Source organism: Hemitrygon akajei, chromosome 4, assembly GCF_048418815.1.
Source record: "Hemitrygon akajei chromosome 4, sHemAka1.3, whole genome shotgun sequence".
In the NCBI taxonomy this organism is placed as follows: domain Eukaryota; kingdom Metazoa; phylum Chordata; class Chondrichthyes; order Myliobatiformes; family Dasyatidae; genus Hemitrygon; species Hemitrygon akajei.
Genome location: NC_133127.1, coordinates 143691440 through 143835618, shown reverse-complemented (window position 1 = coordinate 143835618; position 144179 = coordinate 143691440). Strand labels below are relative to the sequence as shown.

The 144179-nt window shown below is 40.7% G+C and overlaps 2 protein-coding genes and 1 long non-coding RNA gene across 9 annotated transcripts; 2 read left to right on the top strand and 1 right to left on the bottom strand.

Annotated features, from left to right (window-relative positions):
* The first annotated feature begins 28315 nt into the window (after window positions 1–28315).
* chst10 (carbohydrate sulfotransferase 10) lies at window positions 28316–51958 on the top strand. 5 transcript variants are annotated; one of them, XM_073043490.1, is made up of 7 exons: window positions 28324–28401; window positions 32076–32279; window positions 34424–34543; window positions 38282–38376; window positions 42075–42309; window positions 48559–48664; window positions 48833–51958. In XM_073043490.1, exons 3-7 carry the CDS (start codon window positions 34450–34452, stop codon window positions 49368–49370), a joined length of 1068 nt encoding a protein of 355 aa, XP_072899591.1. In that variant the 5' UTR covers window positions 28324–28401; window positions 32076–32279; window positions 34424–34449; the 3' UTR covers window positions 49371–51958. The 5 variants fall into 5 exon arrangements, with proteins under 5 accessions (XP_072899590.1, XP_072899591.1, XP_072899587.1 ...); XM_073043486.1 differs by having other exon boundaries at window positions 32076–32302; XM_073043488.1 differs by having other exon boundaries at window positions 28326–28401; window positions 32071–32302.
* A 22573-nt stretch (window positions 51959–74531) lies between these two features.
* On the top strand, window positions 74532–103258 carry lonrf2 (LON peptidase N-terminal domain and ring finger 2). Of its 3 annotated transcripts, XM_073043482.1 has the most exons (12): window positions 74536–75454; window positions 83230–83348; window positions 83450–83572; window positions 83860–84021; window positions 85051–85258; window positions 85574–85673; window positions 86388–86502; window positions 88994–89115; window positions 92123–92281; window positions 93490–93652; window positions 95082–95231; window positions 100024–103258. In XM_073043482.1, the coding sequence occupies exons 1-12, from the start codon at window positions 74695–74697 to the stop codon at window positions 100186–100188; spliced, it is 2346 nt and encodes a 781-aa protein (XP_072899583.1). In that variant the 5' UTR covers window positions 74536–74694; the 3' UTR covers window positions 100189–103258. The 3 variants fall into 3 exon arrangements, with proteins under 3 accessions (XP_072899585.1, XP_072899584.1, XP_072899583.1); XM_073043483.1 differs by lacking the exon at window positions 92123–92281 and having other exon boundaries at window positions 74534–75454; XM_073043484.1 differs by lacking the exons at window positions 95082–95231; window positions 100024–103258 and having other exon boundaries at window positions 74532–75454; window positions 92123–92293; window positions 93490–93624.
* Window positions 103259–109781: 6523 nt separating this feature from the next.
* Window positions 109782–117571, bottom strand: LOC140726719 (uncharacterized). The gene is made up of 3 exons (XR_012098705.1): window positions 117394–117571; window positions 115764–115836; window positions 109782–109878 (listed from the first exon to the last, which is right to left on the bottom strand). It is a non-coding gene; the product is annotated as an uncharacterized lncRNA (long non-coding RNA).
* Window positions 117572–144179: the final 26608 nt, after the last annotated feature.

The window sequence follows — 144179 nt, the reverse complement described above, 5'->3', positions numbered from 1 at the left end:
AGGAGGCATGCAGAGAGTAAGAAACATTGTCCAGAATTGCAGGGTTTTCTGTAGGGTCCTTTGTTCTACCACAGCCCCCAGTGTGACCAGGTTGACTCCTATAACAGAGCTGACCTTTCTAATTAGTGTATTGAGCATGTTGGCATCACCTGCGTTGACGCCATTGTGTCAGCGCACGACCACATTGAATATTGTACTGGCGACAACAGACTAGTAGGACATGTGAAGGAGAGGCCTGCATACTCCTCAGTCTCCTCAGGAAGGAGAGGTGACTCTGGCCCTTCCTGTGCACAGTCTCTGGGTTGGTGTTCCACTCAAATCTATCATCCAGGCGTACCCACAGTCACTTGTAGGTCCTCACCGCATCCACGTCCTCACCATCAATATTAACATGGAGCAGTGCAGGCTTAGTCTTCCTTTGTCTTACTGATGTTGAGCTGCAGATGATTCAGCATGCACCATTGACAAAGTCCTCTACCAGGGCCCTGTATTCATCCTCCCATCCTCCTTTTATACACCCAACTATTGCTGAGTCATCAGAGAACTTCTGCAGACTACATGACTCAGTGTTATTTCTAAAGTCCGAGCTATACAGGGTAAACAGGAAGAGAGACAATACACCCCCCTGTGGGGCCCCAGTGCTGCTTACAGCCATGTCTGACACACAGAGCTGAAGCCACACAAACTGTGATCTTCCAGTCAGGTAGTCCATTACCCAGGATACAATGGAGGTTCCAACCTGCACTGAATGGAGCTTTTCTCCCAACAGTGAAGGCTGTGTGGTATTGAAGGCACTTGAGAAATCAAAAAACATGATCCTCATGGTGCTACCTTGCTTATCCAAATGGGCTCTGTTCAGCAGATAGATAGACAACTCCAATGTGCACCTGGTAGGCAAACTGTAGGAGACTGAGGGCTGATCTGACCAGGGGTCAGAGGTGAGCCAGGACCAGCCTCCCTCGGGTCTTAATGATGTGTGAGGTCAGGGCCACTAGACGGTAGTCGTTCAAGACTTTCAATTGGCCCTTCTTGGGTACTGGGACCGCACATGATGTTTTCCACACAGTCAGGACCCTTTCCAGGCTGAGACTCAGATTGAAAACGCACTGGAGAACTCCACACAGCTGCTCAGCACACTCCCTCAGGAACATGGGGTTCACACCATCCGGTCCCAATGTGTTGCCGTGTCTGAGTTTCCCCAGAGACCTCCTTACCTGCTCAGTAGTGACGGGGAGTCCATGACGAAAGGTGAGTTGGTGAAAGGTGGGGGCTGGGTAAGGTGAAGATTGGGGCGATAGCAGTCGGTATGTGGATGGTAGGTACAAGGTGCACTTGTTCATCCCCGTGTTGAATTGGATTGGGGAGGACAGAGGAGGGGCGGCGTTGGTGCTGAGGGAGCATTGGGTGCCTCAGCACCTGGACAGGGGTACTGAGGGTGGTGTGAACAGGAGGGCAGTTGTCAAACCTATTGAAGAATTGGTTTAACTTGTTCACCCATTCACAGCTGCATTCCGAGGCTCTACAGCTAGGCCGATCGAAGCCAGTGATGTTCTTCATGCCCCTCCACACTTCCCGTGTGCTACTCTGCCCAAGCTTGCTCTCCAGCTCTCTCCTGTATTTACACATTCAAAGGTCTGTGCTGATACTAATATACTGCAGTGAAGTATTTAGTAAAGGATATAGTATTGAGCAGCAATTAACACAGAAATCTTAGAAAACATGGGGAAATTTAAAGAATAACTTGGATCTTTCATAAAACAGCTGTTCATTAACATTTAAGTCGATCTGTTAGTATTGGACTAAATGCTTGTCTGAACCTATTAATATTAACTTGCATATGAAAATATTGCAATAGATTAAAGTATATTTTGCAAATTGCTCTCTGGGGTACCATAAGTCTTGTGAATAACACATGTCAATTGAAATGATCCTTTTCCTTTGTGTACGCCAAACAGAATAAATTAGCATTGATCAACTTTCTATATTAAATGTAAGAACCATGCATATTTATTAAAGGATTGTGCGACACGGCATTACATTGAATAAAGTAAATAGAAGGGTGATCTAGAAAGGTATCTGCTACAATCAACATGTCTTTTAATGAGATCTTAATTTCGTATTTGAAGCTATAAGATGCTATAAGATGCACAAACAATTCAAAGACTTTGACACACACAGCAGGTTACTCTCCCTCTGGGGGGTGGGGGGAGAGGTCAATTTGGGCTCGATCAGTCTTTAGCTCTTATCCTGGTTCTAAAAGCTAGGTTACTGAGCCGCAGTCCTTTCGTCCTTTACTGACACGTGCGGCTTGCCATAAGCATCTCAAAACATAGGAAAATGCTGATTCCTCAAAACCCTCCAAATTCACTGAACGGATAAGCAGACTGGTGTCAGCTTCCTCCCCCAGACTATTGACCCCAGTACTGAGTGACACACATTTGACAACTTGTACCGTCCAACACCAGACTCCAGAAACCGACATTCTACAGTACTCTACTGTGGAATGGAGTTCTCTTATTCCACGATCCATGTGAAGAATGGTCACTGTCTGATAGAAATGGGGATGTAGAAACCATGATGACCTTCATTTCCACTATATTCTACAGTCAACACTTTCAAAGGGTGGTACATTGGCACAAATAGTAGTAGGGGGTGCTGCCTTACATCTCCAGCAACACACATGCTCATTCCTTCTTACAATGTTGTCTAAGTGGAGTTCGCACATCCTCCCTCCCTATAAGGACATATGTTTCTTCCAGGTGCTCTGGTTTCTTCCCACATTCCAAATCCATGCCCCTCATTTAATTGAGACCAGATCAAAACTGAATCGATTCCAAGGAACATCCTGAACCGGTTATAGAAAGATTTGCTGTTATCCAATTTCACTAAGTCACTTTCCTTTCAAATGCTCAGTTCTGTAACTTGTATGTGGTCTCTATTGTGCAGGTGGAATATCTTGCTCAATTATCAGAAAGTTAGTCACTCTTAAATTTATTACTACTTTGTCTATTTTCATTAGTCTAGTGTATAGAGGTAATTCAGCATTTTGTTGGGCGCCGGTCCAAGTTACATCATCCAGTTGTATGAAAATAAAACTACTTAATCTCAAGTTTTTGAAGTAACAGTTTAAAGCAATTACGATTTCTATTGTCATATTTGACCAACTTCTGTTAGTCCAGGCAAATATCAACTAACAGTTTTATCTGTGTTGTTCTCTTCTGAAAAAGACTTAATCTTTTATTTAATCTGTATTTTCTACATGCGCCTGAATGGAATCACGGACAAATTAAACACACGTTCTTCAGAAGAAGATCAAGTAATTATATCCTCTTGTCAGATAAGATGGCTGCCTTGCCAAATATATCCATTTTGTCTACAAATCTGATTCCATACATTTTGTCACCCAGCACATTCCCCAAACCTCTACACCTTCTATGCTTTTAAAATGAACTCATTGCATCCTCATAGAGAACCATCTTTTTTTCCCCGACGGCATTCTGTAAACCTCTGGCTTTATCCGAGCCTTTCGTAACACCCCACCCACTCCACTTTCTTTATTACAGGAAATTTTGATGATGTGATTTGGATCTGTCAGCATTAGGAGAGAGGAGATGAGATGATGAATGAGGTGAAGATCCCTGCTGGCATACTATTAGTAATAGAAGAATCTGGTTCCTTAGTGGTGTCTTATGATTCTTTACTCTGGATGTTAGTACCTTCATTTCCATCTTTTTGTGTTTTTATTTCAGATTTACTTACACCCCCGTCCATCCCGACACTCCGTTATTCATAAGCGTTTTGTATTGCTTATTTTCATCATCTGATGGTATTCAACTCAGATACTAAGTTCTCTGTTGACCCCAAACACTCCTCAGGTGTTGTACCTATATTCTTTTTAATAAAAACTGACAAACCAATTGTCTTTCTATTCACCGATTGCATGTTGGCTTTGGGGACTTACGTATGGTTTTCTGAAGGAACAAGTAGCGTCATACAAGGAAATATGATGGAGCCTGAACTAATTATAATTTATATTAATGGCTTGGATGAAAGTATCAAAGGTGTGCTTGCTGAATGTACAGATGACAGAGAGATAGGGGAATACAAGACGTATAAAAAAGCTGGATGAGCTCAGCAGGTCGGGCAGCATCCGTTGAAAGAAGCAGTCAATGTTTCGGGTCGAGACCCTTCATCAGGGGCATACAAGTTGTGAAGAAGATATAAAATTACCACAAAGGAATATACATAGATTAAAAGGGTGGCAAATGGAATGTACTGTGGGAAAATATAAGTTAAGAAGAGGCATGTTATCTAAATGGTGAGAAATCATAGGGTCTTGAGTTACAGAAGCATCAACATGTGCTTGTTCATTATGTGCAAAAGGCTTGCATGCCTGTAGCTGGAAATTTAACAAAATGCTACCAATGTTACTGATTTTATGAGGGGAATTGAACATAAAAGTAAGATGGTTATGGTTAAATTATTAAAGGCTTTTGTGAGACCATAAGTGGAGTCCTGTGGAGAAGATTGCTTTCCCTACTTAGGGAAGAATGTTACTGTATAGAAAGCAGTTCAGAGAAGATTTTATTGCCTAATAACTGGAATTACAAGTTATAGGTTGAATAGACTACCTGTAGTTCCTTAAGGTTGTTAGAGCTGGGAGAGGTAATAGGGACAATCTTCCACTACCTATTAAATGCTCCCAGTGGTGTGTGCCTCGAAAAGCCTCTGACAACCGAGTCCAACTCCTGGTCTTCACATGTGGCTTTGCTACCAAGCCCGGCGGAACCATTTCTAGTGGCAGGAGATGGCGCAAAGGTGGGTTACTGATGCCTTAAAACCAGTCGTTTTGGGCAGATGGGAATTACCAGCCGTGTTTGGCAGCTGATCTAGGAGAAGGAAAACTCTGATCTCAAACCTTCGCTGCCTTGCAGCTTTACCTACTCAGATGGAAGGCTTCAGGAGTAACCCCCGAGGGAAAAGTCCAGAGCTGGAGCCCGAAGGCAATCGTACATTGAGTTCAATGATGACTGGCAACTCCTGCAATGCTGCTGGCACCAAAGTGTATCGGCCTCTGCTGTCCGTTTGGGTTAATCAGATGCATGGAGAAGGAGTGCTTGCTCCCCATATCATACTGCCCATGTTTGCATATCTAGACAGCTAGGAATCAATTTGCATGGTCGACCCTGACCGACGGAGGCCGCACTCACTCAGACTACCCGTATCTGCTGGAGTTTTAGAAATGAAGGTAGGTTTGATTGAAGTTGATCATGTTGGATTTTGACTGAGTGGATGTGGAGAGTATCTTCTTGGAGAATCTAATATTAGGGAAATTGTTTAAAAATAAAGACTCACCCGTGCAGGACAGAAATGGAGCTCTTTTTCTCTCTGAATGTCATGTGTCCTTGCGATCTGGTAGAAACAGAGTCCTGCAATATTTTTAAGGCGGAGGTTTATTAATTAGAAAGGAGAAAAAAGTTTATCAATGGTAGTGGGAATGCAGAGCTGAAATGACAGCCAGCTCAGCAACAAATAGTGAAGCAGGCATACATTCTCGATTTTTATGTTAGTTGTGTGTGGTTGCTGCAAGCTGCTGCCTGATGTATCTCTGCGAGTAATGAATGCTGGAAGCTGACACGATAGCAACCTAAAGAGAAACTTTCATAGCTTCACATATATGAAAGCATGTTTAATCCAATGAAAGATTAATATTTCATAGGAAAGAGTTTGAATTTTTTTTTAGAGGTGAAGGGAATGAATGTTTAGTGTGGTGAGTTGGGAGCCGTTCTTTACATTGATCTTCCTGAGAGTTGTTGGAACTGCACTCATCCAGGCAGGTGGAAAGTATCCTATCATGTGCATTATTTGTGCCATTTAGATAGCAGAAAGGCTTAAGGATGTCAGGAAATTAGTTCCTCACTGCAGGATGTCTAGCTTCCGGCTTGTTCTTCTTATTACTTTGTTAATGGGGCTTGGTCCCATGGAGTTCTGGTCAATGGCAATTCTAAGATTGTTGATGGTGGCAGCTGTGGAGATGGTAATGCCGTAACATGTCAAAGGTAAGTAGTTAGACTCACTCTGGTTTGAAATTATATTTCTTGACACCTTTATGCCGTTGTAACACCCTGGTTCAGATTTTTACTGGTATGCTGTAGGTATTTCATTTTAGCATTTCTGCAAGAGCAGTCTGTTCTGCTTTTAGCCTGTTTGGGTCTGAGCTAAAGATAAGGAGGAACGTTGTTCAACTTAGGAATGTGTTGTCAGACTATCAGGATGGCAGAATTGGGAGAAGGTGGGAGAACTCCGGGCAGAGAGGTTTTTGTGACGGACACTGATCTTTGTTGGCCAGAGCTGGGAGAAGACAGGAGGGAGGATGGCTGACGTTGCACAAGGTGCTTTGTGCAGATGAATGGTTTCAAGGAGGAAGGACCAATACTCCCGTGGGAGATCCGTTTGTTTGAGATGGATTTCGAGCACCATCCAGTAGGTGGTGTGTGATTTCACACAGATCGAGGGTCCAGCACATGAGTTAAAGATAACTTCAAGATGAGCTCCAACTTATGTGCACATTTAATAGCTTAATTATGATGGGCACTTTTATTTTTTCTTTCTTTTCTTTAATAACTGTTTGGTTAAGCTAAATTTTAAAATATATTTCCTTTATAATTGTATGCAGTGTACAGTCTGTTATTTCTTGCCGATGGGCAATTGCATAGGAGCAGTAAGTTACATAGCATTTGCACAAATCGGGGTTTGGTGGGACCCTAGACACACGGAGTCTGAGAAAGATGGTTTTCTCACATCTGAGTCTGGTGGCTGTTAGCGAGGGGCTAACAAGCCACATCTCTAGGGATGCCCAGTAAAAAGGGGCTTCACCACGAACATTACTTGGCATTTATGTTTCTTCTCTGAAAGTTGTCGAAGTGTTGCTTCATGCAAGGATAGACTGCTTTATTTAATAGGGAGTTGTGCATGAAACTAATATTGTGGAATCAGCAACAGACATACCCATGTCTAATCTCTGATGGAAAGTAGGTCATCGATGATGCAAAATATCTGCTGTAATATCCTAGAGCTATGATGGTGGATCTCCAACAATCAGAGCCATCTTCTTCTGCATGAAATTCCTTCCTAATCATGGTCATTAATGTCACTGTTAGTGGGGCTCTTGAATACAACACTCAGTCAAATTTAACTTTGGTCAAATCTTACTCTGGTTACATTTGCAGACAATTGGATTTCCTTATGATTCTGAATGCGCCAAGATTAGTTTGTTGATGAAACTTACAAAATCTGTAAGTTATTCCTGTAGAAAGAGTTAATCCATTACCCTATACCTTTGCTTCTTGGGCTTTGATTCACCTGTTACGAATGATGAACAACTCTGATGGGCAGAAGGGTACAGAATCACCAATGCCCCTCGCCCCCGTTTGGAGAATCGCAAATTGCTACTATTTCGATGCTGTTGTCAAGGAAGTCAGAGAGACACAGGACTCTGCCAGGACAGTTGTTATTGATAACAGCTCATGAAAGTTAATGAGAGAGAGACAGCTCGGAGATACACAAAGTGGAATGTCTCCTACTAACAAAAGCGGAACGGAACCATTGATTACTGCTATTGTCTTTTGGAGAAGGATTGTGTACTTGGTATTGTTCTATTCATTGAAACCCCTCAGGGGGCAACCAGAGTGGGCTGGTTTGATGGGTTACATCATCTCAACCTGATTGACACCTGAGACCCCGTGAGTGGGGATAAAAGTAGGGTCTGGGGAACACCCCTCAGACGCACCAGGAGAGACGCTATGAGACCGGTGGGGGCTTGTGTGTGTGTCCACCCTTGCCTGGGTGATGAGTCCACCACGGAAGAACGGTCTAGCTAAAGGATGGAGGGGTCATACGTGAATGGCCACAACAACAACGCATTGACGGATCAAGATCATAAAGGAAAGTTGGCAAGTGAATAGCTGTTACTCTTCTCTCTCTCTCTCTCTCCAACAATTGAAACACCGCGACCAACAACTACTGCAGCCTGCATGAACTGAACTGAACTTTATATTTCCATCTGACAATTCATTATCCCCTAGACAACGATAGAGCTTATTTCTTATTGATTATTATTATACCCGCACTTTTAGGTTTAGTATTGATGACGTATATTATCTGTATATTTGCATTGATATTATTTTTGTGTATTTTTACTAATAAATACTGTTGAAAATAGTATCACCAGACTCCAACGGACACTTCTAACTTTGCTGGTAAGACACCCAGTTATGGGGTTCGTAACAAATTGGGGCCTCGTCTCGAGATTTGATACCAAATTGGAGGGCCAGTGAATCGGGCTTAAGTCCAGACTTTGATCTGGTTGTGTGGGTAACCAGACGGGAAACCAGCAAAGATGGACGTAGACGAATTTACACAAAACCTGACATTGAAGGCGCTAGAGGATGCCACAAAGACGGACTTGGTGAATATTGCGAAAGGTTTAAATCTCACAGAGGTGAGGTCGTCAATGAAAAAGTGGGAGATGCGGAGGGCCATAACTCAGTATTATATTAAGAAGGATGTGTTTTCGGCTGAGGTATTGGAAAATATCCCTGAAAAGGTACCAGCTGTTGGGACGGCTCAGTTAGAGTTGGAAAAATTAAGGTTGGAACAGAAGAAAAGGGAGTATGAGCTCCAGCTAAAGGAGTTAGAGATGAAGAGGGAGCATGAATTTAGGTTAAAACAGTTGAAAGCAGAGGAAAAGGAGAAACAGAGGCAGCATGAGCTGGACATGGAGAAGTTAAATCAACAGGGAAGAGTCCCGGGGCAGACCGAGAGGAGAAGTTTAATGTTAGTAGGGAGTTTAGGTTAGTACCTCTGTTCGAGAAGACGGATGTTGATAGTTATTTCTTGCATTTTGAAAAGGTGGCAGTGAATCACAAGTGGCCCAGAGATCAGTGGGTGGCGTTGTTACAAAGTGTGTTAAAAGGGAAGGCACAACGGGCATATGCGGCATTGTCCATGGACGTGTCTGCGGATTATGAGGAAGTAAAGTGGGCCATCCTTCGGACCTACGAGTTGGTACCTAAGGCATATAGACAAAAGTTCAGAGATTTAAAGAAAGTGTGGAATCAGATGTATACAGAGTTTGCCTATGAGAAGGGTGTACTCTTGGATCGCTGGTGTGTGGCAGGAAGGGTGGAAGAGGATTTTTTGCGTTTCAGAGAGTTAATTCTGATTAAGGAATTTAAAGATTGTGTTTCGGATGATATCCGGACGTATTTGAACGAGAAGCCGAATAAGTCTATATCAGAATTTGCCGGGTTTGCAGATGAATATGCCCTAACCCACAAGACAAAGTTTTCCTCGAATAAGAGTTACCAGAAAGACCATAGGAATGGTAGAGAAAGCCCGCCGGCTGAGGTAGAAATTAAGACGGGAGCTAGTGGTAAAAGTAAGGAGGAAGAAAGGCAGGCTGGCAGGAGGGTTCCTGGCTTGACCTGTTTTAATTGTGGAAAAGTTGGTCATATTGCATCTCAGTGCTTTGCTCCGAGGAAGGAGACAGGAAAAGGGAATGCAGCAGTCCCTACAGGGTGTATTGTGTCGATCAGTAAATTGACGAGAAAGCCCCAGGTAGATAAAATACGAGAGGGGCGTGAGAAATTTATTTCAGAAGGGACCGTGTCTGTGAAAAAGGGAGAAACACCAGTTCCAGTGCGGATCTGGAGAGACACTGGAGCTGAGTAGTCATTGATTCTCAGTAAGGTACTAGATTTTGGTCCTGAGACAGGAGAGGTAGTTTTGAGAGGCGTAGGAAAAGGGACAGAAGCTGTACCTTTGCATGGGATCCTAATAAATTGTCATCCGGTAACTGGACCAGTTGAAATAGGGGTACGGTCAGAATTACCGAGAGACAGCGTGGACGTCCTTCTTGGTAATGATTTAGCAGGGGGTGAGGTGTGTTCAGCAAGGAAGCTGACGAGCAAGCCTGTAAAGGCTGAGGACCCGCCCCTAGGTTCCAAGATCTATCCCGCATGCGCGATCACTCGCAGCATGTCGAGAAAGGCAGCTGAGAAAGAGACCAGTTTAAATGAGTCCAGTGTTGATTTGGCTGAGACGTTTTTACCGACCCTGTACCAAGAGGGGTTAGGGGATGGTAAAATGGAGAATAGGGAGGTGAAAGAGAGTAAAGGAGAGGAGGTAGACCTACCCTTAGCCAAGAGGAAATGTATAGAGGCACAGAGTAAAGATGAGAAACAGATCAGGCAGTTAGAAGGTCCAGGGTTGGACATGGATGATCTGTCTGGCTTGACAGAACTGTTTGAAGAAGTTGAAAAATTTAAATGTGTTCCCGATAATGATATAAGGGCAGTCCTAGATGAAAAGGATGCCGTTACCTTGAAGGAGTCTGCTGGGTTAGCAGATGAAATTGTTTTAACCCGCAGGGTTGAGTTTACTCCAGATGGGAGTTGCCCAGAGAGTAGCTGGGAGGATCAGGGGAATTTAGAATTTGAAAAGGGGACGGGTATTGAAAGCCTGGAAGAGGCAGATGTCCCATTTGAGTGTGTACAAGATGTGGATGCATGTGGTACTGAACCTAGTAATGGAACTCAGGAAAAGTCTGAGGTATCTGATTCAGTTGAAAAGGAATGTAGTCCTTTTGGGTCAGATGGACTTGGTTCAATGGAAAAAGAGTTAACCTTGGTTCCAGTGGGAAGTGAGAATTCTCTGTTGTTTGTGTTAGAAGGTGTGTTAAAAGTTAGTGAGGAGATGGGAGCTGGTGATGTGAATATTGTTATTGAAGGAGAAGGGAAAAGGGTAGTTCCTAAATTGAATAAAGAAAATTTTAAATCTGGATTGGTTTCAGAAGCAGTAACCAAGCTGAAGGAACAATGGCTTGTTAACAAGGTGCCTGTGAATCAATTACAGTTTGTTCTGGAATTTAAAGGTAAACACCTTGCAGATGTTAAACTGAAAACTAATAGAAGGAAGGGTCCTGAAGATAAAACTAATGACTTGCTTAAAAATAAAGAATTGTGTGAAAGTTCAGAAGATGGGCCAAGTTTGGAAAACATTGTTGATAAAATAATTCCTAGGAAAGGAGTATGCGAAAGCCTATTCCACACTGGTGAGCAAGCTAACCACGTGAGAGTTAAATGGAAAAGAGGCAAAGGTTGACAAAATGCCACTTTAAATAACAGGAGCTGGTTTTGAGGGATTTCGACAAAGCATGTAAATAATAAAGACAACACCATGGAAGACTGATTGTTGAGTTTAAAAGTAAAATAAAGATTAGTATTTGCATAATCTTTTGTAATGTACTACAGAATAATCACACATGTATTGGTTCACATTTTGTAATATACTTAAGATCACAACTCTTTAGTTTTGTTTTTGCTGAAGAAAAGGAATAAAAATAGGTGGTTATTAAATTGGAGTCTGATGCTACAGGAATTTATTAAGGTACAAGATATTAAGATATTAAAGGAAGTGACAATGTAATTGCTAAATGTTTAGATGCCCAGTTGAATGTATATCTGTATTATTCTGTAGTGAAAAACTCTTTTGTATTGTGTTAGATTCTGAAATTCTGTAAGACTCTGTATTAGTTAATTTTCCCCTTTGGTGAAAATTCTTAGAAGGATGGGGGTGTTACAAATGATGAACAACTCTGATGGGCAGAAGGGTACAGAATCGCCAATGCCCCTCCCCCCCCCTTTTGGAGAATCGCAAATCGCTACTATTTCGATGCTGTTGTCAAGGAAGTGAGAGAGACACAGGACTCTGCCAGGACAGTTGTTATTGATAACAGCTCATGAAAATTAATGAGAGAGAGACAGCTCCGAGATACACAAAGTGGAATGTCTCCTACTAACAAAAGAGAGCGGAACCATTGATTACTGCTATTGTCTTTTGGAGAAGGATTGTGTACTTGGTATTGTTCTATTCATTGAAACCCCTCAGGGGGCAACCAGAGTGGGCTGGTTTGATGGGTTACATCATCTCAACCTGATTGACACCTAAGACCCCGTGAGAGGGGATAAAAGTAAGGTCTGGGGAACACCCCTCAGACGCACCAGGAGAGACGCTACGAGACCGGTGGGGGGCTTGTGTGTGTGTCCACCCTTGCCTGGGTGACAAGTCCACCACGGAAGAACGGTCTAGCTAAAGGATGGAGGGGTCATACGTGAATGGCCACAACAACAACGCATCGACGGATCAAGATCGTAAAGGAAAGTTGGCAAGTGAATAGCTGTTACTCTTCTCTCTCTCTCTCTCTCTCTCTCTCTCTCCAACAATTGAAACACCGCGACCAACAACTACCGCAGCCTGCATGAACTGAACTGAACTTTATATTTCCATCTGACAATTCATTATCCCCTAGACAACGATAGGGCTTATTTCTTATTGATTATTATTATACCCGCACTTTTAGGTTTAGTATTGATGACGTATATTATCTGTATATTTGCATTGATATTATTTTTGTATATTTTTACTAATAAATACTGTTGAAAATAGTATCACCAGACTCCAACTGACACTTCTATCTTTGCTGGTAAGACACCCAGTTACGGGATTCGTAACACACCCAACCAAAGACACTAAAAAAATCACAGATCTTTGGAGACTTCCAATTAACACTTATTTCATATTCTTAAAGTATGTTGGTAATTGGATCTCTTGTTAAGCTGATAAGCTTTTAAGAAAGAAAATAGCAATATGTTCACATCATTATTATTAGCTTACATTCTGTGTTTAAAATGAAAACATGCTCTGTGTGAATTACCCTTATCTGAATCTTTCCCCTAGACCTACGTACTTCATTACTTTGGATTTATTTCAATGTTAATTTTCAAAGAATTATGCATGGAAAGTTGAATTAATCTTATTTTGGTAAGACAAAATTTTGCTGCATGTAGTGGCTTATATCCAATCAGGTTTACAACAAAACATCACAATTTTGGCCAGATTATGTTAAAAGCAGTACTCTGGTTGTTAATACCCATAAGCAATGGAGCTTCATGAAAATGTCTTTTTGTTACACAATCACTGGGAAGGGTAGTATAACAAAATTCAAGGAACTCTTCACGTAACAGCCTCAGAACAGTTGCATAAAAGGTTGCCATGGCAATTAGGAACAATGTTGAGTGCAGGGGCTGTCAAGAATGCCAATCTTCCATGCAAATGTTTCACCTGCTCTGATTGAGAAATGTGGCATGACTTCAGCCAGTTAACTTTGAGCTGCAACGGTCAATGAGTCAGGGATTTCACTATGTGATCCTGATGTGCATAATATTCAGTCAGTGATAGAACAATAACAATTATCTCTGAAAATGGAGACTGGCAGACACTGCCATCGATGACAGAGCAGAAACCCTTTAACTGACATTTCATTGGCAATCTCTGTGCATAACCTCTGATCTCATTAGATCTATGACTGCCACCAGGAAAGCACTTGAGGTGCTAATAGAAATCAGACAAGTTGTTGTCTGGTCAATTTCCCAATAGACTTTTTTTTGCCTGAAAACAGTCTCTAGCATAGCATACCTCAGGGTAAATACGAGGATGCCTGTTCTCTATCTCCCTCTGGTGTCCCCCCCCCCCCTTTCTTTCTCCTGAGGCCTCCCGTCCCATGATCCTTTCCCTTCTCCAGCTCTGTATCACTTTCGCCAATCACCTTTTCAGCTCTTAGCTTCATCCCACCCCCTCCGGTCTTCTCCTATCATTTCGCATTTCCCCCTCCCCCCACTACTTTCAAATCTCTTACTATCTTTCCTTTCGGTTAGTCCTGACGAAGGGTCTCGGCCCGAAACGTCGACAGTGCTTCTCCTTATAGATGCTGCCTGGCTTGCTGTGTTCCACCAGCATTTTGTGTGTGTTGTTATACCTCAGGGTACATTACTTTTTTTGAGTGACTTGGATCTGAAAACAGTTTTGAATTGAATTGACTTTGTTACTTACATCCTTCACATACATGAAGAATAAAAATCTTTACCTTACATCTCCATCTAAAAGTGCAATGTGCAATTTATAGTAATTTATAATAAATAGCATGTACAACAGGACAGCCAATATAACATAGAAATACAATTGTATCAGCGCAAATTAAGCAGTCTGATGGCCTGGTGGAAGAAGCTGTCCCGGAGCCTGTTCGTCCTGGCTTTTATGCTGCAGTACTGTTTCCTGGATGGTAGCACCTGGAACAGTTTGTGGTTGGGGTGACTCGGGTCCCCAATGATCCTTGGGCCCTTTTTACAAACCTGTCTTTGTAAGTGTCCTGAGTAGTGGGAAATTCACATCTACAGATGTGCTGGGCTGTCCACACCACTCTCTGCAGAGTCCTGCGATTGAGGGAAGTACAGTTCCCATACCAGGCAGTGATGCAGCCAGTCAGGATGCTCTCAATTGTGCCCCTGTAGAATGTCTTAGGATTCAGGAGCCCATACCAAACTTCTTCAACTGTCTGAGTTGAAAGAGGCACTGTTGTGCCTTTTTCACCACACAGCCAGTATGTACAGACCACGTGAGATCTTTGATGACATGTATACCGAGGAACTTAAAGCTGTTCACCCTCTCAACCCCAGATCCATCGATGTCAAGAGGGGTTAGCCCATTTCCATTCCTCCTTGTAGTCCACAACTAGCTCCTTCGTTTTCGTGACACTCAGGGAGAGTTTGTTTTCTATGTCAGGGTGATGACTTCTTCTCTGTAGGCTGCCTCATTATTATTTGAGATCAGGCCAATCAATGTAGTGTCACCAGTAAATTTAATTAGCAGATTGGAGCTGTAGGTGTGACACAGTCATGGGTATACAGGGAGTAAAGTGGGGGCTTAGGACACAGTTCTGACTTCCTAATGGATCCAATTTCTGGCCTTTTTGTGTACATGATAGAGAAAAGATCTAATGCTGTCCTGACCAGGAAATACTTAAATTTTCCGAAGTCTTAAAACATTTTCAAGAGGAATTTCTTTTTATTCAGTAGCAATTCTTTACCATAAGTGGTCAGAAAAGGGAGACTGCATAACAATATCTACAGATCAACTTGAAGGTGGAATATTCATTTTGTTCTGAGGTTTTGCTCTGAGTGCTGGTTCACTCCTGTTCAACGTCTGTCATAGTCTTGGTAATATTTTGTAAACTACCCATGAAAATCTATCTTAAGAGTTTATTTCTGGAATCAGGTGAGTGTGTAGAACCTGGGGGTAAGGAGGGATGGAAATGTGAGGTGGTACAAAGTAGCCACAGACCCATTAGTAATCATTCAGTGGATTTACCTGTGAATTTAATGTTCTACTTCAGTGCATAAACATTGAAATTGTGAGTTTAAGTTCCTGGCTGGGATCAAGTTGTAGACTGATGATGTAAACATCATAAAATATTTCTTGTTATTTTGTCTGGTGATATGGCTTTCCAAAATAATCATAGAGTGAAAGTCACCTGTGTCTTCTTTTAGCGTGTGGGAGCTGTTGCACACTAGCTACCAAACAAGCCTCACAGATCTAATAGCAAAGGGGTGACAATGTGAGCAGAGACCAGGCTCTGCTGCATGTGTACTAGAACTGACATATGAATGGCGACCCATGTGCAGGTTCCAGTAAAATGTGCGTACACTCATTTGCGTGCGTGCACACACACACACACACACACACACACACACACACACACACACACACACACACACACACACACACACACACACACACACACACACACACACACACACACACACACACACACACACACACACACTCCAACACACTGCCCCACCTCATCGCTCCTCCTGAGCTTGCCCACAGTTTGGGCCTCATTTCAAGTCCCCAGCTCTGGTTAAAAACTTCCTTACATTCCCAAGCCCCGCAAAATTTGCTTCACTGTGCCCATGTTCCCAACCCTGAATTCCAGCTGCAACTTACTGCCTGTTCCTGACACATGCCTGGTCCCACAATTTCAACCTCTGATGCCTTCCACACAGCCAGTCGGTGGGCCCTTGTCCTAAAGAGGTAAATTATTTATTAAGATGATAATGTGCTACAACATATTTCCTTGTTGATGTGTTCATCACAGTGAGATATTTGATCATCTCCTCATTCAGTGACATTTTCCTAATAGCACTAAAAATGTGCAAAAAAAGAAAGCTCTTTGATGTGAGTACAACTTACAAAACAAAAAATGTCACTTGTTTCTCATGTTCCTGATTGAATAAATATTAAATCATGTGCCCTAAAACCCATTGTTGTTTGAAAAGGCATATCCTGGGAATCTTGTTTCTAAAATCTGTTCTCTTTCCTTTTCAGATGGCTTTATAGAAAAAGCGCATATTGAACAATGAACAATCATATGAAGGTATAGCAACAGCTCGTCAGAGAGAAGTTACATTGTATGTTGAAAATGTCAGGCAGTGTAATTGCTGTTTGCGTGTAACTCAATGATTTTTGAAGCCTTCAGATAGATTCTTAAATTTATACCAATTCTCTTCAGTTAATTTTAATTAAAATCAAAACTCCTTCAATAATTTCCCCAAAACCCCAGCTGCAATGTTCAAAATTGCTTCAAAGTCAGTTAGTGTTTCTGGTTACAGGGTTTATAATACACCCTCAGCTCTTCTCATTAATATAGAAAAGCATTTGATTAGTGAGTAATTATGAAATCTGAGCTCCATCAAGTGGAGGTTGCTTGCTGTGGGGAAACCCGTCTGCTGGACACAGCCTTCAGAATCGGAAGTTGCAGTTTTACTTTGTGAACAAATTGGTCCAGTTTCTCAGTATTTCAATTGTCTGATGATGCCATTAGCTGTTAATAGCTGAAACTGTGGCAATGATATTCTGGTCCCAAGATCTGCAGAATTAGAGTGATCAATCAGTTAACCCTGACAGAATGTGTGATTGCTCTCTTGGCCTGTGTGGGGCACCAGAGAGTGTAGGGCTCCAAGATTTTTAACAGTCCATTAATTGGTTAATTGTTGTTTAACGAGAGTCATTAATTGTTTAGAGTTCCTTGTGTTTTTTCTCGAGTAATTTGTATTTATAATACAATCTCCTGGTGCTTTCTGTTTAAGCTTTTTATTTTTGCAGGTTAGGGAATTCTGTGTTACTTGTATTATTGAAGTGGAGCCCAATTAGCGCTAATCACGAGGTCCTTGTTTAGAGACTGTTACTTCTCGCGGTGTCACTCGGCCAAGCCACCAATGTTCTTTTGGAATTATAATGAATAAACTCTTACCACCATCTCTACATCAGAGTCTGTCTTTCCTCTGCACTTGGGTTCTGATATTGCCAGCACACGTCATGAGAAAAACTCTGTGGTTGTCTAAGGCCTTGTGGAGACAGAAGGGCATGACAAGACATAAAAGGAGTCCTGGTCACTACGGAAGACCCAGTTGGAATGATAACTCAAACCACTAGACTCGGACTTCCGAGGTCGAGAGTGTGGAACTGCCCCAGTGCAATGGCTTTTCAAATTTAAAAACTCTCCAGCACAGGTTTCTTCACTGCCACCATTAGATACAATGGACAACCAATCAATCATTCAACAATGAACTAAGAGAGAAACACCAAATTGTGAGCCTGGAATCCATAATTAAGGATATGATGTCAATCCATGTTCAATTTCATTGACCAAATAAAATAACTGAGCAGATTCAACATGGATATACGAATGAGAAAACATCTATTGGAATTATTTGACGACGTATCCAGTCGAGAAGATGAAGGAGAACTGGTGGATATGGTGTATTTGGATTCTTTATAGGCTTTCATTGGGGCCTCACACAGGAGGTTGCTGACCATAGTGCACTTGAGCTGAAACAATATACTGAATTGGATAGAGAATTTTGTTAGCAAATACGAAACAAAGAATAGGATTAAGAAGGTCCTGCTCAAATTGTCAAGCATCTGGGATACCTTAGTGCTTGGGCCCCAACTATTTACAATGGTTTGACTAAGGAACCAAATGTAACATTTCTGAGTGAAACCAAGTGGGAGTGGTGAAAAAATTGCAAAGGAGCGTCAAGGTGAATCAGATAAACTGAGTGATTTGACAGCAATGTGGCAAATGGAATATAATATGAAAAAATAAGATGATCTACTTTGTTAGAAAAATGCTGAAATGTTGAATATTTTGTTTAAATTAGTGAGACACTGAAATGGTTCAGAGACCAGGTGTCCTTACACATACAGTATCAATGTAAGTCAACATGGTTTTAACAGGTGCAATAGCAGATTAACAAGACAAATCATTAATTACTTTTCATTAATTATGGATTCAAATGTAAGAATATTGTGGTTTGCACAACGCTTCACAGCACCAGTTAACCTGGTTCAATTCCTGCCACTGTCTGTAAGGAGTTTGTACTTTTTCCCCATGACCACCTGGGTTTCCTCCTACATTCCAAAGACATACTGGTTGGTAGGTTAATTGATCATTGTAAATTGTCCCGTGATTAGATTAGAATTACATAGGGGGGTTGCTGGGCAACTCAAAGGGCCTATCTGTGCTGTATCTCAGCAAATAAACGTATAAAATTGTCTATACTATAAGATGTACATTGCACATTGTGATGGAGACGCGACAATAAAGATTTTTACTCACACATTGTGAGATGAATGTCAGAAATAAAATAGATCTTAATCTTAATGTTGCCAGGACTTAAAGACCTAAGTTATAGGGAAAAGTTGAATAGGTTAGAACTTTGTTCGTTGAAGAGTAGGAGAATGAGGGGAGATTTGATAAGAGGTATATAAGATTATGAGGGTATAGATAGGGTAAATGCAAACAGGCTTTTTCCACTGATGTTGGGTGAGACTAGAACTAGAGGTCATAGATTAAGGATGAAAGGTGAGATATTTAGGGGGAACCTGAGGGAAGTTTCTTCAATCAGGGGGTGATGTGGTGTGGAACAAGCTGCCAGCAGAAGCAGTATACCTGTTTTAGGAGATGTTTGGATAAGTACATGGATGGGAGGGGTATGGAGGGTGATGGTTCAGGTGCTGGTTGATGCGACTAGATGGGGTAACAGTTTGGCACAGACTAGATGAGCCAAGGAGCCTGTTTCTGTGCTGTAGTGCTCTACGACTCTATAGGTAAATAGAATTTAGTTAGGCCACAAATGGAGTAAAGGTTTGTAATTTAGTCAGCTCCATCTTGGGTACTAGCCTACAAAGTACACAGGATATCTTCAAGGAGCGGTATCTCAGAAAGGCAGCGTCCATTATTAAAGACCTCCAGCACCCAGGGCATGCCCTTTTCTCACTGTTACCATCAGGTAGGAGATACAGAAGCCTGAAGGCACACACTCAGCGATTCAGGAACAGCTTCTTCCCCTCTACCATCGTGTTCCTAAATGGCCATTGAACCTAAGAACACTACCTCACTTTTTTAATATACAATTACAATGTATTTCTGTTTTTTGCATGGTTTTTAATCTATTCAATATATGTATACCGTAAATTGTTTTATTTATTTATTTATTTATAACTATTTTTCTTTTTCTTCTATATTACATTTTGCATTGAACTGCTGCTGCTAAGTTAACAAATTTCATGGCATGTTCCGGTGATAGCAAACTGATTCTGATTCTGAGTATTGTGCACCTGAAGGTGTACGGAAATGGAAAAGGTTTACCAAACTGGCTCCTGGGAAGGTTAGGCCTGCCATATGAGGAGAGAATTAGTAAGCTAGACCTCTGTTCTCTGGAATTTAGAAGGTAATATCGTCAGATATAATTAATGTTAACAAATCAATGTAATGATTCTACCATTATTGGCAACCTGTTCCAGGTATCTACCACCCTCGGTGTCAAAAAACTTACCATGCACATTTCCTTTAAACTTTCCTCCTTTCACCTAAAGTGCATACCCTTCAGTATTTGACATGTCTACTCGAGAAAAAGAATCTCTCTACCCAATTGTTGCCTTTCATAACTTTATAAACTTCTGTCAGGAATTTTCCCAGTCTCTGATATTCCAGAAAAAATACCTCAAGTTGTCAAACCTCTCTTTATAGCCCATACCCTCTAATCCACACAGCACCTAGGTAAATTCTTTTCTTTTTCCAAAGCACTCATGTTCTTCTTCTTGTGTGGTGGACCAGAAATGCGGACAATACTCCAAATGCAGCCAAATCATTTCTATATAGTTGCAACCTGACTTTATAACTCTTATACAAAGTGCCTTGGCCAATGAAGTCCAGCATGCCATATGCCTTCTTTACCACCCTACCTTCTTATATGGTTACTTTAGGGAGTGGTTGACCATGAGCCTGGGTACATTAATAGTGTTATGATTAGATAGATAGATAGATACTTTATTCATCCCCATGGGGAAATTCAACTTTTTTTCCAATGTCCCATACACTTGTTGTAGCAAAACTAATTACATACAATACTTAACTCAGTAAAAAATATGATATGCATCTAAATCACTATCTCAAAAAGCATTAATAATAGCTTTTAAAAAGTTCTTAAGTCCTGGCGGTAGAATTGTAAAGCCTAATGGCATTGGGGAGTATTGACCTCTTCATCCTGTCTGAGGAGCATTGCATCGATAGTAACCTGTCGCTGAAACTGCTTCTCTGTCTCTGGATGGTGCTATGTAGAGGATGTTCAGAGTTATCCATAATTGACCGTAGCCTACTCAGCGCCCTTCGCTCAGCTACCGATGTTAAACTCTCCAGTACTTTGCCCGCGACAGAGCCCGCCTTCCTTACCAGCTTATTAAGACGTGAGGCGTCCCTCTTCTTAATGCTTCCTCCCCAACACGCCACCACAAAGAAGAGGGCGCTCTCCACAACTGACCTATAGAACATCTTCAGCATCTCACTACAGACATTGAATGACGCCAACCTTCTTAGGAAGTACAGTCGACTCTGTGCCTTCCTGCACAAGGCATCTGTGTTGGCAATCCAGTCTAGCTTCTCGTCTAACTGTACTCCCAGATACTTGTAGGTCTTAACCTGCTCCACACATTCTCCATTAATGATCACTGGCTCCATATGAGGCCTAGATCTCCTAAAGTCCACCACCATCTCCTTGGTCTTGGTGATATTGAGACGCAGGTAGTTTGAGTTGCACCATATCACAAAGTCCTGTATCAGTTTCCTATACTCCTCCTCCTGTCCATTCCTGACACACCCCACTATGGCCGTGTCATCAGCGAACTTCTGCACATGGCAGGACTCCGAGTTATATTGGAAGTCTGATGTGTACAGGGTGAACAGGACCGGAGAGAGTACGGTTCCCTGCGGCGCCCCTGTGCTGCTGACCACCGTGTCAGACCTACAGTCTCCCAACCGCACATACTGAGGTCTATCTGTCAAGTAGTCCACTATCCAATCCACCATGTGAGAGTCTACTCCCATCTCCGTTAGTTTGTGCCTTAAGATCTTGGGCTGGATGGTGTTAAAGGCACTAGAGAAGTCAAGGAATGTAATCCTCACAGCACAACTGACCCCCTCTAGGTGAGAGAGTGATTTGTGCAGCAAATACGTGATAGCATCCTCCACTCCCACCTTCTCCTTATACGCAAACTGAAGAGGATCCTGGGCGTGCCTGGTTTGTGGCCTCAGATTCTGTATTATCAGCCGCTCCATGGTCTTCATCACGTGCGACGTCAAGGCAACAGGTCTGAAGTCATTCAACTCCTTTGGTTGTGGTTTATTAGTGTAATAGTGTAATAGTGTGATACTATTAATAGTGTATTTGACCTCTACAGTTGCTCAAGTTGCCCTTTGACCCCATTATAGCTGTTCTGGGAGGGACAGATGGAGATTTGCGTGGGAGTGGGTTGGTGAATTAAGGCTACTGGTGCTCGGGGTCACTCCTGCAAACGGAGCACAGTGGTACTCTGCAATGTCATCACACAATGCAATACACACAAAATGCTGGAGGAACTCAGCAGCCAAGGCAGCATCGATGGAAAGGAACAAACAGTCGATATTTCAGGCTGAGACCTCTCTACGGTTTATTCCTTTCCATAGGTGCTGCTTCGCCTGTTGAGTTCCTCCAGCATTTTGTGTGTGTTGCCTTGGACTTCCAACATCTACAGATTTCTTCAGAGGTCCATTTTATTGTCAAAGTATGTATGCAGAATACAAATCAAAAATTTGTCTTCTCCATGTAGCCATGGAATACAGAAAACCATATAAATAGTTGAAAGAAACATATCAATTACCCCCACCCTGTATGAGAAGACAAAGAAACAAAAACTCGCAAACAACAAACACTCCCAACCCCTTCCTCGCTGAAAAACTAACAGATCACACAAACCCGCAGTCCGCCAATCCGTAATGAGAAAGAATGGCTGAGAAAATGAATAAAGGCAGAACTGAAAGTCGCGCTTGTGATCACCCAATCTACATTCAACGTAGAGGGGAGCATAAACAGAAACAGGATGCTGGAAGAACTCTGCAGGCTGGGCACCATCTGTGGAGGGAAATGGACAGTCGACACTTCAAGTCAAGACCATTGTGAAACTCCATTCTGAAGCAGCAAAGCCTTTTTGGCCTGAAACATCGACTGTACTCTTCTTCAAGTAATTGGTTGCATTTAAGGCAGAGATAGATAGGTTCTTGGTTAGCCAGGGTATCAGAGGGTATGGGGAGAAGGCACGGGAGCTGGGATGACTGGAAGAACTGGATCAGCCATGATTGAATGGTGGAACAAACTCGATGGGCTGAATGGCCTACTTCTGTTCCTATATCTTAACCCTTACATACTGTTCACATTTTATACCTTCACAGTATGGTCCAGGTCAAATTTGACCCAGCCCAATAATTCCCTCATAACAAGTGTCTATACCAAAATTTGAACCACAGATCTATTTTGAATGTATGAATAACCTATCTGACATTAATAAATGGGTGATTAATCCTTAATTAATGTTTCAGAGAACAGGGAGAGTGTATTTTTTAGGTTTTACACCACTCATTTATGGAGAAATAACATCTGCTATCACACAATATCACATCCTAATTTACCTAAGACATGAAAACATAACAGCCATAATGATTTAAATATATTTTATTGAAAATGAAAATGGCAAGAACATTCTGGAACTGTAGGGTTTATTATATAACTACTTATAACTATTACAACCATCAAACACTGTCCTCACTGCTCTATCATTAAAAAAATTCTCATAACCACTATCTAATTATAACTATTAACTATTAATTCAACATTAACTAACATTTAACCAACAAATAAAACAAAAGATAATTTCTATTTGCAAAGTAGTCTTCGCATTCAAAGCAGTGGTAGGAAACCTTGCGTGTGTGGCCCTTGCATATGTGTTTCTCACATTTGCAGCAAGCCATCCCTGTTTTGCAGAGCACAAGTTGCATCTCCTTCTCTTCTGCCCCCTTGTGTTGACTTCTTGTGGGACTTGCTGTTGATCAGGGCCAGGTTCAGATCGCCGCACTGCCCTTACCAGTGCTGCTATGTGGGGAAGGTGGTGTCGCCTTTGCATGAAAGGAGTCACAAGGGCTTCTCCAAGCTCCTCCAAGAAGACCCTCCTCCAGTTCCTCTTGCTTGCCCTCTAGGTGGGGTTCAGCTCACTCCATATGACAAAGGCATTGTAGGTCGATATGTCAATGATGTTATGGAATATGGCGGGAGGCCAGTGGGCTGTTCTCCTCTTGCAGCTGTATGTGCCCGTTACTTTGTCAAGGTTGTCCACTCCTCCTCTGTTGGCATTGTAGTCAAGGAGGTTTGCTGACCTCTGCAACCTTATGTAATGTGCTCATGAGGATGACATTCTTGTTCTTCTTTTGCACAACTGTGGTGTCATGGGTGAAAGCAAACTTAGAAGACAAGATGTCTCTCCCCCTTGCTGCAATTAGAGCAGGTGGCAGCTCAGGCTTGTTCCGCCTCACAGTGCCCACCATTGTGATTTTGTTCTTCAGGAGCACCTGACCAAGATCGTGAGATGTGAAGAAGTTGTCACAGGTCACGTTGTGTCTTCTTAGCCCTTCTGTCATCTCCAACACAACGTGCATGCCTTGCTTTCTCTCAGGAGCTCCCCCAGCTTCCCAGTATACAGTTGCATATTCCAAGCATAACTGGAGCGTGCATCACAGGCTGCCCATTACTTTATTCCATATTTTCCTGGCTTGCTAGGCATGTACTGGCAGAAAGGACAGCGACCTGCAAAAATTATTTGATATCACAACCATGTGTATATTGAAGCAGTGATTAATTGGTCTAACAATAAAAGGGCAGGCATTTATTAACTCTGAATGGAACCAGTTTTTCATCCACTGTGACGGGTAGGACCAGGGTTGTACATGAGAGGCAGCTGCTCCACCCACTTGTCCCAGACATCCCTAATTGCTGCCAGTTTGTCAGTGACACGCCGCGCAGGTCTCGTCTCACGGTTGTCAAATCTGAGCACCGCCAATATGGTACGGAACATTTCCAGGGATATGGTGGCACGAAAATTTGGTCTTCCTGTCTCAGCATTCCAAAGACTAGAAGCAGCCTCACCTCGGGGCCTATGCACACCAGCCAGTATTAGAAGCCCCATGTAGGCATGTGGGTCAGTCACATCCATGGTCTTCTATTTTTGACCATACCGTTTAATTCCCTCCATTTTTGTCAATTCAATGACAATTTTTTCAATGGCTGGAGGGAGGAAGAGCTGGGAAGTTGATAAAACGTCGGATGCATGGGAAGTAGCCAGTCTTGTGGGTCCTGGAGTCATTCGAATGACATTTTCCACTGCCATCCTGCCTGTAGCCTGAACTGGAAGTGAGGACCAACTTAGTTTTACCCAAATTTTTATATCTATTCAAGCATTACCAATTTTAATTCCTAAATCTTTTTTTGACATTATTGACTCCAAAATATCCTCATATGTGTGGCAGAATAAGAATCCTAGATTAAGTAAAAAAATATTTACAGAAGCCTAAGAAGGAAGGTGGTTTGGCTTTGCATTTTACTACTGGGCAGTTAACATTTGATATTTAATATTTTGGACACAAGAATCGGTCATAGTACCTTGCCCACAATGGGTAAATTTGGAGTGTAAATCTGTACAAGACTTTTCATTGCTTTCTATTTTAGGATTTTTGCTTATTTTTGCTTTATCTAAATTGAATAAACAAATAACTAATCCTATACTTAAACATACATTGCGAATATGGTTTCAATTTCGTAAATTCTTTGGCTTGAATAAGTTTATCTTATCAAGCCCTATTATACCTAACTTTTTTTCCAGCCCTCTTTTATGGACCAAGCCTTTGTGTTATGGAAAACAAAAGGTATAACATGTTTTTGTGGTCTATTTTTAGATAACAGCTTTATATCCTTTGAGCAGCTGTCCAATAAATATATTTTGCCTAAAACTAATTTTTTTAGATACTTGCAAGTTAGAAATTTCTTGAATAATATGTTACAGTCTTTTCCGAAATTACGTCCAATGGATATTACGGAAAAATTCTAGCTCTGAATCCTTGCCAGAAGGGTTTAGTAGCCATCATTTATAATATGATCATGAAAATACAGCCAGGGGTATCAGAAAAAATTAAGAAGGAATGGGAAAAACAACTTCACTGTCTTGTACCCACAGAGCAGTGGGAGAAAATTTTACAATTAGTCAATTCTTCTTCTATTTGTGCTAAACATGCCCTAATACAATTTAAGGTTGTACATAGGGCTCATATGTCCAAGGACAAACTTGCTCGATTTTATTCTCATGTTAATCCAACCTGTGACAGATGTCATTCCTGAAGTCGCTTCATTGACCCACATGTTTTGGTCTTGCCCCTGTTTGCAAAATTACTGGAAAGATTTTTTTGGTATTATTTCAAGAGTTCTGAACATCAAATTGCAACCGCATCCTATTACTGCAATTTTCAGTTTACCAATGGTGGATAATAGTTGTTTATCCCCCTCAGCCCGGCGGATGATTGCATTTGTCACATTAATGGCTAGAAGATCTATCCTATTGAACTGGAAAGAAATTAATCCTCCAACTACATTTCAGTGGTTTTCTCAAACTATCTCTTGTTTGAGTTTAGAAAAAATTAGAAGTGTTGTCTTCGACCCTTCAGTTAAATTTGAAGAAACTTGGAGACCATTTATTCAACATTTTCAGATGAGCTAAATTGACTTTTCCTAAACCTTATTCTTATCATCTTTAATTATTTGGATAGAGGTGCGGAGTTATTGACGCTATTGTGTATATTTGATATAATGCAATGGCCCATGTTGGTTAGGTTAGTTTTTTTTTGCTTTTTGGGGGGGGGGGGTTCTTATTTTTTCCATTTTCTGTAACCACTATGAGTTTGGGAGGTTATTATATATGGATTATCAACTATTTGTATTTATACCTTAACCTATTAATTATGTACTCTCAAGCTCTTTGTACTCAATGTTTCATTTATGTTTGTTTAAAATCAATAAAAAGATTTTTAAAAAAGGAAAAGAGAAAGAGGACCAACTGATTGTGTTATCCTTGGACATAAATGTCTCCCTTGCTGCCTGCTCCTCTCTCTCAGAGTCATCTTCATCTGTGGGGCTGTAATCAGAGTTTTCCTTTATGTTGTCCTCCTGCTGTGACACTTCCTCCTCCGTATCACTGTCTGCTTGCTCATCTTGGAAGACCAGATCAATGACCTCTCAGACACTAAGTCTTGCTGCCATAACCTCAGTCACTGAAATGGCAGCTCCGGTACCTCATGACATTGTCAAGGTCCCCCTTGAACTCTGTCACTACTGTCCCATAAAAAAATATACACAGATATGGCATGTACAGTTTCACAGTTTCAACATTCCCTAAAACCACCATTTTCCTTGATTTGACCCACACTGGGACCCGTATCTATTGAAAATCCATTTCAATAGCTACGGGTCAAATTTGTAGCACCTGTACAAAAGTATAAAATATTTAAATATTTTCATTTTTGTGCATTTTGGGTCACTTTAGGAAAAGTCATCAAATTTTGGCTAAAAATTGGCATTGAGGGTGTTGTTACCACAGTCAAATGTCAAAACGGGTCCAATTTGACCCAAAGAGTACGTACGGGTTGGTATTTGGATTTGGATTTGGATTTGTGTATTTGGATTTTCGGAAGGCCTTTGACAAGGTGCCGCATATGAGGCTGCTAAACAAGATAAGAGCCCGTGGAATTACGGGAAAGTTACATACGTGGATAGAGCGTTGGCTGATTGGCAGGAAACAGGGAGTGGGAATAAAGGGATCCCATTCTGGTTGGCTGCCGATTACCAGTGGTGTTCCACAGGGGTCTGTGTTGGGGCTGCTTCTTTTTACGTTGTACATCAACGATTTGGATTATGGAATAGATGGCTTTGTGGCTAAGTTTGCTGATGATACAAAGATAGGTGGAGGGGCCGGTAGTGCTGAGGAAACAGAGAGTCTGCAGAGAGACTTGGATAGATTGGAGGAATGGGCAAAGATGTGGCAAATGAAATACAATGTTGGAAAGTGTACGGTCATGCACTTTGGTAGAAGAAATAAATGGGCAGACTATTATTTAAATGGGGAGAGAATTCAAAGTTCTGAGATGCAACGGGACTTGGGAGTCCTCGTGCAGGATACCCTTAAGGTTAACTTCCAGGTTGAGTCAGTGGTGAAGAAGGCAAATGTAATGTTGGTATTCATTTCTAGAGGAGTAGAATATAAGAGCAGGGATGTGATGTTGAGACTCTATAAGGCACTGGTAAGACCTCACTTGGAGTACTGTTTGAAGTTTTAGGCTCTTTATTTAAGGAAGGATGTGCTGACATTGGAGAGGGTTCAGAGAAGATTCACTAGAATGATTCTGGGAATGAAAGGGTTAACATATGAGGACCGTTTGACCGCTCTTGGACTGTACTCCTTGGAGGTGAGAAGAATGAGGGGGGACCTTATAGAAACATTTTGAATGTTAAAAGACATGGACAGAGTGGATGTGACAAAGTTGTTTCCCATGGTGGGGGAGTCTAGTACGAGAGGGCATGACTTAAGGGTTGAACAGCACCCATTCAGAACAGAGATGCAAAGAATTTTTTTTAGCCACAGGGTGGTGAATCTGTGGAATTTATTGCCACGTGCGACAGTGGAGATCAAGTCATTGGGTGTATTTAAGGCAGAGAATGATAGGTATCTGAGTAGCTAGGGCATCAAAGGTTATGGTGAGAAGGCAGGGGAGTGGGACTAAATGGGAGAATAGATCAGCTCATGATAAAATGGCGGAGCAGACTCGACGGGCCGAATGGCCGGCTTCTGCTCCTTTGTCTTATGGGTTACGGTCTTATTGATGTTTCCTGACCGGTTGAGTTCCTCCAGCATTTCGTGAGAACGGCAGTTCCGCTGCAGTTCCAGCGCTGCCCGCTGGGGCGCTGTAATGGGTGTTCGGGTCGGACGTGAGGAAGCGGGTGCTGCGGTTCATGGTTGCTCCCTCGGCCTGACGTGGAGGTGGGTGAGATTGCAGCGGGGGAGTCCGGAGCTGTGGCCGCAGTCGGCCAGTGCTTGGGGTCTCACTCACTCCGGCCGTGATGTCGGTGCTTCGGGGGCCGGCTCGATGCCTCGACTGCCGGGGAGGGAGATGTTGCGGTGTCTCGGCTACTGGGGCTGGCGAGGGGGCGAGGAGTCGGCGCCTCGGTTGCTGGTGGGGCGGGGGTGTCGGAGCCTCGGTTGCTGGTGCTGGTTGGGGGGGGGGGGGGGTTGGAGGCGAAGATGCCGGAGCTTCGGTTGCCTTGCCGGGCTGGAGGAGGGGGCGAAGCAGTCAGCGCCTCATTCTCAGCCGCTAGAATGATCTGCATCACTGGTGAGTTTGGTGGCCGGGGGCCGCCGTCGCTGCTTTGAACATTTACCTGTAACTGTTGTAGTTGAGGCGCTGATTCACAGGTGCAGGTGACTTCGAAAGTCCGGGTATTGTGGACGCAATTTTATGCTGAAATCTAATTTTGTCTATTGTTTGAATTAGATTTATGAGATTTTTAGTATTATTTGGTGAAAGGACTTTGATTTAGACCTTCCTGACTGGTCTTTTACAAAATAGTTTAGAATCATGTTGATGCTGCACTCTAGTTCTCCAAATAAACGTTTTTGGACAAGTCTTGCAAATGGTAAGTAAAGACTTGATAACGTTGGTTGAATCTTGTACCGGTCCATTAAGAGAACTTACCCGTTTCTTGAAGTGACGATATGGGATATTTAACGTTTTGATAAAGTAGGGTTCTTGATTTAATGTTTCACTCAGGTTGGTACTTTTAAAAGAATGCAGCACCTTCATAACATCACACTGAATACTAATGTATGCATGTTTGTTTAGTTAGCGATACCAGTGGAGTAGGTCCTTTGAGCCACACCACCCCAGAAACCCCAAAACCTGGTTAACCCTAACATAATCACCGGACAATTTGCCAATGACCAATTTACATTAACCTACCCAGTACATCTTTGGACTGTGGGAGGAAACTGGAGCACCAGGGGGAAACTCGTGCGTTCGCTGGAGACGACATACAGAGACTCCTTACAGAACGACGCCAGAGTTGAACTGTGGAACACCTCGGGCTGTAACACCTGTGCTGTTTCACTACCATGAAATGAGCCTTGAATCTAGAATGTTATGGCTTTGCAGTAACTGGTAGCCAAATATTCTAAGATAATTTGCAGGATTATTCGCAAACAGAACTTGTGGAAGCATATCAGGAAACTGGACCGTGCAAAGCAATACAGCAGGAGTACAGGCCTTTTGGATCAATAGGTCCATGGTGACCACTGAGCTCCATCACTATCCCTCTAAGCCCTTCACCTCCATTTACCTCCCAAGGGCTTAAACTAAATTTTTGTACCTAGTTATTGTAAGTGGAAAGGGTAAGTGTTTTCAAATTCCTAGGTCCCAACACCTGTGAGTATCTAGGTCCAGGATAGATCAATTGTATTGATGCAATTACAAAGAAGGCATGATAGCAGCTATATTTCATTAGAAGCTGAGTATGTCACCAAAGACACTCACAGGTTTCTACAGATGTATCGTGAAGAGCATTCTATCAGCTTGCATCAGCGTCTGGTGTGGAGGGGCCACTGCACAGGACTGGAAAAAGCGACAGAAGGTTGTGAACTGAGCTATTTCCATCCTGGGCACTAATGTCCCCAACACCCATGGCACCTTCAAAAGGTGGCATCCGTCATTCAGGACAAGCTCTCTTCTCATTGCTACCATTAAGGAGGAGGTACTGGAGCCTGAAGACACGCACTCAGCATTCCAGGAACAGCTCTTCCCCACCACCATCAGATTTCTGAATGGACAATGAGCCCATGTACACTCCCTCAGTACTTTTTCCTCTCGTTTTCATTATTTATTTTAATGTTTTATATTGTAATTTAGAGATTTTAAAAATTATTATGTATTGCAATGTACTGCTGCTGCCAAACAACAAATTTCACAGCATTAAACCTGATTGTAATTCTGAAGCACAGGAATCATGGGGTCCAACAACACAGCTCCCTACGAGTGGCTGTAAAGGTTGATGAGGTGGTAGTGAAGGCACATGGCCTGCTTGCTTTTATTAACTGAAGCATTAAATTCAAGACTTGTGTGCAGCTTTATAAAATTCTGGCTGGACCACATCTGGAGTTTTGCATTCAATTCTGCCTGCCCTATTATACAAAGAATGTGGAAGCTTTAGAGAGTGAAGAGGTTTACCAGGATTTGAGGGCATGTGCTTCAAGTAGAGGTTGGACAAACTTGGTTTGTTTTTGCTGGAGCAGTAGGGGCTCAGGTTGGGCCTAATAGAAGTTTTTTTTTAAGATTGAGAGCTGGGGGGTGGGGGGAAGAGTTAAAGTTTAAAGGAGATGTGTGAGGCAGGTTTGTTTTTACAGAGTTAGGTGCTGGGGTGGTATAGGAGGCAAGTATCACAGGCATTTAGGAAGCTCTGAGATAGGCATAATGAATATGCAGATAATGGAGGGGTATGGACATTGTGTACTTAGAAGTGATAAGTTAGGCATTTAATTCCTTGTTTAATTAGTTCAGCACAACGTCGTGGGCCAAAGAGCCTGTTCTTGTGCTGTACTGTTCTTTTTCTATTTTAGTGTAAAAGGTTACTTCTGGTACCTCAGAGTCCCTTGGTTTTTGTTTCAATGGCTTCTTGCTTCTAGCTACCCAAATCCTTTCTTATGAAGATTGTTGGCAAAGATTGCTTTAATTTTTCCTTTCCGCAATTATCACATTCACAGGTGGCTTCTTGAGTCTAAATTGGAAAGCAACAAATTTGAAATAATGTACAAGTATATTAATTTAAATTCTGTCTGTCATCAAAATGAATTGAATATGCGTCAGTCTTTAAGTCACTTGGACCTGATGAACTACATCCCGTGGTTTTGAAAGGTAGCTGAAGAGATAGTGGAGGCATTACTAGTGATCTTTAAAGAATCATTAGATTCTGGAGTGGTTCCAGAGGAGTGGAAAATTGCAAATGTCACTCCATTCTTTAAGAAGGGAAGGAGGCAGAAGACAGGAAATTAGAAGCCAGTTAACTTGACTTCAGCAGTTGGCAAGATGTTGGAGTCCATTATAAAAGATGAGGTTTTGGGATACTTGGAGGCACACAATAAAGCAGGGGTCATTAACCTTTTTTGATCCTTGGACTGATTTAATATTGCGGACCAGCCGACGGTGGGGGGTGTTAATCACGACCGGAATATAGGTGTTAAGTCAACTATGAGTCATTTATAAGTGGCTAATACACTCAATTTCATTTTTAAAAGGGTTTATCTAACGAATTTAATGTTAAACACACATTTTCCTTGCATGAATATAGTGAAAGTCATTTATAAGTCAATAGTATCATAACATTTTAAGTAACGTTTGGATATTAAAGACAGCGCATATTTTCCTCGTATGAACATATAAAATCATTGCAACACACCAATATTGCTGAATCAGTGGGAGCACTGGGCTTGTTTCCCTGCAACAAGAGGGTCCCATCGAGGGGTGATGGGAGAGAGCGATACTCGAAGGGGGATCCTTATGTCCAGTCTATTCCGCAATTTAGTTTTTGTGGCTCTTGGCACTTGCTTCTGTCCCGCTTGCTCATGTTTTTTCTGCTTAAAAACTCAACGGATTTGTCTTTTAAGTGCAGGGTGCTTGGACTTAAGGTGCCGAAGCAGTTTTGATTGCTTCATTAGACAGCCTCCGGGCCCAAACTCCTGCCTGCTGCCAAACAGCTTGGCCAGGTGCGGCTGGTCGTGGTGGGGTGAGAGGACAAGATAAGGGCCGGAGGTCCCTGTGCCGGGGTCGCAGTCCGAAGAGAGTGACCAACCGAGCGAGTGAAGAGTGCGACAGGGTGCGTGCCTGCCCCCCTTGTAGGTAGGTAGGATCTAGTGGCCGACAAAAGTTTGGCTCGAGGGATGACTTTCAGTAAATCACAGCGAGGTAGCTGCTCTGCTGCTTACGAAACCCTGAGCCCGAATTAGGTTGTCTGTGAGTATTTTAGCACTGGATTCCCCATGAACATTTGATGTGCTAAACAGGTTTAGAGGCAGCGCCCATCTGTCCGCGCTCCAAGCCAGTATCAACGACGCTTCTCGCTGACCACACGAGGCGGCTGGTTACCCGAGGCCAACCAGTGACCCCTGGCGCGAGGGTGTCATGTCACTGCGTTTAGGCAACTGATGACCTCGCGTGGGTAATGACCTCTCGTGCATTCAACAGTGGGCGTGACAGGGAATGAGGAAAGGTGCAGCTGACTCGTATCGTTTCATATCGCCAAATCTTATTGTTTCCTCGCGGCCTGGTAGCACATGCTTTGCGGCCCAGTACCAATCCGAGGCCCAGTGGTTGGGGACCACTGCAATAAAGTAGACCGAAGTTAGCATGGTTTCCTTAAGGGAAATCTTACCTGACAAATCTGTTGGAATTCTTTGAAGAAATAACATGCAGGGTAGATAAAGGAGAGGCAGGGAATGTTGTTTACTTGGATTTTTAGAAGGTCATTGACAAGGAACCACAAATGAGGCTGCTGAACAGGATTAAGAGCCCATGGTATTACAGAAAAGATACTAGCATGGATAGAATATTGACTGATGGGCAGGAAGCAAAAAGTGGGAATCAGGGGGCCTTTTCTGATTGGCTACCAGTGACTAGTGATGTTCCCCTGGGGTTAGTGTTGGTACCAGTACTTTACATATTATTCACCAGTGATCTTGAAGACAGAGCTGATGGATTTATGGCTAAGATTGTGATTGATACAAAGATAGGTTGAGGTCAGGTAGTGTTGAGGAAGCAGGGAGTCTGCAGATTAGGAGAACGGGGAAAGAAGTGGCAGATGGAATACAGTGTAGGGAAGTGTATTGCTAGGCATTTTGGTTAAAGGAATAAAGGTGTATATTCTAAGCAGGAAGAAATTCAGAAATCTGAGTGTCAAAGGGACTTGGGAGTATTAATGCAGGATTCCCTAATGGTTAACTTGAAGGTTGTGTCAATAGCAAGAAAGACAAATGCGATGTTAGCATTCTTTTTGAGAGGACTAGCATCTAAGAGCAAGGATGTAATGTTGAAAGTTTGTAAGGTGTTGGTCAGACTGCACTTGGAATATTGTATGCAGTTCTGGGCCTTTTATCTAAGAGAGGATGTGTTGGCATTGGAGAGGGTTCAGAGGAATTTCACGAGAATATATCCAGGAATGGAAGAGTTAATGTATGAGGAGTGTTTGTTAGCTCTGGCCCTGTACTTGCTGGAGTTTAGAAGAAATGGTGGGGCGGGGGGGGGGGGGGTGTGCGGAGTGTGGAATCTCACAGAAACCTACTGAATATTGAAAGGCTTAGTCAGAGTGAACATGGAGACGATGTTTCCAATACAGTGGGAGAGACTAGAAGTAGAGGGCACAGCCGCAGAATAGGACATCTCTTTGGATTAGAGACAAGGAAGTTCTTTAGTCAGTAGGTGGTGAAGCTGTAACATTCATTGCCACAGATGGCTGTGGAGGCTAAGTCATTGGGTAGAGGGGAGGTTAATAGGTTCTTGATTAGTAAGGGCATCATACATTAAGGCAAGAAAGCAGAAGGATAGGGTTGGGAGGGAAAATAAATGAGTCATGTTCAAATGACAGAACAGTCTCGATGGGGCAAATAACAATTTTCTCCTATGTCTTGTCTAAAATTTACAAAAGTAGTGAGAGAACTACTCGACTAAAGGTAAGGCCCCTTTGATGTTAACATCTTTCTTTGGTTTCTCTTGCATCTTCCTTTTACAAATTTGTGTGTTAACAAAGCTGTAGTGCATTTTATCAATAAAGCAAAGATTGTGTTCATTTGAATATTTATAATTTTCATTGCCTTAACAAAAAAGGTTTCTTTCACTGCGTAAGTAGTTTTGAATCAACAAAGCTGAAATGCTCTAAATATTTAAGTGTACTTCCTTAACTTCTGAGAACCTAGAGGTTGGAATTTGATAAGTACTCTAATTTTCAAATATTCTTTTATTTTGCAGAATGCAAATGGCTTGTATCTGAAAACATGCGGCACCGATATTTGCTACTGGTTATATTTGGATGGATATTCTTCACATTGCTGTTTGTTCTACTTCTCAAAGATAAAGAAAGTAGGGCAGGTATTAAAGATCATTTCTCACATTTAATCTTTCAGATCTAACTTGATTTTTCTTTGTAGCAGCAATTGTATTGAAATGCATTTCCTCTTCATGTAAAACTCGATAATTTGGAATTTGATCTAAATCTTGAGTACTGTCTTGGTGGAGGAGCGTCACAGAATATGTTGAAAGACATTTTGGTTATTCATAGTGTGCTTATATACTATCTGACTCTTGAATGTCATGTTGAATTTGGAACCATCAAAACCTATTCTACTCAGCAAGTTGAAGTTTATCTTGATTATATGAAAGCAGGCCTGACCTTTGTTAAGAAGTTTGTCTCTTTAAGTGATGCTCATTCATCTTACAGAACACATTTGCAGAAGGGATGGATTGATACCAATGTAGATATACCAGTATTTTCCAGTAAGTCTGGGCCATCCCAAACACAACTCTTAAAAAGCCAACATAGCCACGGTGTTCTTTAGCTGTGTTAAGTTGCTGGGTAAATATTGTTGGCTGTAAAATAATTTAAAAAGGAAGAAAGCCATGAACAGGGATTAGACCTTTTCTCAACGTGCTATCTGGATTATGCACCATAAATACCACCTTAAAAATATGAAATTTTCTTTCATTTTAAAATTTAATTGAAAAAGTTTCAGTATTGTGATCAATCATTATTAAATGATTGCCAGTTTTTTTCTTTCATTTTGTAATCTAATGTAATGGATGGGTTAATGAGATGTCTATTAAGTATGAAAACATTTTCTTTTTGTAACATTGTTGTGATTCTCACACTTGATGCAAATTACACACTGTAATTTTGAATTTCATATTCAGAACTCACCAGCAAGTAGAAATAAAACATGTTCAACTTGAATTGCTGCAAAATAATGTTGCTTATTTCCTCTAAGTAAACTTTCTAATATTAACAATAAAATTTCAAAATGTTTTGAGCTAACATGAATAAATCTGTTATGAAATTTTCATTGTATACCGTCATTAAAGCTTCTGCACCAAAATGTAATTTACAATTGAAATGCGGCACTGGAGAGTACATTACTCAAGGTGACAGCATTCCCATTCGCAGTGGCCACTCAAGCTCCAGCTAAGAGTGTAATTGTTCATCCTTTACGTCTTCCTTATGATTGCAAGACACTGCTGGATATTAAGAACATCAAGTACTACTAGCAAGTTGCTGGCTGACTAGATTACCTGCGTCTGCAACTGAATCAGCAGGAGATATAGGACTGCTGCATGCTCTTCGTGACGGAAAGGTGCCTCCAGTGTACGACGCCTGAAGTGGCCTTCATGTTGGAGGGTTTTATCTCCACAGGCAGATAGAAATGTTGCAACTTCTGGTGACTCCTGGAGGAGGGCTATGTATCTACATTAATAAGAACTGGTGTGCTAATGCTTCGAAGTGACCACCACTGTTCACCTCTGGTAGAGTTTTTAACTGCAAAATGCAGACTTTTCTCCCTTCTATTTACACAGAGTTCACAGCCATTGTGATTGTGGCTGTGTACTTCCCCCACTCAACATGCTCATGTTGGGGAAGCGTTGTATGAGCCACGTGGTGCCATCAGTGGACTTCCAAGCTACACACCCTGTTTCTCTATTGTTGTGGGCAACTCACTTAGAAATAGTCCTGCCTAAATTTTATCAGCATGTTGACTTTGCTATTAAAGGTGAGAATGCATTAGACTTTGAATGTACCAACAAGGTCTTACAAGGCTATGTCCACCACCACCTTGGATAGTTTGAGCACTTATCTATTCTGCTAATTCCTGCATATCAACCATTGATTACAAGTCAAACCAGTTCAAAGGGAGATAAAGACCTGGCCAGAAGGAGCAACATCAACGATACAGGACTGTTCTGCAAATACAGACTAGCACATGTTCAAGGAGGCAGCTACCTATGACAACACATTGAAAATGCAGGATCTGTGACTGGCTATGTAGAGAAGTTGCATTAAGAACGTCATCGTTATTGAGCACATTTCTGTGCTGGAAAATCAGAAGGCATGGTTGACAGCAGAGGCCCACGCCCTGCTGGGAGTTCAAATTTGGGGAATAAGACAGCTCTTAAATCAGCAAAAGTTGCGCTTTCCTATCCCATAAGGCAAAGCAGGATTATTCAGAGAATTTACAGTCATTTCTGTGACACCAGAGGCGCATGTGGCAGGGCATTCAGATCATAACACGGTACAAGTCCGTCCTGCAAATCAATGACAGTGATGTTTCTCATCCTGATAGGCTGAATATCTTTTATGCTCAGTTTGATGTACAGAGAAATGTACTGGTGAGGAAGGACTACCGCACGGCTTCCTGAGGAGCAGGCACTCTGTCTTCTGCAGCTGGTGAGAGGAAAACCCTAGCTGGTTCAGCCCACGTAAAGCTGTGAGGCCTGAACGTAGCTGATTGGATGCTGAGAGACTCTGCAGCCCAGATAATGGAAGTGTAAATGTACATCTTCAACATCTCTCAAACAGTGCACTGTTCTGGCAGCTTCAAGGCAGCAACCATCATCCCATGCCCAAGAGGGCAACGGTAATCTGCCTTAACAATTACCATCCAGTATCACAATAATGAAATGTTTTGAGTGGCTGGTTTTGGACTGCATTAAGTTCCATCTTCCTGCTACATTGGACCTTTTTCAGTTTGCTTATCACTCAAATCAGTCCACTGACAATGGCAGAGCCTCTGTCCTCCACTTGATCCATTCCCAACTGGAAAATCGTGCCTCATACATCAGGATTGCATTTATCGACTTCAGTTTGGCATTTAATATGGTAATCCCTCAGAGGCTGGTGGGTACACTGTCTTCGTTGAGTCTCAGTACCTCTGTAACTGGAGCTTGGACAACTTGCCAGATATACCATAGTCAGTCCGTGTTGGCAATGACATCTCTAGCTCCATTACACTTGAGCACCTGTGCCCCCAGCTTGCTACTGTTCATGTTGCTGATTCAAGTTCACCAATGACACAACAGTGAATACGAGATGGCATACAGAGAAGAGTTAGAGCATCTTGTAGAATGGTGCAAGCACAACAATTTGAATCTCAATATGGACAAAAGAGATGATTGTAGATTTTAGGAAGGTGCAGGCTGATTATTCCTCGCTGCACATAAACGGTTCCTTTGTGGAGATGGTGTAACAATTGGATGGGTCTGTTAGGATGGGTAACAGCTTCTTCCCCCAGGCCATGAGACTTCTGAATTCCTTGCCACTGCCAGTTCTCTTCACTTGCGAAGCGCCAGTAGCATTATACTGTTTACTTTTCAATTTGATTTGTAAATACACTTAATGCTAATTGTCAGTCTTCTGGAATATATTTTGTGTGTAAATTATTTTTGGTAAGTTTACTTTTTGTTGTGTGTATACATTGGTCTGGAAGAATGTTGTTTCATTTGTTCATATATGTATTTACAGTTGAGTGACAAGAAACTTGAACTTCTATGTGATCGCTGAGAAAAAATATACACTGTTATTCTCAATGTTACACTGTTAATAGATGTGGTGTTAAAGGAAAATCAGCTTGCAGAATCAGTGTACTGATTTTTTTTTGATCAGCTTTATTTTAGGTCAGTTCATAGTGTTAATAGGCAGCACCATCAATTTATGCATGTTACAACAAAATAAATGATTCATTTGTAAGCTGATAATAGACTGCCTGAGGTCATTAGCAATTGTGCTTTTAATGACAGGTTGTACTGTCGTGACATATCTGAAGTGAATATGATGTTTTACAGAATATGGTACTAAACCGCTAATATTTGATGATACTGTGACAACATACATTAAGAAACTAAAGCTTCAAGAAGAATCTTTACAAGCAGATGACCAGGTAAGACGACTCCCTTCTTAGTCTTTTTAGGACTTCATAATAGAATTTCTATTCTTCAAATCACTAAGTTATAAACGCGAGATCTTGCAGATGCCGGAAGTCTAGAGCAACACACACATTGTTAGAAGAACTCAGCAGATCAGGCAGCATTTATGGAGAGGAATAGACACTTGCAGGTGAAGTGTCACCTCACCCTACCATCACATGAGCCTACATATCTAGCACATCATTCTCCTTAACTTCCGCCATCTACAATGGCCTCTTCACCCCCCCACCACATACGTTATTTTTCGCAGGGATCTCTCTCAATGGGATTCATTTGTTCCTCTTGTCCCTCTTTACTGCTCTCACTCCTGGCACTTATCCCTGAATATGGCATGTGCACCACCTCCCTCGCCACCGTTCAAGCCCCCAAATCATCCTTCCAGGTTAAGCGACACCTTGCTAGTGAATCTGTCACAGTCATCTAGTGTATCCAGAGCATCCTCTGCATCAGTGGGACCCGACGTAGATTGGGGGACTGCTTTCTCAGGCTCCTTTGCTCTATCCACCACAAAAGACAGGATTTCCCACTGCCCACCAATTTCATTTTGTTTGTCTATTTCCATTCTGAGCACCATGGTAGCGAAGCAGTTAGTGTGAATCTATTACAGCTTGTGGTGTCAGAGTTTGGAGTCAATTCCAGTACTGAGTGTAAGGAGTTTCTGCATACTCCCCGTGGAATGCGTGTGTTTCCACTGGGTTCTCACAGTCCAAAAATGTATCAGTTAGTAAGTTAAATAGTCATCATAAGTTGTCCCGTGATTAGTCTAGATTTAAATCGGGTGTTGCTGGCGGCATGGCTGGAAGAGCCTATTCTGCACTGTCATGTATACTTTGCCTGGGGCTGGTGGAAAAAGCTATCTTCACAACGTTTAAGAATTCTCAGATGAGCATTGAATCATGCTGGCATTGAAGGCTGTCATATTCTGGCTATGGCTGTGAAAAGAGATGTTTAACGGATGCTTAATAATTAGTAGGAATATGGAGGGCCAGGTGGTCTGTTTGACTGTTTATGACTCTCTAAAACTCAGCAATTCAGCAAAATAGCATGGACACAATAGACCAAATGAAGGCTTCCTACATCATAAACTTCTGAATTTCACTGGAAATCCTTGAATGGATCTGAGAAAATAGCCAGAAAGTGAAAAGAAGTTCAAATTGAGGGTTTTCATAATTGGCAGAAATGGTGGTAAAGTAAAGGCTTGGATCACTTTTATGCTTCAGAAACTTGTCCGTATATTTGTGAATGTTGTTGCAAAGAAAAGAAGGTCAAGGAAAGATCCCTGTGAAGGAGGAAAGGAAGTTCATTGTGTTTATTGCTGTGGTTGGATCAATGAATGTGAAGTCAAGTGAGAACAGAACAATGGGAAGTGACTTTGGTGGAGGATGGTACGGTGAATAATAGTGCAACGATTATGAGCAAAATCCTTTATTATAACTTTGGCAAAAGTTATCCCATTCCTCTCGCCATAGTCAAAAGAATGCCAAAGAAGGGGAAATAAGTGATTCACAGAAGCACTGTAGACATGATATTATGTGTTAGATAAACAGCACAGGTTGCCTGTAATGCTATGAAGAAAAATAATCATGAACTGTAGCAACAAGCAAACTGCAGGTGTGCTTCAACATCTAGGAAATGGAAATGGACAAGCCAGTGTTTCTGATCTAGCCCGTTCATCTGAACTGCAAGCAATGCAAAAAGAGGTGAGGGGAGTAAGATAGTGGCATGCTTAGTCACAACGGGGGGGGGGGGGGGGGTAGGATTGCACTCTTCTGCAACTGGCACAGTGTGAGATGAGGGGCTGTTGTTTACTTGCAAAAACACAGCTTCAGGACAACATCCCATGCACCATCAGTCTACAGACCGTGATACTCAAGGACTTGGGCTGTATCTTTTTTTGTGACTGTTTTTCTACTTTTGTAATTATGTGCTATATGTGCTGTGTGTGACTGTTGACACTTGCACCTTGGCTGTTTTGTTTGGCTGTATTCATGTGTGTGGTTGAATGACAATTCAAGATTAATAAGATTATTAAGGGATTGGACACGCTGGAGGCAGGAACATGTTCCCACTGTTGGGTGAGTCCAGAACTAGAGGCCACAGTTTAAGAATAAGGGATAGGCCATTTAGAACAGAGATGCAGAAAAACTTTTTCACCCAGAGAGTGGTGGATATGTGGAATGCTCTGCCCCAGAAGGTAGTGGAGGCCAAGTCTCTGGATGCATTCAAGAGAGAGTTAGATAGAGCTCTAATAGATAGCGGGGTCAAGGAATATGGGGAGAGGGCAGGAACGGGGTACTGATTGTGTATGATCAGCCACGATCACAGTGAATGGCGGTGCTGGCTAGAAGGGCTGAATGGCCTACTCCTGCATCTACTGTCTATTGTCTAATTCGACTTGAACATGAGAGAGTGGAGTGGAGCAAGAACTGGCAAGTGATGGATGGATCCAGGGGAGGGAAAATGGTTTCCATGTTGCTTTGAATTCCTGCATCTGAAGTTTCTTGTGTTTTCAATTGTGAATTTTAAGACGTTTTGAGAGTAAATTTAAGTCAACCTGACCCAGAGTCCAATCCAAATCCAATTGAGACCCAGACAAAGTATTGTTTTGACATTTGACGTGACCTGACTTCCAACCCAATTATATAATTGAGTCCTGTTGAATATAGGTCAGGTAGTCAGTCTCAGCAAAGAAGTCATTGCGATCGGAAAGTCTGGGCTTGCAGATTTGTTTGAGAGTCCTGAACCTCCACACAGTTGGGTTATAATAGAATTGCTTGTATTTCTGGAGAAGATGAGAACAATTATTAAGTTGTTTACTCTAAAATATGAAATAATATCAACAATTGTCAAGTCTGGATTGTTATTAGAGCAAAAGATAGCTTTAAGTTGCTGCTGGATTGCCTATTTCCAGAAGGGCATGAAATTGTGATTTATAGCAACATGTTGGACAACGGTCTAGAATTAATTTGTATGGGGTTTATGCAGCTTTAAATTTAGAGGTGATTATGGATTATTTCTTTTGACAAGGCTAGGCAAATTAGAGTAAAAGCAATTAGGTACATCGAAACATAGTTTGGATGCTGGTATTTATTGAGGCATTGCATGAATTCTAGAGTTGGGGAAAACATGATGGACTTCGTATAAAATGAACAGGTAAAGGTCAACTGGCGTTCACTGGGAAAGGTTATTGTTTTGGTATGGAACTTTCTGCACTTACTATCTGTGCTGGCAGGTTCAGGATTTGTATATGAACATACAAGTTCCATACCTATTCTTCACCGGTGTTTTATCAATTACACTCAGAAAACAAGTGGAAAGTTGCTGTAAACCCCAGATTTAATTTTTTTCATTATCTCATTGAATTTTATATAGTGTTAGGAAAACTCAAAATACATTCAGAGCTTTCACAAGTTTGACAGTTAGCTGAACCTGGAAGGTTCAGACACAAAATGCTGGAGGAACTCAGCAGGTCAGGCAGCATCGATGGACATGAATAAACAGTCAACATTTTGGGCTGAGAGTTGGCCCCTGACCCACTCAGGAAACACTGTCTGTTCTGTGGGCTTTCTTACTTCACGAGCTATTCATGAAATCAATGAATGAAGGATTGCTGTTGAACATTGTCAAATCAAAAATTATGTTTTTCTTTCAGCCCACCGGAAGTCTGTGGAAGGAAGTGGATTCACACTGGGATGCAGTACATACTGAACGGTTAAACCTCCTTGAGAATGTGTGCAAAAATGCTTCTATAAGGAATCTGACCCATTCTTCTATCACACATTTTGTCTTGGACCGTATATTTGTGTGTGATAAACATAAAATCCTGTTCTGTCAAACTCCAAAAGTTGGTAATACACAGTGGAAGAAAGTTCTTATTGTTTTAAACGGTAATTGTGGAGTTTTGTGAAGTACTTAACATATTTAGATATATCTAGGTTTTTACTAATAGCAAAGTAAGTTTAATTTTCTGAGGCAACTTTATTTATTTAGTTTGTAATACCCCAAGGAGTATTTCATTCTTTTTGCTAAAAGGCCATTCTAAAATGAAGATGTTTGTAGAATATGCATGAGTTAAAAGCAGAATCTTTACTCCAAAACAAATAATATATGGTGCAATGCATACAAAATGCTGGAGGAACTCAGCAGGCCAGGCAGCATCTATGGAGAAGCATACAGTTGAGATTTCAGGATGAGACCCTTCATCAGGACTGGGAAAAAAGATGAGGCAGAGTAAGAAAGAAGGGATAAGAGAAGAAGAGTCACAAGGTGATAGGTGAAACCTGGAGTGGGGAGGGGTGAAGTAAAGAGCTGGGAAATTGATTGGTGAAAGAGATAGTGTTGGAGAAGTGGGAGTCTGATGGGAGAGCACAGAAGGCAATGGAAGAAAGGGAAGGGGGAGGAGCATCGTAACAGAAGGCTATAGACTGACATGTTGGAATGGGAAGCGGAATTAAAATGGGTGGCCACTGGGAGATCCTACTTTTTCTGATGGATGGAACGTAGGTGCTCGGTGAAGTGGTCTCCCAGTCTACATCAGGTCTTCCCATTATTCAAGAGGCCACATCGGGAGCACCGAATGCAATAGATGACCACAGCATACTCACAAATGAAGTGTCCCCTCACCTAGAAGCAGTTTGGGGTCCTGAATGGTAGTGAGCTTGAAGGTGCAGCTTGAAGCTTTGTATCTTTTTATCTGTAGGGCTTAGAAATGAGGATGCTCCAGATGCTGCATCCTGAATTGAGAGTGAAGAGGCAGAGATGTGGTGCCGTGAAATTGGAAAAGGTTTAATAGGGTTGTCAATCACACATGCGAAAGGTATTAAGATTACACATTTATATAATTAAATAAGGATCCTGAATTTGTTATAGAACAACTTTTGGATGTGGGGCTAACCTGTATAGTTTACCTGATGATGAGCTCGCCCAGTGGTGTTAACTGACAGAAAGGAACTTAACATATTTAAAGAGCTCATCCATTACTTGTAGGTATCTCCATGTAATATTGATAATTAACATTATTTTTTTTAAGAGAGATCAATTTCTGAAAGTAAATGAGAATAACAGTTCCTCTCCACCTTGGTTGACTCTGAAGTAGCCTAGAACATCACTAATATCAGGTTGGATTGACCAGTCACAAATACACCCTGAATATAGATGTACTTTAAAATCAGAAGGCGGCCCAGGAATTTGGATTCTGAGCAATAGCTGAAATTGGCATGCAAATGCAGACAGAAAACCTATAGACCAAAGCAGTATTGTTTTATTGCTGATTATTGTGTGCTCTCTAACACTGAAATGTATCTGCTGTAGCTGGGCTTCTTGTATTGACAAAATATGACCATAACCAAGCTCCATTTCCGTCAGTCAACCCAAACTGTGTGACAGTGATTTGATATATCATTGCAAAGTGCTTTGAGAGACTGGTTCTACCACATCTGAAATCCTGTCTGCCCACTACCCAGGACTCCCATCAATTTGCCTATTGCACCAATAGGTCAACAGAGGATGCCATCTCCACAGCACTTCACTCTGCCCTGACCCACCTGGACAGCCCCAACTCTTATGTCAGAATGCTGTTCACTGACTTTAGTTCAGCATTCAATACTGTGACTCCCCTCCAAGCTGATCGCCAAACTTCGCCAGCTTGGTATCAGCTCATCCCTCTGCAATTGGACCTTGGACTTTTTGACTAACAGACCCCAATCTGTTAAGTTAGACAACCTCTCCTCCTCCACTCTCACCCTGAGCACCGGCGTGCCTCAAGGCTGTGTGCTGAGCCCTCTTCTGTACTCCCTTTTCACCTATGACTGCATTCCTGTACATGATTTAACTCCATAAACAAGTTCGCAGAGGACACCATGGTGGTTGGCCTGATCAGAGGGGATGATGAGACGGCATATAGGGACAAGGTCCGGCACCTGGCCGCATGGTGTGCCAACAACAACCTGGCCCTTAACACCCAGAAGACCAAGGAGATCATTGTGGACTTCAGGCATGCTAGGAGCCACACTCACGTCCCCATCTACATTAATGGAGCTGTAGTGGAGTGTGTATCAAGCTTCAAATTCGTTGGTGTCCACATTTCTGAGGATCTCACCTGGTCCCTGAACTCCTCCATCTTGATCAGAAAGGCCTTTATTTCCTGCGGAGCATCAGGAAGGCTCACCTCTGTCCCAGGATACTGACGGACTTTTACCGCTGTACCATTGAGAGCATACTCGCCAACTACATCTCAGTCTGGTATGGCAATTGTCCCGTATCGGATCGCAAAGCACTGCAGCGTGTGGTGAAAACTGTCCAGCGGATTATTGGCACTCAATTGCCCACCATTGAGAACATCTTCCGTAAGCACTGCCTGGGCAGAGTAAAAAGCATTATCAAGGAAGCATCTCACCCTAACCATGGACATTTTACTCTCCTCCCATCCGGTAGGCACTAAGTGAGAGAGGCAGTTCACCAGGTGGGAGATCCGCTTTGAGAGTGACCTCCTTGTTCTCTTGGTCAAAGCGAGTGTAGAAGTAATTGAGCTCATCAGGGAGGGAAGCAGAGCTGGAAGGGGGCACAGTACTAGGTGATTTGAGGTCTGTAATGACCTGTATGCCATGCCACAAGCGTCGGGGGCCCGAGGAGTTGAAATCCTCCTTGATTCTCTGTGTTTAGCCTGAGAGATTCCCCTCCTCAGGTTGGCCCTGGCTGAGATGTAAGCCTCCCAGTCTCCAGACCTGAAGGCTGAATCTCTGGCTTTGAGCAGGAGGCAAATCTCTCTGTTCATCCATGTTTTCTGATTGGAGACAACTTTTATTTGTTCTTGTGATGTCACTCTATCTACACACTTGTTGATGAGCTCAAGGACAGAGTTGGTACAGTCGGCCCTCCTTATCTATGGGGGATTGGTTCCGGGACCCCCCCCCCCCCGTGGATACCAAAATTCGCGGATGCTCAAGTCCCTTATTTTGCATGCATTAGTGCGGTGGTCTTTAGGACTCAGCGGAACCCTGGACTTTATTTAACATGTTTCTGTGCGGTGGACATTAGGACCTGGTGGCACAGCTCTGAATCCGCAGTGTTTCTGTTCATGAAAATAATCACGATTGCAATTGAAAATGAGGTGGAAGTAATAAAGCGATCGGAAAGAGGCCATCGGTCATTGGAAAAGCGTTAGGTTACAGTCGGTCAACGATCAGAACAATTTTAATGGATGATGTGAAAGGCCCTGCCCCAATGAAAGCTACAATTATTACTAAGCAACGCAGTAGTTAAATTATTCAAATACGTATGTTTCTTAAGTGTTTTATATGTATAGAAAGGTAAAATATGTACTATATACTAAGAAAAATGTTTGACTAACTGACGCTAAATAATACCGGATGTACCTGTTCTGACTTCAAATCCAACTTAAAGATGGACTCAGGAACGGAACTCATTCATAAGCCGGGGACTGCCTGTACTTTTAAGTCATTTCTAGATTATTTATAATATCTAATACAATGTAATTGCTATGTAAATAGTTGATATACTGTATTGGTTAGGGAATAATGACAAGAAAAAATAGCCTGTACATGATCAAGCAACGAGTGCTGAAGAGAGAACTCCGGGTTTTCCCGATCCGCGGTTGTTTGAATCCGCGGATAAGGAGGGCCGACTGTATATAAGTCAATGTTAATCTGAGAGTCTGTGGTGGCATGGGCAGCAAACGCGCTCCAGTCTGTGTGCTGGAATTGGTGCTGAAGAACAGAGTTCCACCCTCCAGCCAGATCTTAATAGTCCTCATTGTGGTTTCACACGTTTAATGACTGGACTATACTTGGGAAGCAGAAACAATGAAAGATGGTTGGACTGTCCCAGGTGGGGGAGGGTAGTGGCTTTGTAAGCGTCGGCCACATTTGTGTAGACATGATCTAAGGTTTTATTTCCCCTTGTGGTGCATGATACATTTTGGTAAAATCTTGGAAGCACGGTACGTAGGTTGCAATGAATAAAGTCCCCAGCGACAATAAAGGCTCTAGCTGGATGCAATGTCTGCAGCTTGCTAATAGTGGCACTGAGGTCTGTCATGGCTACTTCAGCATTAGCATCCGGTGGAACAAAAGCTGTGACAGCAATGATGCATGTAAACTCTCGCGGTTGATAAAAAGGTCTGCACTTAATAATCGGGTGTTCCAGATCAGCAGAGCAATAAGTGTCAGCAATGGTAGAGTTAGTGCACCGTGATCGATTCACGCAGATGCATAAACCACCTCCACTGCTTTTACCTGTCACTTTTGCAACTCTGTCAGCCCTGAAGACTGACAGTTCCACCACATGGTTTGGGACATCACTGTTTAGCCACATCTCCGTTTTTAAAAAAAAACATGACGTTGCAATCCATAAGCCTTCTTTGTGTGAGGGTCCAGGTCCGTAGTTTGTCCAGCTTGTTCGTCAGAGACCGAACATTGGCAAGTAAGATGCTAGGTAGCGCTGACCATTTAATCAGAGGCAATGTTCCCAGGTCGAGATTCTACATCCAGGAAAACAGATCTGAGCATCTATCCTGGCATAAAAAGAAGATGAGTAGTATTTTCACAATCATGGTTACCTGATATCCCTGTGAATTAACATTTATATTTTGTTTATTTTCTTCTTATCAGAGCTTTAAGTGTTTCATATAATATTCCAGCTACTACTTTCTCACTCCTCACCAATCTTATCAATATTCTTTTGCAGATTTTACTTTATGTTCACCTCACAACCCTGTCACCTCATTTTATATAATCTGCAAACTTGAATTCCATACAAGTCAATTTTGTGGTCACTGAAGCTTCAACAGTAAAAATAACTATTAGTCCTGAAAACCATATACCCCACCTTTAACCAAATCTATCCCTACTAATCTCCTTGCCTCATTGCTGTGTGATCATGTTTTATGTTACAGTATTTCTTTTGGCACTTAACAATAGTTGGTCTGGGCCCCCAGACTTTCTTTAAAAAAGACACATCTCATTTGTCAAATACTTGCCTATTCTCACAGTTAGATTAGCCCTTCATAATCATGTTTTTCTAAATGCTCTATTATAGATCCATTTCACAAGGTTTGATGTCAAGTTAACTGGACTACAATTTTCAATTTTTTTCTTGCTCATTTCTTGATTAATATGTTTTTACTAAGTTGGAAGGAAATCTTCCATCTTTATTCCCAAATCCTGCTTTCAGGTGTGAGTGTTTTTATTCAATAGTCTTGGCTTTATTCCTTGTACATACTGCTCTCTCCACTGGACTAATTAAGGGAAATCAATTGATTGGTATAACTTAAAATAATCCAAAGAAGAAATAGTCATCCAATTTCATAATGCTTTGTTCCTTTTTGTGAGCTTAATTATGAAAATTCTCCTTTAACAAAATATAAAAGATTTTAGAAATTTGATAAAATTGTTTCAAATATTCTAAAATGTACTTTTCACTTTATATAATTTTGGATTTTATTTTCTTTTAAAGCCATCTTAATACCAACCAGCCTTATGGACTGAAGTCAGACTTGCATGTCAACAAATCTCTTCTGCTTCAACTGTGCCAAACATTTAAATTTTGATGTCTTTTCACTGAGATCAAGGGCTTGTATTGTAGACATGAAGAACAAATTGGTTAGGTCACTTTGGCTGATTTCATTCTTTTAGGATTGACAAGATTAAGGTAAAAGTCATTCTGTCTGGAAGGGGGAAGAAGCTGTTTCTTGAAGGACCGACATTGTATATTGGCAGGCCTGTCTCCACCCGTCTATTCCTTTATCAGTACCTTCAGAGCAGATTTCTCCATTGCTTTTCATTAATTCCAGCTAATCTACATCCTGCCATTCACTTTCACTTTCTGCTTATCCTGCTTTCTGTCTGTCTAGGCTGATCATAACCTAGAATGCTAAATACAAATACAAGTGAACTACAATGGCCATATTTACATTTGCATCATTACACTGAAAGATGTTGAGGCAAATCGTGAGGATGCACTTGAGGAAAATACATTGGGCCAAATGTTTTTTCTTTGCTGTAAATGTTGAATTATACTTAATGTAACTGTTTAGGAACAACATTCCTGTACGTGTTTAGAGTTAGGAATATGTGCTAAATTTTGGAAGTGGATTTAATTTAATATTTTTCCCAGTACAGGAGAATTTAAATCCATTGAAGACATCCCTGAGCCTTTGATCCATAATCATGAAAAGAATGGGCTACCCCGCTTATCATCATACAGCGCACCAGAAGTAACAAAAAGGTTAGAGAAAACATTTTTAGTGTTTTTGCACAAATATATCCTATTGAAGTTATCCATTTGACTTTTTATTAAATATAATAATACACTACTACTGGATTACAGCTATAATGTCCATACGTTCCTTGGAACACTGATAGAATTATAATTCTTTGGTGTTGTTTCTTTCAGATTGAATACGTACTTCAAATTCCTCATTGTTAGGGATCCATTCGAAAGGCTTATTTCTGCATTCAAAGACAAGTTTCTAAAGAATCCTCGATTTGAGCCATGGTATAAATTTAAAATTGCTCCAGCAATTATTCAAAAGTATAGGAGGAATCGAACAGAGACTAAAGGACTCCAATTTGATGATTTTATTCGCTACTTGGGTGATCCTAACCACAAGTGGCTTGATGTTAAAATAGGAGAATCTATTATTCATTGGGCTACTTATGTTGAGCTTTGTGCACCTTGTGAAATCAAGTATGATATCATAGGACATCATGAAACACTGGAAAAAGATGCTCCATACATCATAAAGAAAGCAGGAATAAGTAATTTGGTGTCCTATCCCCAAATCCCACCTGGTATTACAAAGTACAATAGAACTAAGGTTGAGCAGTATTTTGCTGGAATCAGCAAGCGAGATATAAAACGTCTTGCTGCTCGTTTCCAAGGAGATTTCAAACTGTTTGGTTATGCTGAGCCTGATTTTTTGCTAAATTGATATGCCTAAGTATTGTGCCTGTTCTGTGGTAGTACAGTGTATATTTATATTTCTTTAGGTTTTTTTGTCACAATTTAATTTTATCACCAGCAGAGGTCAATGGAATCTCCTAGCAGTTTAATCCATGCATGTTTGCAGGCACAACATGATTTTTAGAAGTAGATAAGTAATTAGTTTGATGCACGGAACCCAATAAAACAACATTATATGCCGCTAAAATTTAATGGAGGTATTTCCATAGACAAAAACAATTATTGTCAGTTCAATTGCTGAACAAAATATCAGTTGTAAGATACTTCTGTACTGATCCCAGTGCTGTATTGTCTGTCATATTTCAGTCACAAATATTAAACAAATATCTTAGTTAAAATTAGATGTAAATATTGCTGCTTAGAAACTCTTAATACAAAAGATAAGCTTAATTTGGACATTTAAATTTGTAATATTCATTTGCAAGTATATCCAACTGTCAGTTTTATTAATTGGTCCATTTTGTAAACTTTGTTTCAATTCTTTCCAACTTCAATTGCCTCCATTCACTAATCAAAGGCAGAGACTAAGGTAATTTAGCGAGTTAGTGAGATTATTTTGATTTTGTTGTAATTTAGTTTCTTCCCCCCCCCCCATGAAATACCCTGTATATGTAGTGATGATATTGATACAACCTACTCAAAAATGCAGCAAACATTTCTGAAATACAGTAATTAAACAATACTGGAGCATCAGCTAACTTGATCCACTAAGCTACTGTTAATTCAGAACTTTTAAGTTCAGCTACTGATAAATGTACTATACAATTATAAAGATTAACTTTACAAAATGGATTTTTATTTTATAAAGCTATTTAAGAGTACTTGAATTTCTGTGCATCACAATTCCAATATGCTAGCTCATCTGTATTAAATAACCATTTGAGTAATTGTCCACAAATGCATTAAAGATGTTCCATAAATTGCATACAGAATTGTGCTTTAACCTCTCAGATGACAGGGCATTAGCATTTTTCTTCTGAAAGTAAATTATTTTTGTATCCATAAAGTAACATGTTATAACACGTGATTGTATCAAACTTTCTGTGACAGAAACTGCTAACCCATCCCTTTAACTCTGAGTCTCATCATCCATGTTTCAGAGTTTGAGCTGCCACCTTTCATTTGCCACTTTCTGAAGAATCTACTTCAGTAATTCTAGCAAGTCTTGCATCTTCTGTCATCTTCCACTTTCCAAAAACTTAAGCTCAATTAAAAACTCTACTACAAATTTCTTGCCCCAAATCAAAAACTATTCGGTCATCACCTTTCTCCAATTTAAAATTAAATTCTCATTTTCCGTTCAAACACATTTGATTTCAACTTTTCTTAATTGTCTGATATTTTCACAACTCAATTTCTCCAACTCTCCTGCATACATTTGTGCCTTTTGTTCTACAATTGAATGCATTAATATTCTTGACAGAATTCCAGTTAAATTGTTTCAAATACAAGCAATTTTTGGTATAAAGTGAAGGTCTGTTCTGTTGAAGTAACCTAAAGAAGATGGGATTATACTAGACGTGTTCAGGGGCTCATTTAAAAATGCTCAATTTTTAAGTCAAGACCTCCTGTTGGATATTATTTATACATTGAGTTGATTATTATTTGTGCATTGACAAATAATTTCAATATTAGTATTTAATTGCATTATTTTAAAACATATTTTCGATGTTAAGTATTAGTCTTCCAGAATTTTCTTAATTCAACATGTCAAAAGTGACTTACACACAGAAAATTGTTAGTATTCAAGATTTTGATGAATCAGATAATCACTGCCAAGGTTACTGAGATAATTATCTGGAGTGGAAAATTATAAAATAAAAAATGAAAGCTACAACTCATTCTGAAAATATTCAAAAAGAAAAATTTTAAAGATGCTGGAAACATTCAGTAGGGCATGATTTGCATATCCATCATGCATATTGTATTGGCTGTTACTGCTCCTTTGGTTGCCACCTTGCTCTATCTGTGGAATAATTATTATCGTCCTTTTAGTCAAGTTTGATGTGAAACAACTTTCGAATGAATAGAGAGATCAGTGAAAACCTTCAAAAACTTTGAACTTGATCCATTTAGTAATGTGCACAGGTGATTTGGTGCTTATTCAATAATCAACTTTAAGTAGCAAATAAGCATTAGACAAGATTTATGAAATCTAGTTTCTCCAATAACCAATTTTATATTACCAAATGCAAATATTGAATATTTGAGGCTATATATGGTACTTAGGATTTTAGTCCTTAGCTCCAGTAAAACTAATGACAGTTCAAGAGCCTGTTGTCACATTCGCATTCATTTCAAAAATATGCTTGATCAAAGGAATGTATTTCTTACCTGAATTGTTTTCTGTGCAAGTGGTGTATTAATTTTATTCTTCATTTAGTTGGTTCCTCTTTATACAAGTTCTGGATTAAACATTTTGGAACACCTGTCTGGTTTACATTAATACTAATTATTCATTCCATTAGTTATTGCACTAATTCTTTTCTTTTGATTTGATTGTAATTCTCAATTTTGAGATTTAGTACTGTCTAATAAATGCCTACTGAAACTTGGTCTATGACTTGATCTGTGGTCTGTCCTTTTGGGTTTATAGACTGTAGCACAGTGAATAAATATTTGCACATTTCCAATAAAAGATTAAAGTAACAAACCTGACCTGAATAATTAAATGAATAATCCAACAGTATAATTTACTTGGAAGTCTGATATGTCAATGTTCATTTTCATTTAAGTATCTCTTCATAGTTTCTTCTGTTTTTCAAAAATTATACTCTTTGCAAAATCTACCATCTTCAAAAGTCCCCTCAACTTATTTTAACAATGCAACACTTATCACCTTGCTAACTTCTCATTAACAGGTATTTCATATTTGTTTAGCAGAAATCAAAGTATCCAAAACACAACTGCCCTCCCCACCCATTCTTGAGATCAGAACATTTAGCAACTTCATACCTTGCAGTATCTCTCAAATTTTTCCAAAATGATAAGAGATCTGGGGTAATATTTTATGGTAATATTCAATCTGGATTTGTGGAAAAGGTGAGCTAGCATGTCTTTAAAATAGAATGCTGTCAAAATGTCAGTACTTTGAATCTTGGCTAATCTGTTAGATGCTGGACTATGTTTACATTTAGATGTAAGATCTCGTCAAAGTTCCTCACATCTTCATTTGTTTTCTATGTCTTTTTGTTGTGTCTCATCTATTTTTATGGTGTTTTTAATAGTTGTTTCTCCCACTTATCTCCTAAATACAGCAGCTTTCATGTGCTTCAGGCATTCTATAAAAGTTGAAGTTGGTGTTTAATTCATTGTTATTATTTTGTTCCATTTTTCTTGCAGTTTTCACATTTTAACATTGTTAAAAATTTAACGTGAAATACTAAGCAGAAAATTTTGATTTGAAGAGAAGGGAAACTCCTTTATAAGGACTATTCCTACTGAATAGTCTGGTATGAATGAGAATTATTTTTCAAATTACATTAGTAAATGAGCTACTCTGAGATTATTCCAAAGTCAGAAGTCACCAGCACATGTTTGTTATAGGTAATGTATGGTATTATTTCTGTTGTTGTTGGCTTGAGTTGGTTGAAAGCTACTCAAAGTGCAATCCAAGAATGCATTACATTTGCAGAAGTTGGCTTCTGGATCTCCACGTCACATGCAACAAACCAATCCGTGTTTTATTAGTAGAGAAGATTTCTGTGGGAACTAATTATAATGGATTTAAAGCAGTACACAAAAGATGTTGGAGGAACTCAGCAGGTAAGGCAGCATCTATGGAAAAGAGTAAACAGTCAACATACTTATAAAAGAATGGATACTCTTTTATAAGAGTGAGAGGGTAGGAGGGAGGTGCCTGAATTAAATGTTGGGGGAAGGGGAAAGAGGCTAACTGGAAAGTGATAGGTGAAGCTGGGTGGTTAGGAAAGGTCGAGTGCTGGAGAAGAAAGAATCTGATGGGAGGGAAGAATGGACATCGGGAAAAAGGAAGGTAGAAGGGGACCCTGGGGGGACGTAATAGGTGGGTGAGAAGTAGTAAAGCGTCAGTGAGGGGATGGGGGGATTTTTGTTCACCAGAAGTTGTTTACATTCATGCCATCAGGTTAGAGGATACCCCGATGGAATACAAGATTGTTGCTCCTCCACCCTGAGGGTATCCTCACCTTGGCACAAGAAGGAGACATGGATTGACATGTCAGAACAGGAATGGGAATCAGAAATAAAATGCTTGGCCACTGGGACATCCTGCTTGTGGGGGATGGTGTGGAGGTGCTCGACAAAGTGGTCCCCAATTTACAATGGGTTTAAACTATTAAATCTGGATCACTGTTATGTTGATACGGACTCTCACGATATCTGTGAGACTGAGGAGAGTAAATTCTATGGGGTACCTGAAATTGCCAATTTTTAGTTCTGTTGCTTTGGGGCTGTACTATTGCAGATACCTCTTGACAGGTCTCCCACATCATCAGTTCTGTATACCTGTCAAATGCTTCCAATTTGCACTTTATCCATCTCGACATGCAGAGTTTGCTATGCTTGCTACTCTGGTTTTTAACCCTGCAGTAATATGTTGGCCCTGAACTCTTGCTGTTTCTCCTTTGAATGCGTCACATTATACAGATGTAGATTCCACCATAAGTAGTTGCCTCCAATGTACCTTTGCCAGGCACTGATCTTCCCCCAATTTAAGTCTTTAATTACTGTTCTATCCCTATCATTTTCATTAACCAGTTTAAAGGATGCAGAGTTATGGTCAGTATTATCCAATCTATCATCCATTGATGCTCCATTAGACCAGGTATATCCTTCAAAATAAGATCTAGTATTTCTTCTTCCTTCCTTGGTCGGTCTATATACTGAGCCAGAAAGCTCTCCTGGAACACCTCAAAAATTCTTCCCCTCTTAGCATTTAAAGTTAAGTCAATCCCATCTTTTCTTGCCTCTGATATCTACCTACATTATCTCTTTCCCTATTTCCTGTTGATTGTTGGGAACTCTGTAATACACCGCCAGCAAAGTGACAACTCACTTTTTTTGTTTCTATTCATGTAACCTCTTTTGAGGATGTCCTCCCTCAATACTGAAGAAGTAGTGTAATCATTGACAAGTAGTGCAATACCTCTTCCCCTTTTACTCCACAATCTGTGTGACCTGAAAATTCTATACCCTGGGCTATTGATTTATCAGTCCTGCTCATGCTTCAACAGTTTTCAGTGATAGCAACAACATCGTAGACCTCCGTGTTTATTAAAGATTTGAGTTCATCTACTAGTTGTACCTAGCTTTAGATTTGATGCAATTTATGCCTATGGACTGATGATTTTGTCATCTTGGTACTTTTACCTCTTCATCTGATAAACAAATGAGCCCCCTTCCCTTCCAAATTAGTTTAAGCCTTCCCTAACAGGGTTAGCTAACCCCCTCCCCCCGCCAGCAAGAGGCAACCAATCTTATGTGTAGTAGACCCACCCTCCCAGAAATTGCCCTAATTATCTAGAAACCTAAACCCCATAATCTTGCACCATCCCTCCAACTACAGTCACATGACCTTTTCTTCCATTCCAATACTTAATAGCTCATGCACCAAAGGCAACCCAGAGAATATAATCATTGAGGTCCTTTTTAAATGGCGATAGAGCTCCCTAAACTCAGGTTGCACCTCATTCCTCCTCCTAAGCACCTAATGAGTATTAGGCTCTGTGTTTGTGGATACAATAGGATCTTTTAAGGGACTCTTGGATAGACATGGAGCTTAGAAAAATAGAGAGCTATGTGGTAGGGAAATTCTAGGAGTTTCTGGAGTAGTTTACATGATCAGCACAACATAGTGGGCTGAAGGGCCTGTATGTGCCGTAGATTTCTCTCTTCCAGGACATCTCCTTTCAGAGTGTCCTACACTTGCTCAGAGACATCCTTGATGCTAGAACTGGGGAGGTAACATGCCCACACTGGAGGTTTTTGTGACCACTAAAACATCTATCTAATCTTACAAGGGAGACCACTATCACTTTACCAGTTTAGTTCTCCCACTTATAAAAATACTGTCCACTATGGGACTTCAAACTTGGCCGTTGCTGCTGTTCTCATTTGATAGTCACTGAAAGCAACCATGAAGGTTCAGGCAGTTGGCAATATGTGCTTAGCCTATTTCAATAGCACTTCCTACAGGCACATGGGAAACCATCACCTACATGTTCCACATGCCAAAATGATTTAGAGATAAGGTGCCATTCCATCATCAACACTAGGTCTAAATCCTGGAACTTACACAGGAGGAACTGCTGAAATCCAAGCCAGTGAAGCTGCACCACCTAAACTTTTGTCTCCCAAGTATCTGTATATCGATCAGTATAACCAGGTAATTAGAATATCTGTGCACTACCAGTACATATAGCTGAACATAAATATTTGAAACAGTCTTTTAAAAGTATTCAACTTAATTTCTTATAATTCTTCTCCTCCTACCTTAGGTCACGAAATTATCAATCACCCCTGATGAGTTATTAGTTTCAAACTTTCTGCATAATCACTCAAAGAGTTGAACTGCATGTGCATGTAACAAGAGCTGTATAAAGAGCAAACACGAGGAAATCTGCAGATGCTGGAAATTCAAAGAACAACACACACAAAATGCTGGTGGAACACAGCAGGCTAGGCAGCATTTTGTGTGTGTTGTTGAAGAGCTGTATAACTCATCTCCTTCTACCGTAGGCCACGAACTTATCAATCACCCCCGTAAAAGATTCCACATGTTCCTTGAAGAAATTGTATTTATTGACATTCTAAGTTCAAAGTAAATTTATTATCGAAGTACATATATATATCACCTTATATAATCCCAAAATTCATTTTTCTTGTGGGCATACTCAATAAATCAAAAGACTAATAGCCATTACAGAATCAATGGAAGACCACCCAAATAGGGTGTTCAACTGGAGTGCAGAAGATGACAGTGTGTAAATACAAGAAGAAATAATAATAATTAAGCAATAAATGTCGAGGACATGAGATGAAGATTCCTTGAAAGTGAGTCCATTTGTTGTTGAGAACATTTCAGTGATGGAGCAAGTGAAACTTTCCCCTCTGGTTGAAGAGCCTGATGGTTGAGGGCTAGTAACTGTTCCTAAACGTGGTGGTGTGAGTCCTGAGGCTCCTGTACCACCTTCCCAATGGCAGCAGCGATGAGTGCTGCTTCCCTGCAACAGCATTTCGTGTTGATGTTCTCAGTGGTTGGGAGGGCTTTACCCATGATAGACTGGATCATCTCCATGACTTTTAGTAGGATTTTCTGTTCAAGGGCATTGGTATTTTCATACCAGGCTGTGATGCAGCCAGTCAGTATACTCTCCAGTCTATAGAAGTTTATCAAAATTTTAGATATCCTGCTGAATCTCAGCAAACTTCAAAGGAAGTAGAGGCGCTGCCTTGCTTTCTTTGTAATTGCACTTATATGCGGGGCCCAGGACATGTCCGCCGAAATAATAATACCTAGGAACTTAAAGTCACTAACCCTCTCCACGTCTGATCCTCTGATGAGGTCTGGCTCATGGACCTCTGGTTTCCTTCTCCTGAAGTCTATAAATCAGCTATAATCTTGCTGACATTGAGTAAGAGGTTATTGTCAAAGCACCACTCAGCCAGATTTTTAATCTTCCTCCAATAAGCTGATTCACCATCACCTTTGATTCGGCTTACGACAGTGGTGTCATCAGCAAACTTGAATATGGCATTGGAGCTGTGCTTAGCTACATGGTCATCAGTGTAAAGTGAACAGAGCAGGGGTCTAAGCACACGGTCTTGTAGTGCACTTGTGATGATCAGAAGAATTCTGAAATGTTTCCCTTTTTATACAATATTAGAGTATTTTCATTTAATTTGTTTTTATATATTTTTGCTGTAAATGTATTTTCATACATTATATTCACAAAAAGTCAGACTTATATTTTTTAGCATCTTTAATAGCTTTGAGACTCTCCATTGGCACTTAATTTCCAATGAAATTCATACTTTTACTTTGAACATTGAACATTCTATTGTGTGTCGGGAACCAATAGCAGCCACTTTGCGCACTACAAAACCCCACAAACAACAATGACGTGAATTATCAGATTCTTTATTGTTGACTAAAGGGGGATCAAATCATCCCTCTGTTTTCAAAACTGTTGTGGGATCCTTTATATTCCTTTGAAATGTAAGATCATTTCTGTTTTGTGTCCTGACTGAAGCGCATCTTTGGAGATCCATAGAGTTTGCACCAAACTCTGAGTCACCCCAGTCTGAAAAACCTCACCAGAGCAATACATGCACATGATGTGATTTATAACTAATTGCAATATTTCCAGATGTCTCATTGCACTTTAATCTCTTAAATGAGATGGAAGACAATGATTTTATGATTCAGAGGGAAGAGTGCTGCCACAGAATCAGCTCTGTCATTGTGGTAACCGATATTATTTAATTCTGATTCCCAGTTTAACAAAAAAAGGGCAGCATGGTAGCCAAGTGGTGAGCACAACACTTTACAGTTTAGGCAACTGGGTTCAATTCCCACGTCTGCCTGTAAGGATTTTGTACGTTCTCCTCATGGCCGCATGGGTTTCCTCTGGGTGCTCTGGTTTCCTCCCACAGTCCAAAGATTTACCAGTTGGAAGGGTAAATTGTCCCATGATTAGGCTAGGATTAATTTGAGGGATTGCTAGGCAGTGTGACTCAAAGGGCCTATTGTAGCTCAATAAATAAATAAATATTAGACTTCTCATTTTATTGAGATGAAGTATTCTGAAGATTTTCTTGTTTTATTTAATGTTATATAAATGTTATTTGCATACCTGGCAGACAAAAATGAATTAACTACACAGGGAAGAGAAAAAGATAAAATTTCAGCTCTGTTTACAAAATTATGAGGGGTATAGTCAGAGTAAATGTGAGTAGGCTCTTTCCACTTAGATTAGGAGAGATAAATACAAGAGGACATGGCTTTAGGGTGAAAGGGGAAAGGTTTAGGGGGAAATTCTTCACTCAGTGGTGGGAGTGTGGAACCAGCTGCCATCTGACGTGGTAAATGCGGGCTCTTAAGTTTTAAGAATAAATTGGATAGATACATGGATGGGAGAGGTCTGGAGGGTTATGGACTGGGTGCAGGTTAATGGGACTAGTGGAATAAAGTTTCAGCACAGACTAGAAGGGCTGAATGGCCTGTTTTCTGTGCTGTGGTGTTCTATGGTTCTATGTTCAAGTTGCAGTTTCAAAAAGAGTACTAATCTGCATGTTGTTGATTAAAATCTTTTAATGATGAAAGTGACACAGTACTGCGTAGCCATGAGATTTACATTGTGAAAACTAACAATAGACGAGCAATATGGCTTACACCAGATGTGATCAGCAAATTAATTAAAATGGAATTGGACACTGGCTCAGCAGTTACAGTCATTCCACAAAATGAGTTTGAATGGCATTACAAAGATACTAAACTGAAGTATGCGGATATCCAACCAAGAATATATACTGGAGAAAAGATAACTCCTGTGGGAATGACATTTGTAACAGTAAAATACAACAACCAACAAGCTACATTGGGCTTGTATATGGTAAAAACAGGAGGGCCGGTATTGTGGGAGTGTGATTGGCTGACACAACTACAACTTGACTGGAGATCTTTACTTCTGAAAGGGATTTTGATTTAGTGTATATTTCTGAACGTTGTTTCTGTGCATTGACTGTTAAGATCGAAGTTGCTAGTATATCAATGTCTTTCTTGTGGTAAACTGTACAGACTCTTTGTTTTTGAGCCTTGCTGTGTTTTCTCTGATGAGATGGTTATGGGATGCAGTTTTCATTTCTTTCAATATAACAGTGATCAATCTCATATCACTGCACGATTCCAAATAATCACCCTTACATGTGTGTAACTCCTTATATCTTTCAATCCCCTTGTGTCCCACCTTTGTGGTTTGTATGACTTCCAAATTCATCGCACTAAATTGAAGTGTCTACTGATACTCCCTATGGCTTGCTTATACAGTTACTGTATACTTCCACAATTTGTGTGGGTGGACAAATATTGACCTCTCTTGTTCCACCTCCCTTTAGGGCTTCTTTTTACTGATGCCTCCTATTTATATGCTCCTCTTTGCTGCTCATCTGTTAGGAAGCATTGTCCTTCACTGCCCTTTGGTAAGCAACAGATGATTAAATCCATTTCCTTCTGTGCAGCCTGATCTTGGTACTCTTATTTTCATCCCAATTCATGAATCCCCACATCCACTTTAATTCAATGGTTCCACTTGAATCTCATGAGGTTTTGATACTTTGCCAGCAGTGTACTTTCATTGAATCCTCCCAAAAATACAATACAGTGTTTGTTAATAGACAAATTAATCCCCATTAGAACCAATGCCCATGTGTTTACAAATATTCCCTTCTCTTTCTCCTTCTTTCAGTGGGTCGTCCATGACTGTTAAATCCATTTCAAAACCCTACACTAATATTAAATGGTTAATACAGACTTTGCAGAATTTTGTTCCAGTTTTTACAAGATAATTCTTAGACCAAGTTCTGTCATGCTTCTATCTCTGACCTTTGGGGAGGTCTTGGTACACAAATTCTGTTGTGCAGGCTAAATCTTTTTTCCATGTGGTTTGTATTACGATACTTTCACAGTATTAATTGCCTCTCCTCCACCATACCTTACAAGTTGGATTGAACAATACTCAGCTTCATTTTGAGACTTCTGTTCACTAACGTTTTGGTAGGAATGTTGTGGAAGGTGAGGAAATGTCTTCTCAATTCAGAGAGCAATAGTCTACCTCTTAATTTGAGACTGTAGCTCCTACCCATAGTCTCCTGAGCTAGGGATAACATCATCTCTGTACCCAGCATCTTGAGGCCTCTAAGAATGTTGTGCGTTTTGGTGAGGTGACCTCTCATTGTAATAAATACTATGAGGCCTGGACTATCAGTGCCTTTTCATTTCAAAAATTAGTCCAATGACTCTTGCTGCACTCTGTCTATATTATGTATAACCTTCTTTAGATAAGGAACCAATATTATACACAATAATCCAGGTGTGTTCTCACTAAAGTCTGATATAATTGTATTAAAACATCTTTGTACTTCCTTAATCATGGCTTCTGTGTGGTTGGACCAGGACAGGCTATTGGTGATGTTCACCCTGAGGAACTTGAAGCATTCAACCCCCTCAACCTCAGCTCCATTGATGTAAACAGGATCATGTTCACTGAAGTCATTGACTAGCTCTTTTGTTTTGCTGGCATTGAGGGAAAGGATGTTATCATGAAACCACTAAGTTCTTTAACTCCTTCACGTACTCTGACTCTTTGTTATTTGAGTAACGGCCCACTCTGGTGGTATCATCTGTAAATTTGTACATGGGGGTAGTGCAAAATCAGGCCATGTCTTCATGAGTGCAAAGGGCATCAATCATACAGGTGCCCAAGAAGAGCTGCCTCAATGACTATTGCAAGTAGTATCAGCAGGGGCTAACAAAAAGAAACAAGGTGTAAACGGAGTGGCTATTGAGTGTGTGGGCCAGTTAGAGTGGTCGGGCTTTGGCTCAACAGGCTTAGGCGGGAGTGGGTTAGGCCAGAACTTAAGCTTGGTAGTTCAGGCAGTGGAAAGCGCCTCCTGTGAGACGTATTTCAGTGTATGTATTTCATACACTGCATTTCAGTGTATGTGAGATGTATTTCAGTGTACCTGACAGTCTCCCTGATGAGTAATCTGCAGGAAGTGCACCCAGATTTAGCTCCTGACTGACAGGGAACTGGAGCAGGGGCTCGATATACTCAGAACCATCCAGGAGGCTGAAAACCTCATAGATGAGAGTGTTACTAAGGTGGTCACACCCGGAATCCAGGCTTCAGATAGATGGGTGACCACCAGGAGAAGTAAGGGGAGTAAACAGTCACTGCAGGGTTCCCCTGTGGTCATTCCCTCAGCAACAAGTATACCCCATTGGAGACTACTGGGGGCAGGGGGAGACAACTGATCAGGGCACGGCGGCAGCAGCCAGGCCATTGGCACTGTGGCCAACCTTGAGGCTCTATCATTACTGATAGTGATAGAAGGGTTTATGGTTAGGGAAACAGACAGCAGATTCTGTGGCTGGGAATGTGAAGCCAGGATGGTGTGTGGCCTCCCAGGTGCTGGGGTCCAGAATGTCTAAGGGTGGCTGCAGAAGATTCTCGAAGCTGTCAGTGGTTGTGGTGCACATTGGCACCAATGGCAAAGGTAGAAAGGGGGAAGAGGTCCTTCACAGTGAGTGTCGGAACTTAGCGAAGAGGCTGAAGAGCAGGTCCTCCAAGTCCCCAATCTCTGGATTACTCCTAGTAACATGTGCTAGTCAGGGCAGAAATAGGCTGATAGTATAGATGAATGAGTGGTTGAGGGTGTGGTGCAGGGGGTGTCATAGAGTCATAGAAAAGTATAGCACAGAAACAGGCCCTATGGCCCATCTAGTCTATGCCAAACCATTTGAGCTGTCCAGTCCCATTGACCAGTGCCCAGACCATAGTCCTCCATACCCCTGCCATCCAAACTTCTCTTAAACGTTGAAATTGAGTTTGCAAGCACCACTTACATTGGCAATTTGTTTCACACTCCCACTGAATGAAGAAGTTTCACCTCATGTTCCTCTTAAACTTTTCACCTTTTACCCTTAACCCATGACCTATAGTTGTAGTCCCACCCAACCTCAGTGTTAAAAGCTGGTTTGCACTTCCCTTATCTATACCCGGAAGACCATAAGACATAGGAGCAGAATTAGGCCATCTGGCCCATCAAGTCTGCCCCGCCATTCAATCATGGCTGATCCTTTTTTTCTCCTCCTCAACCTAGTTCCCAGCCTTCTCCCCATAACCTTTGATGCCATGTCCAAACAAGAACCTATCACTCTCTGCCTTAAGTACATCCAATGACCTGGCCTCCACAGGTGCACGTGGCAACAAATTCCACAAATTCACCACCTTTTAGCTAAAGAAATTACTCCGCATCTCTGTTTTGAAAGGCACCCCTCTATCCTGAGGCTGTGCCCTCTTGTCCTAGACTCTCCCACCATGGGAAATATCCTTTCTATATCTACTCTGTCTAGGCCTTTCAACATTCGAAAGGTTTCAATGAGATCCCTCCTCATCCTTCTGAATTCCAGCGAGCACAGGTTCAGAGCCATCAAACGTTCCTCGTATTATAACCTTTTCATTCCTGGAATCATCCTTGTGAACCTCCTCTGGACCCTCTCCAATGCCAGCACATCTTTTCTAAGATAAGGGGCCTAAACTTGTTCACAATACTCAACGTGAGGCCTCAACAGTGCCTTATAAAGCCTCAGCATCACATCCCCGCTCTTGTATTCTAGACCTCTTGAAATGAATACTAACATGGCATTTGTCTTCCTCACTACCGACTCGACCTGCAAGTTAACTTTTAGGGTGTTCTGCACAAGGACTCCCAAATCCCCTTGTATCTCAGATTTTTGGATTTTCTCCTTGTTTAGAAAATAGTCTGCACATTTATTTCTACTACCAAAGTGCATGGCCATGAATTTTCCAACATTGTATTTCATTTGCCACTTTCTTGCTATTCTCCTAATCTGTCTAAGCCCTTCTGCATCTTACCTGTTTCCTCAACACTACCTGCCCCTCCACCAACCTTCATATCATCTGCAAGCTTGTCAACAAAGCCATCTATTCCATATATACAGCATCAAAAGAAGTGGTCCCAACACCATCCCCTGCGGAACACCACTAGTCACTGGCAGCCAACCAGAAAAGGATCCTTTTATTTCCACACACTACATCCTACCAATCAGCCAACTCTCTAACCATGTTAGTAACTTTCCTGTAATATCATGGGTTCTTAACTTGGAAAACAGCCTCATGTGTGGCAGCTTGTCAAAGGCCTTCTGAAAGTCCAAATATACAACATCCACTGCATCCCATTCATCTATCTACTTGTAATCTCCTCAAAGAATTCCAACAGGTTTGTCAGGTAGGATTTCCCTGAAGGATACTATGCTGAGTTTGTACTATCTTGTCCTGTGTCACCAAGTACTCCATCACCTCATCCTTAACAATTGACTTTAACATCTTCCCAACCACTGAGGTCAGGCTAACTGATCTATAATTTCCTTTCTGCTACCTTTCTCCTTTCTTAAAGAGTGGAATGACATTTGCAATTTTCCAGTCCTCTGGTACCATGCCAGAGTCCAATGATTTTTGAAAGCTAATTTCTAATGCCACCACAATCTCTAACACTACCTCTTTCAGAACCTTAGGGTGCAGTTCATCTGGTCCAGCTGACTTGTATACCTTTAGGTCTTTCAGCTTTTTGAGCATCTACTCTCTTGTAATAATAACTGCACCCACTTTTCTTCCTTCACACACTACAACATCTTACCTGCCCACAGTGAATGTCTTCCACAGTGAAGACTGATGCAAAATACTCATTTAGTTCATCAGCCATCTCCTTGTCCCTCATTATTATTTCTCCTGCTTCATTTTCTAGCCGTACTATGTCCACTCTTATTTTTCTTTTATTTTTAACATACTTGAAAAATCTTCTACTATCCGCTTTGATATTATTTGCTGGCTTGCTTTCATATTTCAACTTTTCCCTTTTAATGATTCTTTCAGTTGTTCTCTGTAGTTTTTTCAAAACTTCCCAATCCACTATCGTCCCACTAATTTTTGCTTTGTTGTATGCCCTTTTTTTTTCTTTTACAATAGCTTTAACTTCCGTCAGCCATGGTTGTACTGTTTTACCATTTGATTATTTCTTCATTTTTGAAATACATATGTCCCGCACCTTCCTCATTTTTCCCAGAAACGCATGCCATTGCTGCTCTGCTGACATTCCTGCCAGCAGCTCCTTCCAATTTACTTTGGTCAACTCCTCTCTCATACCACTGTAACTTCCCTTACTCCACTGAAATACTGCTACATCAGACTTTACTTTCTCCCTATCAAATTTCAAGTTGAATTGAATCATATTGTGATCACTGGTTCCTAAGGGTTCTTGTACCTTAAGCTCCCTAATCACCTCCAGTTCATTGCATAACACCCAATCCAGTATAGCTGATCCCCTAGTAGGCTCAACAACAAACTGCTCTAAAAAATCATCTCTTAGGCATTAACCAAACTCACTCTCTTTAGATCCATTACCAACCTGATTTTCCCAATTGACCTGCATGTCAAAATCTCCCATGACTACTATAACATTACCCTTTTGACTCGCCTTTTGTATTTCCTGTTGTAACTTGTGGTCCACCTCCCAGCCACTGTTGGGAGGCCTGTATATAACTGCCATCAACATCCTTTCATGCTTGTAGTTTTTTAACTCAACCCAAGAGGATTCAACATCTTCCGATCCTATGTCACATTCTTGAACATTCAGCTCCCAACTACAACCATCCTTCAGCCACAATTCAGTGATGACCACAATATCATACCTGGGAATCTGTAATAGTGCTACAAGATCATCCACCTTGTTTTTTATACTATGCTCATTTAGATACAACACTTTGTGTACAGTATTTGCTATCCTTCCTGATTCTGCACCCCTAATATTTTGATAGTCAGCCTTTTGGCTGCAACTAAGTCCCATCACCTGCCTGCCCTTCCTAACAATCTGACTGCACATTATCTTTAGTTTTTTTACCATCCATCCTATCCCGAGACCCTTCAGTCCTGTTCCCACCCCCTGCCAAGTTAGTTTAAACCCTCCCCAACAGGTCTAACTAACCTGCCCACGAGAATATTGGTCCCTTTCGGGTTCAGGTGCAACCCATCACTTTTGAACAGGCCATACCTCCACCAGAAGAGATCCCAATGATCCAAGAACCCGAAGCCCTGCCCCCTGCACCAGTTACTCAACCACACATTTATTTGCCAAATCACCCTCTTTCTACCCTCACTGGCACGTGGCACAGACAGCAATCCAGAGATTACTACCTGGGAGGTCCTGCTTCTCAGCTTTCTACCTAGCTCTCTAAATACCCTTTTCAGGACTTCATTGCTTTTCCTTTCTATGTCATTGGTACCAATATTTAACAAGACATCTGCTCCCCCCCCTCTCCAAAATGCTGTGGACAAGATCTGAGACGTCCCTGACCCTGGCACCTAGGAGGCAACATACCACCTGGGTGTCCCATTCACGCCTACAGAATCTCCTGTCTGTTACCCTCACTATCAAGTCCCCTATCACTACCACTCCCTTCTTCTCTCTCTTTCCCTTCTGCACCACGGACCCAGGCTCCGGTCGCCGTGGCATTCTCCTGGGAGGTCATCCCCCACAAAAGTATCCAAAGTGGTATACTTGTTTTTGAGGGTAATGGCCGCAGGGGTGCTCTGCTCTAACTGCCTTTTTCCATTTCTCCTGACAGTTACCCAACTACTCCCCTCCTGCAACTTCGGGGTGACTACTTCCTTGGAACTTTGATCAATTACTGTATCTCCTCACACTCCCGTACAAGCCGGAAATTATCCAGTTGCTGCTCTAGATCCCTAACACAGTCTTCAAGGAGCTGCAGCCTGATGCACTTCACATAGATATAGTAACCTGGGAGAACTTGGGTCTCCCAGTTCTCCAATATCCAACACGAAGAACACACCACAGCCATTTAAATGATACAGTAAGAGAGAGAGAGAGAAAAAAACAAAAAGGAAACCTTAACAGACACTTTACACAGTGCGGACGCTTCTTCCGAGCCGAAACCTCCTTTAAGCCCATGCCTGTTGCTTCTACTCTCGCCACTGGCCTACTCCCTACAATGACCACTCCACTTATCCCTTCTGTAGTTTGTAGAGTTCTGTTGACGCCACTGATAGGCCCTCATAATTTTGTATATCTCTATCAAATCTCCCCTCAATCTTCTATGTCCCAAGGAATAAAGGCCTAACCTATTAAATCTTTCCTTATAACTTGGGTCATCCAGTCCTGGCAACATCCTTGTAAATTTTCTTTCAACCTTATTTACATCTTTCCTATAGGTAGGTGACCAAAACTGCACACAATACTCTAAACTAGGGCTCACCAACATCTTATACAATTTCAATACACCATCCCATCTCCTATACTCAATACTTTGATCTATGAAGGTCAATGTGCCAAAAACTTTCTTTATGATCTATCTACCTGTCACACCACTTCAAGGAATTATGGACATGTATTCCCAAATCCCCTTGCTCTACTGCACTCCTCAGTACCCTACCATCCACTGTGTAAGAACTACCCTGGTTGGTCTTACTGAAATGCAACACCTCACACTTGTCTGCATTAAGTTCCATTTGCCATTTTTCAGCCCATTTTTCCAGCTGGTCTAGATCCCACTGCAAGCTCTCATGCTGTTCACTGAATCCGCAATCTTGGTGTCATCTGCAAATTTGCTGATCCAGTTAACCACATTATCATCTGGATCATTGATACAGATGACAACCAACAGCAGACCCAGTACTGATCCCTGTGACACTCCACTAGTCACAGGTCTCCAGTCATTTACTACCACTCTATGGCTTCTCCCACAAATCCAATGTCTAATCCAGTTTTCTACCTTATCTTGAACGTCAAGTGACTGAACATTCTTGACCAACCTCCCATGTGAAACCTTGTCAAATGCCTTGCTAAAGTCCATGTAAGCAACATCCACTGCCTTGCCTTTGTCAACTTTCCTGATAGCTTTCTCGAATAAGTATATGTTTGGTTAGACATGACTTACCACACACAAAGCCATGCTGACTATCCCTAATCAGTCCATGTCTACCCAATACTTATATATTTGGTCCCTTAGAATTCCTTCCAATAACTTTCTCACTACTGATGTCAGGCTCACCAGCCTATAACTTCCTGGTTTATTTTTGGAGCTTTTCTTAAACAGCATTTAATCCTCCAGGACTTCACCTGTTGCTAACGATGATTTAAGCATCTCTGCAAGGGCCCCTGCAATTTCTGCTCTTGCTTCCCACAGGTTCTGAGTGAACACCTTGTCCTCCCTAATTTGCCTCAAGAAGAAAACACATCCTCCTCTGTTACCTATGTAGGGTCCGTGATTTCACTGCTGCCTTGCCTTGCTTCTATAGATTCTGTTTCATTCTCCCAAGTAAATTCCAATGCAAAAGAATCCATTTAAGATCTCCCCTCTTCTCTTTTGGCTCCACATGTAGATTGCCAGTCTGATCTTCCAGAGGTCCAATTTTGACCCTTGCAATCCTTTTTCTTTAAAAATATCTGTAGAATCCCTTAGGGTTTTCCTTCACCTTGTGTGCTAGGACAACCTCATGCCTTCTTTTAGCCCTCCTGATTTCTTTCTGAATTCTGGATCATTTGTATCTCTTCAGGAGAAGGAATGAAATGTACAAAACAGGTTAGACCTGAACCCAAGCGGAACCAATATACTTGTAGGCAGGTTTGCTAGAGCTATTAAGGAGGGTATAAACCAATGTGGCAGGGTGTTGGGAACTGGAGTGATGGGACAATTGGTATACAAGTCGAATGGTGTAGTGAGACTGTGGAGAAGAACTGGCAGATGATGGGGCAAAATTGAAAAGGGTAATGAAATCAGGACTGAAGGTGTTATATTTGAATGTGCACAGTATACGAATAAAGTAGATGATCATGCAGTGTAGTTAGAGATTGGCAGGTATGACATTGTGGGCATCACTAAGTTGTAGCTGAAACAAATTAGGAGCTACACATCCATGGTTATACCTTGTATCAAAAGGACTGGCAGGTATGCAGAGGGGGTGGGGTGGCACTTTTGGAAAAAAATTAAACTCTTAGATAGAGGTGACATATGTAGGATAGGAAGATGTAGAATCCATGTGGTGAGAGTTAGGAAACTGCAAGGGTAAAAAGACCCTGATAGGAGTTATATACAGGCCTCCGAACAGTAGCCAGGATCTGGGCTATGAATTACAATGCAACATAAAAACAGCAGGTAATAAGGACAATGTTACAATAGTCATGGGGGATTTCAATATGCAGGTAGATTGGGAAAATCAGATTGGTGCTGGATTCCAAGAGAGGAATTTTGTAGAATGCCTATGAGATAGCTTTTTTAGAGCAGCTTGTAGTTGAGCCCACTAGGGGAAAAACAATTCTGGATTCAGTATTGATAGACTTGATCAGGGAGCATAAGATAAAGGAATCCTTAGGAAGCAGTGATTATAATATGATGGAATTCACCCTGCAGTCTGAGAGAAGGTGAAATGGAGTAAAGGGAATTAAAGAGGCATGAAAGAAGAGCTGGCCAAAGTTGATTGGAAGAGAACACTAGCAGGGATAATGGCAGAACATCAATGCCTGGAGTTTCTGGGGACAATTTGGAAGATGCAGGATAGATACATTCTAAAGATGAAGAAGTATTCTAAAGGGAGAATGAGGCAACTGTGGGTAACAAGGGAAGTCAAAGACAGCATAAAAGCAAAAGAGAGGGCATATAATATAGCAAAAATTAGTGAGAAGTTAGAGGATTGGTAAGCTTTTCAAAACCAACAGAAGGCAACTATAAAAACCATAAGGAAAGAAAAGTTGAATAAGATGTCAAACCAGCTAATAATATAAAAGAGGATACCAAAATATTTTTCCAGATATATCAAGAAGTGATGAGAAAGTCAATAATAGACCACTGGAAGGTGATGCTGGAGATGGACAAAGAAATGGCAGATAAACTTAGTAAGCATTTTGTGCTAGCCTTCACTGTGAAAGACACTAGCAGTATGCCAGAAATTTGAGATTGTCAGGGGGCAGAAGTGAGTGTAGATGCTATTACTAAGGAGAAGGTGCTCAGGAAGCTGAAAGGTTTGAAGGTAGATAAATCATTTAGAAAAGATAGGCTATACCCCAGTCTTCTGAAAGAGGTAGCTGAAGAGAATGTGGAGGCATTAGTAATGATCCTTCAGAAATCACAAGATTCTGCATGATAAAGTAGGCTAAAGTCAGGAAGGATTCCTTAAAGGGAAATCTTGCCTGACAAATTTGTTGGAATTCTTTGCGGAAATAACAGACAGGATAGACAAAGGAGAGTCGATGGATGTTGTTTATTTGGATTTTTAGAAGACCTTTGACAAGATGCCACATATGAGGCTGCTAAACAAGATCCCATCATATTACAGGACAGATGCTAGCATGGCTAGAAGACTGGCTGACTGACAGGAGGCAAAGAGTGGGAATAAAGAGGGCCTATTCTGGTTGGCTGCTGGTGACAAGTGGTATCCTGCAGGGGATGATATTGGGACTGCTTCTGTTCATTTTATACATCAATGATTCGGATGACAGAATTGATGACTTTGAGGTCAAGTTTGTAGACGATAAAAGATAGGTGGATGGGCAGGTAGAGTTGAGAAAGCAGAGAGCCTGCAGAAGGACTTAGACATATTGGGAGATTGGGCAAAGAAGTGGCAGATGGAATATAGTGTAGGGAAGTGTATGATCATGCACCTTGATAGTAGGATTAAAGGTGTAGACTATTTTCTAAATGAATAAAAAATTCAAAGACCAGAGATGCACAGTGACTTGGGAGTCCTTGCACAGAATTTGGAATTCCCCAAAGGATAACTTGCGGATTGAGTTGGTGGTAAGGAAGCAAAAGCAATGTTAGCATTCATTTTGAGACTAGAATATAACATCAGAGATGTGATGCCGGGGCTTTCTAAGGCATTGGTCAAACCTCACTTGGACTATTGTGAGCAGATTTGGGCTCCTTATTGAAGAAGAGATATGCTGGCATTCGAGAGAGTCCAGGGAGGTTCATGAGAATGATTTCCAGAATGAAAAGTTGAAAATATGAGGAGCATTTGTTGCCTCTTGGCCTATAATCACCGGAGGTTAGAAGAATGGGGTGGGGGGAATCTCACTGAAACCTTTTAAATATTAAAAGACCTAGCTAGAGTGGATGTGGAGAGGATGTTTTCTATCATAGTTTAATCTAGGACCAGAGGGCACAGCTACAGAATAGAGGGACGCCCATTTAAAACAGAAATGAGGAGGAATTTCTTTAGTCAAAATAGTGATGAGTATGTGGAATTCATCGCCACCAATGGCTATGGAGGCCAAGTCATTCAGTATATTAGAAGCGGAGGTTGATAGGTCCTTGATTAGTCAGGGCATCAAAGATTATGAGAAGAAGGCAGGAGAATAGGGTTTAGAGGGATAATAAATCAGTCATATTGGAATGGTGGAACAGACCTGATAGGCCGAGTGGCCTAATTCTGCTCCTTTGTCTTGTGGGCTAATGGTCTAGTACTCGCACCCACTGCAATGAAGGGCTTTGAGAGGTTGGTCATGGTTAGACTTAACTCCTTCCTGAGTGAAAACCAAGACCTGTTGCAATTAGCCTATTACCACAACAGATCTACGGCGCATGATGGAACTCCACCTTTCCTTCAGTACTAATCGGCAAGCTTCAAAACCTGGGCCTCTACACCTCCCTCTGCAACTGGATCCTTGACTTCCTTATCAGGAGATTAGTCAGTGCGGATCAAAAAGAACATCTTCTCCTCGCTGACAATCAACACAGGCCCACCGCAAGGCTATGTGCTTAGTCCGCTGCTCTATTCACCGTACACTCATGATAGTGTGGCTAGGCACAACTCAAGCAGCATCTATGAATTCACTGATGACACAGTTGTTGTCTCAGACAGCGATGAGGAGGTGTTCAGGGGTGAGATTCACTGATTGAGTGGTGTCAGAAAGGCGAGGTCGGCAAAACACACACTAATCCTCATTGAGGGGTCAACAGTGGAAAGGGTGAGCAACTTCAAATTCCTAGATGTCAACATCTCTGAAGATCTATACTGAGCCCAACATATTGATGCAAAGGTACACCAATGGTTATATTTCATTAGAAATTTCAGAAAATTTGGAATGTCACCTAAGACTAGCAAATTTCTACAGATGTACCAGAAAGAACATTCTGACTGGTTGCATCACCATCTGGATTTGGAGGCACCAAGGCACAGGATCAGATAGTTGCAGAGAGTTATAAACTTAGCCAACTCCATTATAAGCACTAGCCTCCCCACCATTGAGGACATCTTCAAAAGGTGATTCCAAGGCAGCATCCTTTATTAAGAACCCTCACCATCCAGGACATGCCTTCTTCCTGTTACTACCACCTGGGTAGAGGTACAGGAGCCTGAAGATACACACTCGGTGTTTTAGGAACAGCTTCTTCTTTTCCGCCATCAGATTTCTGAATGGTCCACGAACCCATGTATGTAATCTTGCTATTTTGCATCCCTTTTTGCACTACTTATTCACTTTTATATTTCTTTTTGAAATTGTCATTATTTATGTACTGCACTTTGCTGCTACTGCGAAGCAGCACATTTTATGACATATGTCAATGATAATAAATCTGAGTTTGATTCTAAATGTAGGCACAATGCAAAGGAAATTTATGTGCTTGTGCTATATATTGTTGTAAAAGGAGATATAGCAAGTAGTCAAGAAAGTAAATGTTATGTAGGACCTTATTGCCCAAGGATGTATATACAAATGTAAAGTTGTTTTATTGCAGATATGTAAGCCACGATGAGACCATTACTGGAGAATTACATACAAATCTGGTCTCCATATTGGCAGAAGGATATGTTTGTTCTCTAGAAATAATGCAGCAAAGATTTATCGGACAGGTTCTTGGGATGAGTTTGTCATATGAGAGTTGACCTCGCAGTGCCTCTACATTACTAATTGGGAAAATTATGGTATCCATAATAAAGTCAAAGTTGAGAGTATTGTCATATGCTCATGTACATGTATGCAAAGATGCAATGAAAATCTTTAAATTCCTTGGTGTTATCATTTCAGAGGATCTGGCCTTAGTTCAGCCATTATGAAGAAAACACAACAGAGCCACTGTTTTCTTAGAAGTTAATAAAGATTTAGCATGTCATCTAAAACTTTGATAAACTTCTATAGATGAACGGTGGAGTGTACATATTTTGACTGGTTTCATCCCTGCAGCCTGGTAGGGAAACACCCATGCCATTGTATGGAAAATCCTACAAAAAGTAGTGGATACCGCCCAGTCCATCATGGATAAAGTCCTCCACACCTTTAAGCACATCAACATGGAGCCTTATCATGGGAAAGCAGCATCCATCATTAGGGATACCCACCATCCAGGTCATACACCTCTTCTCGCTGCTGCTTTCAGGATGAAGGTACAGGAGTTTCAGCACTTGTGCCACTAGGTTCAAGAACAATTATTACCCCTCAACCATCATCAGGCTCTTAACCCAGCGGAGATAACTTCACTTGCCCCATCACTGAATTGTTCCCACAACCTATGGACTTACTTTCAAGGGCTCTTCATCTCATGCTCTCCATATTTATTGCTTATTTATTTATTATTATTATTTCTTTGTTTCTTTTTGTATTTGTAGTTTGTTTTCTGTTGCACAGTGTTTGTGCACTTGGGTTGGGGATTTGATGTTATTGTCACAGTTTTTCTGTGAGGAAGGGGGTTTGGGGTATTTGATGTTCAGGCTGCCATTTTCCTTGTGGCAATCTGTTAGTTCTTTTGTGTGAAGCAGGGGGTGAAGGTTTTGGGGTTTGCAAGTTTTGTTTCTTTTTCATGCTGGGGAGGGGGAGGTTGATGCCCTTTCTTTTAGCAACTCCCATGGTTTTTCCATATTTCATGGCTATCTGGAGAAGACAGTTATCAGAGTTGTATTGTGCATGCATACTTTGACAATAAAATGACCCTTTGTTGATGTGATCTTTCATTCATTCTCTTATGGTTATTGGATTTATTGAGTATGCCCACAGGAAAATGAATCAAAAGGTTGTGTATGGTGACATATATGTACTTTGATAATAAATTTACTTTGAACTTTTAAGAATAAGAAGTGACTTTACTGAAACATACAAACATCGTAGCAGGCTCTACAGGGTTGATACAGGTATAATGTTTCCCCTCCTGAGGAGTCCAGAACTGCTAGACAATTCTAGTCAAAATATTGTTTCGGCAATTTCGGACTGAAATTAGGGGGGAGAATATCGTCAGTTAAATTGTAGTGAATCTTTGTAATTCTCTATCCCACAGAGCAATTGATAACATTGAAAGTTTGATAGATTTCCAGATTTTAGAGGAATCAATGTACGACAGAAAAGGCAGAAAATGGTGTTGAGCCGGAAGATCAGATATGAACTTATTGAACGGAAAAGCAGGCTCAGAGCTACACACCCTCCTTTTTCTTAGGTTCTTCGAAGTACCTATGTAATTAAAGTAATTACAGAAAACATTAAATCAATTGGCTACTTCCATCTGCTTTGAAAAGGATCATGGAAAAAAGTAGTAGTAAAGAACATGGAGTGGCCCAGTGGCACTGCACATGGAGCTACTTCCTCACAGCGCACAACCTTGCTTCATTACATGTTGTCTGTGTGGAACTTGCATGTTCTCCCTGCAATTTTGTGACTTCAAATGGTGCTGGAATTGAGCAAACAACGATGTACAGATCAGTACATTAATTGATTACGGTCAACTGTCCCTGGTATGTTGCTGAGTGGTAGAATCAGTGGTGATTTGATCGGAAGTAGAAAGAATAATATGGGAAAAGTGTGGGGTTGGGGTAAATAAGTGCTTAATGATGGATATAGAATTTGTGGGTCAAAAGTGATGCTTTCCTGCTGTATGATTTAGTATAGTCCAAGTACATGATTGATAAATTTTTAAATAGATTATTGTCTCCATGTTCAAGACTTTATAGAAAATATCACAGATACTAGTATAATCCTGGAAAGACAGAAAAAAAAAACAAGAGGTCTTCCTCTATTGGTGGCACCTCAAGAGGAATACACAAATTAAAGTGCATGGTAATTCCACTTTGCCTCGTTGAGAACTCATTTAATTAGTTGTTGCTCTTGGGAAAAATATAGAAGGCAGAAGTAAATCTGCAGTTACTAAAACTCGAGGGAAAGGTGATGCTTACGGAGAGGTAAGTGCTACTTGACTTGACGTTTGGCATTTTGGGTTACCAGCCCAGATTGTATTTCCTGGTTTTAGTGGCTGTGTCCCTCCCAGAGAAAAACAGATTAATCATCTATGACAAAAACTGCCATATCTTTGTGAGCCTGAGGGTGAAGGGTAAGAGCAACAGCCCAGCCCTCCACTATTAACAGAGCAGCTGCTTATGTAACAGCCCGTAGCCCAATGGTTGTGTGGGGGTGGCGGCTGTGGCCTATATCACAAGCCTGGTAGCAAGCCGAGCGGCTCAGATCGTCGAGCCTAGTCCCGGGACCTTTCACTCTGGCCTTGGCCGCTCTGACTGATGGAGACGCCGGGCGCCCTCAACGAGATACTGCAGCTGGCCGACGAGGCTTTCAGGGCCAAGAACTATGCACTGGCGGCCAACATCTATGAGTGTCAGCTGCTGGAGCTGGGCCCCGAGCGGCGCATCTACCTGCGGAAGGCTGACGCTTTGTGCCGTTGCGACCGCTTCAGCGAGGCTCTGGAGGCCTACCAGAAGGCCGCGGAGCTGGGCCGGCTCCGGCCCGACGACATGCAGAACTTACTGGACAGCATCACCGCCAACATCCGCAATAAGGAGCTGTTGCTCCGGAGCGGCAGACCGCAGGCTCCGGGCCAGCCCCGGGCGGGCAGCAGCACCGCGGCAGATGCCAGTCCTGCCTCCGCGCCTAGTCCCGGGAACGGTGACAAGGAGGAAGAGGACGCCACCCCGTCTCTGCTGAGTTGCCACTTGTGCCTGTGCCTGCTCTTGGAGCCCGTATCGCTCCCGTGCGGACACAGCTTCTGCCGGCGCTGCCTGGAGCGGTCGGCGGCAGCGCCGTGTCGGCTCTGCGAACACTCCGCCTTCGTGCGGGCTGAAGCTGGGGCCGGATCCGAGGCCGCCCCCTCCCAAACTCCCACCAGTTCCAGCTTCCGGCCCAACGTGGTTCTCTGCAACTTGATGGAGAAGTGGTTCCCGTGCGAGAGTCGCGCCCGGCGGCTGCAGGCGGAGGCTGACGGGTTGCTCCAGGGCCGCGACTATCTGGGCGCTCTGAAGCTAACTGATCAGGCGCTCTCGCTGGGTAAGAGCCACAAGAAGCCTGTTCTGGAGGGTGTGAAGTAGTGGCAGTAGGTTACACCTGAAATAAACTTGTTAATAGCACTTCATGCACTATTGCAGCCAGACCTTGTGTTAAGGAACACTTTTACTCAGAGTTCCCATTCTCTTAACTTGACCTCAGATATCTGAGCTGCCCAGCGCAAAGGAATTGGGTATTAAACTAGTCCATCTGATTCCCCGAGTACATTTTAAAGTTCTATTTCACTGGGCAGGGAAGTTCTCCCAACGACTTGAAAATATTTACATCTCGGCTAACATTTTGGAAAAAGATTATCATGTTTGCGGCGACTTGTTGATTTTTGTTCAAATACTTTATTGGCCATAAAACACCAAATTGTGGAAAGCGCTTTGCAAATTCAGTTTCTATATGTGTTCTTGGGGTTAGAATAATTATTTAAACTTCTGTCTTGCAATGCACATTTTATGCATTTCACTGTTTCCATTGAAAAGTTTGGTTTCTTTGATAGGTGAGATTTATCATTAATTTTTAAATGCTAATTTTAAACCTTAAATTACTTTATTTTTCTCCAAGACCAGATGTATTTTAAGTTTAATTGCATTGCTTTAGTTTTGCAGAAAAGTTTTTTTTGGTGTTTGAGTCTTTTGCTTCTGCAATTACTCACGTGTAACTTTCAAGAACAGAACTAAATTATTCAGTCCTTCGAATCTGTTCTACTGGTTTAATTAAGCCATGGGTGATCTGTAATGCCATATTCTCCTCTTTGTCGTAACAAAAATACAAGTCTCAGCATTAATACTTTGTTGATTAATCATCAACAGCTATTTAGATTATTGATGGATTTTGGAATTTGGAATCTACTACTTTAGTAACTTATGAACATTTTCAGTCATCTGAATAATGTACCATATTAACATTTTGCATTCAAAGGAATTAAATTTTAAACCTTTTGTTATAACTTGGTATCATTTGGCACCCTCTTCCAAACCAGTATCAGCCATAGTCTTAGTGAATGTCAGCCATGGTCTTGGTGATTGACCAGGGCAAGCTTGAAATTGAGTAACACACAAAATCCTGGAGGAACTCAGCAAGTCAGGCAGTTAATGAAAGTGGGTAAAGAGATGACTTTTCGGGTTGAGACATTTCATCAGCACTGGAAATGCAGAGGGAAGATGCCGGAATTAGAAGGTGGGCAGAGAAGGAGGACATGCTAGAAGATGAGGGGTGAAGCCAGGTGCATGGTGAAGAAATCTGACAGAAGAGGAAAATGAACCATGGGAGAAAGGGAATGAGGGTCACCTGGAGAGGCAGGTGAGAAGAAACGGGAGAAGCCAAAGTGGGGAATAGAGGAAGGGGGGGGGGGGAAATTAAAGAAACTATCAGAAGGAGAAGTCGATATTCATGCCATCAGGTTTGAGGCTGCCGAGATGGACTATGGGGATAGGAATTAAAATGGTGTACTCCTGCCCCTATTTTCTTATGTACTTATGTAATATACCTTTCTAGAACTGAATGTTATGCTCCAGCTGTCTTTTATATATGTACCATGCACTCTTGGCTTCTCACTTCACCCCCCATGTAGCTTCTCACTTCATTCTCCCCCTCACCCACTCACCTTCCCCTTCACTTGGTCTCACCTATCACCTGCTAGCTTGTACTCTTCCGTCTCTCCCCATTTCTTATTCTGGTTTCTACCTCCTTACTTTCCAGTCCTGATGAAGGCTCTCAGCCTGAAGTATCAACTGTTCATTCTTTTCCATAGATGCTGCCTGACCTTTTGAGTTCCTCCAGCTCTTTGTGACACTTATTGTTATACATAGCACTAGTCGAGTATTTGAAATATAACAAGCACCTTTTTGGTTCACTCAGAGATCAATGGATGTCCAGTATACACACGTACAACTTCTAGTGAAGGTCACTGGTACAGGCTTTCACACCCAGTCCAGACATTGCTGATATCCTGACCCTCCAGAATATATCCCGATGAAGTCCTCTGTAATTTTTTATAAAAAGTATTTCAAACAAATTGTATTTCACTTGAAATGCTGCAATGCAAACCTTTAGGATATGTCCTGCTGTATGGAATATTACTGAGATTTTAAGGATGTTTAAAGCCATAATTACTGCTGAACAGCCTTGGGCAGATTTTGTAGAAGACTAGTTCTGAATTTTTTCACAATTCAAAATTTCTTCATCAGCTTCTCAAAGGATGGTAGAGGCAGCTGCATTAGGGGCATTTCGGAAACACTTAGTCAGGTACGTGGATAATAGAAAAATGTAGGAGAAAAGGGTTAGATTGAGTAGATTAAACGGTAGGCACAGTATTGTGTGCCTTCACCGTGTCTGTGCCCCTCGTGATAGTGTGTACTTCTAACAGATAACTCCTCAATCTTACATTCCACAAAATAAAATCCTAATCTAGCAATTTCTCCTTGTAAATCAGGCCCAAATCCGGGCAGCATCCTGGTAAATCTGTTTTAGTTTAATGACACTGTGCACAATTCTTTAAATGTGTCCTCATCAAAGTCTAACAGAACTACAACATGATTGCTCAACACCTAAAACCTCAGCATATCAAACACCTTCACTATCTTATTTACTTGTTACACCACTTGGAGTGAACTTGCCACTTCCGCATCTAGGTCACTCTGTTCCCTAACACTCCCTACACTCTTCTGTTCACTGCACAAGTCTTGCCCTGGTGTGATCTCCCAGAAATACAACATCTCACATTCGGAACTGGACCTGCTCCAGGAACAGCTAGAGTAGGCCCACGCCAACCCTCAGTCCCCAGTTTAGATGGGTTCCCATGGTTAGATGCTCAATTGATGAACACATTCAATAAAAATAACATCAGGCTGGCAATGATTTATTTCCAATTAGAGCCCCCACTTCCCCCTACCCCCTCCACAGCTTCTGAATACCCAACCTTTATACAGCTTGTATATATGAACAGTCATTTGTTAGCCTAGTGAGATTGATTAACCGACTGCTGCAGACAGCTGTTTTTGATGTTAGTTGGAATTTTGCCACATAGAATACAAGACTAGTACATTCTAGTGACATAAGAAATAGGAGCAGGAATAGGCCATCTGGCCTGTCAAGCCAGCTTCGCCATTCAATAAGATCAGAGCTAATCTGGCCATGAACTCAGCTCCACTTATCTGTCTTTTCCCCATACCCTTAATTCCATAGCTGGGCACAAATATATCTAACTGTTTTAAATATACTTAATAAGGTCTGTACTGCTTCCCTGGTCAGAGAATTCCACGGATTCACTATTCTGTAGGAAAAGCAATTTCTTCTCATCTCTTTCCTAAATTTCTTCCCAAAATCTTGAGGCTACATCCTCTCGTTCTATTCTACCATAGCAGTGGAAACAAATTTCCTGCATCTAACTTATCTATCTGTTTCATAATTTTATGTTTCTAGAAGGTCCCTTCTCATTGTTCTGAATTCCAGTGGGTATAGTCCCAGTTGATCAATCTCTTCTCATCCTCCTCATCCCATTCACTCCATACCCCTGCTGTATCCCTTCCCAGCCATATCCCCTACTGCTTCCACCTCCTTTCACGTTGTCCGTTTTGTAAATCCTATATTTAGATTTTAGTCTTCTGGTTTTAGATGGCGGTTTGGAAGATGTGCTATAGCTTACCATTAAATCATAAGGCAGGAGAATAGTTTGAAGACACTGCTTATAACATCTTTCATGAAGCAGATTGTGTTGAACCATCGTCGCAGACAGTGGGGAGCCAGGTGGAGGTGAGGCTGATTCGTGCGATGAGTCGTCCTGGGCGTTGTGAGGTGCAGTGTGTTCAGGCTGCCAGGTTTGCAGACAGAGTTTGTACCGCTACCGGAGATGGAGTGAGCGATTTGGAGAGGAATCAGTGCGGAAGAGCTTTGATGCTTGTTCACGTAACCCAGGTGCATTACTCTCAAGCACTGTGCCAATTGGGTGAGATTGAAGTCCTCGTTGGATGGGGCAGCCCAGGTGTATTGGGATGCATGGATTTGATTCCCAAAACGTGGCACTACACAGTGCTTGGACAATTTAAACTGTCCTGCTGAAGGGTCTTGGCCTGAAATGCCAACTGTACTTTTTCCTATAGATGCTGCCTGGCCCATTGAGTTCCTCCAGCAGAGTGAGTGTGAGTGTGTGGCTTGGATTTCTAGCATCTGCAAATTCTCTCGTTTGGAATTTAGGTGTCAGCCCAGATAGACGAGAAGCCCGAGTGTTGGGGCAGAGGTGAAGGTTGAGCTGATTTTGCTCGGTTCATTCCTTTCTCTGTGGCAATAAGGCTGTGAACTAATGCAGCTGCTGTGCGTTTCTGCCCTGCTGGTGTGGAAACTGGGGACTGATGGTTGGCGTGGGCCTACTCTGGCTGTTCCTGGAGCAGGTCTGGTTCCGAATGCTGTTGACTCGACTCGACTGTTCTTGTTTGTCCCCCTCTCTCTTTCTCTGTCCTGTGCTTTTTGTTTTTTTTTGTTGTTTTAATTTTTTAAATTGGTTTATTTATATTGCTTTCTCAAGGTGTATAATTTATACATTCATTGATAATAAATGCTTTAAATTGATTGAATTTTGACATGCAGTATCTTTTTAAAAATATACATCAATAGTGCTTAAAACCTAATCTGCAGTAAAGATCTTTTAAGAAGAATGTCATTTATAGCCTGAGATGAGGTCAAGCTAAATTTAAGCTTTGTTAAGAGTGATAAATCAAGATTTAATGTGCTTCTCTAGACTTCATATTTCCAACCAACCACTGTTGGCATCTTCTGTGAGAGAATTTGTTTCGTTGGCACATTTCTGACTTGCAAACTGTTTAGTTCATGAACAGTTTTTAGGAATGGAACAATGCCACGACCTGGGGAGGACTTGTACTTTGAAATTAATGGTAAAATTAAAGTTTATGCTTTAATAGTTATAATACATGCCAGAATCATTAAATTTAGAATTGGGCAAAATCCTTGTGGCTTCCTGATCTGAACCCTGTGCAAAGTTCATGCTTTCTCAATTTTAGACAGCAAGGGAGATGCAGTCGCCCACCTCTTTGCAGGCAGTGGATTTGCAAGGAGGATGTGGAGAAGGATGTGTCCCCAGTTCATCCCCAGCTGCTGTGTATCAAAGAACCCTGTGACCCACAGATTGTTCCCAGGGGCTCACACTGAGACAGACCTCAGGTACTGCTGGAAGGTCATCAACTTAGTGAAAGGCGTCCTTCGGCCTGCCTAAAACTTGGTCTTCCGGTGCAGCGAGATGTCCGTAAACACATGCTGTACACTGGTAAGGTCCAGGCTGTAGGAGTACATGCTGAGTGGCGGACTGGAGCTCGGTGCAGCCAATGCCTAAGCTCTGTGGGAAAAGACTAGTTTAGGCACCTTCTGCTGCTGCAAATGGAGGGTGGGGTAGCTCCTCGAACAACAAAAGGGTTGTCACCTCAGAGCAATGAGATCGGCAATGAGGCTATATTTGTGTTATTTTTGAAGTTCACACACCTGGCATGCCAGAATAAGCCTACCTTTCTCTGCTTTTCTCCTTCCATTATTGGTTGGCTAAACTTCTCATTTCTGCTCCTCCTCTGTGATACACCACTTTTGTGATAGCAACTGTTTTGTTTTCAATTTGTGGTAATACTTGGCACTGCCACTTTGGTCCTCTTGAAGTGCTATAAAGCCTCAGTGAAACTGGCAGCCTAGCGGTTAGCACCACGCTATTACAGCTTGGGCCGTTGGAGTTCAGATTTAAATTCTGTATGGAGTTTGGAGGTCCTCGCTGTGAATGTGTGGGTTTCCTCCAGGTGCTCCGGTTTCCTCCCATGTTCCGAAGATTGTTAGGAGGTTAATTGACCATTCATTGTAAACTGTCCTGTGATTAAGCTTGGGTTAAATCATTGGGTTGCTGGGTGGTGCAGCTGTTGGTTCAGAAGTGCCTGTTCCGTGCTGTATCTCTGAACGAATAAACAAATAAAATGTTTTTCCACTGTAGGTCTCCGTATTCCCAACCTATTTGGATATTGTTAGGTTCCTTCTAGTTGTTATAATTATTGATTTTGATAATAATAGCATCCATAATACAATCATTTGCTTATTTCCATTCTGTGCAAAGCTTTATGTAGATGTGTCTAAATTTACTAGTTCCCAGATGAGATAGCAGTTATGGGTGAGAGGGATAGCTGACCAGTCTTACTGCTTTTTTTCCATCGGATCCCTCTCATTGCAACATGCACCTGAACTCTGGCTTCTAATGTTTTTAACAGCTCTTCCTAAATGTGTGTTGTTCTAAATCTTCCTATTGTGTATTTTCTAAACAAATGCTAACACCACCTCTTGTAGTTTGAATAGTGATGTCTTGCTCTGATCTCAAAGACTCGCTTCTTGCACTGGTTTCAGATGAACGTCAGTGATTCAGAGTTGCTGCCACTAACTTAAAGGGCAGTTACAGACAAGCAACAAATGTTGGTTTTGCAATTGATGTGGTTGTTTTACAAAATTAATATTTAAAATATATGGATTCTTGTTTAAAGTGATTTTTTTTCAAGCTTATTTCTTGACCTTTTTAAAAAAAATTCAGATCTTAGATACCAAGCCATTGTTATAGTGCATTACAATGATATTATGCCGTCTTGTGCCAACAAATAATGAAATGAATTTTGCATTGGAGAGCATCCAATAGATAGTACTAAATTGACTTTTAGATTTAAGTCACTGCTGGGATTAGGAAGTTTAAAGTGTAATAAAAGATGCAATTGTCATGAAGAACATCTGATTTAATAAATATTTTGCTCGTCTGGTTTCTCTCTTTTAAAATTTGAGAAAGATTCAAACTTTAAAATTTTTGAGTTAAATACTCAGAAATGAAAAATGTTTTTCTGCTTCAAATCTTCAATAAATGTCTAGTTTTATATCAAATGCTTTCCTTTATTAGTGTAGTTCACACTTCCTAGTATCCTCATCTGGTTCTGCTTTCCAGAAAATGTGACAGGATCTCAGCTATTAACCATAAAGAGCTGATTTTTAAATGCAAATCTAGAACAAATATCCAGATTACTCCAAATTTAACCAAACACTGTAGCTTTATTGTAAAATCCAGCTGTTGTCTAAAAGCCAGAGTAAGAAAATGTAATTGTGCTTTTGGTATTCTGTACATTTGAAGTGCCTCATTCTGGTTGAGTGCTTTACATCCCTGTTCTTGATATTTGTCATTTCTTTTAAAGTTATGCAGCTTAAAAAAATTGTTGCTTTTTCACAGCAATTTCTAAAATAAATTTAATTGAACTCTATTAATAATAATTTGTTCAAGGCCATCTGCATTGTGATAGGTAGTTCTGTCTAAAAAAAAGTGTTGTTCTCTCATCATGGTTAAACCACAATGCCCAATATAGTAATTCTCTGCAAACCATTTAAGTCACAAGGTTTATATTTGGAGTTAATGTGAGCAATGGTTTGGAATGATGAAAAGTGGCCTCTTTTGCAAAGAGTTGCAAACTGAATTGTTTTTATTTTTAAAAAAGCGATAACTTTGGAATATCCTGGTTAGAAGAGGCTGCATAGTATCAATTACCCACACTTAGTAAAATGTAGATAACTTTATAAATAATAAGCAAGATACTGTTTTTGGAAGCTAGTGGCTTATTTCAGAAATGATGAAGAATAATTTACAGTTGTCCTGAATAATCAAGAATGATGGCTTATTAACGCAGAACACATTTGACAAGATGTTTTTCAGACATGGTTGATCACATTTAGTGAATTCTATCCTCAATTTATTTCCTCAGTCCCCCATGACTACTTGATGCTGTGTAAGCGTGCAGAGCTTTATGTAACTCTCGGACAATATGAGAAAGCTCTTTGTGATGGAGATGTGGCATGTGCACTTAAACCACTAAAGGCAACGGTAATCCATTGTTTTTTGAATGACATAAGAACTTGCATCTTTGAAAAACTGAATTGGCAATGTTCATGCCATGTCTTTTTCTGTATTTGATTTCCTGATAGGGACATTTTTGGAAAGCTGAAGCTCTTGCCGGAATGGGTAGAATTGAAGAAGCTTTAAAGGAATACTTATACTGCCTTGTTGTGAGACCAGACTGGAAAGCTGTAAAACTAAAAGCACAAAAGGTAATTTATCTTTGTGCCTGCAACTCTCCACCAAACTATTTGAACATCTATGCTTTTGGATGGCTATAGGTAAGCTAACATTATTCATAGTTCCTCTCTAGCACGTGTGACTAGTGACTTTTATTCATGGAGAAATGATTTATCTATCTGGCTGGCTAAAAGATTGTTCACCAGTCACTTGACAAATAGACAAATGTCACTAGGTTTCCAATGCTTTCAAATATCTACTTGTTTCTCGAGCATCTTCATTTCATAACTCGTGGCTCTGTGCTTTCATTTCATTATAGATCTTGTGTGATATGTTTGCACCTGTCGTGGAAAATATGGAAGACACTCTCCTAACCAACATGCGAGTGCAGGCAACTTCTATCAGACCCAAGCCTACTTTTCTCAGCAATTTTAGTTCTGCATCAGTTGTCAAAGGTGGTACAGCTGCTGGGCCTTTTGAGGTATATAGTAAATTTGTCTCTTAAGCATTTTCTTTCAGTGCAAAACAAACTCATTTAAGTTCAGAACAAACAACTGACCTGAAACTCAATTTCTATGGCATTCTGGATCATATTCTTAGTTCAGCCTGTTCTGGGATCTTACTAGTTCCACTTGCTAATTTGAAATCTAAAACCAAATAATGTTACACAATGTGGTGAAAGTAGGGGATACTACTCTGCATATGTTGGCCAAATAGATCACATGAAGGCTTGTACAGTGACTAGCAGATAACATCAGCCTGAGTTTTGTGGAAAGTTTTGTGAGTGGATATGAAAGTTAATTGTAAAATTCTATTATATTTAGTCAGAAAATCTTGATAAAGGGGAAATTTCTTTTGAAATAATGGCGTGGATGTTAAAGAATATTTCTACTGTTAACAACCTAATATCTATACTATCTTTAACACGCATACACTCGGTGGTCACTTTACACAGGTACACCTGCTGGTTAATGCAAATATCTAATCAGCCAGTTGTAGCAGGAACTGAATGTATAAAAGCATGCAGACGTAGTCAAGAGCTTCAATTGTTGTTCAGACCAAACATAAGAATGGGAAGGAAATGTGATCTGAGTGACTTTGACCATGGAATGATTGGTGTTAAATGAGCTGGTTTGAGTATCTCAGAAACTGTGGATCTCCTGTGTATTTCATGCACAACTGTCTCTAGAGTTTACAGAGAATGGTGCCAAAGACAGAAAAGTATCCAGTGAGCAACAGTTCGGTGGGCAAAAATGAGATGGGTCAGAGGAGAATAATCAGACTGGTTCAAACTGACAGGAAGGCGACAGAAGCTCATAACCACGCTTTACAGCAGTGGGTGTTAAACAGCATCTCTGAATGCACAACACGTTGAACCTTGAAGTGAATGAGTTACACCAGCAGAAGACCATTCAGGTTCCATTGCTGTAGCTAATAAAGTGGTCATTGAGTGTATAGGTGAGCATATGGAATGCTAATGTGTGAATTATTTTCTTTCTCTCCTTGCCAGTGTTTGATCAAAGTGAACAAAATTGCAGTCCAGGAACCAAATGATTTGAATCAAACACTAAAAGCATCCAAGATAACGCTTGGTGAAAACTTTCGGCCAGTTGACACAGTTCCATCCCGGCCAGCTGATGACAGTAAAAAGAGAAAGCTATCAAGTGAGACACAGTTCTGTGAACGCTTCAAAAGACCCAACAAAATGGTTAAAAAAGGTTTGAGGATATTTTAAGTTTTGTTTAACATTTTCAACACAAAATATTCTCTCTTACATGCCACTGATGGTGAACATAGTAGCATAATGTGAACATTACAATTCATGTGGAGTAGAAATGAAGTACACACTAATTATTTTGTTCATGATCTGATCTTTCATTTGCTGAAGTTAAAATGAAGAAACACTTTTTTAACACCTCTTGAACTGGTGAATATTCCATCTTACTAAAACTTAGCTCTAGAAGAAAACTTTGTATTCATTCTGTTTATTTTCCAATCAAATTTTTAAAAATGTTCTTTTTCTCTTAACTTAGATGAACTTGCTCCATTGACATTTAATAATTTCAAAGCTTCAGGGGAGATACCTGGGAAGCTTGTGGATCCATCTGATTTTGAATGTTCTCTTTGTATGAGGTATTTAAATTTCAAATCTCTTTCAAGTATCTGAATATCAAATTAATCAGAAACAATCTCTAAACTGCATAAAATGACAAACTCACAATGTAATTTTTAAGATTTCATTAAATTTGAGTCTTCTATATAAAATACCTCCTTCCATTTAGACCAAAATACAGTCAGAGCATTAACTAATTTTCAGAGTATATTTTAAAATGAGTAAGGAACATTACAAAATTGGTCTAAATGTAATGCAGGAACATTACAAAATTGATTAAGGTTTAATGCAGGAGCATTACAACATTGAGATTTAACAAAGGCATAAGAAGCTACAGATGCTGGGACTTGGAGCAAAAAAAGATCTGCTGGAGGAGCTCGGCAGGTCAGGCGGCATCAGTGGAAGGAAATGAACAGTCCTCATTCCCACTCTGACTTATTTTTCCTCTACCTTCACTGCTGGGGTGACGCTAACATAAATTAGAGGGACAGCACTTCGTATTCTGCCTGATTAAATGAGAGCATTACATTGACAACCTTTTGTGTTGTGTTCAGTCAATCTGTTCTCCATCTTGTCATCTCACGATCTTAAATCAATTTACTTCCCATGTAGAATGTAATTTTATAAATATAAAGTCATGTTGTTTGCATGTGTACTTGTGAGCATTAAAGTGATGGAGCCACTTATACCTGTATAAAACTTGTCCTTTCTTTCTCCTTCCCGCCCCCCCCCAGATTGTTCTATGAACCTATCACCACTTCCTGTGGGCACACCTTCTGCTTAAGGTGTTTGGAACGCTGTCTGGATCATAATTCCAGATGCCCGCTTTGTAAAGAAAATGTTGCTGAGGTTGGTGTTCAAAATTTAAATGTGCTTAATATTTTGAAAGGAACAAAATTGTGTTGTACTCATTATGGTCTGTTAATTTTAATGAGGAATTAAACGATTTTATTTCATTTGTACCCAGTGTTAATAGATAAGAAAATTGAAAGAACTTTCAAAATAAATAACTAGTACCTTTACACTCCCAACAAATGCACATGGAACTTGCATGTGTACACTTACTCAATGTACTTAATATTGTTATTAGACGCTGGGCCTCAAAGGGAGAAATCAAGGCCTCTTACAAAAGGTTGGTCAAAGAGATATTAGATTCACAGATTCAGAGATTTTGAAGGGATTCCAGAGCTTGGCATTACTGAAGCTGCAGCAACCAGTGCCAAGCTAATCACATTTTGGGGATAGATTGGAAGGGAGATGACCTCAGAGTTGTGAGACTGGTGGATGAAGAAATCTTGATACCGTGAGCTGTATCTCAAATAACAATGAGTTGGAGTACCAAAAGGATACAGAGAACTTAGTAACACGGTGTCACAATGACAACCATTCCTCCTTCAGCAAAATAAAAGAGTTGGTCATCGACTTCAGGAAGTGGGGTGTGGTCCACATGCTCCTGTTTTCACCAGTGGTGCTGAGGGTTGAGAGCTTCAAGTTCCCAGGAGGGATCATCACCAATAACATGTCCTGGTCCAACCATGTGGTTGCTGTGGCCAAAGAAGTTCCCCAACACTTCTAATCCCTCAAGAAGCGAAAGAAATTTGGCATGTCCACGCCGACCCTTGCTAATTTTTATAAATGTACCATTGAAAGCATCCTATCCAGATGCATCGGGGTTTGGTATGGTAACTGTACTGCCATGATCACAAAAATTGCGGAGAATTGTAGACACAGCTCAACACATTATAGAAACCAGCCTTCCCTCCATTGAGTCTGTCTACACTCACTACATCAGTAAAGCAGCCAGCATAATCAAAGACTCCACCCACAATGGATATCCCCTCTTCTCCCCCACACCCTTCCATCGAGCAAAAGATACAAAAGCATGAAAGCCTGTACCACTAAGCATGGACAGTTTCTACCCTGCTGTTTTAAAAGCTTTGGTTCCTTAGTATAATAAGGTAGATAATAAGGATTCTTGACCTCATAATCTATTTCGTTATGGTCTTGTATCTTACTGTATCCTTAAACTGAACTTTCTCTGTAGTAATTATAATTACACTTTATTCTGCATTCTGTTCTTATTTTACCTTGCACTATCTCAATGGACTGTGTAATGATTTGATCTAGTACCTAGAACAGTTCATCACAGTACAGGCCTTTCAGCTCATGATGTTGTACTGAACTATATAAACCTACTCCACAGTCAGTCTAACCCTTCCCTCCTACACAGCCCATAACTCTCTATTTTCCTCCTCTGCAAGGGAACCTTTTCTCTGTACTTGGATGCATGTGACAATAATAAATCTGGGAAATGCCTGAAACATTTCTAGACAGTTTGCAGTGTTGGTATTGCATTTAACCTTGTAATTGAATTTCAGATCACATGTCCCTGCCATTGTTAAGGCCACCAATTTCACCCATCTTCGCCTTTGCTTTAACTCATTTGCTGTGGAAATTCTCATCCATGTCTTTGCTTTTTCTAGATTTGATGATTCCAGTGCAGCATTGGCCAGCTTTGTTCAACTGGCCATCAACTTAAAATGACACAGTCAGTCTGTGACCGAACTTCCATTTATTCCTGTTCACCTGTCACCTCATGTTGCTGACCAGCATTGTCTGTGGTTAAGCAACATTTCAATTTAAAACTTCTCCCCTTTCTGGTTTCAAATCTTACCATAGTAGATGTTAATGCATTTAACCTTCAATTGAAAAATTTCACTGTCCTTGTAAATGTATATATTTTTATCTTTGCTTGGTGTTACCAGACATAAATTCTCTTTAATTCTAGCAACTTGATTGTTCCTAAATGTAATTGTTCAAACATTGGTGGAGGCTTAAACAGCAAAGGTGCTATGCTGTGGAATTCCATTTCCAAATCTCTATCCCTCTATCTGTGTGATGCACCTTAAGATTTTCCTCTGTTGCGTGCCCTTTAGCCATTTGCCCTTCTATCCCCTTATTGGGTTCGGTTTTAATTTATTTGATAATGCTTCTGCATGTTCGGGTGCTTGCTACATTGACAGCATAATTGCAATGTATAGGCAAGATATTTAAATTAATCTTAATCACATGACCTGAAGGCCATTGAATGCTTGGAAGGTTGCAGTAATCATAGTTGGGGAATAAAAGCATTTTGAAGATGAGAAATGGAAGTTTTTTTTTATGCTGAAACCAACCTTAGAACTGTCAGTCTAGATAAGTTAGCTAGAAAGTTGATAGACAAAACTTTGCATTTTCTAGCTGACTATTAAAGAACAAATTAATACCTCCTGATTTGAACTATTTCACCAGTCTCGCCAAGCACTAAATCGCTTTTACCTTTTCACCTTTTTTACTGCAGTATCTGGTAACCAGGGCTTTTGGCAAGGCGTTCCTGATAGAAGAACTGATTGTACGGTACCTGCCTGAAGAATTGAAAGAGAGAAAGAAGTTTCATGAAGAAGAAATGAAAGAACTGTCCAAGTATGTGAAAATTAACATTGAAAGTGTGTTGCTTTATATGGGTTTAAAGCTAAAATATAATTTCTAAGCACATCTCTACAGAAGTGGTGCAGAGATTCTGGGAAATGTGCCTTTATTTATATTAAATCATAATTTACTGAGACATCTGTGCAACTCAAAAGAAAGACAAGGCAATAGCAATTGTGAACTTCCTAAATGTTTGCTATTTTAATAGTCGGTGCCGCATAAAATTATGCAGGCCATCCCCAGAATGGCAATAAAGACCTCAATCAATCATGAACTGAACAGTAAGATTGTTGTTATTCAATATTATTTTGCTGTGCTTTGAACTTCTATTGATATCAAAAAAAAAGTTTCATTAATAATAAAACTGATGTGGACTTGAAAGAATCCTTGAGTGTAGTATTTTTTGACTTTGAGGAGCTTTATTGAGGTCTTGAGTCTTGATTATTGCTTTTGGGCATGCGTTTGCTTTTATCTTTCCCTCCTGCTTAACTAATATCCTCAGTAGAAGGAAACCTGTTGGTTGTAGGTGCCTTCTCTCAAGTTCAGCAAACTGTGTTAAGATATGGCAGTGATGCTGTAAAATTGGAGGAATGCCACTGTTATACCCCAGTTTAGATGAGGATGTCAAATGTTCCAAAAATAATTAGGACCAGGATTGCTTATCAGTTGGAAGAACATGAATCAATAAGTACAATTAACATGGATCTATTAAAAGCAAATAACAAATAGGTCATCAAGTGGAATATGTAACATCAGTGACTGTCATTTGTTGCTCAGTAAGGGACAATGACAATGTCAAATATAGTAGCAAAGCACAAGGAGCAAAAATACTTAATGGATGTCTTGCTGTTTTTTCAAATGGTACTATAAAGGAGACTAGAGCTGTTGGTCCTTCAAAACACCTGAGCAACCTCATTGACAAATGTAAAAGAAAATGAATGCTGTCTGATTTATACTAAATTGCATGTTCCTAGTGCAGAAATTACAGGCAGCCTGGCAGAGAGATTTAAAATGTACTTAGCCATAGGTGAGGTGCCAGAAGACTGAAGGACAATTAGTGTTGTTCTGTTGTGTAGGAATGGCTCTAAGAATAAGCCTGGAAATTATAGGTTGGTGAGCCTGACTTCAGTCATGGGTAAATTATTGGAAGGTATTCTAAGAGACAGGATTTGTAAGTTTTTGGATAGACAGGACCTGATTAGGGATGGTTAACATGGCTTTCTTCATGGTGGGTCATGTTTGACCAATCTTAAAAGTTTTTTGAGGAGGTTACCAAGAAGGTTAATGAAGGGAAGTCGGTGGTCTAGCAAGGGCTTTGTCAAAGTCTGTGGGAGACTGATCAGAAGGTTCAGTCAGTTGGCTGAAGTAATAAATCTGATTCAATTTTGGCTTAGCGGGAGAAGCCAGAGAGTGGTAGTAGGTTGTTGACACTCTCTGATTGGAGGCCTGTGACTAGTGGTGTGCTGCAGGGATCAGTGTTATATCTAGTGTTCTTTATCATCAAACCATCAATATAGATGATAATGTGATAAACTAGATCAGCAAATTTGTGGATGACACCAAGATTGGGGATGCAGTGGATGGTGAGGAGAGCTGTCAAAGCTTGCAAGCTGGTTTGGACCAGCTGGAAAAATAGGCTAATAAGTAACAGGTGGAATTTAATGCAGACAAATAGGTGTTGTACTTCAAAAGGACCAACTAGGGTAATACTTACACAGTGAGCAGTAAAGACACAGGTGTGGTGACACAGGTCCATGATTCATTGAAAGTGGCATCACAGGTAGATAGGGTCATAAAGAGAGCTTTTGCTACATTAGCCTTAATTAAGGTTTCGAGTACAGGCACTGGGATGCTATGTTAAAGTTCTATAAGACATTGGTAAGGCCGAATTTGACTACTGTGTGTTGTTCTGGTCACCTATCTACAGAAAAGATACCAACAAACTTGAAAGAGTACAGAGAAAATTTATGTAAAATTTGCTGGCACTTGAGGACCTCAGTAACAGGGATAAGTTGAATAGGTTCAGACTTTATTCCTTTAAGTGCCAGAGAATGAGGGGAAATGTTAAAGAGATATAAAATTATGAGGGGGATAGATAGGTTGAACGCATGCAGGCTTTTTCCCACTCAAGTTGTGTGAGACTAGAACTAGAGGTCATGGGGTTAGGGTGAAGGGAGAAATATTTAAGGAAAATCTGAGGGGGAGCTACTTCACTCAGAGAGTGCGACAAGTGTGGAACAAGCTATTAGTGGAACTGGTAAAGGCAGGTTCAATTATAATGTTTCAGAGAAGATCGAACAGATACATGGGTGAGAGGGGTATGGAGGGCTATGGTCTGTTACTAGATGGTAGATGGCACTAAAGGAAAGCCATAACACTAGATAGGCCAAAGAGCCTGTTTTCTGTGCTGTACTGCTCTGACTCTTAAGATGTATTATATAGAAACTGCATGATAATTGGAAGCCAATTTATTGTCTTTTGAGTTCTTTGCACGCCACTTAGTAGGAGAAATATTGGAAGTTAAGGATACAATGCAGATGTAGCAGGATTCTGATTCCATTGGGTAAAAGAAGAGAAATAGATATGAAAAGATAGTTTTCAATAACTCGGGGTGCAGGTGCCAGAGATTCCTGCAGCAATCTGATGATAATTTAGGAATTTACTTTAGAATTAAATGGTCAAAGCATTAAAGTTGACAGGGGTAAGAAGCAAGGTGAAATACCAGAAGAATTGTGGGTACTTTTTTCATGAAGACCATCTCGTGTAGAATACATTCTACCTTGTGCTCAGTTAAAAGTCCATTTTACAGATGGCTGCATCATGGTTTGATATTTAACTGCACTTTAACTCTTAGATTTAAGAAATGAATTTCCAACGGTGTCGGCCATTGAGTCCCCAATAATATCAGTTCGGATTTTTTTTCTAAACATTTCTATAAACAATCAAACCACAAATAAAGGAAGTAAACAGTGAGTGAATGCATATTAATTTACTTTCGTAGCCTCACCGAAGATGTTCCGATTTTTGTTTGCACCATGAGCTTCCCAACTATTCCATGTCCTCTTCACGTTTTTGAACCACGTTATCGTCTCATGATTCGCAGATGTATGGAAACTGGTACCAGGCAATTTGGAATGTGCATTGGAAGTGACCTTAATGGGTATGTGTGAAGGTAACCTGACTAAGTACACCATGGCATCTTCAGCTCGGTGTTAACACTTTAGAACCTGTATACATGGCATCAAGGGTCATTTCAGGCAATGAATTCCAAGTCTGGAAATCCATCCTGCATTGAACAGTTAACAAGCTTTTAACACACAAGCAACATATTGTATGTTAACTTAGCCTTTTGCTTCATGTATCATAACACTTTGGCAGCTGCATCCGCTTTAACAATGATTACACTTCAGAAATAATTAACTAAGTACAAAGTGATTTTTCTATGTACTAAATGCAAAGAACACTTTGTCTCACCTTGCCAAAATAAAACCGCTCACACTTTTATTCATGCTCTTCACATTTAACACTTTAGAAAGTCATTTATTTTAGTATAGTCTAAGTCAAATGGAACATTTTCATAGAGCAAGTTTTGTGATGTGTTGTACATTTTATTAAAAAAAAATGATTGACTACAACAGTAATGCAAGTGTGGTACATTTTAAAAAATTTTAAGTAGATATTTTGACTCATTTCCCATTACCAGCCAAAGTTGAAGAAACTTGTTAATCATTTTACTGTGAGAGAAATTTGAGCAAGTTATTGTGGTGATTGCTTCTCTAGCTGAACTAACATAAAAGCAGGGGATAAAGAATACCTGAGTTACTCATGCTTTAAGAACTGGCTGACATGATTAGAGGAGGAAATGTTACAACGGTGCTAGCAATTATTGCTCCAAAATTTTTTTTATATCAAGGGTTGTATTTCTGTGATGAGTTGGGCAAAGGGCTGATAGAAGAGCTACCAAAGGGGAAATGGTGGCATTGGATCAATGCTGGAAAGCTTCATTAACAGGGACATTTTAATACTATGTTAAATGATTTATTGAAAGTGTAAAGGGAAGGTATGACCATAATGGTTACAATTTAGGAAGAAAACTAAAGAATGGATTTCAGAGACAAGGAATACAGAGTGGCTCAGTATAAGTATATGGATTGAAGGAAAATATAGATACATCTTTAGTGATGCATTTCTGAAATTATAGTACTACTTGACTGTAGTAGTTATGTCATCTTTGTGATGTTGGTCATTTTCATACTGGTATGATGGCTGCAGCATTTGATCTACATGAATGCATTATTGGGAAAACTGTACTTGGGAATTGGCTTTGGGTGCAAAAGGAAATTAAATTTGTGTATTTGTTTTGCTTAGGTTTGCTGATTATGGCTGCATGCTAGAAATCAGGGATGTGAAGTTCTTTCCTGATGGTCGTTCTGTAGTTGATACAGTTGGCAAGCGTAGATTTAAAGTTTTGCATCACGGCCAGAGAGATGGTTATAGTACTGCCAATATTGAGTACCTGGAAGATGACCAGGTAAGTGCTAGAAGATGTATGTAAAATTTTCTCCATCCTGGGCTTGACTTTAACAACGTTTTAATACAGGAACTAAAATAAATGCTTTTTTCAAAATTTCTGTTGGGTCATACTTCTGAAAGCAGTTAAGGAAAAGGGTAGTATTTTCCATTTAGTTTCATTTCTGAAATAATTTGGTGGAGCAGTGGATGTTTTATTATTTTGAATGGGAGACTGGTTCATGGTATCAGTGGGTTACATCAGTGAACTAGTTTCAGCAATGCAGCAATGTGCTGCAGGCCAGAGAACATGTTGCCAGAGGTGAGCACATGACCATTCATAAAATTAGGAGCAGAATTTGGCCACTGCTTTTCAGGCTTGATCAGCCATTTCAGAAGATCCTAGCCAGTCTGAATTTAACTTCAAATCAATATTCCCTTCTACCCCCAGTAGCCTTTTACCTCCTTTGCTTGTCAAGTACCTATCTGTCTTTAAAAATATTTAAAGATTCTGCTTCCACTTCCTTTTGAGGAAGAGTGTTCTAAGCAATTGTAACTCATTCAGTGAAAATTTTGCCTTGCCTTTGAAATAACTGGGCCACCCCTTATTTTTAAACCGGCAATCCAAGTTCAATTCTCCCACAAGAGGAAATGTCCTCTCCAAATTCATTTTGCCAAGAGATCTCTGGATCTGATTTGTTTCAATATTCCCCTATTACTCTTCTAAACTCCAGTGGAAACTTCAGGACATTGATGAAGGGTTTCAGCTTGAAACGTCAACTGTTCCGTTTTTTTCATAGATATAGCTTGGCATAGATCTAGCTTTGGGTAGAAGGAGCTCGTCAGCATGGGAAGGCAGTCCAGGGAAAACTGATTTCAAACCTTCGCTGCCTTGCGGCCATACCCACTTATGGGAAAGGCTTCAGGAGTAAACCCTGAGGACAAATCCGGAGCTGGAGTCCCTAAGGCAGTCTGACGTTGCATTCAACCTCGCTCTGGCAACTCCTGTGATGTCACTAGTGCCAAGCTGTATCGGCTCTTGACCTTCCCTTGGACAGCATCGGTGGCGTGGAGAGTGGAGTCTTGCTGCTTGGGCAACTGCCCAGGCATGCGCCCTGGAGAGGACTTTGCAGGCACAGATCCATGGTCTCGCGAGACTTAACGGGTGCCATCATCAGCTTGGCACGTTGAGTTTCTCCAGCATTTTGTGTGTATTAAATGTAAAACTAGTTAGCTTGCAATGTGTGTGAATGACCTATTGATTAAACAGATTTTTCTAAATGTAGTTATTGGTTTTATGTTTTAAAAATATTCTCTAGCAATTTGATATTGTAGAGAAAAAATTAAGTTTAAATATTACCAAAAGAAACTTGTTTTGTTCCCCTCCCATCCCCCATTGCAGTTTTATTCTTTTCCTTTTAGGTGACACTTTCTCTCTCTGGTTCCAACAGGTCGAAGGGGCAGAGTATAATGAACTTGTCAGTCTGTCTAACCTGGTGTATGACCAAGCATTAATTTGGTTTAAATCACTCAAGGATGATATGAGAACTCAAATTCTGAATCATTTTGGACCAATGCCAGGAAAGGAGCCAATACCTCAGGTAAAAAGGATTGCATAATAAAGTTGGTTTAATTAAGCTTATAATTGGAGCTTGATTATTCTGATGTACGTGCTAGCACTAAAGCGATCTCTTTCTCATCAATAAAACTGGAATGGTACATTGCATAATGTACTACATAATACTTAGATTTGTTTTCCAACCACTTGGAAAAGACTTTGGTGGGCAACAAAAGGATAATGCACACTTTTGACTTTATTAATATTTACTCAGATTTCTCTCTTGAGTAGGTAGTTGTGATCTTGCAGTGATTCAGTTTGTGCCCTCCATAGGGAACATGTGCTGCTTTTTTAGGATACCAAGGAACCATGAAAGTAAAATCAGGAAATATAAATAGGTTTTGCTCATCCACAGAAAACAAATGAGATTTACATTGGATTTCGTGATGGAGAAGAGAAAAAGTTAAAAATAATTCTCTCATTTTGGTATTAAATTTCATAGTTAAATTTTCAGGAGCTAAGGTTGTCATCCCTTGCCACACTATCTTTCAAAATTTAAAGTAAATTCATTATCAAGTACATGTATGTTACCATATACTACATTCAGAATGGCTTTACATGTTTCCCCCACTATCTGAAGGTAGAGCGTTCCTATGAAACGGTTTGTAAGCCAGAATGTCGTAAAGTGAATAAGCATTTACCATCTCTTAATATGGGGAAAAATTTGTGAGCGTTCCCAGACCCAAAAAATAACCTACAAAATCATGCCAAATAACACATAAAACCTAAAATAACAGTAACGTATGTAAAAGCAGGAATGATCTGATAAATGCATAGCCTAAAGTAGAAATACTTTTCTGCAATCATTGCAGCACTGTCCACCGTAGCGAAAATCTCACGATGTATAATCTCACTACGTACTGGAAGCAGTCTCTCCAGTAACCTTTAAGCTATGAAGCTGCCAAATCCTACCAAATAACACATAAAAATACATAGCCTATATAAAGTAGAAATAATGTATGTAACAGTGTAGTTTCACTTACTAGAATCAGGAAGATAGCGAGCACACTGATGATGGTGTGTTAAGGCTGAATCGTTGGAGGTTGAGGTGCTCGGCAATTTTTTCCAATAAATTGCAGTTTCGTCACAGTTAAACACTTGCTTATATGAATAACCAGCTTCTGTAATTATTTTCTTCAGTTCTGCTGGGAACTTTTTGGCAGCTTCAGTATCAGCTGAAGCACTCTCTACAGTAAACTTTAAGCTATGAAGCTGCCCTCGCCTCAGAAACCGATCAAACCACCCATGACTGCCTTTAAACTCCACTTTCACAACACTTTCATCACCATCATCCAGTGCTTTCTGTTTCAGCTTATTAAAAAGACTGACTGATTTCCCCTTAAGTATAAGAGAACTTAATGGAACACCACGCTTTGTACACCCATCAATCCACTCAAGCAGTAGACTTTCCATTTTATCCATTATTGGATGCCGACTAAAAGAGACCACTTTGCTACGAGCAGAACCAGCAGTAACATCAGCAGCTTTCAAGATTCTTTCTCTCTGTGTATAAGTAGTGCAGATGGTTCAACATGTGGACAATGTCCTTACTTCCTTCACCATGATCGAAACACTTAATTATGTCTAGTTTTACGCTGAGCGTAACACCCTTATGAGCTCTTTTAGGCTTTTCTGATACCTCAGAATTCATCTTGCTAACAGATGCATGAAATAAATCGACATAAAGCACAGATGCTCAGAGGCACGTGTTTAAGCAATGGCGGCTAGAATGCAGTTCTGGGGGAGGAACTTGGCTCCTCGGGGCACGCGCTGCCTTTTATCGTAACAGTGAAAACACCTGTTAGCGAAAACAGGTAATTAATGTAGGTTTTTCATAACAGTGAGGTGTCGTAAAGCGAACATTCGAAAAACGGGGGCCACTTGTATTGCAGAGATTTACTGTTATGTGGCCGGCAACAATGAATATAGAATTGAGTCAGGTTTTATAAACAAACATAAACATTTATTAAACTCTGCTCAACAAAAGTGAAAATTAAACAAACAACTAACTTAACCGGAAGTTAACGGCTGTATGGCAATTTAACGAACAGCCAAACTCTGGCATAGTTCTTAAAGTGGTAAATTCGGAAGTCCAAGTGATTTATACAGTCAGTAAGGAGAGACTATACTGCAACAACAATTTCTCTGAAGAAAATGACGAATCTGCTGATCACAGTCGAGAGATGCCTTGTCCAAAGGAAATAAAATGGCTTAAAGGAACTGGCCTTTTCCTGCAGGGTGAACACAGCACAAACCTTCCTGATCTTGCAGGGGTTCTCTCAGATGCAGGTCACTATTCCTGAACAAAGATTAAATAAGGTCAATCCTGTATAAAACCGCCGAACGATACCAACTTTACTCAATCCTTCGGGTTCCTGTACTTCGGTAAAGTCTTCACTCTCCAACTCGACTGTTAAGATAAATCAAAGATGCAACAAACCAGAACCGGCAGCAATTGGCGAAACTGCCGGCACAACGGTTTTTTCTCCTTGCAATAGAAAGTAAGAACTCCACTTTAAGAACGAAACTGTATCATGAGACGAATACGCAGCAAAACTGACTATCGAACTAATCTCCCTGCATCACAACAGGGGTTTCCCCTATTTATCTGTTGGAACATTACATCATGCAACCACACACCTGCGGGAAAATTACATCATGTGACCTCACTGGCGGGAAAATTACATCACCCCACCATCACAAGACAATTACATCATACTCACAAGATACTCAATTACATCATGGTCATAAGACAGTCACAAGATACCCATGGGGTATGTAACAACAGGAAAAAAGAAATACAGTAATTTACAAATAGCTCTACATAAAGTGATAAATGACTGTCAAAAGAACCAGTGTGCAAAAGAAGACAAAGTGTGCAAATTGAAATAATGCTGAGAGCATGAGTTGTAAAGAGCAGTTGAAAGTGAGTCTGTAGATTGTAGAATAAGTTCAGTGTAGTTGTGATTGAAGCAGCCTGATAGTTGTCAGGTAATAACTGTTCTTGAACACGGTGGTGTGGGATCCAAGGCCTCCTGCCTGACGGTAGTAATGAGAAAATGGCATGGCCTGGATGATGGAGGTCTTTGAAGATATTTGCTGCTTTCTTGTGACAATGCTCCTTGTAAGTATATTTAATGGTGGGGAGGACTTTGCCTGTGATGGACTGGGCTGTATCCACCATGGGCATTGGAGTTTCCATACCAGGCCAATGAGCAGCCAGTTATGATGCACTCTATTGTGCATCTATAGGTTTGTCAAAGTTTTTGGTGACTTGTGGAAACGACAAGTTTTGAAGAAGTAACGAAGAAATTAGAGGTGCCTATGTGTCGCCTTTGTGATGACATGTGCTATTCCTAGGACGAATCCTCTGATGCATTGACACCAAGAAAGTTAAATCTACTGACACTCTCCACCTCTGATCCCCTAATGAGGACTGACTGATGGACCTCCTGTTCATTCCTTTTGTTGGCAAGAATCAGCTCTTTAGTTTTGCTGATGCTGAGTGAGTGATTTCTGTTGTGACACCACTCAGCCAGATTTTTAATCTCTCTCCTAATGCCAATCCTTCCCCACTTTTGATGATCTTCAATGGTCAAGCACAGTTCATGCCCTCATATTAAAGATAAAGATTAGCTTTGTCAGATGTTCATCAAAACACCAAAGCAAACCGTGAAATGCTCTTTTTTTTGCATCAAATCAGATCTGTGAGGATTGTGCTGGGGGCAGTCTGCAAGTGTTGCCATGTTTTCAGCATTCACATGGGATGGAGTAAATGTTATGTTGATTCCAAGGCTGGCAGTCCCTGCACCTGGACCATGCTGTTTCTTCTGTGGCTCTGGAAACCATCTTTCACTAAAAGTCCAACTTAGAGAGGTCAGCGCAGGTGCTTCCTGAATACCTGCAGCTTGCTATACTTCTTGAATAGCTTTAACAGCCTGTGGGAACTGTCCTTGTAATAACCTGCTATTCACAAGCTCTCTAGCGGGTTTGATCTTTATTTTTAAAAAGTGCATTAACTTTCACCAATTTAATTAATTTAAAGGCATTTTAACTGACTTTATCAAGTAAGATTTATGTCATTATCATTCTCCCAGTGGCCATTTGCTCCCACTGATTTCAATGGAGCCATTGTACGTGTAGCAAGTCTAAAGCAATGATGGGCTCACTAGGTGGATTTCCTGCTCTGGGAGTTCACTAGCATATGCAAAGAATCCTTGGGCTAGAAACTAGAGCAGAAGGTTATGCTGTAGCCAAACCCCAATTATCTTGAAGCCCTGCATGATTAAATGGTGCGAGTGGATGCAGACTCTGTGATGTACGTGGATGTGTGGTGTCTAATTACTGCCTTGGAGTAAATACTTCACTCAGTAGCAGGAAACTCTTCATCCCTGCACTGTGACTATTGCAGAAGTTTTTGCTCTTGGATACTGTAGGGTCGATGTGAAGAAACAAAGCCCCCTTTCCAAACAAATCTGCAATCCAATGGCCTGGAAGGCCTCAACACAGCTGGCTGGTAAAGAAGAATTCATGTTACAGATGTAAGATGAATGTCAACTTCAAGTGCTTTAAAAGCTAAATGTTTGGTGGATGGTCTGACTTAATTCTAAGATCTAGTATTTAAAAATAAAATTAAATATTATATTCAGGTGAGCATCTGTGAAATGCATACCCCCATTGTTTATACCTCCCTCAGACCAGGATAAAGTAGATGGCATAGAATGGGGTTTCAAGACTGAAGAACAAATATGTTAATTGTTGTGTTTTTATTGCAGTCAAGTCAAGATGGTCCTGCCTGGTGCTGGTGGCTGTTAGCTGTGTTACCTTTAGAGAGTCGTGCTCAGCTAGCAGTTCTCTCAATGACCTCACTCAAAAATCGCCTCATTGCTATTCGCCGTGTATTAGTATTTGTGACTCGACAACGGTTCCGATCATTGTGATGAAGATATAATTGGATAAATAGCTGCCTTCCAAATGTGTTACTTTTTGTGGGGAAACTTTTTAAAACCCCATTTGAACTAAAATAATGTAACGTTTGAAAAGAAAAATAAAACTGAACAGTGAATTGCTCATTTCCACATAAATTAGCAAGAAAATATGCTCATAACCAATTATGTTACATGTGTTAGAATTGCCCTTTGATTCCAAAGTAATATTTGAAGCCATCACTGCTGTTTTAGAAAATATTTTCCTATTACTGAGAGTCTTGAATAAAGTATCTGTAGATGGAGTTAACCACTGCCTAGCAAAGAAAGACTAATTGTGCAGAAGTATTGAGGAATATGTTTTATTCCAATACTGGCAGGGTGAAATGAAAATCTTCAAATTTGAGGTGGCATACATGCTGCATAGACTTGAAGCGTTACAGATAATGACCGTAGATTGCAAGTCTTTGCAATTCTAGAAGTCAAGAATGGTACGGCTGAAATTCAAAATTTCAAATAGCTGTTTTGAACTCATAATATTGGCAGCGTATGGTGAAAGATATTTTTCATTGATTGTCATTATTGAATGAATTACACATGGTCTAATTATACTGATATTTGGAATCTTTTGGTTGTAGGCAGATCTATCATGTTGGTTCCATTAATCTAACCAAGATGTATTATGTTAAACTAGATTAAACTTGTATGCCATCCTCTGCATGTATACTGCTGGTGATACAGAGCAGAGCCATTCTCTCTGGGTATTTTTTTCAAAATGTTTTTTTTAAGGTTTTGGAAAATTGCCATAATGTTAAGGGCTAACTGTTTATCTGAAGTTGGCAACAGCATAGGAAAATGTGCTGCTTCAAATTTGGGTGAGTTTGGTTTGACACTCCTAGCATGAAGTTTGCTCTTCAATAATTACTTATGTGTCATCACGAGCACTTTGTATTTTTGGCTCAAGGACTCAAGATAGATATGGTAGCAATAACGCATGATTTACAATCATGACACACCTGATAGCCTGTCAAAGTCTCATTCAGCTAGATGTTTAAGTCTGTCCGGACTGAACATTACCAAGGTATCAGAAAGGAGAGAACAGTGCAATTTCAATCTTAAGTCCACTGTGGTATGAGCCAAGTAACTTACCAAAAGATAATTGGGCATGGATTTTAAGTGGGAAGACCTGGTCACAATGACCTGTTCTAGCTTACATGTAAGGTGCTGAAGTCAGCTTTGCCAAGTCAGATCTTGTCGGTCTACACTGGACAGTGTTTCTACATCAAGAGAACTTGATTCTCATAAAATTTTCATTACCAGATTTTTTTTTACTAAAGTTTAATGGATTTATTTTCTCAGGAAAGCCTATTTCTACACTGAACTATTCAGTACAATTTAAGCAAATTCTTAAGCTCATGATAATGAATTGGAGTAACTCGGGCCCCAGCTATTTTATCCACCGAATTATTTCAGTTGTCTGTCCTTTGCCTGATTGGTTAGTTTAATTGTTTGTGAAGTTAGCATTTAGAAATTTTGGAAGAAAACTCGCATCTCATTGGGTAACTTCACCTGTTGGAAGTACAATTAATATTACATCGTCTAGGCTGCAGATTTGGCATCTGTTTTGTATCATTATGTGTAACTATTTTTAGAAACAATCTGTAAATTCATGATGCTTGAGTCATGATTGTATGCAGATGTTGGCAGTAAATTTCTAGTCACTGTGTCTTTTTATGCTTTTTTTTTTCAAATCCCAAATATCTCTGAAGCATAAACAGTTTATGTGGTTAAGAATTGTTGAGCTTTAACTGGTACAGAAAAATTCTGTATTCTATTACCTCCCATCCTTCCGAGTCTTATTTTTCTGACAAATGTTAATCTTACATTGATTTATTTGAATTCCTTCTTTTCATTTGAACCAATTTTTTTCAATTGTGTATTTATGTTGTGCTACTCGTCCAATAGAATTTGTTTATTCTAATTTTGAACAATGATGTTACAGTTCTGTCAACTTGTTAAAGCTGTTGTACACTTGTGACTTTAAGTACTCATTGTGTTTGGGGGTAAAAAAAACCATTGTTGCTGTGAAGTGTTACCAAGGTTTTGAAAGTGCCATTTTACTGTGTTTTTAATTTTTCAGTGTAAAGAGGGGTTACTTATTGTGGTAGTACGTTTGCTGAATTCGCACAATTCCATCTGCATTTTCAAACTGTCATACTGCTTGGACACAGTAAATTATTATTTGCAGTTGGTGAAATTGAAACCAAAAGAAGCAACACAGCTCATGAAAAAGCATTATCCTAATGTTGTCAATTTGTATTAGTCTTGATAGTATTTTTGGAATTGACTGTGACTTGTATGAAGTATATATACAAATGCAGAATTTGTTTTGCAGTAATGGTGAACTTGCATGATAAATTCTCAACTGTGGCTGTGTTAAAAATCTTACAATTGCCTACGAAGCATTTTTACTTTGTGAGGTGGTAAAGTATACAGACTCTCAGTCATGGTTTTGTGCACAGTTTTCTCAGTTGTATGGGTATGAAAGTTAATACCATGTTGTAGTTTGTAACAGGCAAATGGATCCACTACTTCAGCAATTTAAATGTACCAATGCAAACCTTAGACCAGTTTACATTCAGATTATATAGATGCACATGGTATGCTACCTCATTGAACTTGAACCAGAAACGAACTCACTTTTAAATTTTGAGTTCTAAGAGTCTGTACAAAACATTTTTCATTGAAATGTATTTGAGTGGAGGCCTTTTAACCTAAAGTCTGTGGGTTAGAAATTTGCCCTCTGACACTTGGCACTAAGTAATTAATAAGCAGTTTCACAGAACAAATCCCTCAAACTCTGAACTTAGAGCAAGCAATCAAGGACTAATAATTTCTCATCCCAGATCCTTTTTATTTACTGTTCAAAGTTTATTTGCGCCTTTGTGTGATGTTACTATGTTTTGATTCTGTATTTGTTTTCCATGATTCAAAAGAGTTTAATACAGGATGCTGCAATTTTGTTGTGTAAATATGTATAAATACAAAATACAAAATATATTTATTTGGATTTAAAAACTTTAAATTTGTCTTTTGTCACTGTTTTGCAAGATTAACATCTATTTTTCATTCATGCTCTTTGACTAAAATTTTGAAAAGAAACTTTGTAGTAAGATCAATTTCATGATGAGATATGCTCATTTGTGGGTTATTAAAGAAGGGTTCCTTCCAAGTCAATACAGCAATAAACAAGTTTATCCATACCATTTGATTTTTAATAAATTGCAAACTTCTGGTAACCACTTCCCCTTTTTTCCCCTCCCAGCTGAAGTCCTCCCCGCCTCCCTCATGTCCTGCTCATCACCTCTCTTAGGTTCCCCACCTCCTTTATTTCATGGTCTGCCGTCCTCTCACCTGATTCCTCCTTCAGCCCTTTGCCTCTTCTACCTATCACTTTCTAGCTTCTCACATCACTCTCCTTCATCCCCCTCCTCCAGCCACCGCCTTTCACCTTGACTCGCCTATTACCTGCCAGGTTGTGCTCCTTCCGCCCCACCCAATTTTTATTCTGTCTTCTGCTTTCTCTTCGTCTAATCCTTAACCCGAAATGTCAATTGTTCATTCCCCTCCATAGGTGCTGCCTGACCTGCTGAGTTCTCCAGCATTTTGTGTGTGTTGCTCACTTGGAGAGTGGTAAGCCTGTGGAACTCTTGCAGTGAAATATTATGGCAGCCAAATCATTGACTATATTTAAGAAGACAAATACATTTCTCTGGGCAGAAGGTTCACCACAGTAGTGTAAGGGTTAGCTCAACGCTATTACAACTCGGCACGTTGGGGCTCAGAGTTCAATTCTGACACTAAGAAGTTTGTATGTCCTTCTCCACGAGTACGTGGGTTCCCTATCACGTTTCAAAGATGTACTGGTTAGTTGGTCATTGTTAGTGGTCCTGTGATTAAAACTAGGGCTAAATAGGTGGGTCGCTGGATAGAAAGCTCACTGGGCTGAATAAAATACAAATAAAAGGCATAGAGGAATGTGAAATGTGTATGAATATGTTATCAAGGAAACAGATCAGCCATGATCATATTGAATGTCTACAAAACCCACTCCTGCTTCTGTATGTTTCTAAATAAGGATAGAATGTGACTTGTATGAAGGTCTGCATGCTTTGCTGATTCTGTATGCCTGTTGCCCTTCTCCTTTTAATATAGAAGTGCTGCCAACAAAATCTTGAGGTGGAACTTGCACATATGCATGCAGTGCTTAAGCGTTCAGCTCACAAGTCTTTTCACATTTTACTGTCTCCTTTTCTAAATTTAAAATATATTGAAGTAGGATTTTTTGAGCGAATCTACAAAACATTGTGCATCATGTCAAATGAAAAGAAAAATTGCAAAACCTGTCAACAATTTACTAAAAATTAAAAACTGAAGTGGAGACTGAAGAAGTATTAATCCATCTTTCTAAGTACTATGCTAACCTTAACAACTCGCCCAATTTGTTGATGTAGAAAATTTGAGGATAACCTGTTTTTAATGAATTCATAAGAACAAATACCCCCTGTCTCTGTAAGATCCAACGGTATGGTAGATTTTCAACAGACCAGCCGAGCATGAAGTCAAAAGGGCATTCAAGACAAATTTAAGAAAATGATCATCGAGAAGCACAAATCTGGGGAAGGCAACAAGACAGTTCTAAAAGCACTGAACACTATTTGGAGCTCAGTGCAGTCTATCATAGAAAAAGTGGTAAAAATATGAAAGCACAGCCACACTGCCTACATTAGGCTGCCCCTTCTAAACCTAGTAACCAGAAAAGAATGGTAAGAGGCAACAGTAAGTGAGTGATTAACACGTACAAATGAGCTGGATGAACTCAGCAGGTCGGGCAGTGTCCGTGGAAACGAGCAGTCAATGTTTCGGGCGGAGACCCTTCGTCAGGACTGAAGAAGGAGGGGCAGGGGCCCTATAAAGAAGGTGGGGGGAGGGTGGAAGGTGCCAGGTGAAAAACCGATCAGAGGAAAAAGATTAAGGGGTGGAGGAAGGGATAGGCAGGAGAGGTGAAGAAGGAATGTAAAGGGAAAGCACTATGGGTAGTAGAAGAAGGCAGAATCATAAGAGAGGTGATAGGCAGCTAGAAGAGGAGGCAGAGTGAAACTGGGATGGGGGAAGGGAGAGGGAGGGAATTACTGGAAGTTGGAGAATTCGATGTTCATACCAAGGGGCTGGAGACTACCCAGACAGTATATGAGGTGTTGCTCCTCCAACCTGAGTTTGGCCTCATTGTGGCAGTAGAGGAGGCCATGTATGGATATATCCGAATGGGAATGCGAAGCAGAGTTGAAGTGGGTGAGTTGTCGAAGTCAGTGGCTACAACTGGAGATGGAGTTCATGGCTCTACAATCTCTAAGGCCCTGCACAAAAAAAGGTATTTATGGAAGAGTGGCAAGGAAAAAGCCCTGGCTTTTCTTTTAAAAAGAAGCATGTCGTTCGCAAAGTGTCATTTAGAAAATACTATAAAGATGAGCAAGATGAAGAAGGTCTTGTGGTCGGATGAGACTAGAGTAGAAGTTTTTGCCTCAACACCTAAGTGGTTCATGTTACATAAATCTAACACTGTGCATCAGCTAGGTAACACTATCCCTACTATAAAGTACGGAGGATGTAGCATCATGTTATGGGGATGCTTTACAGCAGCAGGGACTGGATAGCTGGTCAGGATTGATGAGAAGATGAATGCTGCTAAACAGCAAGAGATCCTGAATAAAAACCTGCTAACCTCTGCCAGAAAGCGTAAACTGGGAAGGAAGTTAATTTTTCCACAGGACAACGACCCAAAGCATTCTGCCAGAGCAATCATGGAGTAGTTTCAAATGAAGAAACTTGATGTTCTTGAGTGGCCCAATCAGAGTCCTGACTTTAACCCAATTGAACATTTTTGGCAAGACCTCAGGACTGCTGTCTACCACTGTTCCCCGAATAGCCTGGCACAGCTTGAGCTATTTTGCAAGGAGGAATGGGTAAATCTTGCTCCATTACATTGTGCAAAGCTAGTAGAGACTTATCAAAAAAAAGCTACTGGTTGTAATAGCTGCAAAAGGTGGTTCAACTAAGTTCTGAGCAAAGAAGCGTGAATACTGTACTTTTGAACTGCTGGTGTTTAAGGTTGAATTTTTAATTTTCCGTGCTTTACAATTTTCTCTGGGTTTTTTTTTTGGTCTGTGCTGTGGGGAAAAAAAGGAGGATGTGATCAGCAAATACTTCTCAGTTACATTGTTCAAAATCTCTGGTCGTAATACTCATTTATGTGCACAAAGAATTGGGGACTGAATACTTTTTCAACACCACTACGGTGTTAACCAAGAAAAGTTTTTTTTGCAGATAATGATGAGTTTATGAAAAGTTTTTGGGACTGCAAGTCCCGAAAGGTAAATGGCAATTTGGGATCATGTTTCTCACCTAATCCTCGTCAGTACTATGATAGAATGCACAGTGTGTGCCTGGGAGAAAACAAATTCAGTACTTGAATAGTAAGATTAATCTTTGCCCCAGTTTTTGCTGTTCCAAGTGATAGTATATAGAGAGTTACTAAAATTCAAACTTGCAATGTCACCAGTTATTTGATTTGCCTTAGAAAAAAGAATTTACTTAGACATTTCCAAAGCTATTGCTAGTGTTTTTATAGATTCATTGATTTTTTTTTACAGATTTTCAATTCAAATTGAAAACTTGATTGAATTGATTTTCATATTTTTCAGTATTCTCTTAAGTGCTTAAGGTTCAAGTGATGATGGTTGAACTATAGTCAGTATTGTTTATTTGAGAAGCAAAACTTGTCTGCAGCATACAATCCCTCAGTGGATGAATGGATCTTTTAGCAGCTTTGGTTGCAGAAAGATGACTTTGATAATGGAAGGGGGAAAAATATCACTCCATCAATCTACTTAATGTTTCAAAATTTTGATGTAGATCGGGGAAGGGATCTACATTAACAAATAGCACTTTTATATAAAAATTGAATGCCTAATAAACTATATAATCACTGGCAAAGGATCCTCGATATCCATCATCAGCTAGGGTTCCCTACTCAGGCCAGCCTGACCTTTACTCTGAACAGGTGCATGTCAGTCCTGACACTTTGAAAAACCTCCTCCTTGTTAGACATCCTTTACCTGATAATGGCCTCTCCCAATGAACCTTTGCAAGTTCTTGTCTAATCCCATCAAAGTTACCTTTGGCTCAATTTTGGACTTCAACTTGTGAACATGGCTCATCTTTCTCTGAAACAGTGCACTTAACGAATTCTGCCCCATTTGACTCCTTAGCACGTTGTCCTCCCAGTCAATGCAAGGGAAATTAAAGCATCTACAATCTTAATTATTCTTACAGTTATAATCCCTATTATTCTTACAGTTATCTACAACCTCCCTGCAGATATGCTCTTTTAATTCCTGCTATTTGATTGACAGAAGTATTTCATTGCTTTCAATCTTGTATGGAATTCTAACTACCTGATTGTTTATTGAACTTCATATTGTAAAATACTCCATTTAAAGTAGCTTGTTCCAAACTAATGAAGAAAATCATCTTATGAATTCATCCTCCACTCTATCACTGCTTTTTTTTTTGCCAGTTTTAGTTGGTCTGAATGGAAAATGAAACAAATTTTGTTGATGTATTTAGTCACTGAGATATCTTGATGGCTCTCAAGAAATTGGACTTCCATGAGCTGATTTGTGATTGTTTTATGCATTTTATACTTTTATGCATGTGTCTGATTTTGGATGTTAATACCTTTACTTGAGGACTGGGAAAACTTGCAGTTAGTTTAGTTGTTAATTCTTAACCTTAAAACTCTGCCTCTCTCAGAGTTATGGTCAAAGTTCAGATCAAAGATCCTACATGGCTGCAGGGTTGTTGTTTTTTTTTAGAAACATTATGCTCGTAAAATGAGTTGGTTGAAACTTGAGATGCTGATTTGTACATAAAGTTATGCTTCTTGGTTTAGAACATCGAGACCAAAGTGTCATTATCTGGTCAGTTGGTTAGGTTATAAGAATGGCATTGTTCCTTCAAGCCATGACTTTTTTGTTAATGATATCTGTTCTTGCCTTTATTTTGCCTTTTGTGTAAAAATAAATAGAAATGATGCTGAATTATTGCTACACACAGCAAAATACTTAAAACTAGCAAAAGGCAGAACAAAGTAACTAATTATACAAAGAAGAAAATCTAGGAGTGAGGCTGTAGGGCAGAAACTATCTCTTTGACCTGAACATTGGCCATTTTTGCAGCAGTCATTTTACTAATCATATGAAAATGAACTTCATGTGACTAAATATCATTACCTGTGTTTTTTTGGATGTTTCTAATTTTATGGAAGTGCAGCGGTAATCATTTATTATTATTATTATTATTCAAGCATTCTTCTGAGGAAAGCTTTTTCTTTGTGGTACTTAGGGAAGTTGATCTGAGGAATCCATGCTATATCTGAAATCATTAAATTTTGAAAGCACAATGGAGATCGTTACCCTTCATAGAAACCGTGTGTTATTGAACACTGTGAGCTCACTACTGCTGTCTTAAAAAGTACTTAAAAGCTGTCTTTTGTGTCCGGAAAATATTTTTATTGAAGTAAGGTAAAATTTATTTTTAGAAATTAAATTGCAATTACAGTCGCTTTGCCGTGGAGTGATGGGGCCATCTTTGACGCGAAACTTAAAATTATTCTGGGCTTACTAAAATGCAATAGGAAGCATATTTACCAGTTTATAACCTACTTAAATATAGCTTAGTACTTATGTACACCTTACTGCTCACCGTATTTTTGTGTGCTGCTGGATCCCTTAGAATTTTTAACCTTAAAGATATTTCAATTATTTCTTGTCAAATTTACCACACCATCTAGTTGATATCCAACTACTTAAAATTAGTGGGGGAAATGGATTGTTTTCAGCTTACTGACCTGCAGCTGCTGAGCATATGGAGACCTATTACTGCTGGCTCTCGAAGCCATGGTTGTCTTCAATCTCATTACACAGTGAGTATTCCAATGCTCGGCAAAAAACGCTTGCTGGATCTCACATGGGATAGCATGGAAAACACAATTAACTCACTGCATTTTGCCAAGTCAATGAGCCCATTGAAAACAGACGCAGGACGGTTAAACAATGCAGTTGAATTCAATATTTCATCAAACCTTGCTCAAACATCATCCCATACAAAATGTACTATGAATTGGTAGCTTTCATTTGGAAAAATTGGCAAACAGTTTTTTAACTGTGTAGAACTACAACATCTTCATTTTCAATTTTTTTAACAATTGAACAAACTAAACAGAATATTTTGATTATATGTTGTTAAGTTCTATGCTAATAAATGTCAGAAAAAAGCCATTCATATGATGTGCTTTTCTGTTGTCATAGTGTACTTGGTATAACACAGTTTAGTGAACTTCAGACTGGTAATGGGACAGGGGAACAATTTTTCGCCTAGTCATTTTCTTCTTCATAATTTCTGCCAACAGAATTTGGTTTTCCAACAATAAAAGCAGCAAATGACTCATTGAAGGACCAAACTGTTTATAAATAAACATAAGCTTACTGTTTGAATGTAAATTGTCAGAGCATTTTATTGTAATTGACTAGTGACTGAAAATAATTGGCCTGTGCTTCTAACTTCAAAGGGGGCTCTTCAATAGTCCTGAAATGTAATATATTTATTAGTCAAATATATGTTGCAATTAATATATAAACAGCAGCATTAATAACCTTGATCAATGATACATATTTTTCCCTAAGAGTAAATGTTGTTAGGCAAATGGTCAGTTAATTTTCAGAATTTCTAAAACATTACATAAATTTTACAAAGAAAATTGCATAAATATTTAGTTTAATATTCTTAAGTCCTAAAGATAACTTTAATTCTTGAGATAATGATTAATGCGGCACCCAAAGCTGAATTTTCTGAACATTATTCTGGGTTTTGTCAATGTTCACAGTATTTTGGACAATATATTAATGAGAATGTATGACCTGCAAGATAGTTTTAATATCTTGTAGAATTTACTTTCCAGTACAATAAAAATAAGCATCTTTGACAGTTTTAAAGTTCTTGATCCTTCTGATATTTTAATCCACAGAATGCAAGATAATGATCTTAAAGTTAACAATCATGAAAGATCAAAACAGGTAAGTTGACTCTCAAAGATTAAAAGTCATGTTATCATTTCATAGATTACAAATGACATTACAAACTAAAAGAGTTATTATGGAGTAATGTGTTCATTTCATGGTCTAACATTGGCATGTAAACTTCCTTCCACCTTATCGTATCTGGATCATTTAATATGGCACTCTCAACTACCCCTTTCTTCATCATAATCATAATCTTTTGTCTGTCATATTTCAAAGTGTGAAGAAGTTAGCAGTTACCCAGACAATTACTCAGAAGCCAACAAAAACTGAAAAAGGCTAAGACATTCACCATCTCAGAACCTGGCACTGAGTCGGCAGTTGAGATTAATTTATAAGCAGGAACTGCGTGCAGTGAGTTGCCAAGTATGAGCGGTCTGCGTACCGTGCCAGAGAAATGGGGAACCACTGTCTGAACCCCCCTAAAGTGAAATTTTGCTGGGCAGTGCTGAGGCAGTTTAAATGAAGTTTGATGAGCCTGCACAAGGAGGGAGTTTAAGCATTATCCAGTTTGAAAGCATGAGTAAAATGTCCTGGAGCATGTGAATATCCAGCTTCTGTGTGGATTTACTCAATTTCTTAACTTGTGAAACTTCCAAATTTCCATGTCAACTCTCACAAATCCAACCTTGGTATAGGTTCTGATGACAGTTTCAGACAGATGCCATTTCATCCTTTAATGCTCTGTGCAGGACTCAACTGAGTGCTGGAGCTAGGAAAGTTAAGGAGAGAATTAAGACCTAATAGTAATTTGTGCTGTGCTGTCAACTTTCCATTGAAATTCAAAACAGGGCTGTTGACAACTTTACTCCTCCTACCTCCCTCTCTTCCCTATCCTTTCTCCTTCCTACCAGATTCTGGAGAGGGTCCACAGGAGGCTTACAAGAATTATTCTGGGAATGCAAGTGTTAAAGTATAAGGAGCACTTGATGGCTCTGGGCCTGTAATTGCTGTAGTTTAGAAGAATTGTGGGGGGGAATGGTCGATCTCATTGAAACCCATTGAATAGTGAAAGGCATATATGGAGTGAATGTGGAGAAGATGTTTCCTGTAGTGGGGGAGTCTAGACCAGAGGACATTGCCTCACAATAGAGGGACATACATTTAGAATGGAGGAACAGAGATGAAGAATTTCTTTAGCCAGAGGGTGGTGAATCTGTGCAATTCATTACCACAGACGGCTGTGGAGGCCAAGTTATTGGGTATATTTAAAGCGGAGGTTGATAGGTTCTTGATTTGTCAGGCCATCAGAGATTATGGGGAGAAGGCAGGAGACTGGGGTTGAGGGGAGATAATAAATCAGTCATGATGGATTTGCAGAAGAAACTTGATTGATCAAATGGCCTATTTCTGCTCTTCCCTCTCACCTCCCTCCCTTGAGAGGAGAAATCAATGTATCTGAATTTCAGAAACATTGAGCTCAGCACTACTGATTGGTAATGAATTTCTAGGTAGATGCATTCGGTACTTCAATTCATTTAATCATTAAGCATTGGCTGGCACATTGACACAGCTTGTACAGCTTCGGGTCTTCTTTGTACAGAGTCAGCACATTCTCCCTGTGACAACATGGGTTTCCTCTGGGTGCTGTTGTCTCCTCCCACATCCCAAAGATGGCAAATTGCCCCCAGTGTGTAGGTAAGTGGTAGCATCTGGGAGAAGTTTATCAGAATAATGATTAACTCTTTGTAAGCATGTTTATGGGCCTATAAATTGTTTTCAAAGTTCTTCAGCTGCAGCATGGGAATAGCATGGCAAGGTTTATTAACCCCAGAGTTGAGAAATGGGTTCTGGGTCAGAGAAAGCTGGTTAATAAGTTTTCTCTTTTAGTATTATCGATTTTACATTGCTAGAAAATCATTAGTTTACTTGTTAGGGTCATGCATGCTATAAGATGCTGTGTCAGCATTTCATTCCCAGTTTAACAATGCAAAACTAACCAATGTAATCACTTATAGGTTATTCAACAGACGTGTCTCAACCTGAAATTTAATCTACTTGCCATTAGACATGCTATAATTATTTACTAAATGAATCCCTTTGAATTTTGAGTATGACAGGGCTTTAAGTTGCAACTTGTGCGTGAACAGGTTTAAATATTGCAATCTATGAGATATAGGGAGATATAGAGATATACAGTCTGTACTCTGACCCTAGATACTGCCTGGCCTGCTGAGTTCCTCCAGCATTTTGTGTGTGTTGTGTAGGATATAGGGAACCACATTCTCCAATGTCTTCATACCAAAATGCTTTGTGTTGGCGCGTGGCTAAGTGGTTAAGGCGTTCATCTAGTTATCTGAAGGTCGCTAGTTCGAGCCTTGGCTGAGGCTTGCGCGTGTGTCCTTAAGCTAGGTACTTGCAACGACACTGGTGCCAAGCTGTATGGGTCCTAATGCCCTTCCGTTGGACAACATTGGTGGTGTGGAGAGGGGAGACTTGACTTGCAGCTTAGGCAGCTGCCGGTCTTCCATTTTAAAAAAAACCTTGCACAGGCTTGTGCCCTGGAAACTTTCCAAGGTGTAAATCTGTGGTCTATGGAGACTAATGGAGTCCTACACTACACACCAAAATGCTTTCTAGTAGGCAGTAGCATCCCATTCTCAACATCAATGTAGCGTCTGCAAATTCTTTCATACTGATATTTGCAGGGGCAAGGGCTCAGCTATTCAGGCAACAGTGGTAGATAAAGATGAAGAAACAGAGCTGAAGTTCAAATAAAGGTCATCAAAACTGAAAGGGTTAAGGCTGGAGAGAACAGAAGGGGTGGTGAATGATGGCGTTTAAGACAGAACAAGATTAAATGACAATGTAAGACCAAAAACAAAACAGCAGAACTGATGATTATTTGAGATTGCTACAACCAGTATTGAGCCACGGTAGCTCAGCAAATAGCGCAACGATTTATGGCTCGGGGCTTTGGGGTTCAGAGTTCAATTCCACTGTCGTCTGAAAGGAGTTTGTACATTTCCTCCGGGTGCTCCAGTTTCCTCCTGCAGTCCAAAGATGTACTGGCTAGTAGGTTAACTGGTCATTGTAAATTGTCCTGTGATAAAGCTAGTGTTAAAGTAGGTGGGTTGCTGGGTGGCCCAGACCGTTGGGCCGGAAGGGCCGAGGTGTGTCTCTGAGTAAATAAATAAATAGAACGGAGAATGCTACAGGCCTAATTCGAAGATGAAGTGCTGCTCCTCGAGCTTTACTGGAATAGAACTAGATAGATTGATGAGGTCAGGTTGGGAGCAACCAGGAGAACTAATGTAGAAGGTGACTGGAACCTTGGGCCACATTTACGTCTGGAGGTGACTGAGGATGCTGTGAATATTTTGCCAATAGTTAGGTGGAGGTCAGGGAAGAGGGCAACTAAGTTACAGGGACAAAAGCAATTGATTTTTTTTGTCAAGAAATGGCTGCATCAGTGATTGAAATGACAGGAATTGTGAGACCACAGATGCTGGTAAAAGAGAGCCAGAACACGACCTTGAATAGCATTAGGAAAACGCTGTATACGTAAGGGAGATTTAGAGTGAATAGGAAGTAAACTCACAGAAGAAAAACTCATTGAGGTTGATATGCAGATCAAAACACTTAAATAGAAAGTCTAGATCTGGAGGGAGGAAAGATGTATCTCAGAAAATCTTAGGGAGGTCTAGTTAGTGTGAGGTATGGAGAGAGCAGTAGCATAACAAAGATTTTAAAGAAGGGGCAGAATTGTAATGCAGTGAGGTGTTTGACAGTGTTTAATGCCCCAGAGGAATGGGGAGAGTAATTTGGGAAAGCGAATCACCTTGAGGACCGAGAAGAAAAGTGGTAGAAAGTACATGTTGGTGATGAAAGTGGCAAGGCATTGTTATTAGTTATAAATAGAATGTTTTCCTGCTGAGTATGATTTCAATTAAGCATTTTGCTTTGAAAATGTGCAGGACTAGTTATGAGCTCCAAAAATCATTCAATGAATACATCTGCACCAAAGCAATGTATTTATTAATGATCTTTATCATAGTGATAAAGCCATAGCTAAACAAAGTAGCAATATCAAAGGTACAGATATAAAGAAAAGCATTATTAGTTTGCAAAGCAACTCTTCAGTGTTGATGGTGGATCTGGGGAGTATGTTTTATGTTTTACTACTTTCCTACAACTTTTCCTACTTTCCTGCTTTTTTTTTAAAATTTGTATTTGTTTAGGCTATCATTGTTAAGGATAGTGAGGATGGAAAAAAGGATTGGGATTGCAGGCTCGCAGGCAGAAGCTGAATTTGTGTACAGTATATGTATATGTAGATTGATTATGCTATCCTTATACACAGAAGTATAGAAATCTTCAGCAAAACACTTTGATGCACAGTGAAACAAGGCATGTTCTAGCTGTTCAATGAAGGAGATTCAGCTATGGGCATTTACTCGCCAAATATCAAATGAGAACCCCTACAGACAGACAGAGAGACATACTTTATTGATCCCGAGGGAAATTGGGTTTCGTTACAGTCACACCAACCAAGAATAGTGTAGAGATATAGCAATATAAAACCATAAATAGTTAAATAATAATAAGTAAATTATGCCAAGTGGAAATAATTCCAGGACCAGCCTATTGGCTCAGGGTGTCTGACACTCCGAGGGAGGAGTTGTAAAGTTTGATGGCCACAGGCAGGAATGACTTCCTATGACGCTCAGTGTTGCATCTCGGTGGAATGAGTCTCTGGCTGAATGTACTCCTGTGCCTAACCAGTACATTATTGAGTGGATAGGAGACATTGTCCAAGATGGCATGCAACTTGGACAGCATCCTCTTTTCAGACACCACTGTCAGAGAGTCCAGTTCCACCCCTACAACATCACTGGCCTTACGAATGAGTTTGTTGATTCTGTTGGTGTCTGCTACCCTCAGCCTGCTGCCCCAGCACACAACAGCAAACATGATAGCACTGACCACCACAGACTCGTAGAACATCCTCAGCATTGTCCGGCAGATGTTAAAGGACCTCAGTCTCCTCAGGAAATAGAGATGGCTCTGACCCTTCTTGTAGACAGCCTCAGAGTTCTTTGACCAGTCCAGTTTATTGTCAATTCATATCCCCAGGTATTTGTAATTCTCCACCATGTCCACACTGACCCCTTGGATGGAAACAGGGGTCACCGGTGCCTTAGCCCTCCTCAGGTCCACCACCAGCTCCTTAGTCTTTTTCACATTAAACTGCAGATGATTCTGCTCACACCATGTGACAAAGTTTCCCACCGTAGCCCTGTACTCATCTCCCTTGCTGATGCATCCAACTATTTGATGCATCAGATGCATCCAAAAGTTTGTACTGATGATCAAGAAACTACTGGATTGATGTAACTTCCCATCTGTTTCTCTATTCTGCTTAAGGGAAGATATCTGCTTCCCTTGACTCACCTCACACCTGCGTACACCTCCAGATCCATGACAGTTTCATTGGCCCTCTCCTGAAGAGGCAGTAAATAAACAACTAAATAAGATTAGAAAATATATAATTATTATAATAAATTAGAAAAAATTGCCTTCAAATATAATCTGTCATAATTTGATACTGATAATTTCTATTATTAAAATATCCACTGTAAAAACCATAAAATTAACAATGAAATTGGTTGCTAATTAAAATATTTGAAACTGTAACTACAAATATATTCTACATTTAGTTTTGTGGGAATTTTCTTAAATATTGCAGAAACTAAATTAGAATAAAGATTGTATTCAGATGTCCTGGAATTTTATATTATGTAAATGAAATAAGTAGTGGAAAAATAGTGTGACGGTGTTCATGGAGTCATTATCCATTTAGAGTCATACTGTCTACTATGGGGGTAGTGGGGGACTACTTCACAGGATCAAAGTAAGCTGCAGCAAGTCATAAAATTAGTCAGCTCCACCATGGGCACCAGCCTTTGTAGTATCCAGGATATCTTCAAGGAGCGGTGCCTGAAAAAGGCAGCATCGATCCTTAAGGATCCCCATCATCCAGGACTTGCCCTCTTCTCATTGCTCCCCTTGGGAAGGAGGTACATGCTCAATGATTCAGGAACAGCTTCTTCCCTCTGCTATATGATCTCTGAATGGACACTTGAACCCACAAACACTACCTCACTACCTCTTTATTTTTATTTTGTACTGCTTATTTAACTATTTTATTTATATTTTTTTCGTGACATGTTCATGATATTAAATCTGATTCTGAAAAGTGGAGTTTTCAGGTTCAATCAATCACATTTAGGTACACATAAATGTTCTCATTTGAACTGGCTAAAGAAACAATCTCTTGTCACAAACCTAACGAAAGTTGGGCTATTTATTCAACGCAGGTTTGTTTTGCAGGAATGTTCTTTCTGTGGCTGTGGACATTGGGTGGATGTGACTTTATTGCCCGCAGAGTGAGTTCATACCCAACTGCCAAACCTTTCCTAAATAGATCATTGTGTTCATCTGTAATTTGTTCCCTTAGTTTAGCAGCTCAATGCACTTCCACATCCAGCTGGTTTAATAGTTGTTAACTACTTCGTGCTTCTGGCTACATTCCTCTCATACTTCGTAATGTGTCAAAAGGGTAAATTTTAAAGTAACATTCTTGTGCAAGCTCAAGATTAAGAAAACAATCTTTGTGACCTTTCATTTACTTATTCACAGACTACAGATAATAATGAACTGTTCTTGTTAAACAAGGGAGGAACAAACATCTTCCTACTGGTTCATAAAAAAATAAGAATGTGTTGTTTCCACGCTATTGTCCAGTTCAAAATTTCAATGCCTTTTATAACATTTTAAATATGAATGCTGTAATTCTGCTGAATTAATACCATTAATGTTAACAATTTATTATATCACAGAGGTTTCCAACTGCATATGATGCATTTTCTGCAGATTCCACTGTTAACAATTTACAATCTGTTGCTCTATCTTTCTACTTCGACTATACCAACCTGCGGAAAGACACGGATGATTTTCAGATATGGGCTGCTTGCACACGGACACTGATCATCTCCACCTAGAAAGATTCTGCTTGGCTCACCTTGACATTTCGGTTGCAGTATTTTTGTAGACCAGTCACTCTTCCATCCCTTCCTCCCTCATACTAAAATCCTGAGGTTTTCAATTGATCAAAAACTCCACAAGATTTGTCAAAAAATTCCCAAAATGGCTACAGGAGCATGCTAGTTACTGAGAAGCTGGCAGCAGTAACTCTCTTCACCTCACCAAAATCTTACCATCATTTATAAAACGCAAGTTAGATAGTATGCTCCGTAGTTCCCTAGGTGAGTGTGGTGCCAACAGCACTCAGGAAAATCAGCATAATCTCTAAACGGTTTCCTTTTGCAGTTTTACTTTTTTTTTTAATGCAGTTCCTGGCCTTTTTTGTCATGTCAGAAAAAGGTAAACTACCATTTTGCTCACAGCTTCACAAAGAAGCAGATTAAAGTTGACAAATGATTTTGATTATTGTTACAGTAATGGGAGAAAAAGCAATCTGCTTTTTCGTACATTAACCACCTTTCACTGGGTACACATTTAAAAAAAATGTCATTACATATGAAAGGGACAGGATTAAAGACAACTGTATTGTTCAAATACTCCGAATGGAATATTCAAATATATCATGTGCGTCATTGTAAGAATACCTGCTCAAGTGAGATATTAGAACACAGTTGCTTTACAGCAAACTGCACCCCAGGGTGAGGCATTATTTTCAGGAGAAGAAATTAAAACATTGAGAGTGAGAAAATTAACAGAGCAATGCCAAGTGTCTAAAATCGATATATTTATGGTTGAAGTGCTAGAATGTAATATTCAAAGAAGGAGAATTTGCTTGAACTAATATTCATGGGCATTTACAACAGAGGATCTGGATCACTTGTCCTCTGTTCACTTAATTCTGGTCTGAGACGGTACAAAACTACTGATTGTTGTGAGCAGTCAAACTGGTGAGCATGCAACAGCTCTTATGTAATCATTATTGATGTTGTATATCTTCATCTAACCCACATCTAGTACCTAGTATTCGTTAATGCAGCAGAATATTAAAATTAGTGGAAGTAACTTAAAGGGATATGGTAAAATATAATGTATTGTGCTGAGAAGGAACAATGGGCCAAGTTCAGGCTTGAATTTGAGTTTTCCAATACAGTTTGCATTATATTTTCAGAATATAAATGTTATGTTTTGTAACTCCAAAAACTAATCGAAAGTAAAACACAGAGCCGGGGGTAAAGCGTCTACTTAGTTCTTAATTTAGTGAGGCGCTCACGTACGACATGGTGGTGTAATAATGTACACCATTCACATACTTCATACATATAACCCATAATGAATTATATAAGCAATAATGGTTGCTTAATCGAACAAGGTATTTACAATATTACTCAAATGTCACTGAAATATTAAATATACAATACCCCTCCCTGCTTAGCTATAATAACCAACTCAATATAAAATGCATCTCAACTTATCCATACACACACATATATACTATATACCATATACATACACATATAATGTTTTCATGTGTATAGATCAATGGGATCGCTTATGGGGAAGGTATGACTTGTAGAAAAGGAACTGGCTACACTGAGCCTGAGGAGGACCAATACCCTGGTTTGCTAGAGCTGTTGCAGAGGATGTAATCTAATTTAGCAGGGGAGTGAGAGGGCTGTTGATTTACAAGCAGAGGTACTGTATAGTGACACCATCAGGAAGGACAGGCAGATGATAGGGCAACGTTGCAGTTAGTGGGATGAGTTGCAGTGTAAAAGGGGAACACAGTTGAAAAGGATGACAATTACGGGACTGAAGGTGTTATATTTGAATGCACACAGTAAGGTAGACTAACTTGTAGCACAGTTAGAGAAGGGCAGGTATGACATTGTGGTATCACAGAGTCATGGCTGAAAGACGATTGTAGTTGGGATCTTAATATCAAAGGATACACAGTCTAGTAAAAGGACAGGCAAGTAGACAGAGGAGGAGGAGTGGCTCTGCAGCGTTTAAGGTATTGGTGAGGCCTCGTTTGGAGGTATTTGTGAAAGAATGTGTTGAAATTGGAGAGGGTTCAAAGGTGGTTCACAAGAATTATTTTGCTCTGGTCAAACATTACTGCATTATTAAATACACACACTCTTCCCTGTTTAGCTATAAATTCCAGCTCAATATAAAATGCATGTATATACTACTATATACAGTTCTTACAAAAGTCTTAGGCACAGATATATGGCTAGAGTGCCTAAGACTTTTGCACAGTACTGTATTTGTTAATGTGGAGTGAAGAGCATGCTTGTTAATTTGGCGAGAGCAAAGGACGTTGGGAATGGCGAGGATAGAGTGCTGCAGGACGGATGTGGGACAAGTGGCTGAGAAGGAAGATCAGGGTGGGGTGTGGTGCGACACACCCAGCTCTGAGACACCAGGCAAGGTCATTGATCATTACAGAATGTCTCGCTGGTGCTTCCCCCTCTCTCCCCTCTCCCTTCCCCTTTTCCCTACCATGATTCCCCTCTCCCTGTATCTCTCCCTCTCTCAGTCCACATTAGTGACCCATATCAGAATCAGGTTTATTATCACTCACAGGTAATTATGATTTTGTTTTTGCGACAGCAATACAGTGCACTACATAAAATTACTACAGTGTGGTTCAAGTGTCCTAGGCACCCTAGCTATAGATATGTGGCTAAGACTTCTGCACAGTATTGGGGACATCCACAACATAGTAAATTTTGAAAGGTCCCATTCAGGCCGGAAGATTTAATCGCTGTGGAGGATTTCTTACTCTTGTGGGATAACATCTTTCCTGACAAGGGAGGTCACTCTGCTGAGCAGGTGAGACTTGTGGCTGTGAAAACAATCTCAGGGTCTGGGGCCTCCTCCGTGGTGGTTGTAGGAATTGACTCTGGGACTGTAGGAAGCATTTCTGACGGCTCTGGACTCCTCTCTTCTCCAACAATTGACTCTGCTCTCTTCAACTGATTGATGTGCCGTCTCCAGATGACATTAGACACAGTCTCCATTGAGTAGGAGAGTGGTCCAGTTCTGTCTTTAATCGCTCCAAGTAGCCATTTTTAATCACCTCTGTTGTCCCTTGCCAGGACTGCTTATCCAGGAGTGAAACACCAAGCTTCTTGTTTGAGAAGTCCTCAACTTGTCTCAGTGGATTGTCCTGTATACTTCTGAGATTGAGTTTGACGAGATCTGAACATAAGCACAAGCGATGACCAAGGAACAGCAAACCTGGTGAGTGGTTGGTTGTGGAGTGTGCTGCATTGTGACATGCAAGGAGGAGATTGGCAAACTTCTGATCTCCTGCTGACGTTGCCAGCAGTGCATTCTTTAGACTCTAGACAAACCTTTCTGCCAGGCCATTAGTAGCTGGGTGGTACGGTGCAGATGTAACATGCCTTATTTCATTCATTTCCAGGAAAGACCATAAGATTTAGGAGCAGAGTTAGGCCATTTGGCCCTTTGAGTCCACTTTGCCATTTCATCATGGCTGATCCAATTTTTCTCTCAGCCCCAATCTCCTGTCCTCTGCCCATATCCCTTCATGCCCTGACCAACCAACAATCTGTCAACCTCTTCCTTAAGTATACATAAAGATTTGGCCTCCACAGCTGCCTGTGGTGACAAATTCCACAGATTCACCACTTGCTGGCTAAAGAAATTCCTCTTCATCTCCGCTCTAAAAGGATGTCCCTCTATTCTGAGGCTGTGTCCTCTGGTCTTAGACCCTCCCACCATAGAAAACATTCTCTCTGCTTCCACTCTATCAAGGCCTTTCACCATTCAATAGCTTTTAATGAGGTCACCTTCTCATTCTTTTGACTTCCAGTGAATACAGGCACAGAGCCATCAAACACTCTTCATATGACACGCCGTTCAATCCTGTAATCACTTTTGTGAACCTCCTTTGAACCCTCTCCAGTATCAGCATATCCTTTCTAAGAAAAGGGGCCCAAACAAGCTGACAATATTCCAAGTGAGGCCTCACCAGTGCTTTATAAAGTTTCACTATTACATCCTTGCTTTATATTCTAGCCCTGTTCAACTGTTCAACAATAAATTGTGATCCATTGTCACTGGAACCCCAGTCCTTGAGAAGAGACTTCTCAACACATCACCAGTGTGCAAGGCTGCAGTGGAGGCTATTGGGAATACTTCTGACCACATTGTAGCTGCATCCACTACACCCAAGAAGTTTGTGTCCATGAATGGGCCAGCAAAATCCACATAAATCCTCTGTCCTTGCAATGCAGGTCCTTCCCAACAAAGGAGAGGCGCTGGTCTTGGCATCTTCTGAATGTGTTGGCATCCTGAACAGTGCATGTCAAGTTGCTCCATCTGCTGATCTACCCCAGACCACCAGACTAAGCTTTGAGCCAGTGCACTGATTTTGACCATGCCTAAATGACTTGGTAGGTACCAGCTCCTCCAATGCTTTATCTCTCAGCTTGGATGGTACAGCAACTCTCAATCCCTACATAAGGCAACCTCATTCAAGGGCAAGTTCATCCTGGTGCCAGTAAAAATAAGGGAAACTGGAATTTGTTCTGCACAGTCCAACTACTGTACTTTGTTGTGATTGTAGAGACAGTGTGTGGTCTTTTCTGGTTTCCCTTTGGAACATTTCTGCTGTAATAGGGAGACTTGTGATTTGAATTGGGGAGAATATGTCAGGAGGAGGTATCCTCCATCTTGGGCAGAAGGTACTGATCTACTTCAGTACTGGGATGATAGTGACTGTAAAATCACCACAGATCCTGACAGACCCATTCTTCCTGGCTAGTGGAACAACTGACGTTGTCCATGGGCTCCACTCAACCTTCAAAAGACTTCCACCAGCCTCCATGTGATCCAAGCACTGGCTACTTGTACACTCAGACCCCGCTTAATGCTGAGGATCCATTCCTCAGAGGTGGAGCGCTATGTAAATCAGTGCTATGTGGGGTCATTATAACATTAAGTAAATGGACAGTGTGCCTGATTTAAAAAACATCAAACCCAAAATACATGATATATTATTTTATGTAAACACAGTAATTCATGGAGTAACAAACACACGAATAGGTCTAACCTGTACATCAATGGAGCAGCAATATGTCACAGCAGCAGCGGAGGGAATCAGGTGGTGGTTAATCTTAGAGGAGGGACTAGGCTGTGGGTCGTCCTCTCACTTTGGCTTCTTCTTCAAGTATGCATCAAGGTTTGACTGCCCTTTCTTAAGTTTCCTCTCATAAAGCAGTCCTCGGTAGCAGGAAATCATGTCGCGATCACCTCTCTTTGCCTTATTGCTTTGCTCCCAGTCAGGGATTATCGATGAACTGGTCCACGATTTGTGTGATCGTGGTGATGCTACTGCTGATGAATTTTGCGGTGAGGTTTCTTGCTGGTGTTTCCTCTTCTCCATCCGTGTCTTCAGATTCACCCGGGATGCTTTGCCCTGTCAATTCCCAAAGCTCTTCATTATTAAGGCTCTCATGAGAATGCAGTAACTCTTCAACGTCGCCATCATTGACATCCTCTAATCCCACATCATCGGGCAGTTCAACGATGTTTTGGATGACTGGTTCTGCCTGAAATCCTAGTATGTTGTTGCATACTTCTGGCCATAGCTTCTTCCACACTCCGTTTGTGCAGTTAGAGGTTACTTCATCCCAGGCTGCTCTGATATTGTCTACAGCTTTCATGATGTTGTAATTTTTTCCAAAATTTCCTGATGGATTGTTTGTCTTGATCTTTTGTTTCCTCTACAAGTCGCTTGAATGTGTGATAAAGGCTTTAAAATTCACTATTACTCCTCGATCCGTTGGTTGGAGTAATGAAGTGGTGTTGGGTGGAAAGCAAGCCACTTCCACAGGATGCAGCGCTGAAGCGTGTCAAGGTTCTCTGTGTGGCCTGGAGCATTATCAAGCACCAATAATGCTTTAGGTTCAAGGTCATGTTCCTCACAATACCACTTCACTGCTGGACAAAAATGTGAAACAATCCAATTTTGGAAAACATCAATCATCACCCAGGTCTTCTTGTTTGATTTCCAAATCACTAGTAGACTTGACTTTAAATTGCTCATGTTTCAGAGTGATAGGCAATCATAGGCTTTAACTTAAAGTCACCTTTAGCATTGCCTCCTAGCAAGAGAATTAACCGGTCTTTTGTAGCCTTTTACCCAGATGCATGTTTCTCTTCACAGCAGATGTAAGTATGAGAAGGCATCCTTTTCCAAAATAGGCCCATTTCTTCCACATTGAAGAGCAGCTTGGGAGGATAATCATCCTTTTTGATTATGGCTTTCAATGCTGCAGGAAAATCCTGGGCCTCCTTGCTGTCTGCACGAGCCACTTCACTAGAGATATGTATGCTGTGGAGGTTACTGTGCTGTTTAAATTAATCAAACCAACCCCTGCTGACTGTGAACCTTACTGACATACCTTCCTCTTCTTCCTGAATATGATTGAAAATGCTCCTTGCCTTTTCCATTAATATCAGCTGGCTTAGGAGCATGTTTCGTTGTGTTTGGTCATCCACCCATATATTTAGTCTATTTTCTATTTTTTCAAGCAAATGACTCCTTGCACAAGTCACCTTCATTGACGATAACTTTAAGACTGTCGTTGCAGAAGCTTTTTTCTTGTCTGCATTTTTTTTTGCAATTGTTCTGATCATCAATGTAGACAATTTCAAAGAGGCAACAACATCAACCTGACACTCACCAGCTTCCCAACGCTGTATCACTTGCAATTTCACATCCATACTAGTGCTTTACCGACATCATAGATGTACCACCCTCACTGGAAGGTGCAGGCTATTTTCGAGACTTTATGGGTGAAAAAATTGAATAAATTGGCAAGGGAGCAAGAATGTTTGCACACACAGGAGGCAGAGCGTGAACTTATACGTGATTGGCTGTGAGTGGCTTAGAACGTTTGTAAAGTACTCTTATTGGCTGATGAATGTTTACTGTAATGGCAGCTGCTCTTAAGAAGTTGTAAGTGTTGTTTAGAATGAAATTTTGTCATTTAAAAAATTTTCAACAAAAAATTGAATAACTATGTTGAAACGAATCAGCGCTACATGGGGTAGTGTTATGCAGGGTTTGAGTGTAAAAAGAATTGGGCTTTGTAAAATGCAAACACAAGGAAATCTGCAGATGCTGGAAATTCAAGCAATACACACAAATGCTGGTGGAACGCAGCAGATCAGGCATCACCTATAGGAAGAAGTACAGTTGACGTTTTGGGCCGAGACCCTTCATCAGTACTCCTTTGTTGGTCTCGGCCCGAAACGTCGACTGTACTTCTTCCTATAGATGCTGCCCAGCCTGCTGTGTTCCACCAGCATTTTGTGTGTGTTGCTGGGCTTTGTAAAACATGGGTGTAACATTTTCATTTCATTTAACACTATTTTATCCTTGATATGTTTGCAATTTCCCTTGCCATTCTTGAACACTATTGTGGCATCATCCAGTACCTTTCTTAATTCACTTTCAATTGGCTCTATTGCAGGGGATGTGGCATGCAAATGGAGGATGGATCTCCTCCAATTGTAGTAGTCTCAGCCAATCATGGCCCCACAATGCTGAACCTCTTGTTTTTACCACATAGAAGCCCAATACACCTTGTTGGTTGTTGTATTTCACTATTATGAATGTCATTCCCTTGGGAGTTATCTTTTCTTCACTGCAGGCTTCAGTTCAGTATCTTTGAAAAACTGTTCAGACTAATTTTGTAGAATAACTGAAACAGCTGAGCCAGTGTCCAATTTCATTTTGATTAATTTGCTGTTTACTTCTGGTGTAAGCCATTTTATTTGTGTTTTGTTGGTTTTCACCTTGTAAAGCTCAATGCTACTCAGTTCCGTGTCACTCATCATTATCAGATTTTTCTTCAACAGCATGCAGATTATTGTTACTTTTGAAACTGCAACTTGACTTTTTATCTTTTTCTCCTCCCTGTGCAGCCCATTTATTTTTATCTGCCCGTCGTGCTCCTTGTATGTGTCTTACTCTTGTTGTATTTTCTGCAAGTTTTGCCTTCATTCATGCATTGTTCTGGTGAATGTGAGCTCCTGCCACAATAATAACACAATTTGTTTGGCCTGGCAGACCTCTGTTTGAACATTGCAATTTTGTTCACATTCACTTTCATTGCTGATTGCAACTCAACTGGATCTTTGGCTGCTCTTTCCATTGATATAGTAATTTCAACTGTTCTTTAAAATGTGAGTTGCGTTTCGATTAGGAGTTATTTTTGAATGCTTTCTTGTAAGATTCCACGATGGTAGCATAATGGTTAGTTCAATGCTTTACAGTACAGGTGATCCAATCTCATTTCCAGCTGCTGCCGGTAAGGAGTTTATACGTTTTCCCTGTGACTCTGTGGGTTCCATCTGGGTGCTCCGGTTTCCTCCCTCTGTCCAAACACGTACTATTTGTTAGGTTAATTGGTCATTGAAAATTGCCCCGTGATTAGGCTAGGATTAAGCTGGGGCAATTGCTGGGTGGCATGGCTCGAAGGGCCAGAAGGGCCTATTCCACGCTGTATCTCAATAAGTATATAAAATAAAAAAACTAAACGATCTCCCGGTGCATCAGTAAGCCCATCACAGAACTGACAAAGCTCAGGCAATCTCTTCAATTCAGCCACGTGAGCTGAAATTCTCTCCCCTTACTTTTGATTCCACTTATGAAACCTAAAGCGTTCTGTTAAGCAACCACGTTTTTGGTTCTAAATGTTCCTGCATTACATTTATGAATACACAAAGCTCATTTCAGCTGGTTTGGTGGGAGCAGTTAAATCTCTAAGCAAACTGTATTCTTTTGTACCAACACACACAAAATGCTGGTGGAACGCAGCAGGCCATGCAGCATCTATAGGGAGAAGCACTGTCGACGTTTCGGGCCGAGACCCTTCGTCAGGACTAACTGAAAGGAAAGATAGTAAGAGATTTGAAAGAAGGAGGGGGAGGGGGAAATGCAAAATGATAGGAGAAGACCGGAGGGGGTGGGGTGAAGCTGAGTTGGAAAGGTGATTGGCAAAAGGGATACAGAGCTGGAGAAGGGAAAGAATCATGGGATGGGAGGCCTTGGGAGAAAGAAAAGGGGAGGGGAGCACCAGAGGGAGATGGAGAACAGACAGAGTGATGGGCAGAGAGAGAACAAAAAGGGGGGGGGAAATAAATACATCAGGGATGGGGTAAGAAGGGGAGGAGGGGCAGTAACAGAAGTTAGAGAAGTCAATGTTTATGCCATCAGGTTGGAGGCTACCCAGCCGGTATATAAGGTGTTGTTCCTCCAACCTGAGTGTGGCTTCATCTTGACAGTAGATGAGGCCATGGATAGACATATCAGAATGGGAATGGGACGTGGAATTAAAATGTGTGGCCACTGGGAGATCCTGCTTTCTCTGGTGGACAGAGCGTAGGTGTTCAGCGAAATGGTCTCCCAGTCTGCGCCGGGTCTCACCAATATATAAAAGGCCACACCGGGAGCACCGGACGCAGTATACCACACCAGCCGACTCACAGGTGTCGTGTTGCCTCATCTGGAAGGACTGTCTGGGGCCCTGAATGGTGGTGAGGGAGGAAGTGTAAGGGCAGATGTGGCACTTGTTCCACTTACAAGGATAAGTGCCAGGAGGGAGATCGGTGGGGAGGGATGGGGGGGACGAGTGGACAAGGGAGTCGCGTAGAGAGCGATCCCTGCGAAAAGCAGAAAGAGGGAACGGGGGGAGGGAAAGATGTGCTTGGTAGTGGGATCCCATTGGAGGTGGCGGCAGTTACGGAGAATTATACATTGGACAGTGAAACTCTCTCTTGCTGCTCCCCATCTATAATTTCTTTGGCCCTTCAACTTTTCGATCATATTTTGACCCGAAGAAGTTTAAATCTTCTTTTCGATGGGAGTTCAGTGAAACCCTCTCTCGCTGCTCCCCATCTATAATTTCTTCGCCCCTTCAACTTTTCGATCATATTTTGACAGGGTCTCGGCCCGAACGTCGACAGTGCTTCTCCCTATAGATGCTGCCTGGCCTGCTGTGTTCCACCAGCATTTTGTGTGTGTTGCTTGAATTTCCAGCATCTGCAGATTTCCTCGTGTATTCTTTTCTACCTATTGCACTCAACAACACTGGCACTCAGTTTTCATTGGCTTTAAAATACTCAATTTGTTCAGTATACTTCATCCAGTTATCTGTTGTGCAATCAGACACGACTATCTTTCTGATGTAGCCAGCTATTTCTGCTTTCTTACAAAAAATATTATTATTATCTCCCAGTATTCACTGTTTATGAACCTGTGGCTTGTTAATTTCATATGTTTTCTGGCTTTTTAAAAACTCAAAAGTCTTTATCCCCTTGCAAAGAAAAACATGCTGGCTTTTTAAAAAATGAACGTCTCTCTCTTTCCTTCTGAAGAAAAATGTGTTGTGCTTCAACAGGTAGGGGAGTAGTCTCGGGTTCATTTTAAAACTTCCTCATTGTCATTGGTATGTTTTGTGACTCCAAAAACTAATCGGTAGAAAAATACGGAACCAGGAATAACATGTCTACTTTGCTCTTATTTTAATGAGTTGCGCACATATGACGTGGCGTAATGATGTGTGCCATTCACATACTTTGTACATGTAACCCACAGTGAATAATGCAAACAACAAAGAATGCTTAATCAAACATATTTGCAATATTATTCAGATATTACTGAAATATTAAATAAACACCAATAAATTAATCAGCTGCATTCATACTTGTGTTCAAAAGCTGCATTTGGATTCTTATTACAAGTTTTTTTAAAACACAAAAGGAATCACAACACAAGCATAATTGCCTCAAAAAGCATATGGTATGCTCTTAGAGCACTGTGTGATGTACAGCATATGCTAATTTCAATTTGTTATATTCTGTACACTGAAATCTGCTGCTTTTGCTACTAATTGCTTTTACTCAACAAGGGACAGCATAGCTGATGCACCTCTTGGGAACTCGAAGTTGATGAATGATTGCATCTGGCAGCCAATAGGATTGGTTACATTTAATAAACTGTTTAGAACGGAAGAATTTCATGAATGATAAATTACCTGCATGCAGATAAATGAGCTTGGCAGTAATTGTTTGCACAACCTGTTCCAGCTGAGACAAGCCGTTTTGTTACGTGACAGATGAGGGAGTGAAATTGAACAATTTATATGACCTACTATGTATAGTTTCTCTGACATCAATTTGTGGCAAAATGAAGTGCTTCATCTTTGTGACTTATCACTGTTTAGCAGGATGGATAACCTAGTGCAACTGTTTCTTTTATTATTTTAATATATTTAGACAGCAGTTTCTACAAGATTAATGAGTTGGGTATATATTGAGTATTTGTGTTTATAGCATAAACTATAGAGTTCACACTAAATTAAGAAGCATTAAAATGGAACAGTTTCTTTTAATAGATAATGGGGTTTTTGACACATCCTCACCACTGAGCACATCAACAAGAGGCACTACTGAAAGCAAGCGGCGTTTGTCAACAAGGACCCCCACCCACCACCACCTAAGCCATACTCCCTCCTCACTGCTGCCATTGGGAAGGAGGTCCACACCACCACCAGGTTCAGGAACAGGTATTACCCTTCAACGATCAGGCTCCTGAACCAGTGTGGATAACTTCACTCACCCCAACACTGAACTGATTCCACAACCTATAGACTCACGTTCAAGGACTCTACAACTCATGTTCTCAGTATTATTTACTTTGTAATTGCACTGTTTGTCTTCTTTTGCACATAGGTTGTTTGTCAGTCTTTGTTGTGCCATTTTTCATTGATTCTATTGTGTTTCTTTGTTCTACTGTGATTTCCTGCAAGAAAATTAATCTCCAGAGTAGCATATGGTAACATATACATCCTTTGATAATAAATTTACTTGGAATTTTGATCAGGGATCTAAACAGCCCTTCAAACTGAAACTGTGTTTCACTTACTCCTATTCTGACCTGGTTCACAATGGGACTCCCCTACAACGAAGAACCCTAGCCTGAACCAGGCAACCATTTTGCAGTGTATAAGTGTTCTGTCTCCAACTTCTGGTTGCATGTCATTTTCCTTCTCCTTCCCACTCCCACAGCTGCTTTTCTGTCCTTGGTCTTTTCCATTGCTTCCAAGAGGCTAAACACAAACTGGAAGGAAAAAGTTTTGCATGGATTCCTTACATTCCTATAGTATGAACACTGAGTTTTCTAGTCTTAGGTAACCCATACCCTTTGTGTTCTTGTCCCCCACATGCTCACATGTCCATCTAGTTTTCTCCTCTTGTTCATTTTTCCAATCCAGTCCCACAAACCTTAGTTACATCTGCCCAACTGGTTCCACCCGTCATCTACCAGCCCTTGTACTGCTTATACAGTACTCACAATCTTGCTGCTTTCCTCTCAAGCCAGATGAAATGTTCATCTCTTGCCTGCAGAAATGCCTCTTGGCCCATTGAGTTCTTTCAGTGATCTGTTTTTTCAGTGCAGAGAAGATTTTCACAACTAGTGATTGTTTTGCTTTGCAAAGCCTGTGACTTTCCAATGAGCTCAGTGGTTATGGATGCAATTACATGCCAACTTCTCGCTCTCATGATTCCCTATGACTATTATGGTAACAGTTCTTGGTAATGCCCCGAGACAGGCATATTTTCTCAATATGGGGAGGAGAGTGTCCAATCAATCTACAACCCTCACCAACAAAAATTAAAATACGCCTGCAACTGGTTTGAATGTGAGAGCAGAGCTAGATACAACATAGGCTGTAGATCAATTAATGAAATTTCCTGTGAAATTCACCAAGAATTAGCAGTTAGGTGCTTACCTGGACCATGTTGCAGTTATTTTTCAACTGCTGTATGATTACCAAATATTCCAATCTGAGGTCAAATACAGGCAAAGCAGATGGATCACTGACTCAGTGATTGTGTTCATATGATGTGGTGCAATTTTGTCATTTTTGGACTGTTCACTCTAGCCCATATTAACCTCAGTGATAAAGTGTTCATTGTGTCATCAACGTACATGAAAACACAACGCATGAGTATTTTAATCACTTTTGTAAGAGGGTAATGAATAGATTCTAAATACAAATAAAAGGTATCAGAGAAGATATTTGTAAAGCTAATTCTCAAACCCCTTTATGCTACCCAGAAGATTTTTAAACATTGGTGCAATGTACTTGTGCACGTTTAGCCTAGCTTTAGAAAATAGATGGAAACCTAAGAGAAGTGCTTTTTGACTTCTTTTTCCTCTCAGATCACCAGGGACCACCCAAATGCAAGTATTCCTGATCCTAAATTGAAATTAAAGTGGACCTTTTTTTTGTTTTAACTGTGTTCTTTCTTCTATAATTTTGTCTAATTGATGTTGTTAATTTGTGTTTTCTTGTGAACGTTGTGCATTTGGTGTTATGTGCTTGTGATGCTGCAGTTAAGTTAATTTTGAATTGCACCTTTGCATACATGCATATAGTGACAGACTTGACTTTCACTTTGAAATTGGACCTTGTACCCCCTTACCCTCCAGATCCAGAGAAAAGAAACATTTGCACCCTAATAGACAGGAGCACTCTGCTAGGTGAATGATAGGCTGCAAATCCCTAACCCTTTTGAACACTTAAAAATAAAGTTGGAAAAGATAACAACTGGTTGCTGACCATTGTAGGAAGGGTTTGGAGGTTGCAAGGAGGTTACCAGGAAGCTGCCTGGTTTAGAGAGCACATGAGGGGGTTGATCAAACTGAGGTTGTTTCTTTTTCTGGAGCGGTGAAGGCTAAGTGGAGACCTGATGGAAGTGTATAAGAAAATGGGAGGTACAAATAGAGTAGACAGCCAATATCTTTGATCAAAATGTCTGATACTAGATGGCATACACTTAACATGAATTTTGCGGGGAAGTTTTTTTATATATTCAGAGAGCAGTAAGTGTCTGAAAAGTATTCCAGGGTTGATAATGAACGTAAGTATAATAGAGGCATTTAAGAGGCTCTTTGATAGGCAGGGATATGGGCATTGTGCAGCCAAAAGGAATTACTGTGGAGTCCCCTTATAACGCGATTGTTTGGTCCAATGACTCACACAAAATGCTGGTGGGATGCAGCAGGCCAGGCAGCATCTGGTCGAGACCCTTCGTCAGGACTAATGGAAGAAAGAGATAGTAAGAGATTTGAAAGTGGGAGGGGGAGGGAGAGACCCGAAATGATAGGAGAAGACAGGAGGGGGAGGGATGAAGTCAAGAGCTGGGAAGTTGATTGGCAAAAGGGATGCAAGGCTGGAGAAGGGGGAGTATGGATTGACACGGACATGGAGTCCAATGACTCATCGCATTATATCCGAATTCATGTTAACACAGGCACGGAAAATTGGGGTTTCACTAGTTAGGACTTTAATTACTAGTTCAATTTGTTAGGAGCAACATCATAGGCTGAAGGGCCTGTTCCTGTCCATGTTCTGTGTTCTCTGAGCTGAGGCTACAGCCACAAACTTGATATCAATTAAGATGTCAATTCATGATTAGAATTTGCTGTACTGTTAGCTGTGAATTTGTATCTGGGATGTGGTTAAGACTCTGCAGAAGAACTCCTTTCCCAGCAGTATCTTTAATATTTATTCTGAACATGGATATAAGTGCTTTCATTCCCAAATACTGTATTTAAGTCACCCCTGCTCCAGTTCTGGTAAATCTCCGACCACCCTTTAAATAGGACTAGTATCAGGGGTTTTTTTGGTGCCAAGCCAAAACACACGCCATTCTCTAGTGATCTTGAATCAAGACCTAAACCTGATATGATACATTAGTATCCCTAACAAAACAGGAAACATTTCTCAGAAATGGAAAAGTAATTATAGACCCAAAGTGTATATTTGCAAAACCTAGTTAATCTGGATCATGACAGTGATGTGCTGAACAGTTCTGACAAATCAGAATCAGTCACTCCTGTGATGACGATGATAACAGCAGATCATTAATCCAGATGTAAGAAGCCATTAAAGACCATCTGCAGAATAATAATGCTATAAGAGAAAAAGACGAGGGTGTTAAGAAGGTTGCATGAAAAGCCTCTTATTTTGAAAAGGAGAAAATCTATGTTATTAGTGCAGGCAAACACGAGGAAATCTGCAGATGCTGGAAATTCAAGCAACACACACAAAATGTTGGTGGAACGCAGCAGGCCAGGCAGCATCTATAGGGAGAAGCACAGTCGACGTTTCGGGCCGAGACCCTTTGTCAGGACTAACTGAAAGGAAAGATAGTAAGAAGTTCTGGAAGCTTCTCTTGATGCTGTATTATTTGAATAAGAGCTTTCACATTGGTTAACTCTCATCTTTGAATTTGAATGGAATTTTCCTTTCCAAACAAAGAAACAAAGAGTTTATAAGGCCAGCACCACCTTAGTTCTTCGATGTTTTGACTTTCCCTCTCTTCACTCTTCAACTAGTAGACCTCTGTCACTATCTATTTTCAACTCTCTCTTTGTTCTATTAATACTTAATAAAACGATCATGAAGCAACAAGTTTTGTTTCTCTTTCCTAACTAAATGAAAGAACATCAGAAGCCAACAGTGCTGAGGACATAGCCTTGCGGGCCACCAGTGTGGAGTATTCTCGTATGCTCATATGTTGCAGTCGCTGCCTATCCTTACTAATTGCAGTGTGTTGGTCAGAAAGTCAAAGATCTCCAGTTTCAAATGAGTGTTGAATCCCAGGTCTAGGAGTTTGGTGATGACTTTGCTTTGGATTATATTATTAAAGTCGGAGCTGTAATCAATAAATACTAAGCAATAATCAATAAACAATAGTTTAATGTAGTTGTCCTTATCGTCCAATGCTACAGAAATTAGTGTAGTGCCAGAGAGATGGCATCCACTATAGGTCTGTTTTGGCAGTAAGCAAACACCCAGGAGGGTGAAGTTGATGTCATGACTAACCTGTTGAAGTATTTATTGATGGTGAATGTCAGAGCTGCTGTGCCAATGTCAGGCTTGTTATCTTATTATGCCTAATTTGTTAGTGTATTTTTTAAAATACAAGTTCTATTGAAAGATTTTTGTTTGCATTTTGTTAATTCTTGCCAGAGCTGACTACAACCAGCCAGTGAAAAAGGGTTAAAGGGTTTGTCAAAGGGTTAAACAAATTGAATTTACATAATAAGCCCACTGTGAGTGAGAATGGTAATTATAGACCCAATGACAATTTATTTCATCGTCTGCAGCCATGTGAGAATCAGGAAAAGGAGAAAGCTTTTGTTCTCAGCCAAATGAGCTTGAAACAGCATGAAAATCAAAGTCCTAATGGAGCAAAGGATGAACCCTCAAATTAAAATGAAAAGTAGAAATTAAAAGGTCAGCTCCCAGAGAAGGAAACAAGAGTCAACCAGAAATGGGAAGAAGTCCATTGAAGCAGAATTCAATCTGGCAAATCAAAGCAGAATTTCCAGGGGAAAAGAAGCAAGTGCTCCTGTAAACCTGACCAGCAACAGAGCAAACCTAATGCCAACAAATTAAGGCCTAAAAGGAAACTACTATCAGGATGTTTTGATGAAACAAGAAAGCAGGAGAAACCTGGTAAAATTATGCTAGCATCCGGAGAGTTTATGGACACTGAATCTTTATCATCTTCAACTCCATTTTGCCCAGGACCAGAGTTAACTACCAAAGAGTTTCTTTGAGCCACAACTCATCCACCTTCTGCATCACCAGACAGAGACAAACTAAATAACTGCAGCAACTGAGTCAGCAGTTTAAATTGCTGTATGTTAGAGAATGGCTGCTTGCTTTAGTTCCCTTTGGTCAAAATGAACTTTCCTCTTCAAGAGGCAATTGGAGCCTCAAGTCTCCCCTGGGTAAAATAGAGTTGACACTGGTATGCAGAATTCCTACGCTGTTTCCTAAAGAGACTGTAATCCAGAAAACAGATGCAAAGGGGATTTGCAGCAGCTATAATAATGAAGACTTCAGTCGCTTGGAAGGGACACACTATCAATAAAAAAGAAACTGAGGTAGGTTAACATTACAATTAAATGGAAAAGTGTTATGTTGTTGGATATCTGCCATCAGAAGAAGGAGACAAAAGCTGTTGTGAAAACCACAATAAAATAAATGTACTGCACTTAATTTTTCTGTAATTGAAGTGATTTTGTGTCTTGCTAGCTTTTTTCTTGCAAGCAAATATTTTTAAAATATGCAGGATGGTTGAAGTGATCCAGTTTGTTCCAATTCAAGTTGATTTTCCTCCTGCCTCCTTATACAAGGACATAGGAGGCAGCAATTCCCATTTTCCCTATTAACACACAGAGTCCTAGGTGGCTTGTTTATCTACCCCTGGACCATGACCCCACGAGGGAGCACCAGTCCATTGTCTCCGAAACCATTTCCGATCTCATCAGCTCGGGAGATCTCCCACCCACGGCCACCAAACTTATAGTTCCCACACCCCGCACTTCCCGTTTCTACCTCCTACCCAAGATCCACAAACCTGCCTGTCCAGGTAGACCCATTGTCTCTGCTTGCTCCTGCCCCACTTTACATTTCTTCAAAGATTTCAATTTCCCTGGCCCCCACCGCCTCATTTTCACCATGGACGTCCAGTCCCTATATACCTCTATCCCCCACCAGGAAGGTCTCCAAGCTCTCTGTTTCTTCCTGGATTCCAGACCCAGCCAGTCACCTTCTACCACCACTCTTCTCCGCCTTGCGGAATTAGTCCTCACCCTTAACAATTTCTCCTTTGGCTCCTCCCACTTCCTCCAAACTAAAGGTGTAGCCATGGGCAACCGCATGGGTCCTAGCTACACCTGCCTTTTTGTTGGCCATGTGGAGCAATCTATGTTCCAAGCCTACACCGGTGTCTGTCCTCCTCTTTTCTTGCGTTATATTGACGACTGCATCTGCGCTGCTTCCTGCACACATGCTGAGCTCGTCGACTTCATTAACTTCGCCTCCTACTTTCACCCTGCCCTCAAATTCACCTGGTCTATTTCCGACATCTCCCTCCCCTTTCTAGATCTTTCTGTTTCTATCTCTGGAGACAGTCTATCCACCGATGTCTACTACAAACCTACAGACTCTCACAGCTACCTAGACTATTCCTCCTCCCACCCTGTCTCCTGCAAAAATGCTATCCCTTTCTCTCAATTCCTCCACCTCCGCTGCATCTGCTCTCAGGATGAGGCCTTTCATTCTAGGACAAAGGAGATGTCTTCCTTTTTTAAAGAAAGGGGCTTCCCTTCGTCCACTATCAACTCTGCCCTCCAACACATCTCCCATATTTCACTCATCTCTGCCCTCACCCCATCCCCCCGCCAGCCCACCAGGGATAGAGTCCCCCTGGTCCTCACCTATCACCCTACCAGCCTACAGATCCAACGTATAATCCTCCGTAACTTCTGCCACCTCCTATGGGATCCCACCACCAGACACATCTTCCCCTCCCCCCCACTCTCGGCTTTCCGCAGGGATCGCTCCCTACGTGACTCCCTTGTCCATTCATCCCCCCCATCCCTCCCCACCAAGCTCCCTCCAGGCACTTATCCCTGCAAACGGAAGAAGTGCTACACCTGCCCCCACACTTCTTCCCTCACCACCATCCTAGGCCCCAGACAGTCCTTTCAGGTGAGGCACCACTTCACTTGCGAGTCAACTGGGGTGCTCCTGATGTGGCCATTTATATATTGGGGAGACCCGCCACAGACTGGGAGACCATTTTGCTGAACACCGACACTCAGTCCTCCAGCAGTGGCGGGATCTCCCTGTGGCCACACACTTCAATTCCACAGACCACTCACACTCCGATATGTCTGTCCATGGCCTCCTCTACCGTCAAGATGAGGCCACACGCAGGTTGATGGAGCAATACCTTATCTCCCGCCTAGGTAGCCTCCTACCTGCCGGCATGAACATTCAACTCACAAACCTCTGTTGATACCCCTGCCTCCCACCCTTACCCCCATCCCTATCTATAATTTTAGTCTGGATCTCTTTCTCTCTCTTTCCCCCCGCACTATAATCTCCCCCCAGCCCTACCTTTCTTTCTCTTTTATTTTCCATAATTCTCCACCTTCCCCCTAGCCCATTTCCCTTCAGCCTATCACTTCCCAGCTCTCTACTTCATCCCTCCCCCCCACTTCTTATTCCCCCTCGACCATCCCATATTACTTCACTCCTGATGAAGGGTTTCGGCCCGAAACGTCGTCACTACCTCCTCCCGTAGATGCTGTCTGGCCTGCTGAGTTCTACCAGCATTTTGAGTTTTTGTTAAATGTATAAATGTTTTAATGTCTGCATCAGTGTTACCTTGTATTTCCATACAATATTACACTAGGCTGTTACACATCTATTGTCAGAGAAGTACTTGCATAAATAGGTAAACCACCTTCATACAAGCAAGGACAGAAAACAGGGCAAAGTGAGTATACTTATTTATTCAGTAAGTTATGGGTCAAAGTGTTTGGTGAGTACATTTCTAACTCTTTTGGCTTCAGTCTCATTGCCGTCTGTTCTGAAATTGTTAGGTTGCGTTCAAGAAAACAATGAAATGGCGCGCTGCCATCTGACAGCGTTTTCAGATTTCTCCGGTTACCCCGTCCACACTGATCTGCCTGAGCAGCGTTTTCAAAAATGCCCACCCTGGAAAGCGTTTCTGAAAAGCTCCGGTTTCGGGGGATGAAAATGCCATTTTAGTGTGGACAGAGGGTAAAAACGAAGAGAAAAAGCTTTGGTTACAGATTTATCCGATGTATGTGGACGTAGCCCAAGTTGAGAATGGGCACCCTCCTTTATCCATAAGAAATGCAGCGTAAGATTGGAGTCAACAAGACAGACAATGCATGAAAGGAACACAAAAATACAACTGCAGATGCTGTGGATCAAAGAATACGAACACAACGCTGGAAGAACTCAGCAGGTCAGGCAGCATCCGTGAGAAAAGAGTAGCCAACGTTTCGGGCCGAGACCCTTCATCAGGAATGGAGGGGAGGAGAGGACCGAAGCCCAGTAATAGAGATAGGGGAGGGGGGAGGGCCTTGAGGTGCCAGGTGGAAAACCAATCAGAGGAAAGATAAAGGGGGGAGGGGATAAGCATGAAAGAACTGTAGAGATAAAGAAGCAGAAAGTTGAAAGGGGAGAGAGGCAGAGAGGGACCTGGGACAGGGGGAGGGAGAGGGAATTACCAGAAACTGGAGAATTCGATGTTCATACCACCATGCTGGAGGCTACCCAGACGGTAGACGATGTGTTGCTCCTCCAACCTGAGTTTGGCCTCATCATGGTAGTAGAGGAGGCCATGTATGGACATACCTAGATGGGAATGAGGGGCAGAGTTGAAGTGGGTGGCAACCGGGAGGTCCTGTCTATTGTGACGGACGGAGCGTAGGTGCTCAACGAAGCAGTCCCCCAATCTGCGTCGGGTCTCGCCGATGTAGAGGAGGGAGCACCGGATGCAATAGATGACTCCAGCAGACTTGCAGGTGAAGTGTCGCCTCACCTGGAAGGACTGTCTGGGGCCCGGAATGGTGGTGAGGGGGGAGGTGTGGGGACAGGTCCCTGCAAGCACAAATGCTACACCTGTCAGCATTTTGATGACAAACTCTGCCATTTTCTTCAGGGATGATGCTTGGGTATGTCTAGACCGGTGGTATTTATAACCCCATAGTCCATTTCTCTTGATTGGTTAGACCTCATGCAAACAGTCTTCTGCTCTCCCAACTTGTTTACAATCAATTTCCAGTTTTTTCTTAGAGCGAGATCTTCATTTTTCTTAAAACTTAAATTTAAATTACGCTCCTAGGATCTGATTTTAAGTTTTGAGAAATGTAATGATGTCACAAATCTTGTCAGTGTTATTAGAACTACTAACTACTGACAAATTTGGGACTGTTCCAATGTGCACTTGTATATGAGCATACACACACCTGTAGCTATTGAGTTGTGGCAGGAATATTTGATGAACACTAATTGAGATATACTCACAAATCCTTTTCCTTTATCCTGCAGGTGTCAATCAGAAGCAGACTGCAAAGCTGACTAGCAGAGAGTTGTATTTACATTTGGCAGTCATGGACTTGGGCCTACTGAATCAGTGGTCACTGACAGTGCCTGCCCACATATCCCTCATTCCTGCCCAGGCCCTAATGACCGAGTCATCTCGTTCAGAACAACATCTGACAGGCATCCATTGTCTCAGACTGTAGCCAAGTATCTGAGAAGTACGAATCTTCCTACGGCCCAAGAGGACAGCAGCCAGACCATGGGAAAGATTAGCATACGTGCCAGCTCCACAGAGGGCAAGTTCATTACCTGCGCTATTCCAGATTTATGGGGAGAAACTGGGAGCTGAAAGCTATAGAGTGAGCACAGAGATGCTTCGGGAATTACTCGGCCTGATTATGGGTACCTCTGAAGTGTCAAGGGAAATGGGGAGGCCATCTAATTGCAGCATTGCATGTGGTTTCATATGGGGAAAAGTGCCCATGTTTTCCAAAGTGAAAACAGTGGCCAGCTTCAACTCAACACGCATAGACTCATCCATGTGCAAAATCCGATGACATGTCTTAACCGCTATCGCAGTTCAGGCCTCTTAAAGAAGTGTGTGAAAATCACTACTGTGAGCAAAATATGTCAGAATAGCTTGGTGAATCTGAATGGCCTTGTGCAGATGTCACAACTGCATAAGTTGGTGGTGAATTCTCCACCACTGGATATTCTTCAATGACCAGATATGACAAGTCAATTGGGCTCCAGGCCAAGCACCCAAATCACCAAAGTGAGGAAGGCTACAGGTCTAGTGCTGGAAAAAGGGATTTGTATAGAAGGATTGTTAGTGAGACACGTTGGGCTGATTGACCTGTGTCAGTGTGTATGACTCTATCTCAGTGATTCCATGACAATGTATCACTGCAAACATCATGGCATTTAAGTATAGCTTAATGAGGTCAGGATTTTACCAAGTTTCCTAAGGACGATTATCAGTAAAAGTGTGTTCTTTATTTCTTAATGGGTATCTTTTCAAAACACCAGGCTCCATCAATATATGTTTTGAGTACTTAAAGGCTCTCTATTTCAAACAGGAAAGGAAGTCCTTCTATCAATTTACAGAGATAAGATAATATCATTAGAAATGCGGTAGGTACTATAGAAACCATCTCAGCGTAATTATTATGCATCAGTTTCTTTCTGTTTTACTTTATTTTGCATCTGCACCTTAGAGAAAGACCTAAAGCAATAGAATTAGCACTTGTCTCCTTCTTTGCATACGAAAAAGCAGTCCAAATATACAATTTATTAGGTGGGTGCTCGTTTCAGCTAAAGCTAATATCCGTAGCTTGCATCCTCTATCCAAGAATAATTTTTACTGTTGATTCTGTGATTTCCTCAAGTTATTGTGGCTTTCCAACTTATTGTTTGAAACATTCAGCAACAGCAAGAGGTAGCCACAAAATCTGCAAGTGGGGGTGCTGTTTAAGGCACCGGACCAGTACTTGAAAACTCCCTCTTATTTAATTCCCGCCTCTTCTCTTCCCAGTGTTAACACTGTCAGAGCATTATCCTGTCTTGCTGTGAGTGCATATGATGCACCATCAATAACTCACGCCGAGACTTAGGAAGTGAGATATCGGCTTTTATTGACTGAAGAACAACACTACATCCTGGGGAAAATGAGGGAGAGCAGCAGGCCACAGTCGCCTTTATACAGGGGTCTGTGGGAGGAGCCACAGGGGTAGTCAGCAGGGTCTTGGGAGGAGCCACAGGAGCAGTCAGACAGGTATATCTAGTTCACCACAGCATATCCACTGGATAAACCTGTTAAAGAATTTGCAATGCACACCAAGAAGAACACTTAATCAAAGTATGCAGTTCAGTCATCAGAAACTGAATAAATGAAAATATCAAGTTGTTACTTGTACTTTGTTGTTCAGCATCTTATACCACTGTCAATTGAATTTGACCTCTTCCTGTTGTTTAACACAGATATCTATCCAAACAAGTGGTGAGACACAGCTGATCTTTAACATAGCTTCACTGGCACTATTATCCTATGTTGCAGTCTCTTTGAAAGTAACCCCACGTTTGAAAGAAATTATTATTAAACAATTCTTCATCATCTGCTTCCTTAAAATACTGGAAATCTGAAAATATATTGCCACCTTACACTGAAGATTCAGATGCAAGTAAATGCAACATCTACATTCTGCTCAGTAAATGATGGTATCATTATTTTTTACATTTACAAACGCACTGAAAATTTTTAATTCATCACAAAAATTGTTCAGAGGTTTATTATTTGTATATTGATGGCAGATTGGAATGGTTGTGAAGTTAAGGTACTGTAATATGGTGGCAAATCTTTACCAGAGTCACTCATAAGAATATATTGTTCTAACATGGTATATACAAAGCTAGAATTATGTGATGATGGAGGAATGATTTCAGTGTAGAAATTATACCACTATTCCTATCAAATGTGCAACACAGTCATGTTGGTCGAAGAACATGTCACAATAAATGGGGTAAGAAAATGTTAGTGTCATTAAGATGTTAAGTAAGTGTGTAAGCGAAAGGTGACATAAGGAAATGATGATTACATTCTACATTGAAGTTGTGACCAAATTAGACATCATGCTTTCAAAATAATAGCCTCAAGCTTTTGCAAATAAAATTGAGAAAACGATCAAAATATGTTGACTGTTCACACTTTGACTATTAAAGTCAAGGTAACAAAAGCAAAACTGTAAAAACCTCTACCTACCCTGAATCAAAAGAATTAATTAGACACTTCATTACAGCAACTGCTGTTTCCAGAAAGATGAAACAATGAAATTCACAGAAAGAGTCTTGTCTACCTACGGGCTCGTCCAAGGATGGTTCATGTCTCTTGCCTTCTCTGTTCATTGTAGAACTTGAGTGTTTCATTTCATTTGTAACAGGGGTAACACAAAATCATGGGAATAGTGGTGGCCTGAAGAGATCAAGCCAATTATAAAAATTGAAGAGGTACAGTTAGCTTAAGGCATATTCGAGCAGAGTGCCATTAAATAATGCTTCTGAAAAGACAGTGCCAGAAACATGCTCTTCCCAATAAAGTTCCACCTTGGAACATCACAATCTAATTTTCTGGACATCAGATTCAGAAGTCAATCAGGACCTGAGGGGACTGAGTTAACCTTTGGAGACTATAAAACTCACTTTAGAGGTAAGTGATATTTCAGAGGTGTAGTACAGAAAGAAAATTACCCATGCAAATTTCTAGCCTAAGGATTTGCAAAGGGATATAGACTAGTTAAGAGAGCGCGTAAGAAGTTGCCAGGTAATATATAATCTGATAAACTGTCAAGTAATGTAACAAATAATCTGCTGGAAGGACTCAGTGCGAATATAGGAATTGTTGACATTTCAGCTCAAGACCCTGCAGCAGAACTCGTCAGAGTTTCAGTATATTGTGCCTCTCTTCTGTTTTCTTTGTAATGTAAAGCACATTGGTAGCAGGAACAGAAAAACAAAATATTCTTTAAAACAATACGCAAATAACTGGAACACACACAAAATGGTGGAGGAACTCAGCAGGTTAGGGAGCAACAACGGAGGGGAATAAAGAGTCAATGTTTCAGGCTGAGACTCTTCATTAGTTCTGGAAAGGAAGTGGGAAGAAGCCAGAATAAGAAGTTGGAGTGAAGGGAAGGAGTACAAGCTGGAAGGTGAAGCCAGGTGAGGGGGAAGGAAGGTGGGTGCAGGAGGGGAGATGAAGTGAGAAGCTAGGAAGTGATAGGTGGAAAGGGTAAAGGGCTGAAGGAGATAGGAGACTAGAGTTGACCATGTGAGAAAGGGAAGGAGGATGAGCACCAGAGAGAGGTGGCCATTGGGAAATCGTCCCTGTTGCAGATAGAATGAAGGTGCTTGTTTAAGTGGTTCCCCCGGTCTACATCAGGTCCATTCGATGTAGAAAAGGCTGCATGGGGTTCACCAGATACAGTAGATGGCCCCAGCAAACTTACAGGTGAAGTGTTGTCTCACCTGGAAGATCTATCTGGAGCCAGGAATGGTGGTGACGGAGGAAGTGAATGGACAGGTTTTGCACTTGTTCTACTTATGCTGAATGCGGAAGCTTATGGGGTAAAACTCTACCCCTGCTAAGGTAACGGGAAAATGGAGTGAGGGTGGATGTCCGGGAATTTGAGGAGCTGCAGGTGAGGGCAGCATCAATGTTGAAAGATGAAAAGCTCCGTTCTTTGAAGAAGATGGAGAGGAAATCCTCATCTTGGGAATAGATGCAGTGGAGGTGGAGGAACTGAGAAAAGGGAGTGACATTTTCACAGGTGAAGGAGTGGAAAGAGGTATAGTCAAGATAGCTGTGAGAATCAGTAGGTTGATAAAAGATACCAATATTCAATCTGTCACCAGAGGTGGAATTAGAGAAATCAAGAAAAGGGAGAGAGGGGTCAAAAAATTTAAGGGCACGGTCGAAGCTGGGGCAAATTTGATGAAATTGCCAAGCTCAGCAAGGGTGCATGAAGCAGCACCAATGCAGTCATCAATGTAGCGCAGAAAGAGTTGGTTGGTTGGTGCTCATGGTGTGTGAACTCCAAGCTGCAAGAGTTAAGCATGAAGGCACATGAATCAATTGGCAATAGGACACTGCCACTATTATCCTGTGTTGCCGATCAGAAATATCTGTTTGAAAGCACCTCCATCACAGAAAGAAATAATTATTAAACAACTCCTCATCACCCACTTCTTTAAAGTGCTGGATATCTGAAAATATATTACTTACACTGAAGATTCACATGTAAGTAAACTGTTGGCCTTTAATGCAAAGATGGAGAGGTGTGTGTGGGTGGAGTACAAAGATTTGGAAGCCTTGATAAAGTGTTACAAGATTATTGTATCTATTTGGATTAACTAGTGCAATTTTAATTTCTCTAACCAAAATAACATTATCTTTCCTTGTAGTCCACATAATCTAGGGTAGATTCCTAGCATGAGAGTGTATTTCTTATAAGGGTAGATTTATTAAGATCAAAACAAACCAGATTTTAGAAGAATTGGATGCAGTATAATTAAGACAGACTGACAGGTTGAATGCTGAAAGGTTGCTTCCTCTAGTCTGGCTGGTAAGACTACAACTAGATGCCTGGTTAAGAATTCAGCCAAGTAGGAGGAAATGATGAGTAATTTATTTTTTTTTCCCCCATTTTGATTCACCGTTTCCATTTCTACCCATGCAGCGTGACATACTGAGCATTTCCAGCATTTTCCGTTTTACCTTCAGGTTTTCAGCTTCAGAAATTTTTGGATTTCAGACTGAAATCAAGGACAATATACTACTCATTTAGTTTATAAAATCTTGTAAAGAGAGCAGAGAAGCATTAAAATCAAGACTTATTTTGTAGCTGGATATGTTGATGATAAAAGCCACAGGGAATACAGGCAGCCCTCAGTTATGGTTGTTTGGATAATGGAAATTCGGCTCTATCAAATTCACAATTACCTCCAAACATCTGGGGTATGGATACAAATCCACTCTTGTGAAATTGATATGAAAAAAGTAAATAAATAAACACAAGAAGTATTTCTTTCAGCTTACATTTCTTGATGATTGTACAGGGGACATGGCTTCATATTACAGAACTCAGGATACCAATAATTTTGCAGGAGCAACAAAGCCCCAGACACGTTGTTTGACTACATCTTGTCTCTGTTTCATGACATGATGACTCATTTCAAGATCTGCATCAGTTCTTCAGAAAAATGCATTAGTTTCTGGCTACTTTGATCATCCTTTGCTGTCTAATGATCTCTTTATAGGTATGGTTAGAGAGAT

What these genes read in the sequence shown, in the direction of transcription:
- chst10 (XM_073043485.1), top strand. Translation starts at nt 28,663, where the DNA reads ATGCCGGAGCTTCGGTTGCCTTGCCGGGCTGGAGGAGGGGGCGAAGCA. An exon ending in TAGAATGATCTGCATCACTG is followed by an intron (nt 28,754 to 34,423) that starts GTGAGTTTGGTG and finishes TTTATTTTGCAG; the next exon opens with AATGCAAATGGCTTGTATCT. An exon ending in AGTTCTTATTGTTTTAAACG is followed by an intron (nt 42,310 to 48,558) that starts GTAATTGTGGAG and finishes TTCCCAGTACAG; the next exon opens with GAGAATTTAAATCCATTGAA.
- lonrf2 (XM_073043482.1), top strand. Translation starts at nt 74,695, where the DNA reads ATGGAGACGCCGGGCGCCCTCAACGAGATACTGCAGCTGGCCGACGAG. An exon ending in GAATGTTCTCTTTGTATGAG is followed by an intron (nt 85,674 to 86,387) that starts GTATTTAAATTT and finishes GCCCCCCCCCAG; the next exon opens with ATTGTTCTATGAACCTATCA. An exon ending in GAAAGGAGCCAATACCTCAG is followed by an intron (nt 95,232 to 100,023) that starts GTAAAAAGGATT and finishes TTTTTATTGCAG; the next exon opens with TCAAGTCAAGATGGTCCTGC.